We start from the raw sequence: 133,927 nt of genomic DNA on the forward strand, positions 1-133,927 counted from the left end.
GCTACCTCGAGACCAGGGACGACAGAGGGGTTAAGGACACCGTACTGCCAGGAGCAGGACTAGAGACTAGGGGCAATCCTTTCTGAGCCCAAGACTGGGTCAGTTAGGTCTGAGTTGAGGGACAAAGAGGGCCAAGTCTCAACTGGAAGTCTAACCCAGGGAAGCTTGGGTAAATGAAGTACAAAGGAAACAGGGTGAATGAACCTTGACGTTCTGCTTTCTTTCCCCTCCAGCCCCAGAATGTTGACCATTGCTCTTCTTGCCCTTGTCTGCGCATCAGCCTCGGCCAATGCCAGTAAGTGAGAGGCCAGGAGGCCAGTACTAGCATCATGGGAAGACAGCTTCTTGCACTGCCGGTAGCCAAGGCTCGCAGGGGCTGGCTTGGGGTGGTGGGCATCGAGTTGTGGGAGGTGTAGGAGTGGTGAGGAGGGACTAGAGCTCTTGAGATCTCTCCTTCTGACGCCTACTGTCCCCTCCAGTTCAGGCTAGGTCCTCCTCCTTCAATGGAGAGTATGGAGGTGGTGGAGGCCGTCGATTCTCCCATTCTGGTTACCAGCTGGAGGGCCCCATCACCGCCATCCGCGTCCGGGTCAACAGATACTACATCGTAGGGTAAGATTCTTTGTGTGTCTGTGGTTTGGGGATCCTCTCCGATCTTACCACACTGGAAAGTTCTCAGTCACTTTGGGTCACATCTGTTTCAGTCAACAAGTCCCAGGGATAACTTGGGATGTGAAAGGTATCAGGAGGCTGGGGTCTGAGGCCGGTGCTGCTATAGCCCTACAGCCCCCAGTGTGCATGTCCTCAGGCGAATCTGTAGCACAGCCACTGAGGCGCTGGGAAGCTGGCTACCTTGGCCCCACCTGAGGTGTAAGTCCCCTCGGGCATCCTCCATCTTGGCTGACGCCTCTCCCCAAAACATGTATCCTTCTGATCCTGGGGCAGCAGAGTCTCTTCCCTCATGAAAGCCATCCAGAAAGGCCCGTCTGCTTCTTTCACGTAGGGGTTGGGGGCACAGCGGGAACCTAGATTTCAAACTGAAGCTCTACCACTGGCCGGGGGGCTCCAGCCAAGCTACTTTTCCTCTCTGAGCCTGTCGGCAAAAGGAGTTGAATTTCCCAGTAGGACCTCAAGGCCTCCCTCATCCCTCACACACCTTGGGACTGGCAGGGGACCTGTCATCTCTGCCACCAGTTTGCAGGTCTCTCGGCTTGTAGGCCAAGAGGTCCTCAATTCCAATCACCCTGCTCAGTCTTCCCTCCCTCACCACCCCCCCCCCACAGCCTCCAGGTGCGCTATGGCAAGGTGTGGAGCGACTATGTGGGTGGCACCCAGGGAGACCTGGAGGAGATTTTCCTGCACCCCGGGGAGTCAGTGATCCAGGTGTCTGGCAAGTACAAGTACTACCTGAGGAAGCTCGTCTTCGTGACTGACAAGGGCCGGTACCTGCCTTTTGGGAAAGACACAGGCACGAGTTTCAATGCTGCCCCCTTGTACCCCAACACCGTGCTACGCTTCATCAGCGGCCGATCTAGTGCCCTCATCAATGCCATCGGCCTGCACTGGGACGTCTATCCCAGCGATTGTGGCAGTTGCTGAACCGCAGCCTTGCCCTGGGCCGGGCACTGCAGTGGGGCTGTGAGAACTACCTTACCACCAACTCCACCTACAGGGTTCAATAAAAATAATAATAAAAGGACATAGCTGACGCTGGAGTGTATGTGGGTGTGTGCAGCTGGGACCCGCCTCCTGACTCTGGCTGTGGATGTGTGAATCTCCTTTCTGGCTATCTGTTGGATGTCTCTCTGGTGAAGAGTGGGAGGGAGAGAGAGAGAGAGAGAGAGGTGTAATGTCTTGGGCTTTTCTTCATAGTTTATCAAGAAGAGGAAAGATTCTGTCTTGCTCCAACTCTTTTTTTTCAAGGATGGCTCCTGATACTAGTTTATCCAAACTGGGGCTCCAAGCCTGAGAGTGCGGCCTAGCTTACTGCCCAAACCCCAGATGTCCAACTCTCTAGACCATGTCTCCCTTGAGATAGTGTCTCCCCACCAAAAGGCTGTCACCTGGCTCTCCTGGCATTAACCCACTTGCTGTCTCTGAGTGGCCTGGGCCATTTTCTTTCGTGCTTTCTCAGAATCCACCTGACTCCCGAAGCTTGGCCCACGTTTGTGTCAAGAAATCTGTCTCTTACTCCAGCCTGGTTCCTCCCCACCTTTGCCCATAAGCACTGATGCTCCCTGCTTAGCTCAGCTCGCTCAGAATTGGGCTTCTTTCCCTAGGAAGCCGCTACCTCCTCAACAGCTTCTACTCTGCCAATACCATCCTCAAAAATGGGCATTCCAAGAGGGATAGATGTCCATGGTGGGTTTCCATGAACGTCGGGGGTTGGTTACCATTCAGGGGAAGCAACAGAGTGGCTGGAGAGATTCAGCAAGGATATAAAGTTGCTTTGGAAATAATTCTTGGGACTCTAGTGCCCAGTCCTAAAATTACCACAGTGTTTTGTTTTTGCCTTTTGGTGGTGGTGGTTGGGGGTGAGGGAAGTCACTCATTGCTCCCCAAAGATTTATTCACATCATGGGGAATGCCAGAGTCACATCTCTTCCCAATGAGACAAAGATAACAATTGTTTACATGTAATTTGAGGAAGAAATATTAACATTACAGAAACAAGCTCATGCCTAGAGAGTTTTTAGAACAATTCCTTTATTTCTCTCAAAGAATTCCATGGGATGGAGTATCATGTCAGAGTAATTTGTTTTGAGATATAAAGTACATAAAATTCACCCATTTATTTATTTATTTATTTATTTAAGTTTATTTGAGAGAGAGCATGAGCGGCGGAGGGGCAGAGAGAAGAGAGTCAGAGACAGAGAGAATCCCAAGCAGCCTCCACACTCAGTGCGGAGCCCAAAGCGGGGCTCGATCTCACAAACCGTGAGATCATGACCTGAGCTGAAATCCAGAGTCAGCCACTTAACTGACTGAGCCATCTTGGTGCCCCAATATTCGACCTTTTAAAGTGTGCCATTTCTGACGTTTTTAGTACATTCACAGATTGTGCAACCATCACCACTAATGCCAGAATTTCGTCATCAGCTCAGAAAGAAATCCCATCCCCATTAAGCAGTTGCTCCCCATTCCTCTCCCCCAGCCCCTCGTAACCACCCATCTACTTTCTGTCTCTATGGATTTCCCTCTTCCGGGCATTTCATGTAGATGGAATCGTACAGTAGTGTGGTCTTTTGTGTCTGGCTTCTCCCATTTAGCGTATTTTCAAGGTTCATCCACGTGGTAGCACGTGTCAGGACTTCGTTCCCTTGTGTGGCTGAATCTGACACATCAGATACCTGGTCAACTTCAGGATCAGCTTTGCACCAGCGGGTCTCACCCTGGGCCAGTGAAGTCGCTGGCACCTGACAGGCAGTTGCCTCAGAAGAGGACGAAGTCATGGGATTCCCGGCTTTTGCGTAGTTGGCATATTAGGCTTTTGTAAAAAGATTTTATGTAAAGAAAATTTTCCTTTCCTTATAAAGTTCTAAAATTGCTAAATTGAGCTAATCATACGTTTATCAAATGCTCACTGCTAGATGCTTGGGAGTACAAAGACCACTGAAGAATTGTTTCTTTTCCTCTAGTCAAAGGGAAGACTTGGTGAAGGAAGGAGTGTGTGTGTGTGTGTGTGTGTGTGTGTGTGTGAGCGTACCCATGTGTGTGTGTGATAGGGGCACAGTACTGGGCTCAGGCCACAGCGTATGCAGAAATATGAACACATTAAGATGACAATTGCACAGTTAAAATGCAAAGTTCTACTGGGTAAAGATGAAGCCTCACGGAAAGGCAGGGACCATGCATGTCATGCTAAACTGTTGAAACTTTATTTTATGGGCTACAAGAAGCCACTGAACCAAGATTTCGCCCTGGGGATTGGTAAGATTTATACGAAAATCATCTTTCCTTGTGTAAGTGGGGAAAATGGATTGAAGGTGAAGCAGGATGAGATAACAGTTAAGAGACCAGGTCTAGATCAGAAATGATGGATGTCTGAACAAAGGCAGTGATGTGAGGAAAAAAGAGAGGGAGGAATTTGAAAGATTCGAGGGGGAGGGGAGACTTAGAAGAACTTGATAAAAGAACCCAAGAAGGTGAGTCAAAGAGGAGAGTCTAGAAGAACTATCATGTCTAGTATGGGCAACTGGGAAGAGAGAGATCCTCTCTAAGATGAGGACTACAGGAGGAGAAATTAGCTTTTGGACCTGTTGCATTTTTAAATAATATTTATTTTGAGAGGGAGGAAGAGAGAGAAAGAGAGCAAGAGAGCGCAGTAGCAGGGAAGCGAGAGAGAGAGAATCCCAAGCAGGGTCCGTGCCACTAGTGCAGAGCTTTATGCAAGGCTCGATCTCACAAACCTGAGATCATGACCCGAGCCGAAATCAAGAGTCAGACGCTTAACTGACTGAGCCAGACAGTTGCTCCAAGGACCTGTTGCATTTTGACGTATCTGTGGCACATCCTGATGGAGACCCAACATTACACAGAGGACTATTTAGTAATAAAGGCTTGGATACAGCTTTCAAGTAAGCCTTAGATTCAGGAGTCACAAGCACAGAGATAATGGACTTCCAGTGATGGGTATGTGGAAGAAGTCACGTGGGAAAATTGTGGGCATATAAAATGAGAAGAAGGCTGGCGTCAGAGGATTGGAGAATACCAAAGAGGAATTGGTTAGAGAAAAGAGACGGGAGGGGCCGGGGAGGGAATGCACTCAGGGGCAAGAGAGAAATTTCATGGAGCTGTTACTGCCGTCTAAGCAAGAAAAAGACGGACTTGAGATTCTTTGGCTTTGGCAATCAGAAGGTCACGAATAATCCCGAAAGAGCTTTGGGGGACTGGGGGAAGCTGAAACCAGGCTGCAGTTGGCTAAGGAATGAATGGGAAATGAGGAAATACAGGCAGCAAGACTTGAATATTCCAAGATGTCTGGCTCCAGAAAGCCAGAAAATAGGCTAGTCACAGTTATGGGGGATGTAAGGAATGAGAGATTGGGTTTTTTTCCTAGACAGGGGAGACATGAGCATGTTTATATGACGAAGAAGGAGTCAGAGGGAGGAAGAGGCTGAGGATTCAGGAAAGACGAGGGAACTGATGGAACAAGCTCTCGCAGGAGATTGGGGGGATGTTTTACGTAGCTGTTGGGGCAGGAAACCTTAAGAAAGAAGAGAATGAAGATGAGTGAAGGTACAGGTTAGTTTGTAGAGGGAGTGGGTATGGAGCAAACCTTGAGGGAATTAATCCCCAACCTTGACTTGTTCTGTTGCCTAAGTAAACCTGCCTGTTGTATGAGTCACATTCTTCCAGAGGAAAACCAGCAGGAGACATACGTACATATATACATAAAGAGTTTTTTTCTTTTAAGATTTCATTTCATTTTATTTATTTAAATGCTTTATTTTTGTGAGAGAGGGATAAAGAGCACAAGAGGAGGAAGGGCAGAGAGAGAGAGAGAGAGAGAGAGAGAGAGAATCCGAAGCAGGCTCCAGCTGTCAGCACAGAGCCCACTCAGGGCTTGAACTCGTGAACCGCAACATCATGACCTGAGCTGAATTTGGATGCTTAACCGAAGGAGCCACCCAGGCGCCGCTTTAAGGTTATTTACTTATTTATTTAAATTTTTTATGTTTATTTTGAGCGAGCGAGAGAGAGAGAGCGCACGCAATAGCAAGCGTAAGTTGGGGAGGGGCAGAGAGAGAGACAGAATCCGAAGTGGGCTTCAGGCTCTGAGCTGTCAGCACAAAACCAGACATGGGGCTTGAACTCATGAACTTGAGAGCATGACCTGAGCTGAAGTCAGACGCTTAATCGACTGACCACCCAGGCGTCCCTTCTTATGCCTGTTGTTGGAAGTATTTTTTTTAATGCTTTTTTTCCTCCTTTGTTGACTTATGAGGTATAACTCTTTCAGTGTGTGTGTGTAGTTGCTTTAGGGTTTATAGCATTCAACTTTAACCTATCTCAGTCTGCTCCTGAGAAGCATTACACCACATCATACATAGTATAAAAACCTTGCAACTATAGACTTCCATTTCACCTCTCCTGGCCTCTATGCTATCATTGTCATGTATTTAACTTTTATATATATTGTAACCTCCACAGTATACTATTCTTTTTTTTGAAAAAATCAATTGTCTTTGAAAGTTACTTAAATAATAAGAAAATAAGTCATATGTATATATACACATATATATGTATATATATACACATATATATGCATATGTCTACTATTTTTTTAAACATTTTTAATTTTTATATAATCTCCATATCCAACGTGGGGCTTGATCTCACAACCCAGAGATCAAGAGTCGCGTGGTCTATCAACTGAGCCACTCAGGCACCCCTACAATTTCTACTATTTCTGATGTTCCTCATTCCTTTTGTGAATCCAGATTTCTTCTAGGATTATTTTTCTGCTGTTCAAAGGATGTCATTTTACAATTTCATTGGTTGTGGGTCTTCTGGTTCAGTTTTTGTAAATCTGAAGATGTCTTTTTTTGCCTTCACTTTTTTTAAATTGAGATGTAACTGACATAGAACATTATATTAGTTGAAGTGTATAATGTGATGACTCGATATCTGTGTATATTGCACAATGATTACCACAAGAAGTCTAGTTAACATTCATCTCCATACATAGTCACAGTTTTCTTTTCTTGTGATGAGAACTTTTAAGATCTACTCTCTTAGCAACTTTCCAGTATAGATTACAGTATTGTTAACTATAGGCACTACACAGTACATTATATACTCAGGTCTTATTTATTTCGTGACTGTAAGTTTGTACCTTTGGACCCCCTTCACCCACTTTACCCACTTTGCCTACCCCCTGCACCCCACCTCTGGCAAAACCAATCTGTTCTCTGGATCTATGAAATTGGGATTTGCCTTCCTTTTGGTTTTTCTATTTTTTTAATTTACTTATTCATTTATTTTAAGTAAGCTTCATGCCCACCACAGAGCCCAACATAAAGCTTGAACTCACGACCCCAAGATCAAGATCTGAGCTAAGAACAGGAGTTGGACGCTTAACCACCGAGCCACCCAGGAGCCCCTTTAAAGATTGACTTTTGTTTATTTTAAAGGTTACTTATTTTTGACAGAGAGAACATAGGGAAAGGGCAGAGACAGAAGGAGAGAGAGAGAATCCCAAGCAGGCTCCTTACCATCAGCATGGAGCTGGACTTGGGGCTTGAACTCACGAACTGTGAGATCATGACCTGAGCCAAAGTCAGAACTTAACCAACTGAGCCACCACCAAGGCACCCCTAAAGATTTTAGTTTTTAAATAATCTCCACACTCAATGTGGGGCTAGCAGCTCAAACTCACAACCCCAAGCCCAAGAGGTGCGTGATTTACCGATGACGCCAGCCAGGTGCCCCTTCGGGCAATTTGATTATGGTGTGCCTCGGTGGAGATTCTTGTGGGTGAGATTTGTTGAGCTTCTTATATCTGTTGGTTTATAATTTTCAATAAGCTTGGAAATTATTCAGCCATTACTTCTTAAAATATTTTTCCATCTCTCTGTCTCTCCTCTCCTTCAACTCCAATCATTCACACACTAGGCCACTTGAGGTCATCCCACAGCACACTAATGCACTTTTCATTAACAAAACTTCCTTTCTGACACATACTGGGGAGAAGCCAAGATGGCAGAACAGCATGGAAGTTTTTTGTGTGTCTCGCGTCCATGAAATACAGCCAGACCAACACTAAACCATCCTGCACACATAGAATACTGAACTGAGGCTTAACACAACAGTGTGCACAACCTGAACCACAGAATTCAGCAGGTGAATTCACACCGTGCAGATGTGAACTGGGAGACAGAGAAGCCAAGGAGGGTAGGGACCCGCTTTTGCATGTGGAAAGAGGATGGAGACGTGCAAGAAGAGAGAGGATGGGGACATGAGGGGAAAGCACCCCCTCAAAAGCAGCTAGAGAGAAAGTGGAAAGTGGAAACAGCCATAGGATAAAAAGGAGAAGGAGAAAAGAGAGGGTTTAAATTCCATTAAGACTCTATAAACAGGAGGAGTACAGAGGCTGAAACTCCACAGCTGATACCTGGCAGTGCTCTGGTGGGAAGGGCGAATCTCCAGGAGCAGAGTGGAGTCTGGGGTTCTTCAGGCCACACGGGAGAGGCGGTTCCCCTGCTGGGAGGACACCTGTGTAGTTCCCCAAAGGCAAGGCCCCAGTGGACCCGGGAGAACAACCACATTCGCTGGTACTGGAACAGGGTCATTGGGGGTGAACCTGGTGCCAGACGCATGTTGTGATTTTCCATAGTCCCTGAAATGCTGCTGCTACACTATCATGTGAACTTATTCTGGGGCGGGCTGGCACCCAGCCACAGTCTCTGGGCATCAGCAGCACCATGGTCTCTTAAACGTTCCTGGGTGTGGCTGGCACCAGGCCATTGCTCGGTGAGACCCTCCACAGAGGGCAGAACGGGTCAAAGCCCCAGTCCCTCAGAAGTAAGGGGCCAGGAAAAACAGCCGCATCAGAGACAAAACTCAGGAGGGAGGTGCTGTCTGGGGCTTGGTCACAAACTGCATAAAAGCGGGGAGTGGATGGAAGCCGAATACAAAGGACGGGTGTGCGATTGCTGATCGGGGAGAACAAAGTTCTGATACTAGAGAATGGGTGGCTGGGTGACGCCATTTTCACCACTCCCGTGCATGCGCAAATGCACCTACAACAAGCGCCACAACCGTCCACCCCAGCAAGCTAAGCAGTGCCATCTACTGGAGAACGGAGCCATTACACTAAGTTCCGCCCAACTGGGCCAACCTCGCTCTTCAGGAACAGAAGACTCTCCGCCTGCTTAGTTTATGGACTATAAAGTGCTTCATAGTTTGACTACTAGGAGAAAACGAAATAATTTCAGTCGTATTTCAGTCTGCTCACCATGCCATCTATTCAATTTTCTTTCTTTTTGTTCCTTTCTTCTTTATTCTCTTGTTCGTTTCTTTTTCTTGAATACAGAAAAAAATAAAAATCATGTATTTTCAATTTTTATTAAGATATTTTTCTTTATTTTTTCTACTATAGTTCTTAATTTTCTGTATTTTTTTCTAATTCTATTTTACTTCCATCATTTCATTTTAGTCTACTTCAGTGTATTCATTTTTTCAAATTTTCAAATGATTTCTTTTTTTCTCCTTTCCCCTTTTTTCTCTAATCTATCAAGCCCCTTTCAACGCCCTGACCAAAACACACCTAGGATCTTGGATCATTTATTCGATTTTGTGTGTGTGTGTGTCTTCGTTTTTAATTTTTTAAGTTTAATATTTTTTAATTTTAGTATTTTTAAAATTTTATTTTTTTACCTCATTCATTCTTTTTCTCCCTTCAAAATGATGAAACGAAGGAATTCAACCCAAAAGAAAGAGCAGGAAGAAACGACAGCCAGGGACTTATCCAACACAGAAACAAGCAAGATGTCTGAACCAGAATTTAGAATCATGATAATAAGAATACTAGCTGGAGTTGAAAATAGATTAGAATCCCTTTCTGGGAAGATAAAAGAAGTAAAGTCTAGTCAGGATGAAATAAAAAATGCTATAACTGAGCTGCAATCTCGAATGGAGGCCACAGCAGCAAGGATGGATGAGACAGAACAGAGAATCCGTGATATAGAGGACAAACTTATGGAGAATAATGAAGCAGAAAAAAAGAGGGAGATTAAGGGAAAAGGGCACGATTTAAGAATTAGAGAAATCAGTGACTCATTAAAAAGGAACAACATCAGAATCATAGGGGTCCCAGAAGAGGAAGGGAGGGAAATAGGGGTAGAAGGGTTATGTGAGCAAATCATAGCGGGAAACTTTCCTAACCTGGGGAAAGACACAGACATAAAAATCCAGGAAGCACAGAGGCTCCCATTAGATTCAACAAAACCGACCATCAACAAGGCATATCAGAGTCAAATTCACAAAATACTCAGACAAGGAGAGAATCATGAAAGCAGCAAGGGAAAAAGAGTCCCTAACCTACAAGGGAAGACAGATCAGGTTTGCAGCAGACTTATCCACAGAAACTTGGCAGGCCAGAAAGGAGTGGCAGGATATAGTCAATGTGCTGAATTGGAAAAATATGCACCCAAGAATTCTTTATCCAGCAAGGCTGTCATTCAAAATAGAAAGAGACATAAAAAGTTTCCCAGACAAACAAAAATTAAAGGAGTTTGTGACCACTAAACCAGCCCTGCAAGAAATTTTAAGGGGGACTCTCTGAGGGGAGAAAAGATGAAACAAAAAACACAAATAAATAAATAAAGACCAAAAGCAACAAAGACTAGAAAGGACCAGAGAACACCACCAGACACTCCAACTCCACAAACAACATAATGGCAATAAATTCATATCTCTCAGTACTCACTCTAAATGTCAATGGACTAAATGCTCCAATCAAAAGACACAGGGTAACAGAATGCATTAAGAAAACAAGATCCATCTATATGCTGCTTACAAGAGACCCACTTTAGACCTAAAGACACCTTCAGATTGAAAGTAAGGGGATGGAGAACCATGTATCATGCTAACGGTCAACAAAAGAAAGCCGGAGTAGCCATACTTATATCAGACAATCTAGACTTTAAAATAAAGACTGTATCAAGAGATGAAGAAGGGCATTATATCATACATAAGGGGTCTATCCACCAAGAAGACCTAACAATTGTAAACATTTATGTGCCAAATGTGTGAGCACCCAAATATATAAATCAATTAATCACAAACATAAAGAACCTCATTGATAGTAATACCATAATAGTAGGAGACTTTAACACCCCACTCACAGCAATGGACAGATCACCTAATCAAAAAATCAACCAGGAAACAATAGCTTTGAATGACACACTGGACCAGATGGATATAACAGATATATTCAGAACACTTCATCCTAAAGCAGTGCAATATACATTCTTCTCCAGTGCACATGGAACGTTCTCCAGAATAGACCACATGCTGGGACACAAATCAGCCCTCAACAAGTGCAAAAAGATCACACTGTGCATATTTTCAGGCCACAACGCTATGAAACTCGAAATCAACCACAAGAAAACATTTGGAAGGGTAACAAATACTTGGAGACTAAACAATATCCTAGTAAAGAATGAATGGGCTAAGCAAGAAGTTAAAGAAGAAATTAAAAAGTTCATGGACGCCAATGAAAATGATAACACCACAACCCAAAACCTCTGGGATGCAGGAAAGGTGGTCATAAGAGGAAAGTATATCCAGGCTTTCCTAAAGAAGGAAGAAAGATCTCAGATACACAACCTAACCTTGCACCTTAAGGAGCTGGAAAAAGAACAGCAAATAAAAACCACAACCAGCAAAAGACAGGAAATAATAAAGATTAGAGCAGAAATAAATGCTATCGAAACCAAAACAAAAAACAAACCAAAACAAAAACCCAGTAGAACCAATCAATGAAACCAGAAGCTGGTTCTTTGAAAGAATTTAAAAAATTGATAAACCACTAGCAGTTGGATCAAAAAGAAAAAGGAAAGGACCCAAATAAATAAAATCAAGAATGAGAGAGGAGAGACCACAACCAACACAGCAGAAATAAAAACAATAATAAGAGAATATTATGAACAATTATATACCAATAAAATGGGCAACCTGGAAGAAATGGACAAATTCCTAGAAACATATACACTACCAAAACTGAAACAGGAAGAAATAGAAAATTTGAACAGACTCATGACCAGAAAAAAAAAATGGAATTAGTAATCAAAAATGTCCCAAAAAACAAGAGTCCAGGGCCAGATGGCTTTCCAGCGGAATTCTACCAAACATTTAAAGAAGAGTTAACACCTATTCTCTTGAAACTGTTCCCAAAAGATAGAGATGGAAGGACAACTTCCAAACTCTTTCTATGAAGCCAGCACTACCTTGCTTCCAAAACCAAAGACCCTACTAAAAAGGAGAACTACAGATCAATTTCCCTGATGAACATGGATGAAAAAATCCTCAACAAGATACTAGCCAACCAGATCCAACAATACATTAAGAGAATTATACACCACAACCAAGTGGGATTTGTACCTGGGATGCAGGGCTGGTTCAGTATCCACAAAACAATTAATGTGATGCATCACATCAATAAAATAAAGGACAAGAACCACATGATCCTCTCAATAGATGCAGAGAAAGCATTTGACAAAATACAGCATCTTTTCTTGATAAAATCCTCAAGAAAGTAGGGATAGAAGGATTATACCTCAAGATCATAAAAGCCATACATGAAAGACCCACCACTAATATCATCCTCAATGGGGAAAAACTGAGAGCTTTCCCCCCCTAAGGTCAGGAACATGACAGGGATGTCCACTCTCACCACTGGTATTTAACATAGTATTGGAAGTCCTAGCTTCAGCAATCAGGCAACACAAAGGAATAAAAGGCATCCAAATCAGCAAGGAGGTAGTCAAACTTTCACTCTTCACACATGATATGATACTCTATATGGAAAACCCAAAGATTCCACCTAAAAACTGCTGGAACTGATTCAGGAATTCAGCAAAGTTGCAGGATAGAAAGTCAATGCACAGAAATCAGTTGCATTCCTATACACCAACAATGAAGCAACAGAAAAATAAATCAAGGAAACAATCCCATTTATAACTGCACCAAAAGCCATAAAATACCTAGGAATAAGTCTAACCAAAGAGGTGAAAAATCTATACACTGAAAACTATAGAAAACTTATGAAAGAAATTGAAGAAGACACAAAAAATGGAAAAAGATTCCAAGCTCCTGGATAGGAAGAACAAATATTGTTAAAATGTTGATACTACCCAAAGCAATCTACATATTCAATGCAATCCGTATCAAAATAACACCAGCATTCTTCACAGAGCTAGAACAAACAATCCTAAACTTGTATGGAACCAGAAAAGACCCCGAATAGCCAAAGCAATCTTGAAAAAGAAAACCAAAGCAGGAGGTATTACAGTCCCAGACTTCAAGCTATACTACAAAGCTGTAATCATAAAGACAGTACGGTACTGGCACAAGAACAGACACTCAGATCAATGGAACAGAATAGAGAACCCAGAAATGGACCCACAAACGTATGGCCAACTAATCTTTGACAAAGCAGGAAAGAATATCCAATGGAATAAAGACAGTCTCTTTAGCAAGTGGTGCTGGGAAAACTGGACAGCAACACGCAGAAAAAAGAACCTGGACCACTTTCTTACACCATACACAAAAACAAACTCAAAATGGATGAAAGACCTAAATGTAAGACAGAAGCTATCAAAATCCGCGAGGAGAAAGCAGGCAAAAACTTCTTTGATCTTGGCCGCAGCAACTTCTTATTCAACACGTCTCCAGAGGCAAAGGAAACAAAAGCAAAAATGAACTATTGGGACCTCATCAAAATAAAAAGCTTCTGCACAGTGAAGGAAACAATCAGCAAAACTAAAAGGCAACCGACAAATGGGAGAAGATGTTTGCAAACGACAAAGCCGATAAAGGGTTAGTATCCAAAATCTATAAAGAACTTATCAAACTCAACACCCAAAAAACAAGTAATCCAGTGAAGAAATGGGCAAAAGACATGAATAGACACTTCTCCAAAGAAGACATCCAGACGGCTAACAGACACATGAAAAAATGCTCAACATCACTCATCATCAGGGAAATACAAATCAAAAACACAATGAGATACCACCTTACACCTGTCAGAATGGCTAACATTAACAATTCTGGCAACAACAGATGATGGCGAGGATGCAGAGAAAGAGGAACTCTTTTGCATTGCTGGTGGGAATGCAAGCTGGTGCAGACACACTGGAAAACAGTATGGAGGTTCCTCAAAAAACTAAAAATAGAACTACCCTACAACCCAGCAATTGCACTACTAGGTATTTATCCAAGGGATACAGGGATGCTGTTTTGAAGGGACACATGCACCCCAATGTTTATAGCAGCACTATCGACAATAACCAAAGCATGGAAAGGCACCAAATGTCCATGGATGGATGAATGTGGTATATATATATATATACAATGGATTACTCCTCAGCAATCAAAAAGAATGAAATCTTTCCATGTGCAACTACATAGATGGAACTAGAGGGTTATTATGCTAAGCAAAATTAGTCAGAGAGAGTCAAATATCATATGACTTCACTCATATGAGGACTTTAGACCCAGAACAGATGGACATAAGGGAAGGGAAGCAAAAATAACATAAGAACAGGTAGGGGAACAAAACATGAGATTCTTAAATATGGAGAACAGAGGGTTACTGGAAGGGTGGTGGGAGGGGACATGGGTTAAATAGGTAAGGGTCATTAAGGTATCTACTCCTGAAATCTTTGGATGTAAATTAAAAACAACAAAACAAAACAAAAACTTCCTTTTTCTGTGTGTTTCATTTGGATAATTTCTGTGGCTATGCCTTTAGCTTCACTAATCTTTTCTTCTGCAATGTCGAATCTACTGTTGATTCCATTCAGTGTAGTTTTCATCTCTGACACTGTAATTTTCTGTATTTTTTTAAGATTTTAATTTTTTAAGTAATCTCGACACCCAACGTGGGGCTCAAACTCACAACCCCGAGAGCAAGAGTTGCGTGCTCTACCGACTGAGCCAGCCAAGCGTCCCTGACATTGGAATTTTCATTTCTTTCTTATATGTCCATGTCTCTATTTAATTTTTTTTTTTTCAACATTTTTTGTTTATTTTTGGGACAGAGAGAGACAGAGCATGAACGGGGGAGGGGCAGAGAGAGAGGGAGACACAGAATCGGAAACAGGCTCCAGGCTCCGAGCCATCAGCCCAGAGCCTGACGCGGGGCTCGAACTCACGGACCGCGAGATCGTGACCTGGCTGAAGTCGGACGCTTAACCGACTGCGCCACCCAGGCGCCCCTATTTAACTTTTTAAAAACATATGGAATACCATTATAATAGCTGTTTAATGTCCTTTTCTGCTCCCTCTAGCGTTTGTATCAGTGCCGGGTTGGTTTCAATTGATTGATGATTCTCCTCATTCTGTGTCATGCATAATCTGTGGTTGCTTGGCCAGCGTTGTGAATTTTACCTTGCCGAGTGCCAGATACTTTGGTAATCTGTGTGATTTGCTAGGCAGGTGCATAGTAGTGTTCAGCTTAGGGCTGATTATTCCCCACTACTAAGTGAAACCCTTCCTGAACACTCTGCCCTCCACTTTGTCACATTGCTAGTTGGGCTGGTGCGAAAAGGCCCTGAGCACAGCCGCCTGCAGAGATGGCTCTCGCCCTGGTGTCCTCAAAAGACAAATCTCGCTTGTTTTCCTTTCTCTCTGGGATTGCAAGCCATGTTACTGCCTTTCATTGCTTGGTGTCCACTGTTTTGAAAACCATTGTATCGTGTGTTTTGTCTGGTTTTGTTGCAGTGGTGGTGGTAGTGGTTTCTGGCGGGAAGGTAAAGCTGGTCCCTGTGACTCCACCTTGAGGAGAAGGAGGGATCTTGGTGTGTGTGTTTCTAAGAGCTCTCAGGTGATCCAGGGTGCAGCCAGGTGAGAGCCACTTTACAGACCTGTTTTCTCTGCTTGAAATGTTTTTTTTCTCAGTCAAATAGAATCTTTGATTATCTCCTCTCCTCCATTTTCTTGGTGCTCTCTGGAACTTCTGTTAGATTAATATGGAATAGATTGGCCCTCCATCTCTTAACTTTTCTTTCATATTTTCCATTTCGTTGTCATTTTGTTCTACATCCTGAGAGATTTTTCAACTTTTCGTCTCATACCTTCCTTTGATTAACGTTTTCTTTTTTCTTTTTTAACATAAGTAGCCTTCATGCCAAGGATAGAGCCCAACGCGGGGCTTGACCTCACACAGGTGACGCTTGGCGATGTCTGGAGACATCTTTGGTTGTAACATCTATGGGGTTACTACTGGTACCTAGTGAATAGAGACCAGAGAGGCTGCGAAATATCCTACAGCATACAGGAAAGTCTCCCCCACCAAGCATTACGTGGGTCAGATGTCAATACCGTGAAGGTGAGGAAACCCTAGTTTAAGACCATCTGGGAGCAGGCTGCCACAACTCACACCACCAAAGGCCAAGGCAAGGAGGGATCCTCCATACCCACTTCAGGAGACTTCCTGGGCACGTATTCAAGTTTGTTTAAAAGAGCTCGGGGCACCTGGGTGGCTCAGTTGATTAAGCGTCCGACTTCGGCTCAAATCATGATATCGTTCATGGGTTTGAGCCCCATGTTGGGCTCTGTGCTGACAGCTTGGAGCATGGAGACTGCTTCAGATTCTGTGTCTCCCTCTCTCTCTACCCCTCCCCTGCTTGTGCTCTGTCTCTCTCTGTCTCTCAGAAGTAAATAAACATTACAAAATTCTCCAAAAAAATTAACAAACAAATAAAATAAAATCTTAAAAAAAAAAAAAAGAAGAGTGCTTGGGTGGCTCAGTCAGTTGAGTTTCTGACTCTTGATTCGGCTCAGGTTATGATCTCCTGTTTTGGGGGTTCAAGCCCCAAGTCCTGCTCCCCACTGAGGGTGGAGCTTACTTGGGATTCTCTGCCTCCCTCCCTCTCTCCCCTCCCCCAATTGCTTGCTTGCCCGTGCACACACTCTCTCTCTCAAAATATATATATAAAGTTTTAAAAAAGGTTAATATAATAAATTTTGTTACATGTATTTACAACAATAAAAAATGTTATATGTAAATAAATTAATAAATAAGTAAAATCTGAATATTATGTATGTTCTGTTTTAATTAGTCATTCCTCAAAAAAAAAAAACATTAAGGGCATCTGGCTGGCTCAGTCGGTAGAGCCTGTGACTCTTAATCTCAGGGTTGTGAGTTCAAGCCTCATGCTGGGTGTGGAACCTACTAAAATAAAATTTTAATTTAAAATTTAAACAAAATAATAGAAGGGTAAACATTATTAAAACCAGGAAGATCCGACATGATCTAGAATCAAAATGGGATGTTTTGATTCTTAAGTATCTCTTATCACTTAAAAAAATAGCTTAACAAATTTGGAGGGTGCCTGGGTGGCTCAGTTGGTTAGGCATCCAACTCTTGATTTTGGCTCAGGTCATGATCTCATGGTTCATGAGCCCCGTATTGGGCTTTGTGCCAACAAGTGGAGCCTGCTTGGGATGCCTTCCTTCACTTCTGCTTAGATAGTCCCTGTCCAATCTAGCCACTTGTATACCTTAACAGTTCTCTGCAGCCAAAGCTCACAGGCCCCATCAGAAGATGAAGGGACCTGGGGTACCTGGGTGGCTTAGTCGCTTGAGCGTCTGACTTTGGCTCAGGTCGTGATCTCACACTTCGTGAGTTTGAGCCCCGCATCGGGCTCCTCACTGACAGTGTGGAGACTGCTAGGAATACTCTCTCTCTGCCCCTCCCCACTTGTTTTCCCTCTCTCTCTCTCTCTCAAAATAAATAAATAAACTTAAAAAACGAATAAGAAAAAAAAAGAAGGTAAGGGGACCAGAACGATCTCAAGGAAGCTAAGTATGTGTAGGGGCGACTTCCCACATGGCCACTTGTGAATGGCACATGGGTCCCTTTTCTCTGCCATGATGCCACTTGGAAAGTCACTGAGGTCCATTCTATACTGAGGCTTTCTGTAGCCAGCATCTGACCCCACACCCTGTGATACATGGCCGCCCACCAGATGTTCCCAGGAGAAAGGAGGGCCCAAGGGGCTGCCACAATTTTCCCAATTCCTACACGAAGTGGGCCTGCCCGTACGAAGGTTCTTAGTCTGATTCTGGTGGAGATGGGTGGTCTCAAGAAATGTTAAGCTTTATCTCCTCCACAACATACCTGGCCAGGATGGAGCCTCTCCTTAGACGATGAGAAACAGAAGAACTTCCTCGGAGCTCGCCTTGCATCAGGCAGTGTTCTGGAACTTTACTTCCGTTAAGTACATCACAACCACAGCAACCTGAGGAGGTAGGCAAAATTATTGCCTTTTTGTTTGTGTATGTGTGTGTTTTCAGATGAGAACAGGAGCAGAGAGAAGTGAAATAACTTTCCCCAGGGACCCAGCTTCTGAGTCCTGCCCCGTCTGTGCGCCTCTCAAACACTCCGCCCCGCGTCTGTCTTCCTGCGTTTGTAGAACGTGCCAAGTGCAAGAGCAGGTGACTGTTGGAGCCTCAGTCATATATGAAGGAAACGGAATCAGCTCATACTTTCAGCTGAATTGTTCCTGACACAAAGCAAGAATGACCGTGTCCTGGTGGAATGACCTCACCTCATTCCCATTTGATATTGTTATATCAATATTTGATGTTATATTGTTTTATGTTCTGGAGAATGCTCTTTGTGAGGAGGAAAACAAATAGGGGAAACAAAGGAAAAAATAAGCAAAGCAACTTTTGCAGTTGCATTACAATTGATCAAGCCTTTCGGTAAGAGATGTGGAGGCTGAAGGCAAAAAAGATAGAGGTTAGGGGCACCTGGCTGGCTCAGTCTGTACAGCATGTGACTCTGATCTCCGGGTTGTGAGGTTGAGCCCCATGTAGGATGTAGAGATTACTTAACAATCAGATCTCAAAAAAACCAACAACCACACACAAAGGCTAAAAAAATGCTACCATGTAATCATAGCTCAATAAACGGAAATTAAAAGCAGGTTCCCAGGGCACCCAGGTGGCTCAGCTGGTTAAGCGGCTGACGTCGGCTCAGGTCATGATCTCACAGTTCATGGGTTCCGGCTCCACCCTGGGCTCTGTGCTCACAGCTCAGAGCCTGGAGCATGCTTTGGATTCTGTGGAACCCTCTCTCTCTGCCCCTCCTCCACTCGTTCTCTCTCTCTCTCTCTCTCTGTCTCAAAAATAAAGAAATAAACATTAAAAAAAATACTTGTGTCAAGTTGTATGATGCATTTACAAGCTCTCCAGGATCTGAACTAAGCTAAACCATAAAAATAAAGCTAACTGCATGGGGCGCCTGGGTGGCTCAGTCGGTTAAGTGTCCGACTTCAGCTCAGGTCACGACCTGGTGGTCAGCGAGTTAGAGCCCCACATCGGGCTCTGTGCTGATTGCTCAGAGCCTGGAGCCTGCTTTGGATTCTCTCTCTCTCTGCCCCTCCCCGTCCCCGCTCACCCTCTGTCTCTCTCTCTCAAAAATGAATAAACATTAAAAAAAAAATTAAAGACATGTCTCTTACTAAGGCACCATTCTATGCATGAATTCTTGGCAGGTTGCTATAGGTTTCTGACTTTAAGAAATGATTAACGTATTTTGCAATATATACATATGTCGAATCAGCATGTTGTAATCCCTGAAACTAATATAATGTTACGTGTCAATTCCATGTCAAAAAATAAAATAAAATAAAAAGATTATCAACATATTCTTCCATACCTGAGTCTGGGTCTCAGGAGCTGCTCTAATTATTACCCTAAAGGTGTCCCAACCCACTCTGGCCTGGCAGTTTTGAACTGTGTTGACATATAAAAAATCGTACCCTTTGATAGAGGTAGAGTTTATTTTTCTCAAGGATTTTTTTTTTTAAGAGCAGTTCACAATAGAAAAGAACATTTTATATTGTGAGCCAGTTACGCGTAGGATAGAGTATTTGACTGAAACGCTATCTCAGGAAATAGTATTTAGCCTTGTTACATGCGATGCTCTTACTTTCTCTATTTCGTTCTAAAATATGTTGGTTTTGGGGCACCTGGGTGGCTCAGTTGGGAAAGCATGAGACTCTTGTTGTAGGGCTTGTGGGTTTGAACCCCACGTTGGGTAGAGTGCTTACTAAAGAAAATAAACTTAAAAAAATATGTTGTTTTTGAGCTGTTAAAATGATTTCATGGTCCACTAGTGAGTTAAGACCCACAGTCTGAAGAACTCTGTCCTTGAGGATTTTGGTTGATCTCGAGACCATTTGCTTCTCATGTTCCAAATGCAGAAATACAGGCTCTAAGAAATAGTGGCTTTTTATTTTTTAGCGCTTATTTATGTATTTATGAGAGTTTGGGAGAGAGAGCCCACACAAGTGAGGGAGGGGCAGAGAAAGAGAGAGGGAGACACAGAATCCGAAGCAGGCTCCAGGCTCCGAGCTGTCGGCACAGAGCCCGACATGGGGCTCGAACTGTGAGATTATGACCTGAATCGAAAACACATGCTTAACCAACCAAGCCACCCAGGCACCCTAGTGACTTTTTAAAATTCACATGGCTAATGCGTGTTGGAATGGAGGACCTCAACCCACAATTCCGTCTTTATGTACAGTATGCTACCGAACAGGGTTTCACCAGAAGGTTCAGAAATAAGAAACAAGAAAACCCAAATTCAAGCCTGCCAGAAGAGAGACACTGGCCTGAAAAGACAAAGGAGGAGTATTTAATGGAATTCGCACCGCAGACAAGGCATGTGACAGTCATTTATGGGGCACCTGTAATGTGCCAGATGGGAAGCAGGAGCCTGGAATTCAGAGTTGGACAAGACAGGCCTTCCGCCTTAGAGTGGGCTTGGGGTTTGGTGGAGAAGGCTTCTGTGTACACAGATAAATTACAGTGCAGGGTAATCAGAGCTGAGCTGGGGAGGTAGCAAACACAGTTGGAGGCCAGAGAAAGGAATTCTGTCTGAAGTGGAGGGGCTGGAGGGAGACCCCTATGATAGAAGCCCTAGGGAGGAGTGCAGGGGGTGGTGCGTGCAAGGGGTGGTGGTGGTGGGGTAGGGGCTGAATGTCTTAAGGGTAGAAGATGGGCAGGTGAGCAGGACAGAACATTTAGGCAGCCAGAGTGGCAGGAGCAAACAGCTGGCTAGTGTAGGGACTGGCATGTGGGTTACGAGGGACAGGAGGCAAGGTGTGGTGTCCCGATCAGATGGGGGCCCCCAAATGTGCAGTGACCACCTGGTGGAGGCTGGTGGCTTGGGCCGTGAAAGAATTCGCCTGAGGCAGAACAAAGGAGATAGAAGCTTATGGAATACACCGCAAGGTTGCAGAGGAGAGGCTGTCTGAGAAGAGGCAGTGCGGGGGATGGGGGACTATTTTGGAAGGGGGAAGGTGAGGACTTATGGGGATGTATGGAATTCTCCCCTTTGGTGGTGACTGTGCCTGGTTGTAAGCAGCCCATTGGTCAGTTAGAGCCTATAACTGATTCATGGAGGTGCCCCCACCCATGGGCCTGTCTGTATTCAGCCAGGGGGTCGCCGTGGCTCTTTTCTTTTTTTTTTTTTAAGATTTTTTTACTTTATCATTTTTTTAATTTTATGTTCTTAAATTTACATCCAAATTATTTAGCCTATGGTGCAACAATGATTTCAGGAGTAGACTCCTTAGTGCCCCTTACCCATGTAGCCCATCCCCCCTCCCACACTGCCACCAGTAACCCTCTGTTTGTTCTCCATATTAAAGTCTCTTCTGTTTTGTCTGCCTCCCTGTTTTTATATTATTTTTGTTTCCCTTCCCTTATGTTCATCTGTTTTGTATCTTAATATCCTCGTATGAGTGAAGTCATATCATTTTTGTCTTTCTCTAATTTCGCTTAGCATAATATCCTCCAGTTCCATCCACGTAGCTGCAAATGGCAAGATTTCATTCTTTTTTGATTGCTGAGTGATACTCCGTTGTATATATATATACACCACATCTTTATCCATTCATCCATCGATGGACATTTGGGCTCTTTCCATACTTTGGCTATTGTCGATGGTGCTGCTATAAACATTGGGTTGCAAGTGTCCCTTCGAAACAGCACACTGTATCCGTTGGATAAACACCTAGTAGTGCAGTTGCTGGGTCGTAGTGTAGTTCTATTTTTAATTTTTTGAGGAGCCTCCATACTTTTTCCGGAGTGGCTGCACCAGCTTGCATCCCATCGCTGTGGCCCTTTTCTACCTCCTGTCACCCAAGCCTGTTTGCCTACAAGTGGCCTCTACAGCAGGGAGTGGAGGGACCCTCTCTGCAGCTTAGTGAGGTCACTTCTCTCTCAAGACTTTACTTTCTTCACGGGAACCATGAAGGGTGAACAGAAAAGCACTGTTCACATTTGCTTTTGTGGTAAAACCCTTTGTTCAAATGAAACCACCATTTACCCAAGGCATAAATGAGGAGACAGAGAATTTTTTTTTTCTTAACAGGAAACAGATCTGCTATCATTTGGAAATACATTTTGAAAAATCAGTGATGGGAGTCAAGGGGCAGATTCTCCCCCCTGGGGTGTGAATTTGCACCAGGATTTAAGAGGCTTTGTCTGAGAGAGGAAATAGTGCTCTGAGCAGGGGCCCCTTGAGACAAGGGTTGGGGGGTATGAGAGCTCACACTGTTCCTCCCTCCTGAGGTGGGCTCCCCCTCCCCCTTCCCCTCCACACACCCTCATTCCCCACCCCGTCCATTCTCCACTTTTAAAAGTGGAACGAAACCACTCGGTGGCTCCCCTCACCTTCAGGAGGAATCCAAACTCCTGACCACAGCCTCCCAGGCCCTACCACCAGCTGCTACCCACACCTCCCCTCCCGCTGGCAGCCACACTTCCCAGCAGCCACCCTGCCCTCCCCGCACACTGTTCCGCACACTTCCTGTTCAGGGTTTGCCTACTCGTTCCCTCACCAGGTCCAGTCTTCACCCAAACGTCTGTAGTCTCTCCATCACTTCGGTGAGGTCTTCGCAAATGTTACCCGAGGAGAGGGGGGGCCTCCCAGGCAGAGGGACAGCTTTCCCAGCCCTTCTCCTGGTTCACTCTGCCTCTTTTCCTCCTGGCCTAGCCCATGGGAACGAGTTGTTCAATTGTCCGACCCCCCACCCTGCAGCGAAAGCTCCAGCAGTACGATTTGACTTCCTCTGTGGCTGTCTTTCCAGCATCTAGAATGGTGCCTCCAACATACAGATGCTCCATAAATGTGCGGACTCAGGAGTCCGTCTAGAGACTCCGGTGGAACAGAAGGGCCTCGGAAGAGAAGAAATCTATGACACGAATCTAAGGCCTATGGGAAGGAGCTGTTGCCCCGTGTGGGCTTTATCCCCCAGAAGATTCAGTCACGGCTCCCAGGAGCCCCGAGGGCCTTGAGCCCAGAACTTCCCCCAAGGGAGGAACCGTGTACCGTTACTTCCTCAGTGTCCCACATGCCTCTTGGTCTGACTGTCTGTCTCCCAGGCGGGAGATTGACAGGTGTTCGTTGTCCACCTGCAACAACACGTTACCCTTCTCAGAAAAGTTTTGTAAACAGTCTGGCAGATTGGGGATGGATAGATGGGGCGGGGGGGTGGGGGGGAAGGCAAGTACAGCAAAGTATTAACCATGGTAGAATCTATGTGGTGTGTATATGAGTGTTCACTGTATAATTTTTTAAATATTTCCTATGTTTGAATTTTTTTTCATATAAAATAACCGGGATGAGAAGGAAAAAAATTGTCTGGAAAATAGTAGACGCTCCTAAGTACAGGGTGTTGGGTGTATCATCCCTTCACAAGAGAATCTAGATTTCAAATGCAGGACAGTGAGGACAAGGTTTCTCCTGAAAGATGACAGACTGCAGGTAGGAGCACCTACAGAACACCCAAATAGGGGGGGTGACAACCTTAGACTACATCCAGAAGCACTTAGCTACTTTGCCCACCAAAAGCTGCTGGCCCTTGGGTTTGTGACCTTTTCTCAAGTTTATTCTGCCCATCCTGAGATCTGGGCCTTGGCCCAGAGTGGACCCACCCTGCCACATGAAACTCTTGTGGGGAGAGGCAGGATATGGTATTCCAGACCCTGCCAGACAACTGACCCTAGAGGCTGACCATGTTTGCTCAGGTGGTGAGGTTCACACAATAAAGAGCAGGCAGAGGGCTTGGACCTGCTATAAAAGACCTGGAAGTTTCCAGGTGGTTACTTTGCACCTGGAACTGCCAGGTGAGGGGTGACAGAGGCCTGGGCTAAGGGGTGAAAGGGATGACTGGATTTGAGTTGGGGGGAATTCAAGCGGCGCTGGACAGCAGCCTGCCTGGAGTGAGCGGCAGGGGAGACCTGTGTGGCAGCTACCTGGGGCATCTGAGGGAGGTGCAAAGATATTTGGGTCTCAGAGGAAGGACTGGAGACGCCTGGGATGCTCGGGGTATCGATACAGCCAGATTTGTGTTAGTGGAGAATGAATTATGACTAATAGACCAGGCATTTGGAATCTGGTATCTTGAGCTGTGGTCCAAACTCGTTGTGCAGTTTCTCAACTGTTCCGATTCTGGTATTGGCACAGTCTCGTCTATAATCACCCTCACTGCCTGGGTGACACAAAGATGCACCCCTAAAATGCTCCTTTCCTTCTGATTTGAGACCCAGCTAAAGCTAGGAATTTAAACTCTCCCCCGGAGGTCCCCCAAGGCAGGCCCATGTATCACAGGCAGGTTGCAGTTAGGTTTTGCTCAGAATCCTGGTTTGGTAAACTCAACCATCTCTATGGTTTGGAGATGGCTTCCACTTCTTTGAAACTCTTTTCCTGCTTTGTGCCAGGAGGGACCAGGACTTACACGGGTTGGTCCAGACAGAGGCTTAGGACTGATCTTCTGACTCAGGATGGAACAAGGGGGTTGGCTACCTCGAGACCAGGGACGACAGAGGGGTTAAGGACACCGTACCTGCCAGGAGCAGGACTAGAGACTAGGGGCAATCCTTTCTGAGCCCAAGACTGGGTCAGTTAGGTCTGAGTTGAGGGACAAAGAGGGCCAAGTCTCAACTGGAAGTCTAACCCAGGGAAGCTTGGGTAAATGAAGTACAAAGGAAACAGGGTGAATGAACCTTGACGTTCTCCTTTCTTTCCCCTCCAGCCCCAGAATGTTGACCATTGCTCTTCTTGCCCTTGTCTGCGCATCAGCCTCGGCCAATGCCAGTAAGTGAGAGGCCAGGAGGCCAGTATTAGCGTCATGGGAAGGCAGCTTCCTGCTCTGCCAGTGGCCAAGGCTCGCAGGGGCTGGCTTGGGGTGGTGGACGTCGAGTTGTGGGAGGTGTAGGAGTGGTGAGGAGGGACTAGAGCTCTTGAGATCTCTCCTTCTGACGCCTACTGTCCCCTCCAGTTCAGGCTAGGTCCTCCTCCTATAATGGAGAGTATGGAGGCGCTGGAGGCGAGCGATTCTCCCATTCTGGCTACCAGCTGGAGGGCCCCATCACTGCCATCCGGGTCCGCATCGACAACAACTACATCATAGGGTAAGATTCTTTGTGTGTCTGTGGTTTGGGGGGGTCTTCTCCTATCCTACCACACTGGAAAGTTCTCAGTCACTTTGAGTCACATCTGTTTCAGTCAACAAGTCCCAGGGATAACTTGGGATGTGAAAGGTATCAGGAGGCTGGGGTCTGAGGCTGGTGCTGCTACAGCCCTACAGCCCCCAGCATGCACGTCTTGGGCAAATCTGTACCACAGCCGCTGAGGCGCTGGGAAGCTGGCTACCTTGGCCCCACCTGAGGTGTAGATCCCCTTGGGCATCCTCCATCTTGGCTGACGCCTCTCCCCAAAACCTGTATCCTTCTGATCCTGGGGCAGCAGAGTCTCTTCCCTCATGAAAGCCATCCAGAAAGGCCCATCTGCTTCTTTCACGTAGGGGTTGGGGGCACAGCGGGAACCTAGATTTCAAACTGAAGCTCTACCACTGTCTGGGAGGCTCCGGCCAAGTTACTTTTCCTCTCTGAGCCTATCTGTCAGCAAAAGGAGTTGAAGTTCCCAGTAGGACCTCAAGGCCTCCCTCATCCCTCACACACCTTGGGACTGGCAGGGGGCCTGTCCTCCCTGGCCACAGTTTGCAGGTCTCTTGGCTTGTAGACCAAGAGGTCCTGAATTCCAATCACCCTGCTCAGTCTTCCCTCCGCCCCCCCCGCCCCCACCCCTAGCCTCCAGGTGCGCTATGGCAAGGCGTGGAGCGACTATGTGGGTGGCACCCAGGGAGACCTGGAGGAGATTTTCCTGTACCCCGGGGAGTCAGTGATCCAGGTGTCTGGCAAGTACGACTACTACCTGAGGAAGCTGGTCTTTGTGACTAACAAGGGCCGGTACCTGCCTTTTGGGACAGACATAGGCAGGAGTTTCAGTGCTGTCCCCTTGTACCACAACACCGTACTACGATTCATTAGCGGTCGCGCTAGCATCCTCATCAATGCCATCGGCCTGCACTGGGGCTTCTACCGCGGGTATTGAACCAGTTGCTGAACCGCTGCAGCCGGCTGTGAGAACCGCCTTACCACTAACCTCACCTACAGGGTTCAATAAAAATAATAATAAAAGGACATAGCTGGCACTGGAGTGTATGTGGGTGTGTGCAGCTGGGACCCGCCTCCTGACTCTGGCTGTGGATGTGTGAATGTCCTTTCTGGCTATCTATAGACATCTTTCTGGTGAAGAGTGGGAGGGAGAGAGAGAGGTGTAAAAGCCTTGGGCTTTTCTTCCTGGTTTATGGAGAAGAGGTAAGATTCTGGATTGCTCCAACTCTTTTTTTCAAGGATAGCTCCTGAGACTGTTTACCCAAACTGGAGTTAAGCCTGAGGGTGCAGCCTAGCTTCCCCCCCAAACCCCAGATGTCCCAGTCTCTAGCCCTTGTCTCCCCTTGAGATAGTGTTCCCCCACCAAAAGGCTGTCACCTGGCTCTCTTGTCATTAACCCACTTGCTGTCTCTGGGTGGCCTGGGCCTCTCTCCTTCGTGCTTTCCCAGAATCCACCTGTCTCCCGAAGCTTGGCCTAAGTTTGTGTCGAGAACTCTTGTCTCTTACTCCAGCCTAGTCCCTCCCCACCTTTGCCCATAAGCACTGATGCTCCCTGCTTAGCTTAGCTCGCTCAGAATTGGGCTTCTTTCCCTAGGAAGCTGCCACCTCCTCAACAGCTTCTATTCTGCCAATTCCATCCTCAAAAAAAGGGCATTCCAAGAGGGATAGATGTCCATGGTGGGTTTCCATGAATGTCGGGGGTTGGTTACCATTCAGGGAAAGCAACAGAGTGGCTGGAGAGATTCAGCAAGGATACAGAGTCACTTTGGAAATATTTCTTGGGATTCTAGTGCCCAGTCCTAAAATTACCACAGTGTTTTGTTTTTGCCTTTTGGTGGTGGTGGTTGGGGGTGAGGGAAGTCACTCATTGCTCCCCAAAGATTTATTCACATCATGGGGAATGCCAGAGTCACATCTCTTCCCAATGAGACAAAGATAACAATTGTTTACATGTAATTTGAGGAAGAAATATTAACATTACAGAAACAAGCTCATGCCTAGAGAGTTTTTAGAACAATTCCTTTATTTCTCTCAAAGAATTCCATGGGATGGAGTATCATGTCAGAGTAATTTGTTTTGAGATATAAAGTACATAAAATTCTCCCATTTATTTATTTATTTAAGTTTATTTGAGACAGAGCATGAGCGGCTGAGGGATAGAGAGGGGGGGGGAGAGAGAGGGAGAGAGAGAGAGAGAGAGAGAGAGAGAGAGAGAGAGAGAGAGAATCCCAAGCAGCCTCCACACTCAGTGCGGAGCCCAGGCGGGGCTCGATCTCACAAATCGTGAGATCATAACCTGAGCTGAAATCCAGAGTCAGCCACTTAACTGACTGAGCCATCCGGGTGCCCCAATATTCGACCTTTTAAAGTGTGCCATTTCTGACGTTTTTAGTACATTCACAGATTGTGCAACCATCACCACTAATGCCAGAATTTCGTCATCAGCTCAGAAAGAAATCCCATCCCCATTAAGCAGTTGCTCCCCATTCCTCTCCCCCAGCCCCTCGTAACCACCCATCTACTTTCTGTCTCTATGGATTTCCCTCTTCCAGGCATTTCATGTAGATGGAATCGTCCAGTAGTGTGGTCTTTTGTGTCTGGCTTCTCCCATTTAGCGTATTTTCAAGGTTCATCCACGTGGTAGCACGTGTCAGGACTTCGTTCCCTTGTGTGGCTGAATCTGACACATCAGATACCCGGTCAACTTCAGGATCAGCTTTGCACCAGCGGGTCTCACCCTGGGCCAGTGAAGTCGCTGGCACCTGACAGGCAGCTGCCGCAGAAGAGGACGAAGTCATGGGATTCCCGGCTTTTGCGTAGTTGGCATTTTAGGCTTTTGTAAAAGATTTTATTTAAAGAAAATTTTCCTTTCCTTATAAAGTTCTAAAATTGCTAAATTGAGCTAATCATACGTTTATCAAATGCTCTCTGCTAGGTGCATGGGAATACAGAGACCACTGAAGATTTCTTTTCCTCTAGTCAAAGGGAAGACTTGGTGAAGGAAGGGGTGTGTGTGTGTGTGTGTGTGTTTGTGAGTGAGCGTACCCATGTGCGTGTGTGATAGGGGCACAGTACTGGGCTCAGGCCACAGCCTATGCAGAAATATGAACACATTAAAATGACAATTGCACAGTTAAAATGCAAAGTTCTACTGGGTAAAGATGAAGCCTCATGGAAAGGCAGGGACGATACATGTCATGCTAAACTGTTGAAACTTTATTTTATGGGCTACAAGAAGCCACTGAACCAAGATTTCGCCCTGGGGATTGGTAAGATTTATACGAAAATCATCTTTCCTTGTGTAAGTGGGGAAAATGGATTGATGGTGAAGCAGGATGAGATAACAGTTAAGAGACCAGGTCTAGATCAGAAATGATGGATGTCTGAACAAAGGCAGTGATGTGAGGAAAAAAGAGAGGGAGGAATTTGAAAGATTCGAGGGGGAGGGGAGACTTAGAAGAACTTGATAAAAGAACCCATGAAGGTGAGTCAAAGAGGAGAGTCTAGAAGAACTATCATGTCTAGTATGGGCAACTGGGAAGAGAGAGATTCTCTCTAAGATGGGGACTACAGGAGGAGAAATTAGCTTTTGGACCTGTTGCATTTTTAAATAATATTTATTTTGAGAGGGAGGAAGAGAGAGAAAGAGAGCAAGAGAGCGCAGTAGCAGGGAAGCGAGAGAGAGAGAATCCCAAGCAGGGTCCGTGCCACTAGTGCAGAGCTTTATGCAAGGCTCGATCTCACAAACCTGAGATCATGACCCGAACCGAAATCAAGAGTCAGACGCTTAACTGACTGAGCCAGACAGTTGCCCCAAGGACCTGTTGCATTTTGACGTATCTGTGGCACATCCTGATGGAGACCCAACATTACACAGAGGACTATTTAGCAATAAAGCCTTGGATACAGCTTTCAGGTAAGCCTTAGATTCAGGAGTCACAAGCACAGAGATAATGGACTTCCAGTGATGGGTATGTGGAAGAAGTCACGTGGGAAAATTGTGGGCATATAAAATGAGAAGAAGGCTGGCGTCAGAGGATTGGAGAATACCAAAGAGGAATTGGTTAGAGAAAAGAGACGGGAGGGGCCGGGGAGGGAATGCACTCAGGGGCAAGAGAGAAATTTCATGGAGCTGTTACTGCCATCTAAGCAAGAAAAAGACGGACTTGAGTTTCTTTGGCTTTGGCAATCAGAAGGTCATGAATAATCCCGAAAGAGCTTCGGCGGGGATGGGGGGAAGCTGAAACCAGGCTGCAGTTGGCTAAGGAATGAATGGGAAATGAGGAAATACAGGCAGCAAGACTTGAATATTCCAAGATGTCTGGCTCCAGAAAGCCAGAAAATAGGCTAGTCACAGTTATGGGGGATGTAAGGAAAGAGAGATTGGGTTTTTTTCCTAGACAGGGGAGACATGAGCATGTTTATATGACGAAGAAGGAGTCAGAGGGAGGAAGAGGCTGAGGATTCAGGAAAGACGAGGGAACTGATGGAACAAGCTCTCGCAGGAGATTGGGGGGATGTTTTACGTAGCTGTTGGGGCAGGAAACCTTAAGAAAGAAGAAAATGAAGATGAGTGAAGGTACAGGTTAGTTTGTAGAGGGAGTGGGTATGGAGCAAACCTTGAGGGAATTAATCCCCAACCTTGACTTGTTCTGTTGCCTAAGTAAACCTGCCTGTTGTATGAGTCACATTCTTCCAGAGGAAAACCAGCAGGAGACATACGTACATATATACATAAAGAGGTTTTTTTTATGATTTTATTTATTTAAATGCTTTATTTTTGTGAGAGAGGGAGAAAGACAGAGCACAAGAGGAGGAGGGGCAGAAAGAGAGAGAGAGGGAGAGAGAGAGAGAGAGAGAGAGGGAGAGAGAGAGAGAGAGAGAGAGAGAGAGAGAGAGAGAAAGACAGAATCCGAAGTAGTCTCCAGCTGTCAGCACAGAGCCCACTCAGGGCTTGAACTCGTGAACATCGTGACCGCAACATCATGACCTGAGCTGAAGTCAGACGCTTAACCAACTGAGCCACCCAGGTACCCCTTTAAGATTTTATTTTTATTTATTTATTTACATTTTTAACACTTATTTATTTTGAAAGGGGTGGGGCAGAAAGAGGGAGACAGAATCCATATCAGGCTGCAGGCTCTGAGCTGTCAGCACAGAGCGGGACTTGGGGCTTGAACTCATGAACCGCGAGGTCATGACCTGGGCAGAAGTCGTACACTTAACGACTGAGCCATCCAGGTGCCCTTAAGATTTTATTTTTAAGCCATCTCTACCCCCAGTGTGGAGCTTGAACTCACCACCCCAAGATCAAGAGTTGCCTGCTCTAGTGACTGAACCAGCCAGGTGCCCCTATACATGAAGAGATTTACTGCAAGGGATCGGCTCCTCAACCGTGGAGGTGGGTGAGGCCAGTGTGACGTCTGTAAGGCAGGCCGACAGTCTGGAAACTCCTGGGCAGGAGTGGGTGCTGCAGTCCAGAGGCGGAATTTACTCTTCCTAAGGGAAACCCCAGTTTTGCCTTTTCTTCCTTGTAAATTAATTTATCATCAAAATTTACACTCTAGTAACTTAATTTTCTTTAGAAATTCTTTTTCCAGCTTTATTGAAGTATAAATGACAAATAAAATTGTAATGTTTAAGGTGTACAACGTGATGATTTGATACCTTGTGAAAGAACTCCCACAATCAAGTTCATTAACACATCCATCACCTCAGAGTTAGCTTAAAAAAATTTTTTTATGGAAGAATAATTGACATACAATATTGTATTAGTTTCAGGTATACAACACAGTGATTCAATATTTATATACATTATGAAATGATCACCATCTGTCACCATATAAAGTTGTTACAATATTATTAACGATATTCCCTATACTGTATATTATATCCCTATATCTTATTTACTTTATCAATTGTTACTCTTTTATTTTACTTATTCTAATTTTTTTAGAGAGAGAGAGAAAGCACACGTGAGCTAGGGAGAGGGGCAGAAGAGAGAGTGAAGCTTAAGCAGACTCCATGCTCGGCGCAGACCCTGAATGCAGGGCTCGATCCCATGACCCTGGGATCATGACCTGAGCCGAAATCAAGAGTCAGATGCTCAACTGACTGAGCCACCCAGGCGTCCAAATAGTAACCCTTACTTAAAAAAAATTTGGGGGTGGGGGAAGCCTGGGTGGCTCAGTCAGTTAAGCATCTGATTCTTGATCTCAGATCAGGTCTTGATCTCAAGGTTGTGACTTCAAGCCTCACATTTGGGCTCCATGCTGGATGTGAAGCATACTTAAAATAATAACAAAAAATTAAAAAATAAAAAAACGGGGGGGGGGCACGTGGGTGGCTCAGTTGGTGGGGTATCTACTCTTGATCTTGGCTCAGGTCAAGATCTCACAGTTCATGGGATCAAGCCCCACATCGGGCTCTACACTGACAGTGCGGAGCCTGCTTATGATTCTCTCTCTCTCCATCTCTCTCTTTGCCCCTCTCCTGCTTGCATGCTCTCTCTCTCTCTCTCAAAATAAATAAACATTTTTTAAAAATTAAAAATTTTGTGAGAATGCTTAAGATCTACTCTCTTAGCAAACTGCAATCATACAGTACAGTATTATCGACTGTAGTTACCATGCTACACAGTGGAATGTCTGTACCCTTTTACCAACTTTCCCCATTTCCTATACTTCCCAATTCCTGGTGACCACCATTCTACTCGGTTTCTACGTGTTCAACTTTTTTTTTTAAGAAATACATTTTTTTTTTAAGTAATCTTTATCCTGAAGGTTGGGCTCAGATGCACGACCGTGAGATCAACAGTCACATGCTCTACAGACTGAGTCAGCCAGGAGCCCCTGTGTTCAACTTTTTGATTTTAGATTCCACACATAAGTGACACCATGTAGTATCAGTTTTGCTTTTAAGCCTTTGAACTGCCTAGATGATGCCCACCCAGCTTACCCAGGATCATCACTTAAAGTCAAATGATTGTAGATGGTAACCACACCTACTAAGCCTCTTCACAGCAACACCTAGACTGCTTTTGACTTAACACTCTACTACAGCCTAGCCCAACTGACACAAACTACTTGTTGCACCTGAGAAAACCTAGGAGGGCTGGGGTGGGGAATCAGGACAATGGCAGGGAATGAAGGAGTTTGCTGACCAAAGTCAGATAAAAAGATTACTGAGGAATGCTGGGAACTTAGCTAATAGCTATTAGAGGTCACAGTGGGGTTGCAGAGTATTGCACAGGGACTTGGGAAACCTAAGTCCTACCCTCCACTCGGCTACATGGCCTCAGTCAAATCTATTAACCTCTCTGGGTTTCAATTACCCATTTGTAAAAGGAGCTTCTCTGGGTCACACGCTCTGTATGACCTATCCAGCTCACACATGGTAGAAATCTAACAATTTACTGTTACATGAAAATAACTGGCCTCACTGTGTGGTGGTTGAATGTTAAATAGGGATAACTGAGATATGTGTAGGAAGGAGGTCCCAGGCACATAGCCTGAGGTGGCCTGGAATGGGGGCATGTCTGAGGCCTTTCCAAGTAGGGAATACTCTGGAACATGCCTGGAATGAAGGGCCCAAAGGCCCACAAACTACAAAGAGAGCCCACAGCTTCTCTGATGGCAACTGGAGATGAAAGGCAATCTCTCAAAAAGAAGAGCCCACCCCCGGCTAGGGGCACCTGGCTGGCTGTTGGTAGAGCACTGGATTCCTGTACTTGGGGTTGTAAACTTCAGCTCCATGTTAGGTATAAAGGTCAGGAAGAAGAGAGAAAAAAAAAAAGACCCTTCCCACCCTACCCTGACCCTCCCTACAGGAGGTCACCAAATTAACTGGGTGATATGACTACTTCCCGGTTTGGACCATCATGGACCCCCCAGTGGCTGGTACTGAGTCCTCAAGCTCTCACTGCAGAGTGGAGCAATGAAAGAGCCATTTTAAGGAAACGCAGGGCCAGGCCTCTTGAGCAGTCCCAGAATAGAGAAGCCCCAATACGCACAAGCTGATGCAGTCACCCAGGAGACAGCTAAGGTCAAATCCCTAAACAACCACCACCCACAAAACAACCCAACTATCCAAGAAAGAGAAGACTCGCCTTGGACTACAGTTCGTGGGTTTCAAGAAAGTTTTGAGCCCAATAAATTCAAGTCCAGCCAATGACACGATGTGATCCTTGGCGCTGTCACGTGTAACGTGATGGGGAAGGAGAGCAAATATAGATCGATTACTAACACAGCACATATGAGAGAACGTTTAAGGATCACTTCTGGTAGGAAGTCTATATTAGCAGTCATACATGTTTTGGGGCGTGGTTATTTCAAGCAAAATAGTACAGAGAGACGAAAAACGGAAGAGGGACTTACATTTATTTTGCATCCATTGTGACTTCAGGCACTCCGCAAAAAGTACTTCATTTATTTATGACAACAATCCTATCGGAAGGTAGTAAGCATGGTCTCATTTTTCAGATGAAGTCACCAAGACAGAAATCAGTTACGTCTGTAGGTGGCTTAAGAGTTACAACAGCAGATGTCCAAGGCCTGTTGTGTCTACTCCCCCTCCAGCCTTAACCCCCTGCTTATTCCCCAGTAGGTGATAACCAAGCAAACCCAAACAGAAGCATGTTTGGTTTTTTCTCGCTTCGGTTTGCCATTAAAGGAAACTCACCCAGAAACCCTCCAAATCTTGGTGGAGCAAATGAAAGTGAGATTTCTTGGAGTTAGTACAAAGTAGAGCTCTGGAAAATTACATGGCGTCATTCAGTCATATTACAAATATTCATTAGGTGCCTATGTGTCAAGCACTCTGCTAAATGCTGTTACTTGTCCAAAGTCACGAACATAGCATAGAGCAGAGTTAGGACCGAACCCAGGTCTTTCTGACATTGAAATGTGGGCATTTTCCACATGTCTGATTTTCAAACGTCTTAGAAACAAAGTCTGGGACAAGATTTTCCAGTCTGAAGATCCTACAGTTAGAAAACCACGCCATGATGGGGCGTCTTGGTGGTTCAGTTGGTTGAGCTTCCGACTTCGGCTCAGGTCATGATCTCACGGATCGTGAGTTCAGGCCCCGAGTTGGGCTCTACGCTGACAGCTCAGAGCCTGGAGCCTGCTTCAGATTCTGTTTCTCCCTCTCTCTCTGCTCCTCCCCATCTCGTGCTCTGTCTCTGTCTCTCTCAAAAATAAATTAACATAAAAAAAAGAAAGAAAACCATGCCATGCTTCTGCACATGAGTCCTGACAAATATATATGCCTGTGGAACCCAAACTCCTCCATCAAGATACCATCATCAAGATGTTACCATCACCGCCCAAAATATTCCTTCTGGGCCTTTCCCAGTCACTTCTTGCCGTCAACTCCCAAAAGGCAACCACTCTTCTGACTTTTTCACCATAGCCTAGTTTAGCCTGTTCTGCATTCAAACTGTTGTTATATATTAGACAGCATGGAGCACTTGGAAAACTTCACTGTACGCCCCTGAGAGAATGAGTGAAAAGGCAAATAACATCTTTGGTATCATGAAAATTGCTTTAACTCTGTAGAGGCCAGGGGTCCCCAGACTACATTTTGAGAATCCTTGCTCTAGGGATTACAAGATCTTATTTATTTATTTATTTATTTATTTATTTATTTATTTAGCACGCGTGTGCTCTAGGGAGAGGGGCAGAGGGACAGAGAGAACCTTAAGCAGGCTCCATGCTCAGCACCTAGCCTGAAGCAGGGCTCGCTCCCACGAACCTGGGATCATGAGCTGGGCTGAACTCAAGAGTCTGAGCAGCCAGGCGCCCCATGCTGTAAATGTGAATGTGCCACTCCGTTTTGTCTTCTCGAGGCGTCCTCTGCAGTGAGCAGGTCACACTTGCCCATGCACAGCAGCCCTTCAGAGCCCACCTCCGTGCCTTCAGTAAAGGACCTGCGGTTCCTTTTAGGAACCTCCCCCCAACCCCCCAACCCCCATAGCTCTTATACAGAGTCTATGACGTGAAGGAAAAGGATGTCCACCTGGCAGACTGGCAAGGCTTCCTGGCCACCCGTGTGCTCTGTTATCTCTCCCAGGAGTCCTTCCCCACCTGGCCCCCCAGATCTGGTCTTTTCCAGCGCCAATTCCCTTCTTCATCACTGCTGCTGTGTCTCTCACCCCAGATGATCCTCATTTATATCTTCCCAGGCTTAAAGGACAGAACCTTCTTCCTCACTAACTAGTCTCCTTCCTGTTGTTATGGCGTAAACTCATGACTTTCCTCTGTTCTGCTTTGCTTCCCAAGGGTCTCATCCGGAGATTAAAAAAAAAAAAAAAAAAAAATCCACTGCTTCTTTCTCTTCACCTGTCAGGTATTTCAGAACCTAATTTCCACCAGGCAAATGCACATCCTTAAAACCCTAGGAGGCAGATTCAACCATTAATCCCTTTAACCACCTCAGGAAATGGAGGCACAGAGAGGCTAAACGCCTACCCTGGGTGGTCTGATACAAAGCCCTGTCCCTAAGTTATTTATTCAACCTAGGAAGTCCTGACTCCCTGACCTATGCTCTTTCCACTACTTCCGGCAGGTATCTTACCAAATTTCTGGGGACCGGCAACAAATGTGAAAACCTGAAGAGCCTTTTCTGAAGTGTGGGGGGAGACCAAACTGCCAATGGTGTAAGTCCATAGTTTCCCAAGGGTAGTCTAGGAGATTCTGAAAGTGTCTCGGCCAGGGTGGGGGTGGAGGGGGGGAGGGAGTGTCCACAAGGCCAAAACCATTTTCATAATAAAACTAAGATGCCATTTGACTTTTCTCCTTGCATCCTTACAGTTCTCGAGAAGCTATATGATGTACTGATATCACAACATACGGAATGCAGAAGCAGGTATGAGAATACAGCTATTTTCTCTTAAGCCAGACATATTTGTAAACAACAACAACAACAACAAAAACAAAAACATAAAACAATGCCACTCTTCTCACTATTGTTTTGCTTTGGAAAAAATTTCCAAATTTATTTTTGGGGCGCACTTGGGTGGCTCAGTTGGTTAAGCATCCGACTCTCGGTTTCGGCCCAGGTCATGATCTCATAGTTCATGAGTTCAAGCCCTGTGAGCAGAGCCTGCTTAGGACTCTCTCTCTGCTCCTCCCCACTCACTCACTCTCAAAATAAATAAACTTTAAATGGTAAATCTTATGGACATTTAAAAACTAGTTATCTTTAAAAGTAAAGTGTTATTTATATTCTGTGTAATAGGTTTGTTATTGTAATTTTGGGGGAAGATTTTTAAATGGAGGTACAATTCACTTATCATTTTTAAGTATATACTTCAGTGTTTTTAGTATATTCACCATGCTGTACAACTATCACACTAATTCTAGAACATTTCTATCACCCAGAAAGAAACTCTATACCTAACTAATAGCAATAATCCTAATTCACCAACACTTCACCAACTTCTGATCTACTCTGTCTCTATGGATTTGTTACTGCAATTTTTAAGTGCATTAATAAACATTTAAAATTTGTTTTCTTTTTTGTAAAGTTTATTTATTTTGAGAGAGAGAGCAAGAGGGGTAAGGGCAGAGAGAGAGAGAGGTGGGAGGGGAGTAAGAGAATCCCAAGCAGGCTCCACACTGTTAGCACCCATTCCGGGCTCAAACTCACTAACCCTGAGATCGTGACCTGAGCTGAAACCAAGAGTTGGGAGTTTAACCACCAGAGCGGAGCCACCCAGGCACCCGTTTTAATTTCTAATACAATAAGTATGAAGACACAACCCATATAAACAAAAGATCTCTTGGGCCTCAATTTTTTAAAACATTTTAAAATTATTTTTAAATTATTTTTATGTTTATTCATGTTTGAAAGACAGAGAGAGACAGAGCACAAGCAGGGGTGGGGCGGAGAGAGAGGGGAACACAAAATCTGAAGCAGGCTCCAGGCTCTGAGCTGTCACTACAGAGCCCGATATGGGGCTGGAATTCAGGAACCGTGAGATCCTGACCTGAGCGGAAGTCAGACGCTCAACCGACTAAGCCACCCAGGCGCCCCTTAAACTAACTTTTAAGTAATCGCTACACCCACCCTGGGGCTGTTATTTACAACTCCAAGATCAAGAGTCGCAGGCTCTACCTACCTACAGAGCCAGCCAGCTGTCCCTGAGGCCTCATTTTTTTTTAACAATGTAAAGGATTCCAATGCCAAAAAATTTGAGAACCGCTAGTCTAACACTTGTTTTGTTTAATAGTCTAGACATGTCTAACCCAGGGCTCTATCAGGAGCTCAGAGATGGGACATTCATCCCTGGTTAAGCTTCCAGAAGGGACAGGGACTTCACAGATGGCTGAACCCTTGGACACTGGGACCGTGGATGAAGCTAAGTAACAGACTGAACATGCCTTTAAGGCTCACTCCGATATATTGAGTTACAAAGCAAGGAACATCCGAGACCAGACCCCCTCCGCTCAGATTTGACGTAAGAGGAGACATGTCACCTGGTATCTGCATGGTGATGTGGGCTTAGCAAGAGGGGGAGTGTAACGCGACTGTCTACAAACCAGACAGCGCAGGTCAGACCTACAGAAGTGACCAGACGGTAAAGTACCGTGGACTGGCACTGAGTTCCAGTCCGAGAACCCACAAACCCACGAACCCACGGAGCGCGAAACAAGCTGAAGCAAGAAACTGCTGAAAGTGAAACTCGCTTTGAATAACCCGTTTCCACGCACGTCTCCCTTTTTCATGTAATCACCTCTTCTGCCACTAAAACAGCTAAAATTGTGTTCAATTCAGGGAAATCTGGGAGTAAATCGATTAAGTGCCTTCGATCACTGCATGATTAGTACCAAAATTCGTGGTTGAGGGGGAAACACGAGGCGAAAAGTCTGGACTTACGCAAATCTACGACTCGAAATCCGAAAGCCAGAAGGTACAGAGAGTCCAGTGCCCAGCGGCGCTCAGCAGCTCCTCCGACCGCCACCGCCGCCCAAGCCTCGGGCGCCAGAGTTCAAGCCACGACGCGCGCCGGAGCGTCCACGGCTGGGTGGCCATCCTGCGCGCATGCGTCCTCCGCCAACGGGAAACTTTTTCTTGCAGGACCCTGAGGCGAGCCCTAGAGGGCGGGATGGTTGCGAACCGCCGGCAGGGGCTTCCGGTAGCGAGTAGCCGTGATTGGTGGAGGCCAGGACGGGGGGCGGGGCACCGGGAAATTCGAATGGGAGAGGCGGGCCAACGGAGGGAGCGGAATGGACGCGGGGGGTACCGCGCAGCTGAGGCGACGCGAGATGGCGGCGGCGATCTCAGGTACGCGAGCCCGGCCTGGGCAGGACGCCGAAGTCTGGAACCTGGTGGAGTAATGTGCCGGAGCCTGGTCCGGGTTCTGCGGGTTGTCGGGGAGAGGCCGAAATGGCGCGGGGGCGGGGAGGGGAGGGGAAGGTGGGAGTCTCGAGCTGGTCAGCGCACCTCGCTCTTCCCTTCTCATTTGTTTCTAGCCCTCCGTGCGGGTCAATTGACCGTGTTAAAACACCCAGTTCCGATATAGAGCTTTGTTTGAGCCTAGTGCACTTTTCCTCTGTGAGCTTCCAGTTTCTTTGTAGAATGGGGACAGTTACCCCATCTCGGGAGATTATGTGAGTAAGCGAGCGAAGAGTAGCTGACACTGACCATAGGGACCAGACGAAAGGAGCTGGATGCGCATTTTGCGAGGGGAGGGTTCTGTGTATGACGTGCTGTTTGGGTGAGCGGAGATCCCTGGGAGACGCTGGAGGGCAGGCCGAGGCACAGCAGCTGGGTGTGAGTTGACAGTATAAGATGTGCCCAGATCACAAATAGGGGAAATAAGGGACTGTTTCCTTTCGCTCTAGCCGTGGAAGTCAGTGCTATTTTAAGGTTGGAAAGGCTGTTGGGACATTACGAATCTTGTATGTTGTGAGTGTTTGTTTACAGATGTCTCTGCTCTCTTCCTGTCCACTGAATTCTGGTCGTTGATTTACGGTAGATGCCATAGTAATTGATTTGAGTCCCCTGCTGTTGGTCAGGCCCCGTGGAGAAACAAAGCTGTCTAGCGGAATGTCAAACACATGTTGAGCCCTTGCTAGGTGCCAGGCACAGTTGTAAGCACTTTGCGGTGATGAATCGTTTAATTGCTACACAATGCGATGAGGTGGTTGGTTGTTATTGTCCCTGTTTTACAGATGAGGAAACTGAGGCATAGATGGGTTAAATAGCTTGCTCGAAGTTAACACAACTAGTGAATATTGGGGTCTGAATTCTCACTCAGGCAGTCCTACTCTAGGGCCTCTGCTCTTAACCATTATGCCCAAGCACATGATACTCCTGCTTTCGGAGCACAGCCTCCCTCCCCTCACTTTTCCGACACCCACTGTGCCTGGTACATAGTAGATATGGTTAAAATGCTTGAATGAATATTGACCCTTCTCCCAGACAAGTTTATAATCTGTTTCAGTGGATAATCGTATAAATATATGCTATCATGAAAAGCAATGAGAGATATGTATAAACTGTGATAGAGAGTGTAAAATCTGAAGTAAGTAAACCCTTGGATATTCTGGGAGGACCTAATTAAGGGAAGTGATATTTGAAGTGGGTTTCAAGGTCGGATAGGAGTTTATCAGGCCTCAGCTGGACGAAAAGACCACCGAGTGATTTATTTATGATGTATAAAGAGGCCAATGATGCTGTCTTTGGCTCAATTTCCTCATCAATAAAAGAGGAGTTAAACCAAATGAAGTTGGGGAATTGTGAGAGGGAGGAAATTAGAAGAAGTAAGTGCTAGCCTTGCCCAACCCTTAAAGTTGCTTTTATGACAAAAGGGATAGACTCTTGTACTATAAGCACTTGTATACGCGTGCCTCTCCTTTCCTTCTCCCTTGGGCTGTGAGCTTTGGGACAGGAATGGCAGGGAGCCATTTTTCTGAAGAAAACAGGAAACAAGACAATGCTTTATGTTCACTCACCAAAAATTTGTTCAGCAAATATTCCTTGAGAACTACTCTGTGCCAGGCACTGGGGATATAAAGGTGACCAGAGTAAGACTTGTTGTCACCGAGTTCGCGGTCAGATGGAGCACAGAGACACATCTACAGTTACAGTGGGATGTCATGAGTGCTTGGATGGAGGAGCCAGAGAGCCATGGACACAACTTCATGGGAGAGTAATTTTACAAAAGAGGGTTTTTTAGAGGAAGTAAGGTGTATTTACCTCAGTCACATGGCGAGTGGTGGTGAGAAGGAAGATACTTCAGGGAGAGAGGATAGCATGTGCAAGGGCCCAGAGGTGTGAGAGAACTGGGCATGTTGTAGGAACTGTAGGGAGGTCATTGTGGCTGAGAGCTTATAGTGCAAGGGAGGAAGTGGGAAGAGAGCGACTGGAGGGGAGTGAAACTAGAGGAAGGAAGACCAGTGTGGGAGACTGTTGAGATGATGGTTGCCTTTGCGAAGATTGTGCAGTGGGGTAGAGAGAAGTGGACTCCTCTAAAAAGGCAGAATTGACAGATACTGAATAACTGATGTAGAAGGCGAGAAAGAAGCTGGAGTTAAGGAAGACTCCCGTCTTTGGGGTTGGTTCCATTCATTTACACTAGAGAGCATAGGAGGAGGACCAGGTGGCAAGAGAGATGGGGAAGGGTTCAGTTTGGGATAGGTGGGGTTTGAAGTACCTTACGACTTCGAGAGGAGGTGTAAGAGGAGGTGGGGGGGGGGGTGCAGAATGTTATTGGCATGTGTGTTTAGCATAGATGTGCTAAACACCCTATAGTGCACAGGACAGCCTCACTACAAAGAATTATGTAGCCCAAAATATTAGGGCCAAAGTTGAGTGACCTCAGGCTAGAGAAAGGATAGAAGGAGCCTGGAAAAATATTTAAGATTGGCAGAAACTTAGAAGGAGTAAGCAGAGAGCCGTTCACCTTGGCCCTCTGGCATGGAAACTAGGGGAAAGTGTATTTTTCAAAGGAAGGCAGATCGAGGGTGTCCAATCTTACTGGGAAGTCAAATAGGTTGGGGACCAGGCATGTCCACTGGATTTAGCATTAGGGAGGTTGTTAGTGACCCTGCCGAATGGTGAGGGCTGAAGTGAATTGCTACCTGGAGGAGTGGGTAACAAGAGTAAATAAGTAAAAGAGTGTAATAATAACAACAACTACTATTTACTGAGCCCCTGATGCCACCCACTGTGCCAAACATTGTATGTACATTCTTTTCTTGACTTCTCACAATCTTATGATACTGTTATTTTATAAAGAGAAACTGAGGCTTGCAACAGTGAAGAAGGCTTCCTAAGCTCACACAGCTACTGGGTGGGTGGAACTTGTCTCTGACTCCAAGGCCCATGGGGATACAAAGATGAGCTGAGAAGGTCTGGGGACTCATACAATGAACTTCAGAGTTAGACCTTCATTTGAAGCTCTGTCACTAGGTAGCTGTTGACCACAGGCAAGTTAGCCAACCTCTCTATACTGAGGTTTCCACATTTGGAAAATGAAAGGTGAATAGAAAATAAAACACCAAGGCTTTTACCAATGTACCAAATGCCATTCTGAGCACTTTGACATGAATTACCTCATTTATTCCCTTAGCAACCCAGCGAGTACATATTTATTCCCATTTTACAATTGTGGAAACTGAGGCACAGGAATAGACCATTATGTACCCGTTTCCTTGTAAGTGGCAGTGCTGGGCTTTGAACCCAGGCTATCTTACCTTGAATAACGAACCTACTTATTGTGTGCTGGTTACTGTGTTGGTATTTTACATGTTACTTCTTTTAATTCTCATTAAGCCTCTCCGAGGCCCACCCCACCCCATTGTATAAACAAAGAAAACCAGAGCACCTGGATGTTAAGTCACTTGCCCAAGGTCACAAGCTAACAAGTGTTAGAGCTGGAATTGAAATTCAGCTCTGTCTGACCCAAGTACATCACCACAGACTTCCCCTTCCCCTTAAACTTCCTTAAATGTGTCTGTATCTGCCAACTTTCTCTGTTCTCCCCCAAACCCTGGGAAAGATAGGCAAGGAGAAGCCCCTGCACACATTTCTGACAAGTCAGTGAACCTCTCTGCACCTTAGTGTTCTCACCTGCATGGGTGCATCTGCAGGTTTCTCTTGACTTGTTACGGACTTTCAGGACTCCTGAGGATCGAGCGAAAACTAGATGCCCAAGTGCCTTGTAAACCATGGAATGAGAAGGGGTATTACTGGCTTCGTTTGTCAGATTAGGGAGCAGAAGCCCAGGTTTTGTAGGCCATCCGCTTATGGGCATGCCTTATGTGTAAGATTCTCAGCAAGGGTAGTCTGCCCACCTTTTCATCTTGCTGTTCCTGCATTGGTCACACATACCAGCCTCTTGCCTTCTCTGAGGCCTATGGCCCTGACAACCAGCTGTAACCACTAGAAAAAGGGAGAGAGTCAGAGATGCCAAGAACTTTCCCAATAGGCAATATGGCATCCTCACTGAAAGCAGATTTTTGGAGGCAAAGAGATCCAGGTTGGAATTCTGCTGTTAGCTGTGAGGTACTGTGTGGTATCCTCCACCATAAAATAGAGAAATGCCCTCCTCATGAGATATTTTTTAGCTCATTCAGTCCTCATGAAAATAAGGAGGCTATTTGTTGTTGTTAAATTTTTATTTTTTTTTAGTAGTCTCTATACCCACTGTGGGGTGCGAACTCACCACCCCAGGATCAAGAGTCTCATGCTCTACTGACTGAGCTAGCCAGGCACCCCAAACAGGCTTTTTTTTTTTTTTTTAAGTAAGCTTCCCGCCTAGTGCAAAGCCCAACATGGGGCTTGAGCTTATGACCCTAAGATCAGGGCCTGAGCTGAGATCAAGAGTCAGATGACGACGAGCCACCCAGGCGCCCCCCTCAAAACAGGCTTTTTTAAAAAAGTTTTATCTTGTGTTTTCTGATAAAAATATTTATAATCTCTCTTTTTTTTAATGACTTAAATTTAATTATTGGAAGCAAACTAAACAGAAAGCTTACAACAGAGGAGGATTGCATGTTAATGCCTTTTGCAGACTGAGCTGAGGCAGAAAGGGACTGGGCTGCCTTTCAACCTCATCCCTTCCAAACAAAGGTGTCCATCCACAGTGTTACTTATTTTTTTAATGCAAACATTAGAGCATCACAGAACTGGGTAACAAAAGAAACCCACATAAGCTCCATCAAGAGAAAACCATCAGTTTTGTGTACGTAACACACATGTACAGGTAAGTGTGTGTTGTAAACCTCAGGTGAGAAATAGCACAGAAGAGTCAGGCAGTTCATTGACTGGTTTTGGGAGGGGCAAATGTCAACTCTTTTAATCCTTACAAGATGCTGGTCTACAACACCTTGGCAATCCAAAGCATGTCCTACCAGCAGCATCCACACCATCTGGCAGTTTGTTACAAATGCAGAATCTCAGGCATCATTCCAGGGACGGAAGTGAAATCTGCATTTTAACAAGAGCTTCCAGGTTACTTGTGTAAACATGACAATCTACTCCCCACTGGACTTATTTGTAGAGCAAGGAAAGAACTGGGCCAAGTTGGGGACACCCACAGTACAGCCAGGGTGGAAAGAGCTTCCCCGAAACGAGCTGTGGCCCCTGGCCCTCCCATGGTGTCCCCACGACCTTAGCCTCCAGTCCATCTTCCCTGCCCCTCTGTCAAGGTTATGTGGGTCTCTAGTCTACTTAAGATGCTGGGGTTTTGTTTTGTTTTCAGGCTGTGCTTACTCTTTCGAGGAGCAAAAAGACAAAATGTAGGCTATGAAACAAGGTGCGACAGCCACAAGGCCCCAGGTGTAAAATGCCGACGTGCTCAGGAGAGCTGCTGCACCTCCATAAGCCTCTTTGTTGGTAAAATGGCACTAAGAGGGGACACCATGGGACACCGTGAAGATTAAAGTGTACCTGACATGTAGCCAGTGCTTACTGTTAATGTTTGCTAAGTACATGATATGGTTTGCAACCCCTGACCTGTATGTAGGTAATCTCTGTCCTCCAACCCCCACCGTACTCCTCCTGAGACCATGTATCTGATTCATCTTTGTCTTCCATCCTGCCCTTCTCTGCTCATCCTCACTAACAGAACACAGAGTCCCACCTCACCAGTTCTCCAGGGGGCCATGCTTTCACACCATCATGCTTTTGCATATGCCATTCCTTCTGCCTGGAATGCTGGGCAAGCTGCTATTCATCCGTCAGAGCTCAGCTCTATCAAGTAGCTCTTCCTGTAAGACTCCTACCGTTGCCTCTCTGCAAAGCCGGCTCCTGCAACTTCTGTGCTACCACCGTATTTCATGCCTAAAAACTTCCCTTCTCTCCTCTAGGAGCTGGTCGCTGTCGGCTAAGCAAGGTGGGGGCTGGCCGGCGCCCACCTCCAGCTCGGGTAAGGGTGGCCGTGAGGCTGCGACCATTTGTGGATGGGACAGCTGCAGCAGGTGAGCCCCCTTGTGTGCGGGGCCTGGACAGCTGTTCACTAGAGATTGCCAACTGGAGGAACCACCAGGAGACTCTCAAATACCAGTAAGGTTCAGGCCACTCTTCCCTCCTGTCCCTCTCCTCTCTCCTAGCTCACGTTATCACTTGCCCAGACAGTTTCTCAGACGTGCCTTTTTAGAATCTCCACCTTTCATAGCACAACTTTGTTCCCCACACCTTCGTTTGGGCTTTCAGAAATGTTCATAGGTGCCCACTTGTGACCAGTGTTCTGTAGGATACTTGGGGAAAGACTGGCAGCTGAACCAGATTTATATTACTATTCACAGTCTCATGGGGGAAATAGGCACAAAGTGGGGAAGGAGTAGCAAGGGTGACCAGGGGAGCCCCAGCTAGGATCGGGGAGGTGTGGGAAGGGTGGGAGGAACATAGACCAGCCAGCCAGCCAGCCCAGGCTGCAGCTGGATGTGACAGAAGCCATCCGGATTTGGGGACAGAACTCACAAGGGCAGCTACCTTAAAACCCCACTGGAGGTAGAAAGTTGAGACTTTTCGGCCTGTCGTTCTAGGCTAGGGGGTGGCAAACTACGGCCTGCAGGTCAAATCTGACCAGGAGTCTTTTTTTGTAATAAAAGCTTTATTGGAACAGAACCACACGTGTTCATTTGCATATGGTCCCCGGCTGCTTTCTGACTATAATGACAGAGGTGAATAGCTGCAAAAGGAATCCTATGGCTCACCAAGCCTAAAATATTTATTAGCCGGCTCTTTACAGAAAAAGTTTGACAACCTCATTCTAGGCCCTTGGCAATTGGACTTGTTTCTTACCAGCCTCATTCCCCCCAACACAGGCTATACTCCACTTAAAATACTAATCTCTGCTGTGGCCTCAGCCACGGCTTCTCTACCGGAGTATAGAGAGTAGACTGCAGGTGAGTGGAGTCTCTCCGAGTCAGGAGCAGCATCCTCTGCGCCATCGTGGTGTACCAATACTGCTTCCTATATACACTGTGTTGGGGGAAAGATCAGGAAGCCCTGCTCTTTCACACCATGCCTTCTCTGTGCTATTTTTTTTTAAGTTTTGTTAATGTTTATTTATTTTGACAGAGAAAACGCGAGCGGGGAAGGGGCAAAGAGAGGAGAGAGAATCCCAAGCAGGCTCCCTCGCTGTCTGTGAGATCTCACGAACAGTGAAGATCATGACCTAAACCAAAATCAAGAGTTGGACACTTGACTGACTGAGCCACCCAGGCACCCCTGTGTGCTCTTTTTGATACGTGGAATATCTTTCTCCTCTGTCTCTGGCAAAATCCTCTTTGCTCAAGCAGACTCACTTATTCTTTCTAGTGTGTCCTCCTCTTCATTTCCTGAATCACAACAAAGGATGGGTATCTTTCTATCCCACCAGACTACAGAACTCCCAAGATCAGGGCATCAGATTCATCTCTTTATTTCTAACACCAGTACAGAGACAGGAACAGGACAGGTGTTTAGTGGGTGCTTTCTAAGGTCTTTATGCAAGAAAAGGGATAGAGACTCTTTTAAATCCGTGGCTAGTATTACCCTGTAAGTCTGGGTGAGAATGGAACCCTCCACTAATTCCCTCCATTTTTCCTGCCTGCAGGTTTGATGCCTTCTATGGAGAGAGGAGCTCTCAGCAGGACATCTATGCGGGATCAGTGCAGCCCATCCTGAGGCACTTGCTGGAAGGGCAGAATGCCAGTGTGCTTGCCTATGGACCCACAGGGGCAGGTGAGGGAGCCAGATAGGGAATAGCCATGGGTCAGAAAGGGCTTCAGAGTGGGGAGGAAGATCTCACAGCGATCTGCACTCTTTCCCCAGGGAAGACGCACACAATGCTGGGCAGCCCAGAGCAACCTGGAGTGATTCCCCGGGCTCTCATGGACCTCCTACAGCTCACAAGGGAGGAGGGCGGCGAGGGCCGGCCATGGGCTCTCTCTGTCACTATGTCCTACTTAGAGATCTACCAGGAAAAGGTGAGCACCCCGCCCCCCACCCCCACTCTGGTTGGGGAGGGAAGAGACAAAAGTCAGAATAAGATCCAGTTCTTAAGCATGAAGCTCTGCTCTAGCAAGGAGGCAAGACCCGGAAAAACAGGTTGAGGTAGCAGATGGTACAACTCTGACAGCCCAGCAGAGAAAAGGAGACTGGTGCCCAGGAAGTAAGTGGCCTGTGTCTGCAGAACCCGCCCTACCTCTCACTGCTCCAATAGGTATTAGACCTCTTGGACCCTGCATCAGGAGACCTGGTGATCCGAGAAGATTGTCGAGGAAACATCCTGATTCCGGGCCTCACACAGAAGCCCATCACTAGCTTTGCTGATTTTGAGCGGCACTTCCTGCCAGCCAGTAGAAACCGGACTGTAGGAGCCACCCGGCTCAACCAGCGCTCCTCCCGCAGTCATGCTGTGCTCCTGGTTAAGGTGAGGCCTGCCGACAGGGTGAGGACCCGGGAAGCCCCTAGAACCTGAACTAAGTTGGGGGTCCTTGCTCTTAACTCCAGGTGGATCAGCGGGAACGTCTGGCCCCATTCCGCCAGCGGGAGGGTAAACTCTACCTGATTGACTTGGCTGGTTCAGAGGACAACCGGCGTACGGGTAACAAGGGTCTGCGGTTGAAGGAAAGTGGAGCTATCAACTCGTCCCTGTTTGTACTGGGCAAGGTGGTGGATGCGCTGAACCAGGGCCTCCCTCGTGTACCTTACCGGGACAGCAAGCTCACTCGCCTGTTGCAGGTCAGGCCACCCACCTCAGGGTGAAAAGGGGCTGGAGAAGGAGGTTCTTAGGTGTGCTGGGAGGGTGGGGAACAGCAGTCAAGAAATGAAAACGTTGGGGGATGCCTGGGTGGCTCAGTTGGTTGAGCCTCCAGCTCTTGATCTCACACTTCCTGGGATTGAGCCCTGCTGACAACAGCAGAACCTGCTTGGGATTCTCTCTCTCCCTCTCTCTCTGCCCCTGCCCTGCTTGCACTCTCTCTCTCTCAAAATAAATAAACATAAAAAAAAAAAAAAAAAAAACCAGAAATGTGGGGTTTCTGATCTGCCTATCCTGCCCATCCCCATCCCTCAGGATTCTCTGGGTGGCTCAGCCCACAGCATCCTCATTGCCAACATTGCCCCCGAGAGACGTTTCTACCTAGATACAGTCTCTGCGCTCAACTTTGCTGCCAGGTCCAAGGAGGTGATCAATCGTCCTTTTACCAACGAGAGTCTGCAGCTTCGTGGTGAGGACTGGGGTTGGCAAGAGTGGAAAAGCCAGATCTGGACAGCTGGGGAGTTTGCTGACTCTGCCAAGCATCAGCATAGAGGCTAACCGCTGCCCCCCCCCCCCCGCCCCACATCTTTCCTAGTCTTGGCACCCATTAAACTGTCTCAGAAAGAACTGGTAGGCCCATCAGAGGCAAAGAGAGCCCGAGGCCCTGAGGAAGAGGAGATTGGGAGTCCTGAGCCCACAGCAGCTCCAGCCTCTGCCTCTCAGAAACTCAGGTGAGCAGAGTGGGAGGGGCCTTGGGTATATTCCCTGTTCTGTTGTGTCTGGGTTGGGTGCAGGGCAGTAGTGGGTTTAGCCTGTGAACTTGTTCCTCATTGAATTCACCCCAAATCCTACTCTACCGAATTCACTGAAGTGCTAAGGTCAATCTCTGTCCTTGGTGCTGCTGCCCGGGGCCTGAAGGAAGCCTCCTCCTTGAGTTCCTAGCCCCTCCCTTTCCATTTTCCAATCCCTTTAGGCAGTCAGCAAAACCTCACATTTGGGGGCAGCTCTTTCTGGTTCAAGAAGTAATCTAGATCAGGTCTTTCAGGTCTAGAGGATAAGTGCAAAGCAGAGAGACAAGGAGGAGATGAAGAGCCATGTGTCCCTGAGACCTCTCAGTCTGTGCGTTAGAGTCCAGCATCTCCAGGACCCTACAAGGAGCCCGTTGCTATCTAACTTTGCTTCTAACCTCAGTCCAGAGTCACTGAGTCCCTCCCTTCTGTGTGTATGGCGAGTCTCCCTAGTTCTGATGGCCCCAGCTCATGGCCCAGTATGCTTGAATCCTTAGGTCACTGCTGTTTAGTGGTCTTGCCTAGCTTTCTGTGTCTGGCCACCTGGCCCCCCCCTAATAATTCTAGGGAGCCAGCTGCAGTTTTTACTTTGCCCAGTTTCTACCCAAGCCCAAGTACAGTCTCTCTAAACTGTAAGTCTAAAGACTAGTGAATAGGGGTGACCAGAGGTCAAGGATTAGTACATCCTCTGCCCTGGGGAGGCTGCTGTAGTTGAGGATGGATGGCATATAGCAACAGGTGCTTGCTTGCTTAGAACTCCATGTCAGTTTTGTCTCTCTCAAGCTATTTGTCAGCAGAAATGTACACCCCTGCACATGTGAATAGGCAAAGCTCAGAGATGGGGCACATCACGCCTATTCAGACCTTGACCTCGGGCTCTAAAGGAAAGAAGACTAGAACATCAGTATATGATGGAGGGTAGGTAGTACAGGGTGCAGTAAGGAAAGAGGAGCTGCTTCTGTGAGAGCCAGGAAGGAAGAAATGACTTCTGGTATTCACCCATATTTTCTGATCCTGCTCTTCCTAGGCACTTGCACACAAAGAACAGGGCAGTCCCTGTCCTTGAGGAGCTAGTTCACAGCATAGGAAAGAAGATATACAATCAAGCTGGGTTTTACGGGAAAGGTGATATCAGATTGACTTTTGAATGATAATTGTGAGGGGAAAACTTCCAGGCAGAAGGAACAAATGTTAGGCATTATGCTCAGATTAAGTCAGGACTCAGCTCAAATATGCCTTTCCTACTGCCCATGGGAAGAAGGCTTGGCATTTGAGGTCTGCAGCGGCTTTCAAAGCCCTGCTGAGGATGACTTCCTTTGTGAATCTTTCCCCACATGCTCCTCCAGTAAAGGCACACAGCCCTTGCTGTCACCTTATCACAGTCTCTTCTTCCCCATTAGACTGTGAGTGCCTATAGGGCAGGGAGTGTCTTAGAGCCTGAACACCTACAACTCAAGTGTTCATTAAATACTTGTTCTCATCGGATCTCCTAGCATCCCTGAGAGGTTACCTGGGCAAGTAGTGATTGATCCTCACTCACTTAATGAAGACACTGCACCCAGAGAGTCTGAATGACTTGCTCAGGGTTGCCCAGCAACTTAATAGCAGAATCTGGAATCACAGAATACACCAATTTAAGGCATAATGAAGGGAATCCTGCTGTGGAGAGGGCGATAAGAGGAGAGGTGGGTGCGGAGTAACCTTTGTCTGCTCAGCCCCCTACAGAAGCTGAGCAGCATGGACCCAGCTGTGCTGGAGCGCCTCCTCAGCTTGGACCGTCTCTTGGGCTCCCAGGGGAGCCAAGGAACCCATGGGCTGAACACCCCGAGGCGAGAGCGGATGGTGCTCATGAAGACCATGGAAGAGAAGGATTTGGAGATTGAGGTAAGTGTTGGGCAGGTGGGGGCTGGGATTCCTACTGGCCTTGAGAAGCAATCTGAGGATCTTCAAATAGGGAAGGACACTGAAAGGCTGGACCAGCATCCGATTTCTACCTAACCGGGAATCCCTGTTCTTCAGCTTCGGCTTGAATGTCCTTAATGTGACTGGACTTTGAAAATAATTGATCAGCTGTGAGGAGGTGAGGGGGGTGGAAATCCAGGTAAAAGGAACAATAGAAGAGACTGTCATTTTGTAACACCAGCTCAAATTAAGTTAGGACTTTCGAACGGTCTTTCCCTTCAGTGTTTCACAAAGGGGCCCATTCCACCTCTGAGCATCCCTGATCATTAGAAAGCCCTTAATTACAGTGGGCTCCAGTTGTCTCCTGGTAGCTTCTCTCCTTGGTCCTTGCCCTGCCTGCTAGGGCGTCAGAGCCCTGTACTCACTTTCCTAATCCACTGCTATTCAAGCTGCCTGAAAGTTGTTGGTTCTAGGTGACATGTCTCCTTGATCCTTTCCAATAGAGGCTGAAGATGAAGCAAAAAGAACTGGAAGCCAAGGTTTTGGCTCAGGAGGCTGTAGACCCAAAGGATAAAGAAAACTCCTCTCCTGCAGTGCTCCGACCGCTTGCACGCCGCACAGTCACAGTAGCTAAGCCCCTCAAAAAGGCTGTGGTGATGCCCCTGCAACTGAGTAAGTGTGGCGGTGGGGACCAGGAGGGCCAGATAACAGATCTTGGAAAGGGAAGAGGTGTTTGGAGCAGCTTTCATCATGTCATTTGTGTGCTCCCACTATGTTGCAACCCCAGGGAGGGGTGAGGACTGTCTGAAACAGAGCTTGAGTGTTCTGTTCTCAGGCATTTAGTATGTTAACTAACATACAGACTAACAACAGACTACTTTCCAATACAAGAAAGGTCACATGGAAACAACAAAAGAAGAGGTTAATTTGGGATGGAGGGGACCGACCCAAGGAATCAGAAATGGGAGAACCAAGTGGCCACCAGGGAGGGTGAGAAGAAGTAGCCTCTGCCACGATTCTGGTTCACAATTCTTGCCTTCAGTTCAGGAGCAGGCGGCATCCCCAAATGCTGAGATCCATATCCTGAAGAAGAAAGGCCGGAAGAGAAAGGTGAGAGCAGCTGGAGGCTTCGGCTACACTTAGAGCGGAAAAGGGTGGGTGGTAAGCTCTAGTGAGAAGAGCACTGGCCATGGAGTCAAAACACGTACCAGCAATTTACAAGTTATTTATCCTCTGAATATGGAGATACCTCATAGGGCACTTAGGACGAAATACAGTATGTACCTAGCGGAGAGCGTGTCCAACACCTGTTACTTCCGTTTCTTCTTGATGGCTCTCACCCTCAGTCAGTAGCTACTTGATAGGTACATTGGGTAGCCTGAGTCCCACTCTCTACCAACTTAAGAGCCCACTTAGGGAAACATGACCTAAGCATTCAAGAAATGAAACAACACTGAAAAAATTATCTAAAAACTGAGGTGATATGTTGGGGGCATGGGTATCATTTATCGCGTGCCTTCTGTGTTCCTCCCTAGGAGTGAAAGATGATTTTTGGAGATGATGCAGATTTACGAGCTTACTATGTGCTTTGTCCTCAGCAACAGTCCCCACTCTTTCACAAATCAGATAAAATGAGAATCAGCCCAAAGAGTGACCGGGGAGGAGGGTTTTTGGACAAACACTTGAAGGAAAGAGAGGCTAGGAAGGGCGGGGAGGTAGCTGCTGTTAGGTTCCTATCCTTGGCAGAGGAGTCTAAAGCAGTTTGCTGCCACAGGCTGAATAGCAAACTCTGTTTCTGTCACTCACCTCCCCCTGCCTCATAGCTGGAGTCCCTGGATGCCTCAGAGCCAGAGGAGAAGGCTGAGGACTGCTGGGAGCTACAGATCAGCCCAGAGCTACTGGCCCATGGGCGCCAAAAAATACTAGATTTGCTGAATGAAGGCTCAGCCCGGGATCTGCGCAGCCTGCAACGCATTGGCCAGAAGAAGGCCCAGCTCATCGTGGGCTGGAGGGAGCTCCACGGCCCCTTCAGCCAGGTAACGAACGGCCCCGCGAGGGTGGCCTGGAATGGGGGGCGGCAGAGAAGCGCGGCAACCCCCCTCCTCCCCTGCCCCTTCCTATCGCTGCTGTCCTGCCAGGTGGAGGACCTGGAACGCGTGGAGGGCATATCCGGGAAACAGATGGAGTCATTCCTGAAGGTGAGCCCACGGCCTGGCCCCCTCCTCTCCCTGGCCTGTGCCCCGCCCCCAGCTCTAACGCTGCTCTCCTCTTCCCTCCTGTTGCAGGCGAACATCTTGGGTCTCGCCGCGTGTCATCGTTGCGACACCTCCTGACTGCAGGCTCCTTTCCTCACTTGGCCATTTTTTTTTAAATTCTCGTATAACCGCGTGTCGTGTAAATACAGTTTTTACTCTGGTGCTTCAGCCTGATTCTTGGGACTACGGGGGTGGGGCCAAGGGTAGAATTGCCCTTGGGATGGGCCACAAGCTCCGCCGCGTAACCTCTTTCGGCGCCATCTTTGGGAAGAGCAAGCAGGAAAGAAGCGGGGCAGGATTGTAAATAAACCGCTGGAATGGGGGAGAGGGGAAGGACGGTGGCCGACAGGAATCAAAACACTAACGCAAAAGCCCCAGGACGACGACCGTTAGGCGGGCGCGCGCTTCGTGTTTAGCCCCGCCCCATCCGTACCCCCGGCGCGCGCTCCCCTGTTCTCCCGCTCAGCAACGACAGCGGTTTTATGCGCGTGCGCGCGAAATAACGGCCGCTGGCGGAGGGAGGAGGGGGGTGGAATCTTTGAAGGGGGGGGAAGAGAGAAGCCGCCCTGTCTCCCGCGCGCCCACCACCTGCGCCATCGTCAGCCAATCAGCGGCCGTCTCAGGGGTCTCGCGCTTGGGGCGACTCGGGCTGCTGGGTGGCTCCCCCGTCCCTCCTCCCGCCAAGAGTCCCTCTCGTACCTCCCCCCTCCCGCTGGCCTCGCGCGCGCTCGCGCTCGCGCCCGCTCCAGCCTCTTGTGTGTCCTCGCGCCCCCCGCCCGCCCTCCCCGCGCGCAGTGTGCTCCGCTCCCCCCACCCTCCTCCTCCTTCCCCCCTCCCGCCCGCCCCGCGCGCCTCCTCCCTGGGTTCCCCCTCCCCCACCGCCGCCTCCTCCTCCTCCCGCCCCAGGGTGAGCTCGAGCCACCTCCCTCCCTCCCTCCGCCATGGATCCCGGCAACTGGAGCAGCTTCATCTTCCAGGTAACAACCCCCTCCCCCCCCCCCCCCCCCACCCCCCCTTCCCACACCCCCTCCCGCCCGCCCTCCCTCCCGTCCCACCCCCCCTCCGCGCGCCCGGTGCGCGCGCAGCTGTCCCCCTCCCTCCCTCGCGCCCTCCCCCGCCCTCCCCGAGGCGCCGGCTGGGCGCGCGCGCGGCGGGGGCCGAGGCTGCTCCCTCGCTCCCCCCACCCCGCCCCGCCAGGCTCCAACCGCCGCCGCCGCCGCCGCCGCCGCCGCCGCCCGGGCCCCCGCCCCCTGCCCCCGGCCCCCGGCCCCGCGGGGCCTCCCGCCCCCACCCAGGGGGCGTCGCCGCCGCCGTCGCCGCCGCGCTCCGCGGCCCGCCAGGCGCCCTCCTTCCCTCCCTCCCGCCGGCCGGGGTGCGCGGGCGGCGGGGCGGCCCGCGGGCCATGCGTTCGGCGCGGCCCAGCCCGGCCGGCCGGGGGCGGCGCCCCGAGCCCGGGCCCCGCGCGGCCCGCGCCCCCGGCCCCCGCTGAGCCCCGGGGGCCCCGCCGTGGCCGAGGCCATGTTCCCCGTGTTCCCTTGCACGCTGCTGGCCCCCCCCTTCCCCGTGCTGGGCCTGGACTCCCGGGGGGTGGGCGGCCTCATGAACTCCTTCCCGCCACCTCAGGGTCACGCCCAGAACCCCCTGCAGGTCGGGGCTGAGCTCCAGTCCCGCTTCTTTGCCTCCCAGGGCTGCGCCCAGAGTCCATTCCAGGTGAGTAGGGGCCGGCCGTGGCGGGCCGGGCCGGGAGGGCGCCGACCCGCGGCCGCGGCCCACACGGCGCCTTGTCTTCGCAGGCCGCGCCGGCGCCCCCACCCACGCCCCAGCCCCCGGCGGCCGAGCCCCTCCAGGTGGACTTGCTCCCGGTTCTCGCCGCCGCCCAGGAGTCGGCCGCCGCCGCGGCCGCCGCCGCAGCTGCCGCCGCCGCCGCCGCCGTCGCTGCTGCGCCCCCGGCCCCGGCCGCCGCCTCCACAGTGGACACAGCGGCTCTGAAGCAGCCGCCGGCGCCCCCGCCGCCGCCCCCGCCGGTGTCGGCGCCCGCTGCCGAGGCCGCGCCCCCTGTCTCTGCCGCCACCATCGCCGCAGCCGCGGCCACCGCCGTCGTAGCCCCAACCTCGACGGTCGCCGTGGCCCCGGTCGCATCTGCCTTGGAGAAGAAAACAAAGAGCAAGGGGCCCTACATCTGCGCCCTGTGCGCCAAGGAGTTCAAGAACGGCTACAACCTCCGGAGGCACGAGGCCATCCACACGGGAGCCAAGGCCGGCCGGGTCCCCTCGGGTGCTATGAAGATGCCCACCATGGTGCCCCTGAGCCTCCTGAGCGTGCCCCAGCTGAGCGGAGCCGGCGGGGGAGGGGGAGAAGCGGGTGCGGGCGGCGGAGCGGCCGCCGTGGCCGCGGGTGGCGTGGTGACCACGACCGCCTCGGGAAAGCGCATCCGGAAGAACCACGCCTGTGAGATGTGCGGCAAGGCCTTCCGCGACGTCTACCACCTGAACCGACACAAGCTGTCGCACTCGGACGAGAAGCCCTACCAGTGCCCGGTGTGCCAGCAGCGCTTCAAGCGCAAGGACCGCATGAGCTACCACGTGCGCTCACATGACGGCGCTGTGCACAAGCCCTACAACTGCTCCCACTGTGGCAAGAGCTTCTCCCGGTGTGCACGGGGCCTCGGCCGCCCACTGGGCGGGTGGGGAGGGAGGGACGGCTACGGAGGTGGCCTGGCCTTGGCTGGCGGGGAGGGAGGAGGTTTCTGAGGACGGAGACCGGGAGCCACTCCCCGGGAGGAGGGAGGAAAGCCTCTCCTGGTTACCAGGGAGCAGGGGGTGGTACTTAGCCAAGGAGGTGGGTCCTCCGGTTGTAAGAAAGCTTCGCGTGGGAGGAGGACCAGCCCGCCCTGCGTCAGGGGGAGGGATTTCCTGCCGCGCCAGCGCTCCGAAGCCTTGGGCTTGGGCGAAAAGGCAGGGATCTTTGGAAAGGCCGGTCGTGCTAAGTTGGGTAGAATTGGGAGCGCGTCCGCTCCCCAGGCCCCTAACCCCAACCCCAACGTGTTCCCAGGCCGGATCACCTCAACAGTCACGTCAGACAAGTGCACTCAACAGAACGGCCCTTCAAATGTGAGGTAGGAAGCCCGCCGCCTCCTGTCCCGGTTTTCATGATTTTGATCCTCATTGTAGCTGTCTGAGCTCAGCCTCTCAGACCCCCTTTTTCTCTCTCTTCTTTTTGCTTTTTCACTCCATTTTCTCATCTCTTCTTCAAGACCCTGTCATCTCACTCCCATTTCCTACAGATCAAAGATCCCCAAGGCTCTGATTCCTTTAACCTCTTGCCCCCCTCTCCCCACTCCCCAAAGCTTTAACTCTCCTGACACCCCCCACGCCCCTCCCCCCTTCCCCAGAAATGTGAGGCAGCTTTTGCTACGAAGGATCGACTGCGGGCGCACACAGTACGACACGAGGAGAAGGTGCCATGTCATGTGTGTGGCAAGATGCTGAGCTCGGCTTATATTTCGGACCACATGAAGGTGCACAGCCAGGGCCCTCACCATGTCTGTGAGCTCTGCAACAAAGGTACATGCTGAAGGATGCTGGGAGGGCCAGGGACAATGGGTAGGGGACAAAGCCAGAGGCCCTTCCACAGACGTGGGTTAAAGGTGTTGTAGTCCAGAGCTCATGGCATCTAGAGCCCTTTAGGAAGCAAATGGAACAACATCAGGAGGACTGAACCTCATTAAGTTTTGAGAGGTGTTGACTGGAGGAGATGACCTACCCGGAAGAGTCAGTCTCTGGGGGTGGGTAGGGGGAGGGTGGGAGCAGGACTCACTGCCGTGGGGAAAGAGTGGTCAAGAGCCAGTTCCCAAGGGTTGGAAGCCAGGGTTTCAGCTGTGTGGCCACATGTTCTGCTCTTCGGCTCCTGGGGCAAGCAGAGCGCGTTGGCAGGGGTTTAACAAGCTCGCGCCCTGCCCCAGGAGCAGAAAAAGCTGCTTTTAAACAGATTCACATATTCACGGAGTAATTGGGCTGAGACTGTATGGGGCCCTGGAGGGAGGGGACACAGCCGTCTCTGCTGAGGGTCAACTCTTCAAGTGGCTAGGAATCAGTGCGCTGTCATCCCGGAAGAGGTCCCCCAGCCACGGAGAATAGGCTCTGTGGGCACCAAGGCTAGGAAGCTGACACCACTCAACCAGGCCCCAAACTTAGGGAGGGAATGTGCCCCACCAGCCCCAACAGAGTAGCTGGCCCCAGGCTACCGAGGATATGGTGGGAGGAGGACAGGGCCATCTGAGCAGGGCGTCCCCAGCCTAGGAGAACAGCCCCGTCTCTGGGGTCTCCACCTGGCTGACCCCCCATCCCCCATCCCAATCCACCCCCCCCCCAATAGGCTTCACCACAGCAGCATACCTGCGCATCCACGCGGTGAAGGACCACGGGCTCCAGGCCCCGCGGGCTGACCGCATCCTGTGCAAGCTGTGCAGCGTGCACTGCAAGACCCCTGCCCAGCTGGCCGGCCACATGCAGACCCATCTGGGGGGGGCCGCCCCCCCTGTCCCGGGAGACGCCCCCCAGCCACAGCCCACCTGCTGAGGGGGACCCCCGCACCCACCAGGCAAGGCGTGGGGCATGGCTGGGGGGGGTGGGATGGGTTGTGTGGGACGAGGGGGCTCAAAGGGCCCAATAGGGGATCTCAGGAAGGCCAGGGATGCCCATCCATCACTGAAGTTAGGGAGACTTCTGGGGACAGGGAAGGCCCTTCAGGACAACTGGGTAAGGATGCAGGCGGAGGCCTCTGGGGACCAAACAGGAAGTGAGCAACGGCTGTGTCCCAGGGGAGGGAGTCTGGGAATGAGTCTGGGGCAGGGGGCGAGGCTCTTGCCTTTCAGATTGTACTGTGATCTCCTGGTGTTTCTCGCTGTGCAGGTACCGGTGAGGTCTGTCCTATGGCGGCGGCGGCAGCGGCAGCGGCGGCGGCGGCGGCGGCGGCAGCGGTGGCAGCTCCCCCGACAGCTGTGGGCTCCCTCTCGGGGGCCGAGGGGGTGCCCGTGAGCTCTCAGCCACTTCCCTCTCAGCCCTGGTGAGCTCCAGGTTGGTGGCGGGGAGAGCGGAAAGTGGAGGAAAGTCCCTTGGTACCGTCTCCTCTTCCCCTCTCTTCCCACCAACTCCTCACTACTTCCCCACCAACCAAGGAGCCTCCAGAAGGAAAGGAGGAAGAGATGTTTCTTAGGGGAATTCGCTAGGTTTTAACGATTTGTTTCTCCTGCTCCTCTCTTCTCCCTGTCAGACCTGACCCCACACAAACACCTGTCCCCTCGGTTGTGTTGAAGCCCCCTGGACAGTGGGCAGGGGTGGCAGAGGACAGGAGTGGCCACTGCCCTCACCCCCTCTCCTCTCTGTAACCCCCTGCCCTGCCCTTCCAGGGATCTGTGAGCCTTCTCCTTGATGGTCCTTGCTCTCCTCCTTCCATCTCCCCCCACCCCCCACTACTGTCTGCTGCCCCTCCCTGGGGAGTTGGTGCTTTTTTTTTTTTTTTTTTTTTTTTTTTTTTTTTTTTTCAGGGGGAGGGAGGAGAGGAAGGAGGGGAATCAAAGATTCTGTCCCGGAGGGGAAAAGGTGAGATTGGAGAAGGGGCAGAAGCAGGGAAGGCAACGGTAGTACCTTCATAAGGTGGGGTTGTTTAGGATCAGGCCCTAAACATTGTCCTACTTAGAATCTGTCAGGGGAAAACACGTCAAGGGGAGCAAAAGAAGGAGCCACTAGGGCCAGAGGCAGGATAAGAGATGGAATTTTAGGGTGCCAGGGTAAACGGGGGGATCCAGGGACTAGAGGTGCTTCCTGGGGGTGGGGGGAATGCAGTCACAGTGTCTCCCCCGTCCCTCTTCCACCCCAGCTCCAGCCCTGGCCTTTTCTTTTCATCCCTCTCCCCCAAGACAGAAGCTGTGGCCCTGGCCATGTCATCGTGTTCCTGTGTCCCCTGCATGTTCCCCACCCTTCATCCCCTCCTTTTGCGCGGACCCCATTACAATAAATTTTAAATAAAAACCTGTCTCTGACTCTGGATTGGATGAATTGCTCTCACCAAGCCCTCTGTCCCCACCCCCAAGGAGTTTCTTCCCCGCCGGGTGTCAGTCCCAGCCTTGCTCTCGACCCAACGTGGCTCTGGGGCGCTGGCTCCTCCCTCACCGGAGGCAGCACCAGTGGCTGCAGTCCAGATCCAGGGTGGGGCCGAGGCTCCAGTGACTGGAGAGCAGGTTCCAGGACTCCCAGGTCTCCGGGGAATACCCAATCTGGGCAGGCCCAGAATAGCCACTGGAGGTTTGAAGACGCCTGGGTTAGAAACCCAAACAGTTACCAGACAGAAATGCTGCTCTCCCCCATCCACACCCCGTGCCTGCTGCTGAGACCCCCGCCGAATACCTGCACACCCTCAAGGCCCTAAGAGGTGACGGCGGGTGGTGGAGTTGCAGAAAGGACGGGGGAAGTCAGCCCCGGGACTGGGAGCAGTGAGGGCAAGAAAAAAAACCGCACTGCTCCCCACCTGTCCCTTTCACCCTAGGCGTGGCCCATTCTGCGTTTGCGGGCTCCGCGGCCCCAGCCCCCTTCCGGTTCCAGACTGCCCCTGCAGCCTCTGCCCTGGAATTCCCTTCTGAGTCCTGCTCCAGGGGCCCTGGAGCCTTCCAGCGCCCATTTCTGCTGCTGCTTCCTCGAGGGTAGAGGGACTTCCTGTACTGCAGGCTCCCCTCTCTTAAAACCCCACCCTGTTCCTCCTGAGCAGCCTCCCTAAGTTTTGCCTCATCTCCCTTCCCCTCTTTCTGCTTGTTGGGGTGCCACCACCGGGTCCCGCCTGTCTCACAGGTCCCGTCTCCTCGCAGACCCCTCTTGGTTTCCCCCGGCCCCCTGCCTCTGGCAGGACCCCCGGTGACCGTTGGCGGGAGGGGCCCGGGGCTTGGGAAGGGGGCACCCCCAGGAGGCGCGCGTGGGAAGGGGTAGGGAGGGGGCGCGAGTGGTTACCCGGCCGGTTGCCCGGGTAACGCGGGGCCTGGCACGCGTGGCTCCCTGGGGCTGGCCGGGAGGGGCGGGAGGCGAGCTAGGGGCGGGGGCGGTGCGCGGCGGCAGCGGAGCGTAGGGGAGGGGACCTGAGAGGAGCGAGAGGAGGGGATGAGCAGAGGGGAGGGGAGACCCGCCGCCTCCCTCCCTCTCTCGCTGACTCGCTCCCTCCCGGGCTGCGGCTGCTGCAACGGGGCGGCGGTGGCGGCAGCAGCGGGAGCAGTCTAGAAGCCGGCGTCGAGGTGAGACGGGGATGGACAGAGGCTGCGGGTAGGAGTGCGCGGACAGACGGCGGACGCCGGGAGGGCTGCACCGGAATGCGGGCGCCTGGCGGACTGGCTGGTGGTGCTGGGCGCGCCACGCCGATGGGAGGAGGAGGCGCCGGTTCCCCGCGGGTTGAGGGAATCCCTGAGAGAGGGGCTGAGAAGGGGCGCAGAGGAAATGCCCAGGTCCCCCAGGGAGGGGCGGGGGCGTCTGCGCCCCAGACGCGCAGTGAGAAAACTGCACCGGCGGGGCACCCAGGGAGGAGGGGAGGATGCAGAGGGAGTGGAATGTGAGTATCGGTCCTCTGCCCAGTGTGCCTGTCTGCCTGTCGGAGTGTTACGAGCGTCTGCACAGCTTGTTGATTTCGGGGTGCTGGGGCATCTGCTAGGATCTGAGAGTCTGGCTCTTAACGGGTGGACCCAGGAAGAGACCATGGGGAGGGTCCTGTTTTCAAAAGGGTTAATCTCCCCGGGGCTCTCCCAGCAGAAGACTTTGAGCAGAGCAGTCCTCCCCAGGGATGTCCCACCCTAAGGCAAAGGAAACCCCAACTTTTCTTCTTCTCCCCAGAGGCAGCCCAGGGCTGGCCCTAAGACAGGAGCATAGCCCTCTTGGGCTGCAGTGCCGAGAGCCACCGCTTTCCTCACACCAAACCTGTCTCCTCCTCTTCCAGGACTGCTGCTGTCTCTGCTGCTCCATCCACTCCATTGAGGTCCTCTCCTCTCTCCCCTCTCAAGATGGCAGCCAGCAGCTCTGAGGTCTCGGAGATGAAGGTGATAGAAGAGGGTCCCCAAACCCAAGGAGAAGGGCCTGGCCATTCTGAAGCCGAAACTGGCCCTCTCCAGGTCCCAGCTGGGGTCCCAGATGAGCCAGAGGCCCTGCAGCCCGGCCCAGACGACACTGGGGCCCCTGTGGACTCAGAAACCAAAGCTGGACTGGCTCCAGAAACCACAGAGACCCTAACTGGGGCCCCAGGAACAGCCCAGGCCAGAGACCTCAGCTCAAGTCCAGGAGGGGAATCAAATGCCAACCCCAGCCCCAAAGAAGCACGCCAAGAGCCGGCACCCAAACCAGAAGCAAATAAAGAGGCCACTGCAGACCAGGGGTCTGATCTGGGGTCTACAGCCCCACTTGAGCCAGCCTCAGAGTCTGCTCCTCAGCTGGACACCCAGTCAGACCCTCAGCCAGACTGCCAGCCAGATTCCCAGCCCACCCCCAAGTCAGCTCTTCAGCCAGAGCCCCCTACCCAGGAGGACCCCGCCCCTGAGGTCCTGACTGAGAGTGTGGGGGAAAAGCAAGAAAATGGGGCAGTGGTTCCCCTGCAGGCTGGCGATGGGGAAGAGGGCCCAGCCCCTCAGCCTCACTCGCCACCCTCAACAAAAACCCACCCAGCCAATGGGGCTCCTCCCCGCGTGCTGCAGCAGCTGGTTGAGGAGGATCGACTAGGAAGGGCTCACAGTGGGCATCCAGGATCTCCCAGAGGTAGCCTGAGCCGCCACCCCAGCTCCCAGCTGGCAGGGTCTGGGGTGGAGGGGGGTGAAGGCACCCAGAAACCTCGGGACTACATCATCCTCGCCATCCTGTCCTGCTTCTGCCCCATGTGGCCTGTCAACATCGTGGCCTTCGCTTATGCTGTCATGGTGAGCCCCATGGGACCCTGGCCCAGGCCTGCTGTGGCTCCCAGCTTCCTGCCAGCACCTGGACAGAACCCCGGGAGTAGCCTTGTCTTCCCCTCTCCTCTCTGCATGGATCTCACTTCCCAATTATGGGGATTTTCCCGGCCTCTCCCTAGGACTTTACCGTCTGAGCCACCACTGCCCTACCCCGTCAGGTGGGAGGGATGCCAAGACGTGTTTCACACCACCTTGCTGACCTGTGCCCTCCTCCCCCTGCCTCCCCAACCCTCTTTCCTCCTTTAACCACTGTCCACGGGGCCCGCCTGTCTCCTCTGGACAACTCTTTCACCTGATCCCTGCTGGGCTGCCTTCTGACCTGGGCCATGGTGCCCCACCCCTCACCCTAACCCCAGTCCCGGAACAGCCTGCAGCAGGGGGACGTGGATGGGGCCCAGCGTCTGGGCCGCGTGGCAAAGCTCTTAAGCATCGTGGCGCTGGTAGGGGGGGTCCTCATCATCATCGCCTCCTGCGTCATCAACTTAGGCGGTGAGTGGGGGTCTGGGACAGGCTGGGAGGAATGGAAGGGTTGGCAAGGGCAGCTTTACTAACCCCTACCCCTGCTCTCTCCTGTCTGTCCTCCCTACTTCTCCTTTGTCTCTCCTTGTCTCCCCCCCCCCCCCCCCCCACTGTCTCTGTCTGTCCCTCCCTCTCCTCTCCCACAGTGTATAAGTGAGGGGCTCTGCCCCGCATTCCAAGATTTTTCTTCCTGTTGGGAGCTGCCTTGGGCCCATCCTCCCCTGGGGGAAGCCCAATCGATGGCCCAGGCCCGCACCCATAGGGACCAAGGGAGCCTGAGCGGCCTTGTTTACAGCCAGCTTCTTTCCTGCTCCTGCATCCTGCCAGGCTCCTGTGCCAACCGTAGGCCTCTCTTCTTCCTGCACTGTTTCCAACCTCCCTGCACTTCTGCCTGCATCCCCTCCAGCCTCTTGGCCTCCCTATCCCTGCACTTCTGGAAATCTCCCTGAAGGTCTCACAAACTCTCTCTGCTCTCACCCTCCCTGCACTCCTCCCAACTTCCCGAATTCCCTGCACCTCAGCCCCAGTGTCCCTCTTTCAACTTTCACTGTCGTGGCATATTTCCCCATTCCTTTCTTCCTTCTCCCCGGTATCATCTCTCCTTCCCCTTTCACACCTTCTGCCCCCTTCCTGCCTCATCTCCCCTCAGCATTTCTTCCTCCCCTCAGGATCCTTTCCTCTTCCCTCTTGCCACCGTTTTCTCTGCAAAAACTCCAGCACGTAGGTCAGGCTGGGGGAGGGGAGCGGTATCAGGGGAGGGCTCCCCAGCCTGGGTTCCGACTATTTTCTGCTGGGCCCACCCAGGTCCTGACGCCCCGGGGCGCCTCTGGGTCGCAGAGCTGGCAAGCCAGGCCTTGTCTGGGGACTTGTGCAGGGTGTCGTGCACTGTTGCTAGCTCTGTTCTGAACACGCACCTGCGAGGAGGAAGGGGCGTGGCTGTTGACCCTCTCCGTTCAGCCCGAGTTGACCTGCCCCACCTGGGCTTTTTAACCCGGTCAGCGAGTTTCTTAAAGGCGTCGGGACTGGGGTCATTCACGTGCTTTGTAGCGAAAGAACCCCGAAATAGATCCAAAGCTCCCAGATGCAGGGAGCGAATGAGGGGCGGGAAGCTCTATAATTATTTTCCAAGAGGACGAGAGAGGTTTGTTGCACGCGACAGTCCGCTAGGGAGGCGGGGACCGAGCTATGACGCTGTTTGGAGTTGGCGGGTTTTGTTTTCTTAAAAAAAAAAAAAAAAAAAAAAAAAAAGGCATGGGGGAACACTAAAAGTCTTTAAAAAAAAAAAAAAGATACATCAAACAGATTCTCCCTCTTTGTATGCCGGATGCTGCATGAGTCTGAAACACCAATAAACGGAGACTGCATGAGACTCGCCTCTAAGCCTCAGTTGGTCCTTACGTCTGTCCGCCGCCGCCGGGGCCCGTGGCACTGCCCTCTTTCGGGCAGAACCTACTGGGTGGTGTGCGCATGCGACGACCCGGTGGCCATCTTTACTGTGGGCCGAAGCCAATTGTGCCCGAGCCTACCTGCGCATGTGCAATCCTCCCCTTGCTTTCCTTTTCCAAGTAGCTTTGGCTAGAGCGGAGCCTTCCGCGCCATCTCTGTGCGCCTGCGTACTGTGACCCTGCGCAGCCCGGGAGGCGGGTCTTAGCTCCAGGTGCGTACGGCGGCTGAAGTGGCGGAACTGCGAGGTGTGGGGAGAGGGCGTCGGATCCAGGTGTGGAGAGGGGCGGTGTGAAGGCGTAAAGAGCGGCTCCGCCCCTCTCTGGCCCGGAAAGTGGTTCCGGTGATCCCTGGGAATCTTGGAGTACCGGATCTGGATCCGTGGGGCGGGGTCCTCGGAGGGGACTCAGCGCCCCCTCCTGGGAACCGGCGGTCTCGTCGCAGGGACCGTTGTTGGAGCCTGATTGGTTGCAGAGACAATCCCTAAACTCCTGGGCAGCCCAATCCCTTGGGGGAGGGGGACGGGAGGCCCCCCCCAGCCCCCCTCCCCCCTCCCGGCTTACTACTCCTGCATCCCCTATCATCGCAAGGCCCCTCCCCTAGTAGCCTATGTCCCTTGTTCGGGGTCATGGCGACATTTCGGCCACCACGGCGGCGCCTCTGTCTGAAGAAGGGGAAGTGACCTCTGGCCTCCAAGCTCTGGCCGTGGAGGATACCGGAGGCCCCTCTGCTTCGGCCAATAAAGCCGAAGAAGAGGGGGAAGGAGGCCGGGAGGAGACGGAGCATGAGGGGTCCGGGGCTGAGGAGGTGCAGGGAGAAGCCCCCAGTGCTGACGGGGAAGAGCAGACCAAGGGAGAATCCGAAGACTGGTACGTGCCCTGCAGTGATGAGGAGGTGGAGCTGCCCGCGGATGGGCAGGCCTGGATGCCTCCCCCCTCCGAAATCCAGCGGCTCTATGAACTTCTGGCTGCCCACGGTACCCTGGAGCTTCGGGCTGAGATCCTGCCCCGCCGGCCACCGACGCCTGAGGCCCAGAGCGAAGAGGAGAGATCCGATGAGGAGCCTGAGCCCAAAGAGGAGGAAGAGGAAAAGTGAGGGCACACCCTTACACCTTGTTCCTGGGGCTTGCTTCCTTTGATGCCCGGAGGAAATTGGGAGGGGAGGTGGGACCCTGGAGCATGGAAAGTGTTGGCACAGAAGGGGGGGGGGGGGTGGGAAGACCGTCAGGGTGGGGTATTTGGGGAGACCACCCTCACCCTTCACCCTCTGTCCACCTCTCCCAGACCACACATGCCTACAGAATTTGACTTTGATGATGAGCCAATGACACCAAAGGACTCCCTGATTGACCGGAGACGCACCCCAGGTACAGACAAGGGGGGCGGGGGGGGGGGGTGAAGAGCCTCTACTCCCACTGACCTAAAAAGTGACTGCCTAAAAGAGGCTTATGCTTGGTGCCTTGGTTGCTACACAACTTGTAGCTGCAGGAACGAGCATTTCACCCAGTGGTGACCTCCTTCCGGCTTGGATAGATACCTTATCTTCCTTTACGAAACTTTCACGAATAATTCTATAATGGTCCCCATTCCTTTTATCTGTCTCCCTAAAAGTTCAGGTCTTTCTGGTAATTCATTATTATCTAGATCCTCATCCCTCTACTACCTCGTACATCTCCTAATCTGACCCAATTTAACACCCCATATGCCTTCCTAGAATTTACCCTTAGAACCATTCTTGATTTTCTTTCTCTTACCCCAACATTCAAGCCAGCAGCAAGTTCTGTTAGCTCTCTACCTCCATGTTTCCAAGTTCATCTGCTACTCTCCGCCTCCAATACCACACCCACATCCAAGCCATTATTTCTCTTGCCTGGATATTTGCAGTGGCTCCTAACTGGTCTCCCTGCTTCCATTCTTAGCAACTAGAACAATCCTATTAAAATATAAATCACGTCACTACTCTGTTTAAAATTCTCCAAAGGATTCCATCACTGGAGGAAAGAGCATGTCAAGAGAGAATCCATACACTGCAACTCCCCTCCCCTGTCCCCCTCCCCCCAACTCTGCCACTCCCTGGGTCACCAAGGCTTCCAAGGACATTTCCATTTAAACGGAGAGATCCAAGCCACTCCTCATGACTTTGGCCTGTGAGTCGATTCTTTGAGCACATCTTTCAGTCTCCTCCCCCAGCTTTCTATCCTCTTCTTTGAACAGGCCTCCCTGCTCCTGCCTGGGGCCTTTGTACTTGTCCTTCCCCTGCCTGGATACCCTTCCCTGGTCCGCACATTACTGGCCCCTTCTCATGGTTCAGACCTTCACTGCTTACCCCATCTGAGGCCGAGCCCTAAACCTCAGAACCTCCATGACAGAGGCCTGGAATTCTCTATGTTTAATGAGCTCCGCAAGTAATTAATTAGCATCCGGACAGGTCTGGTGCACACTGTTTCCCATCCACATTTCTTACCTTACTTTTCTCTAGGGAGCTCAGCCCGGAGCCAGAAACGGGAGGCTCGCCTGGACAAGGTCCTCTCAGACATGAAGCGGCACAAGAAGCTGGAGGAACAGATCCTTCGCACTGGCAGGGACCTCTTCAGCCTGGACTCCGAGGACCCCAGCCCCGCCAGCCCCCCACTCCGGTCCTCAGGGAGTACTCTCTTCCCGCGGCAGCGGAAATACTGACTGCCGCTCCTTCCGCCACCTTTAGGATGCAGGGTGCACACGTCCTGGGACCTGGGCCCTCCTTCCCTAACCCAGGGCACTGGGGAAGAGGACAGAGACTCCCAAGCTCCCAACACCGCACCTTGCCAGAAGGAGGACATGTGTGTATTTACGTTTTCTGGTGAACATCTCTTTGGAGAACCTGGGTTGACTTTTCTGAATCTAAAATAAAAAACACAAAGTTATCTTCTCTTAGGGGCTGGGCTGCGGCAGGAGCCCAAACAGTTGTGGGGTGGCAGAAACATATTCAGCCAGATTGGGAAATGAAAGTCACGTGGGGCAGAGGTGAACTCGGCACCTGCCCCTCTGACCCTTCCGGTCTCATTCCAGCACTGCCAGCTGGCTCTGAGGTGGGACCTCAGCGAGAGAGCCAAGAGGCTGCAGTGCCTTCAGCTGCAGTAGAAGCCGCCCAGAGGAGGAAGAGAGAACCAGCTGCGAGGGCCCTTTAAATGGCCAGGCCCCACCCCTGAGTGCCTGCCCTGCCGGGAAGTGATCCCTAGGGCTGGGCCTGGGAGTTTCCCCCTCTGAGGGGTCTGGGGCAGGCAGCACTCCTTCTGGGTGTACTTCGTACAGGTCCCAAAGCCCCCAAACAGTTGGTGGGACCTTGTGTCCCTTAAGGCTCGCCTAGCCCCGTCCTGCCTTCTAAGGCCTTGCTTCTGCCGGGGCAGGTAAGACATCTCTGAACCGGAGGAGGAAGAAGGTGGGTAGAGGCTTGGCCGTGGGAGGTTTTGCTTTCCTTGCTGGATTTTTTTTTTTTTTTTTTTTTGTCTTTTGAAGTAAACGTAGATCAACTTGTTATCTTGCGAACACTCCCCCACCCCCCAAATCGAAGGCCTCTTGACTTCAGGCTCCCACATCAGAAGTTAGGGCAGAGGCAAGTTGGGTCCATTCGCACTCTCTCCTGGGTCCCTGCTGTAGGCCTCTGCCTCCTCCTCCTAAGGACTTCGGCTCTGGCCTGTCCTCTCTAAGCTTTTAGAATGTGATTCCCGCCCCCCACACACTGAGATCCTTCATCTATGCCAAATGTTGAGGATTTCCCACAGCCTCACTTAAGGCTATGCTGACCGTGATCCTAGCAGGCCATTTGGGAGGTGGTTAGCAAAGTGATCTCAAGGTAGGCTTGACTTCTAGAAGGCTTGGGGGTTGCTGAGCAAGGCTCTCTCATTTTCTCTTTTGGGGGTGGGGGGGTGGGGGGGTGGGGGCTGAAATCAAGAAACAGGAAACTCATTTGGACCCGCCAGTCTGTGATTATGGGGATCTTAGAGCTGGCTCTCAGGAGTGAAGTATGGGGGTGGGAGATGGTAACTGAGGCAGATGTCCCCTGTGTTGTCTGTTTCCCGCCTGGGTGGTCCCCTGGGTTGTGAGGGGGGAAAGCTGGCTGTTACATGGGGTGCCAGTCAGTGGGCTCCCTGGAAACTTCTGCCTGTTTCTGCCCTTGGCAAACAGGGCACCCAGCCTGACCCCGGGTGAAGCTTTCTGGGTGGGGCAGCTCTCTGGAGTAGCCAGCCGATAGAGCAGCCACCCTGAGCGGATGGCCCAGGGACAGCCTGAGGGCTCCAAAGTGACTCTGGCCTCTCCAAAGTGACTCTGGCCTCCTTGTTGGATGGAGGAGTTCCCTCCCCCCCAGCCCCCCTCCCCTTGCAGAAAATGCTCGGCTGTGAAGTGCCATTGACCCTGTCTCCCAGAGAATAATCTGCCCCACCCGGGTCCTAAGTTCTTGTTCTGTGCTTCCTGGTTTGGGAGCTCTGCAGCAGCGATCCCAGGCTGAGTTCTGGCTCTGTCCTTTGATCATTGCGTGACCCTGAGTGATGTTGCTAACTAATCTAGGTTCTTGTGAGGATTAAATGAATGAATTAAAGGTCCTTAACACAATGCCTGGCACAGTTTAAGTTCCTAATAAGTGGGAGCTGTTATTTGGGGGACTCTTGCCAAAGACACACATTCTAGAGTCTCCTGGAAACTTTGGTGTGGTGGGGCGGGATGAGGCCTGGGAATCAGCATGAACAGGAGCAACACTCTCAGCTGGTTCCTGTGTTGGAGCAAGTTTAGAAAACATTGATCTAGATCAGGGGTTCTGAAGCCTGGTTCCTGGGTCACTTCTCAACTGGACAACCTTCATCTTCAATGAGTGGCATTAATTGGCAGCATCCAGGAAGTAGGGTGAAGATAGGGCGAGGAGCGTCCTGAGCTGGCAGAACTGTTCTGTCCCCAGTGAGGCCACCAAGCTGCTCCTCCTCCCACAAGGTAGTTGAGCTGGAGCTCAGAGAACACTTTCCTAGGAAGAAAAGTTCCCAAAAAGCTGCTCTTAAACCTGTTTGGTGGGAGACAAATTCTTGAATTTCCACTCTAGTCCCCCTATAGTAGGAAATAATCTCCCTAAACTGGGAAGCTGGTAAATAACAGCCTCTGAGCAGTCCCTGAGTAATGTGACTCTTGCATTCTCCAAAGACTAGAATGTTTACACAGGGAAACGGCAACGATGAGCCCCTGTGTATGTTGAGCGTCCTGTACATTTCCCTAAACCTGAGCTTGATAGGGAGGATGGTGGCAGGCTGAGTCACTGACTTCCCCTCCAGCTTCAGGTCTGCTTGGGGGCTCCTTGGACCTGCCATGGACCAGGCTGAACGAAATGCCCTGCCCTTGAGCAGTCTGTAATCTGAGCTCATTTTATTCTCCCTCCTCCCAGCCACCCTCTGAGCTCCTGTGCCCTAGAGCCATCCTGTAGTCACTAATCTCTTTAGGCCCAGGAAATAGTCCTTCCTTTCCATTTCTCGGTCTAGGAGACTAAGGCTCAGAGCTAGCAAGTGGCCCCAGATTGACAGAGCTCAATCTTTGCTGTGTATCAGGGTCAGTGGGAGAGATTTTAAATCTAGCCATGTCTGCACCCCACCTCAGGCCACTGAGGTCAGAATCCCCAGAGATCAGTGCTTTTCGAAGACTTCCAGGTGACTCTCAAGTACAGCCAGGACTGAGAGTGGCTGCTTGAGGCCGGAGTTGCTGGTACTTTAATATGTGCCCAAATCACGAGGGATCTGGTTAAAATGCCGGCTGATTCAGCAGCTCTTGAGTGGGGCCTGAGAAGCCCCCTTACTAACAAGCTTCAGGTGATGCCGATGTCGCTCACTACAGACCAGTACACCATAAAGCTGGTCACTCAGACATCTGTTTGAGTCACTGTGCCAGGCACTCACAGTTGACCCTGAAGATCTCTGACAGGTAGTGACCAGAGAGGCTCATTGAGTTTTGCTGTAGTGTAAGTTTCCTTTTTGTAAGTTTCCTTTGGAGCCAAGACACTGGTCTATAGCTGCGTCTTAACTAGCGGATGAAGCAGCTTCTGCCTACAGGTTTTGTTCTCTGCCCTTCCACCCACTACCCGCCCCCCTTCTTCGTGGGTGTGGTGCAGTGTCTGAGACTTTGGGCAACAGCTGACGGATTCCTGCAGGAAGCTCATGACATCTGGGGGAAGTGTGATCAGACCAAGCTGGGCATGTATGCAGAGAGCAGACTAGGGGGCAGATCCTGGAAGCAGGCCCCGAAGGGGAGGGGATGAGTGGATTTGGAGTGCCGGGGCCAGCCCCAAGGTCTAGGCAGGACCTTCCAAAGGCCAACATCATCCTTAACCATTGTTTTTTGAGGGGCCTGCCTTACTGGAAAGACAATGTTCTGACTATCCATGTCATCTGGTACACCCCAAAAGTGTAAATCTGGGACTTGTCACAAACAAGCTGCCTGAGTCAAGTGGTTTCCCTGGCTCCCTGGAGAGGTCATACGTGGAGGCTTCTTTTTACAGATAGCAAGAGGATAAGAGCAAAGTCTGTTCTGGGGTGAACAGCAGGTGGTCTAGGTGGAAGGCACAGCTTTAGGGTATGGTAGTGGGCAGTCAGGGGGAATAAGATAGGGTCCCAGTACTGAAACAAGGGCTTGGCTTTGGAACAAGGCAGAAGCCCAGCCAGATCAGCTATAAGGATGATTCTCAGCTGAGTCACTGAGCTGGGTGAGGCTCTCAGCCCCCCTGACTGGGCCCAGCTGGGATGACAGATGGTGGAGAGGCCTCAGCCATAGGGAGTGGGGGATTGTCCAAAAAGGAGTCATTGGAGGCTGTTCCTGGGGCCTGCTTCCCAGCCCTTGCATGGCCTTCTAGAGTTCAGATCTTCCCTAGGGGGTGCCTCACGGAGCCCTGTCCACACCTCCGCTTATAGCCCTAGCCCTTCCTCTCCCCCATCTGGCTTCCTGGCCAGGCTTCTACCCTGCAGAGAACCTGGCAAAGGCTTCACTTAGCCTTCAGCTGCCCCTTCTTTGCTGCCATTCTAGCCCCACAGCTGGGGCGACACAAGACTTGCCAGCTTTCTGACCACTCAGCAAGGGGGGTTAAGGCCGGGTGGGTTAGGGGGTCTCTGGTGCTAGGCCACATCCCCTAACTGATTAAGGGAGCTGGGCCTCAGGCTATTCCTGCCTCAGCAATAAGTAGCATAGTGCTTCTGAAGAGTCGGGCTCTGTTCCAAGTACTTTATGATTACCTCAGTCCTCATAACTCGGGTAGATGCCCTATCCGTTCACAGTTTACAGGCCGGGAAACGGGTATAGGGAGGGCAATGGACTCGTCTGAAGTTACCCCATCCAGTAAGGGATGCAGGTACTTCCGGCTCCTGGGGGCTCTTTGGGGGCTTCCTCAGGAAGCCACTTTGAAAGCACAGCAGAGAGAGACTGGGCAATAGGGAGGAAGGAAAGAGAAGGTCAAGATAAGAGTGGGGAGGAGAACAGATCAAGGAAAGCAGAAAGGCAGCCCCTGTATTTTCAAACACTGCCTGAAAACAACAGAAGAGGGAGCCCTGACGTCAGAAAAGCCACTCCTACAAGTCCCGGGGAATTAACTTCACATAAACCAGAGCAACAAAAAAGTATCCAGGTCAAATCCCATACAAAGTTGCAAGATAGAGAGCAGAACATTCTTTTGATGTGGAAAGTGTACCAGGAAGACAGGTGAAAACTGTAACCTTTCAAAATGAGGTAAGATGTTAAGGAAACAGTACAAGGCAGGGAATCAGAACCGTAAGACCGGGCAGTCTGGCTGAATCTGTGCCCCTAACCACTGTCCCATGGCTGCCACCAGAGAAGGACAGGACCAAGCATTCCATGGGGATTCTCATCCCACTGATTTGCTGCGTGGCCTCTAATGATCCATAGTCCCTACCTGGGACTCAGCTACTTGGAGGTACACTGTAATGTGGGACTGACCAACCTTATTTGGCCACCTTGATGGAAATTTAATATTTAGTTCCTCAGTTCCCCTGGTCACATTGCAAGTATTCAGTAGCTGCCTGTGACCAGTCCAAAGAATCCAGATTTAGAATATGTCCATCATTACAGAAGGTTCTACTAGATGATGCTGAGTTAGAGACTTAAGCAGGAGCCAGGCAGGTGTCGTTGAGTGCAGCAGCCTAGGTAGAGGACAACAGGAACAGCACGTGGGGATTGTGGTAAGTGCACGATTGGCGGGGAGGGGGCAGGCGGGCCTGGGCGGTGGGGGGTGTCACATCTATAGGCAGCAGCTGTGACTTGACTCTAGCCAGTTTTGCTAGGTGGAAATGCAGGGTGTAGCTCCTAATTCTTCAAGAGAAGCAGGAATCAGGAGGTTGTGGAAACTCACAATTGCTAAGCAAAAAAATAAATAAAAATTTTACAGAGTGTGTAGGTTAAGTAGAATTCTTGTGCCTTTCCCTGGCTTCTGCAATTTTGGGGCTTCAGCCTCTTTCTCCTGCGCTAAGCCACTCCGTCCTCGCTCCCGCTTCTCAGGTTAGAAGTTAGTTGAATGGTGGGGCAGATGAAGTGTCCCTCCTTTTCTGCTGGTGGCTTCAAAATGGCCTGACCAAAGTCTCAGAGGGCAGGGCTTTGAGTTGTCTAATAAACTTGGTTCCCTCTGTGTGACCCCAAGGGATGTATCGTCCAAAGTCCAAGGCCTGCTGGAGGCAGGGACGGGGGTTCAGGCAGGAGGCATGACCTTCCTGAACCACCCAGGATTCAGAAGCAGGTAGGATGGGGGTGGGTGAGAGACGCACTTGTTCATTCCCTCTCCCTTCCCACCCACCCCTACCTGCAAACACAGGAAACCAAGAGTGACCACAGACCAGAGAGAACTGGGGAGAAAAGGACTAATTTGGTTGGGGTTTGCAACCCAGCTGACTCTATGGGAGCACCAGTTCCGCCAGGGATCCCTCCCTTGAGAGGTGGCCCGTGTCTGAACAGTTCATCCCAGATTGCTGAAAATGTGTGTGGGGGGCATGGGTGCAAAGATAGTGTAAATATTCTTAGGCTGTGGGCTACCATTGCAATACAGCTGGGTCCCGGGATCCCCTGAAATAAACAAGCCTGTGTCTGGAGGAGCCGGGGAGCCACCCAGTCACTGCTCCTGCTCTGCTGGTGAAGGCCACCTCCGGCACCTCCAGAGTTTTCATCTAAAGCCCCTTCCGGTGCTGCAGGCAGCTTGGGGAGGGAAAGGAATAGGCAGAGAACAACCTGGGCTTCCGTGGTTAATTGTGTCAAGCAGGTCTCGGCAGGGATGAGGTCTGGATGGGCTGCGTGCCCTGGGTGGGGAGAACAGAGGAAGCGGCTGGCGTGGGGCTCAAAAGGGTGAAATAATCCGAGCTGGAGGAGGACAGGCCCACTCCCCCATCTCCAGCCAGTCCTCCGGCTCGTGCTGGCCCCGTGCCGGCCCCCTGTGCTCATCTTGTTGGATCTTCTCCCCACCTGTCTATCCCCCTGCTGCCCTGGGCTCAGGAGTCACCATGGCAACCGAAGAGTCCATCATCCGCATCCCCCCATACCACTACATCCATGTGCTGGACCAGAACAGCAACGTGTCCCGCGTGGAGGTCGGGCCAAAGACTTACATCCGGCAGGACAATGAGAGGTTGGTGTTGGGACCGTGCCGTGGGGTGCCTGTTAGTCTGGCTGGCGTGACCGTCCATCTCCTTCCTGTTCCCAGGCAGGATTGGCCCTGGGTTGGGTGACACTTTCTCTCCCATTCACTGTCTCCTTCAGAAATGAGAACAGGGTCCCCCAGGTCCTCACACTGCTTCTCACCCTCCTACAGGGTCCTGTTTGCCCCCATGCGCATGGTGACTGTCCCCCCACGCCACTACTGCACAGTGGCCAACCCGGTGTCCCGGGATCCCCAGGGCTTGGTGCTGTTCGACGTCACAGGGCAAGTACGGCTCCGCCACGCTGACCTAGAGATCCGGCTGGCCCAGGACCCCTTCCCCCTGTACCCAGGGGAGGTGCTGGAAAAGGTACCTGGCTTGCTTCCTCTATAATCATTCTGCCTGTTCTGCCGCCTTGTCCTAGGGCTCTGCGCTGCCTTCTGGAGGGAAAACAAACTGGGGCTGTGGGAGGGGGTGGGGGCAACATTTGCAGGTTCTCCCCAAGGACAGAATTACTGCTTCCTTCCTTCCTCCTAGCATGCCCACAGCAGACCCGCCCCTCCTTTGAGAGATGTCAGCCCATCTCCCCTCCTGACCTTCCAGGCTCTGGAGCCTGCTAGAAGCTCCCGACCACTCTGGTGCTAAACAATTATGCCAAGTGTGAGCATTTCATCCACTCAAACGGTGCCAGACTGTTGGGCAGTCTGGTGGGCAGTGACCGCAATGGTGGACGAGATGAGTTTGGGCTCGGGGACTGGTGACCGTTCCTCAGGAAGGCATCACAGGCCTGCGCTTGTGGCCTGGCCCTTGTTTATGTGGCCCTCAGGCCCTGGCCTGAAAATCCCCCATACCCAGGTCCTACCTCGGATCAGCTCAGTCCCTCTCTGGGTGGGGAGTGGTTGGGGGGGGCGGGGGGGGGCAGTGTTGAAAGCTCCCTAGGTTCCCCAGCCCACAGCAGCTCATTCTCTCAAACCCCACATCCTCCAGGCCAGGAGGACAGGGCCTCTCCCTCTTTGGAGCCCAATGTCATGGAGCTGTTCCTTTTCCTCCCTCTCTGCCCACACCTCTTCCCTTCTGGTCTCCACTGAGAAGGTGCCTGCCTCAGGCCTCCCTCTCCCTCCCCTTCTGACTCCTGGGAGCCTCACTAATGTCCTTGTGATGACCTTGTCAATGACTTGGCCTTCTTGACCTCAATTCTTCTGTTCTGCTGCAGCCCCTCCTGGTGCCAGTCCACTCGGGACCTGGTTATTCTCCCACCTCCCCCACCTTGGAAATTCAATCCCCGCCTCCTCAGTTGTCATGACCCCTCAGGGCTTTTCATTCCGTCTTCTGTCCCTCAGATTCTCTTCCTGGTCTCTTTCCTACACCAACTGGAGGTTGTCATCTTAACAGTCTCTTATGTGCAGGACCTGTGGCCAAAGCCGGTCCTGGATTGCTGTGACCCCAACCTGTCCTTCCTGTCCTCATACCCAGGAGGGGCTTCCTGGCCATGAGGACAGATCCACAAAGATGACAGTATTACAAGTAGCTGATGGGTCAAGTGGCTCATTTCCAGGCCAGCTCTGTTCAGTGGTTCTCTTCCTTCCTAACCAGCTTTCTCTCCACTTTTTTTCTGCATGCCTCTAAATATTTATCATTTTCCACTCCCTTCCTATTTTCTATCCTATTTTTTAGTAGCATTTTATTTTATTTTATTTATTTATTTTTTTAATGTTTATTTATTTCTGAGAGAGGGAAAGACAGAGTGCAAGCTCGGCAGGGGCAGAGAGAGAGACACAGAATCTGAAGCAGGCTTCAGGCTCCAAGCTGTCTGCACAGAGCCCGACGCGGGGCTCAAACTCACAAACTGTGAGATCATGACCTGAGCCGAAGTCGGACGCTCAACCGACTGAGCCACCAACATTTTATTTTAATTTTTTTAATGTTGAGAGCGCCTGCGTGTGCATGAGTTGGGGAGGAGCGGAGACAGAAAGGGAAAGAGGACCCGAAGCCAGCTCTGTGCTGACAGCCCAATGTGGGGCTTGAACTCACGAACGGCAAGATCCTGACCTGAGCCAAAGTTAGACACTCAACCAATTGCGCCACCGAGGTGCCCCTTTAAGAAGCCCTTTAAAGTTTATTTATTTTGAGAGAGAGCACATACGAGTGGGGGAGGAGCGGAGAGCGAGGGAGAGAGGGAATCCCAAGTAGGCTCCACGATGTCAGCCCTGAGCCCGACTCAGGGCTCGGCTCAAACCCACGAACCATGAGATCATGACCTGAGCCGAAATCAAGAGTAAGATGCTTGACTGACTGAGCCACCTGGGTGCCCCACTCATTCTTAAACAACTTCGCCACATACTTAGAAGTCCAGGCCATCTGGCAGGATCTGGGTCTGCATTCCCTTCCCTTATTTTATATCTGTGCTCATCTCCTTTCTACCTGTTGGGGCCTCCATCAGGTGGCCCCGGGAACCTGGCTTATCCTTCTGTGTCTCTTTTTAATTTTATTTTATTTTAATCCCAGTGTAATTAACCTACAGTATTAAGCTTGGGTGTGCCATACAATGCCATATGCTTACTCAGTGCTCATCAGGATAAGTGTACTCTTTACCCCCTTCACCTAGTTCACCCATCCCCCTCCACCTCCCCTCTGGTAACAGAGTTTGTTTGTTCTCTGTAGTTAAGAGTCTGTTTCTTGGTTTGTCTATTTTTCCCTTTATTCACTTGTTTCTTAAATTCCACATATGAGTGAAATCATACGGTATGTCTTTCTCTAACTTACTTTGCTTCTTCCCATTATGCTCTCCAGCTCCATCCATGCTGTTGCAAATGGCGAGATTTCATTATTGTTATGGCTGCGTAATATTCCATTGTGTGTATATACCACATCTTCTTTATCCTTTCTTCTGTTGATGGACACTTGGGCTTCCACCATTTGGCTATAAATAACGCTGAAATAAACAAAGGGGTGCATATATCCTTTCGAATTAGTGTTTTCACATTCTTTGGGTAAATACCCCTTAGGGTGATGACTGGATCATACAGTAGATCTATTTTGAATTTTTTGCAAAACCTCCATCCTGTTTTCCACAGTGGCTGCACCAGTTTGCATTCCCACCAACAGTACACAAGGATTCCTTTTTTTCTCCACACCCTCGCCAACACTTATTGTTTCATGTGTTTTTTATTTGAGCCATTCTGACAGGTATGAGGGGATATCTTCTTGTGGTTTTGATTTGCATTTCCCTGATAATGAGTCCTGTTGAGCATCTTTTCATGTATCTTTTGGCCATCTGGATGTCTTTGGGGAAGTGTCTATTCATGTCTTCTGTCTGTTTTAATTTAGATTATTTTTTGATGTTGAGTTGTGTAAGTTCTTTATATATTTTGGATACTCTAACCCTTTATGGATATGTCTTCTCCCATTCTGTAGGTTGTCTTAGTTTTGTCGGTTATTTCCTTGGCTGTGCAGAAGCTTTTTATTTTGATGTAGTCCCAATAGGTTGTTCTTGCTTTATCTCTCTTGCTCAGGAGACCATACCTAGAAATATGTTGCTATGGTCAATGTCAGAGACATTACTGTCTGTGCTCTTTTCTAGGATTTTTATGGTTTCAGGTCTCACATTCAGGTCCTTAATCCATTTTCAGTTAATTTTTGGGTATGGTGTAAGAAAGCGGTACCCTTGCATTTTTTTTTTTTTTTTTGCATGTAACTGTCCAGTTTTCCCAGCACCGTTTGTTGAAAAGACTTTTCCCCATTGCATTCTCTTGCCTCCTTTACCAAAGATTAATTGACCCTGTAACTGTAGCTTTCTATTCTGTTCCATTGATCTATGTTTATTTTTGCCCCAGGACCATATTGTCATGATCACTACAGCTTTGTAATAGAACTTGAAATCTGGAATAGTGCTACCTCCAGCTTTGTTTTTCTTTTTCAAGATGGCTTTGGTTATTCTTTTTTTTTTTTTTTTTAATTTTTTTTTCAACGTTTTTTAATTTATTTTTGGGACAGAGAGAGACAGAGCATGAATGGGGGAGGGGCAGAGAGAGAGGGAGACACAGAATCGGAAACAGGCTCCAGGCTCCGAGCCGTCAGCCCAGAGCCTGACGCGGGGCTCGAACTCACGGACCGCGAGATCGTGACCTGGCTGAAGTCGGACGCTTAACCGACTGCGCCACCCAGGCGCCCCTGGCTTTGGTTATTCTGGGTCTTTTGTGGTTCCATACAGATTTTGGGATTGTTCTAGTTCTCTGAAAAATGCTGTTGGTATTTTGATAGGGATTTCGTGAAATCTGTAGATTGCTTTGGGCAGTATGGACGTTTTAACAATATTCTTCTAATCCATGAGAGTAAAATGTCTTTCCATTTGTGTCTCCTTTAATTTCTTTCATCAATGTCTTGTAGTTTCAGGGTACAGGTCTTTCACCTCCTTGGGTAAGTTTATATACTTCTATCTTTTTTAAGTTTATTTATTTATTTTGAGAGAGGGAGAGAGAGAATCCCAAGCAGGTGCCGCGTCATCAGCGTGGAACCCGATGGGGGGCTCGAAGTCCTGAACATGAATGAGGTCATGACCTGAGCTGAAGTCCAACACTTAACCTGTAACCCCACCTGGAGCTTCTCTTTCCTCTGTCTTTAATTTCCCCACTACTGCTGCCTTTCTCTTGGCCAATAAATATGCTCTGTCTCTTCCATCCTTCTCTGCCCTTAAAGGCTTACTTGCAGAAGCTTTCATTCTAAAGAATACATCCAGAAGGCTGTAAGGTCCTTCGTGACTTCTGCCCCCAATCTCTACTCACCATTCGCCAGAGCCCTCTACTGTCATCCATTCAGGGTCTGTGCTTCCAGATATGTTTATGCATTAACATAAGTATGTGTAAAAAAAAAAAATCATATCAACTATAACCTATTTGCATAAAGCTATCACATTGTCACTTGCCAGTGTATTTTGAATGAGCTTCTGCATATTGTTATGTAAGTCTCATTTGTTCTATGTAATTCCAGATGATGCTAAAAGCTCAGCCATTTTCCTGTTGAGTATCATTCATGGTGTTTCTGATTTATAAGGAAAAACAGTGTTGCGACGAGTATCCTTGTCTGTGTGTCCTTGTTCATGTTCCTGTTTGCTGTTTGTGTGTGTGTGTGTGTGTGTGTGTGTGTGTGTTTAAAAACATTTTTTCAAGATTTTTTTTAATTAAAATTTTTTTTAATGTTTATTCATTCTTGAGAGACAGAGTGTGAGTGGGGGAGGAGCAGAGAAAGAGAGGGGGAGACACAGAATCCAAAGCAGGCCCTGGGCTCTGAGCTGTCAGCACAGAGCCCGATGTGGGGCTCGAACCCAGGAGCCGTGAGATCATGACCTGAGCCAAAGTCGGACGCTTAACCGGCCATCAGGGCCTCTCAAGATTTTATTTTTAGGGGCGCCTGAGTGGCTCAGTCAGTTAAGCGTCCAACTTCGGCTCAGGTCATGATCTCACAGTTTCTGAGTTCGAGCCCCGTGTTGGGCTCTGTGCTGACAGCTCAGAGTCCGGAGCCTGCTTTGAATTCTGTCTCCTTCTCTCTCTGCCCCTCCCCACTTGTGCTCTTTCTCTCAAAAATAAATAAATAAATGTAAAAAAAAAAAAAAAAAGAAAGAAAGATTTTAAGTAATCTCTGCACCCAACCTGGGGCTTGAACTTACAACCCTGATATTGAGTTCCATGTTCTACCAACTTAAGCCAACCAGGCACGTATAGTGTTTGCTGTTCTTTAAGAGTAGAAACTATTAAGAATTGCTGGGTCCCAGGATACGCACGTGAAATTTTTTTACATTTATTTATTTTTGAGAGACAGAGCACAAGTGGGGGAGGGGCAGAGAGGGAAGGAGACACAGAATCCGAAGCAGGCTCCAGGCTCCGAGCTGTCAGCGCAGAGCCCGACGCGGGGCTCGAACGCACAAACCGCGGGATCGTGACCTGAGCTGAAGTCGGACGCTCAACCGACTCAGCCACCCAGGCGCCCCTGAAATTTAAATTTAAAAGTAGGAACTTTTATGAGGGCCCTATATATAAATCCAGTTTCTAGCTATTTACTGCTGCTGCTTTCCTTTCATACTTACCCTTTGATAACTGCTTGATGTCCTCTGCCCCATTTCCTCACAAGCCCCTACATCTGGCCCCTGCCCCCGCCCCCCACCTCCACTGAACTTGCTTTCACAAGGCTCCAAGGCCTCCCAACTCCTAATTCCTAACCTGGGTGGACATTCTGTGTCTCACGGGTCTTCTTAGCCACAACCATTGTTGACCTGCCCTGTTATTAAAACTTGTCTTTTTGGAGTGGCTCCCTTGGTTGAGTGTCTGATTTTTTATTTTGGCTCAGCTCACGATCTCATGGTTCATTAGTTCAAGCCCCGCACTGGGCTCTGCGCTAAGGGCGTGGATTCTGCTTGAGATTCTCTGTCTCCATCTCTCTCTGCCCCTCCCCTGCTCTCTCTCTCTCTCTCTCTCTCTCTCAAAATAAACACTTAAAAAAAAAAAAAACTTGTCTTTTTTTTCCCCTCCACCCGACCCCCCGCTAAAACTTATCTTCCTGTTTTACTCTGTGGATATCTCTTTCCATCTTCTTCGATGTCTCCCTCTCCTCTCCTGCCCTCTGCCTTCAGATTCTGTCCTGAACCTCCTGTGAGCCCTCTCATGCTCCCGTGGCCTTGACCACTTCGTCTATGTTAGACATCCACCCCTGTACCATCGCTGGGAGCTGCTGACCTGTGAGCCCCTAGCTGCCTGTGGGAGGCTCTCTCCTGGATGTCCCGCTGCCAGTTCCTACTGGACATCCAAACCCGACACTTTCCCTTCCCCCCAAATCTGCTCTTCTCCCGCATTCCCAATCTTATGTGGCGATACTACTGGGTACCTAGTCACCTGAGCTGGAAGCCTGCAGTGGCGTGGGGGACAGACAGGAAGGAGACCAGGGTGGCCGCCAGGAGACAGATTAGGAAGATCTTTCCATTATCCAGGCAAGAGATGGTGACTTAGGTGAGGGGAATGGCAGCGATAAAGGTAGATGTAGCTTTCAGCGGAACAGGGAGAAAATGATGATAGAGTAGATGTGGGAGGTGAAAAACCCCCACGATCCTTCCAGAAATCTCACTTTCTCCTCTTCCTGCACCTTTATATCAAAAGCCAGCTCTTCCTTTGAGCCCCTGCTCAAAAGCCACTCCCAGAGGGCTTTTCCTGATGTGCCCTAGGTTTTTGCAACCTCTGTCCCTTGACACTGTCCATGGTGTACTTGGAGACAGGGGTCTGTATCTGTCTTATCACCTGCTGGACACTTCCAATCCAGGAAGATGGGTGTGTGTGTGTGTGTGTGTAGCCTGCCCCTACCACAATCAGCCAGGTGCTGTGCCCATTGAAGATGCACAAGGAAGGGCTCACCTGCCTCCAACCCAGTGTGTGGTCAGTGGGGAGAGAGTAGAGCTGCTCGACCTTTCCGCGCTGGGTCACTCTGGTCAGAGAAAGGAGCGGCAGGCAGCTAAGCTTCACTAAAGACTGAGGTTCAAGTCCGGATCCCGTTCATCACTAGTTGTGTGACCTTGGGCATATCTCTTCCAGCCTCTCTGAGCCTCTTTCTCTCCTTTCCTGCCTCCCTCAGATCAAAGACCAAGTGAAGTTCTACTCTTAGAAACCTTTCTACAAACTTCTAAAAGGTTTGGATGCTTGTTGCCAGGTCCCCCTTCCTGATGAAAAGAGACGTGATGGCTGGAGCACGGTGGCCATCTTGTGACCATGAAGCGACCCTGATGACAAAGCCACGTGCCAAAGCATACCTGTTACAGCCGTCCAGGCTTCCCACTTCCTCACTTTCTGCACTTCCCCGGGGCATACTAGGCCTTGAGGTGTGTCCCAGTTTCCCAGCCTAGGTTTCTAATTCAGAACCGCTTCTAAGCACTTCCTACAGAGGATCGTGTGTTCTTGGCTCATTGGTAGTGGCTTCCTCTTGCTCGGTCAGCTGTTTTAGTTCTTCAGGTCAGATGGCTTTGGGACTACCCCTACCTTGTGCATTCCACTTGGCAGCTTTTGGGGGGACCTATAAAGATGGATGCTGCGGACTCTGACCTCCAAGGTATTGGGCATGACTCCTGGAGTCACAGTACTGGATGTCTCATGACCTCCCTTCTTCCCTTGTCAGGACATCACTCCACTGCAGGTGGTTATGCCCAACACTGCCCTCCATCTTAAGGCGTTGCTGGATTTTGAGGATAAGAATGGAGAGAAGGTGGTGGCAGGAGATGAGTGGCTATTTGAAGGACCTGGTAAGTTCCTTCCGTTGGCCGGAGTCCGGGTCAGAGGCTCCTGGCCTTTCCACTATAGCTCTGATACCTGCTCACCTCCAGCCTCTTCTCCCCTCCCCAGGCACATATATCCCCCAGAAGGAGGTGGAGGTCCTGGAGATTATCCAGGCCACAGTCATCAGGCAGAACCAGGCCCTGCGGCTGAGGGCCCGCAAGGAGTGCTGGGACCGGGACGGCAAGGAGAGGGTGACAGGTGGGGTCGATAAGGGGTGCTGATGGGGGCGGACAGGCCGTGCTCTGCCCACAGGGTTGGGGATGGCCACTAGCAGCCTGGGAGGAAGTACTTCCCTGGGATCTCATAAGCTTTTGGGGGCTGCCCACTGCTGCTTTCCCTAACCCCCCCCGTGCGGGCTCTCCCCTGACCCTGCTGTCGTGTTGACATGGCTTCTCCCTCCCCCCAACCCCCACCCTTCACCCGACCCAGGGGAAGAATGGCTGGTGCGTTCCGTGGGGGCATATCTCCCGGGAGTGTTTGAGGAGGTTCTGGATTTGGTGGACGCCGTGATCCTCACAGAAAAGGTCTGTGCTCTGGGGGGTTAAGGGACCCTGGGGTAGGGATCACTCTGAGTGGCAGAGAATAGTGGCAGAGGACATGAACGTGAAAGAGAAGCAATATTTCTAAGGCCACTAAAAGAAAACTGCAGAGGTCAGTTACCTGAGGGGTATCCTGAGTCCTCTGAGAGGGTTAAAATGCCCTCCTGGGTTGTGGAGACTGGCGGTCAGGCCTGGGAGCACTTAGTGGCCAGTGGGGCTCCCAGGTCCCCTGAGGAACTTGGAGATCGGTTTCCCCAAACGCCCCGACCTCTTGTCCTACAGACGGCCCTGCACCTCCGGGCTCGGCAGAACTTCCGAGACTTGAGAGGAGTGACCCGTCGCACGGGGGAGGAGTGGCTGGTGACCGTGCAGGACACGGAGGCCCATGTGCCAGATGTCTACGAGGAGGTGCTAGGGGTCGTGCCCATCACCACCTTGGGCCCCCGCAACTACTGTGTGATTCTCGACCCAGTGGGCCCGGATGGCAAGAACCAGCTGGGGCAGAAGCGTGTGGTCAAGGTGAGTGCCTCCATTTCACCTGGAGCTCTGCTCTGGGAGGGTGAATGCCCTTGAGTGGAGGCCCTCGGACCTCTTCCTTCCCTCCTCCCACCCCAGGTACATGTTCTAGAAGCACCAAGCTCGTTCTGGCTCCCTCTGTGTCCTTGCACGTCTAGTTCTATCTTTTGAGACAGAGTCCCCCTGATCTCCCTGGTGGCCCCCAACCTCAGTTTCCACACAGTTTCTTCTGGGAGCACCTCCCGGGTCCCATCCGTGCCTGCTGTTCTGGAAACCTTGTCATCTTGCATAAAACAAACCTCTTGGTTTATGCTTCTCCCCACCCCACTTCACCCCTCTCTTAACTATACATGGGACTACCAGGGATCGACACACTTTTCTGTAAAGGGCCAGATCGTAGATACTTTGGGCTTTGGGAGCACATTCCACTGTTGGAGCAAAAGCATAGACAGCTTGTAAATGAACGAGTGCCTCTGTGTTCCTGTAACATTTTACTTCCCGAAATAGCCCAAATGTCTAGCAGTGGATGAACAGATCACAAATTGAGGCGTATCCACACAATGGAATATCCTTCAGCTATAAAAGGAAATAAGCACGTACGGATGCTCGTGTGCTAATGATCAGCATTCAGGGCGCCTGGGTGGCTCAGTCGGCTGAGCGTCCGACTTCAGCTCAGGTCGTGATCTCACAGCTCGTGAGTTTGAGCCCCACATCGGGCTCTGTGCTGACAGCTCAGAGCCTGGAGCCTGCTTCGGATTGTGTCTCCCTCTCTCTGCCCCTCCCTCACTCACATTCATTCTCTCTCTCTCTCTCTCTCTCTCTCTCTCTCTCTCTCTCTCTCTCAAAAACAAATAAACATTAAAAAAAACTACATTAGTATTTCAGCTAGTACTTGGAATTGTTTAATTCCATTTATTTTACTTTTTAAAATGTAGTTTTTGGGGGGGGAGGGGCAGAGAGAGAGGAGAGAGAGAGGATCCCAAGCAGCCTCCACGCTTAGTGCGGAGCCCGATGTGGGGCTTGATCCCATGACCTTGAGATCACGACCTGAGCTGAAATCAAGAGCTGGATACTCAACTGACTGCGGCAGCCACGCACCCCTGTGTGGTTCCGTTTATACAAACTGTCCCAAATGGGTAAATCCGTAGTGATAGAAAATAGATTAGTGGTTAGAGGGGGTAGGGATGGACAGAGAGGAACCGCTAATGAGTTTTTCAGGGTGATGAAAACCCTGGGATTAGATCCTAGAGATGATCGGACAACTCTGTGGATATGCCAAAACAACTGAATTGTAGACTTTAACCGGAAAAATTGTATGGTATATAGATTATATCTCAAATAGATTGTTAAAAAATAATAACAGTGGCCAGATTTGGCCCAGAAACTGAGTTTGCCAATGTCCGGACGACACCATCCCAAGAAAACAACGCATGGGAGAAATGAGCAACAAGAGGGTCATTCTTTTTTTTTTAAGCTTTTTTTTTTTAATGTTTAGTTTTGAAAAAGAGAGAGAGAGAGTGCATGGGAGGGACGGGGGTGGTGAGGAGGGAGGGAGGGAGGGAGGGAGGGAGAGAGAGAGAATCCCAAGCAGGCTCCACACTGTCAGCACAGAGCCAGATGCGGGGCTCAAAACTCCCAAACCATGAGATCATGACCTGCCCTGAAATCAAGGGTTGGACACTTACCTGGGTGGCTCAGTCAGTTGGGCGTCTGATTTTAGCTCAGGTCACGATCTCGCAGTTAGTGAGTTTGAGCCCCGTGTCGGGCTCTGTGCTGACAGCTCGGAGCCTGGAGCCTGCTTCGGATTCTGTGTCTCCCTCTCTCTCTGCCCCTCCCCCACTCATGCTCTGTCTCTCCCAAAAATGCATTAAAAAAAAAAAGGGGGGGGGGCGTTGGACGCTTTAGCGACTGAGCCACCCAGGCCCTCCAAGAGGTTTATTCTTAACGGTTGAGCTTGTGAGTGTCCAGGTCCTGACGGTTTACAGGATTTATCAAGGGCGGTTTGACCGGACGAGATCTGTGGGCATTTGTCGAGAGCCTCGTGGTCCCGATAATGCTTCGCTGTATTACGGTGGGAACGTCAGGAGGGTCTTTTGGGGCTCCTGTCCTCATCACAAGCCTGTGGCCACAGGAACCAAAAGAGGCGCTATCAGAGGCAGTCACGACTCTGGGTGGCAACCGCTTCTAACCCCATGTCTTTCCACTAGGGCGAGAAGTCTTTTTTCCTCCAGCCTGGAGAGAGGCTGGAGCGAGGCATCCAGGATATATATGTGCTGTCAGAGCAGCAGGGGCTGCTGCTGAGGGCCCTGCAACCCCTGGAGGAGGGAGAAGAGGAGGAGAAGGTCTCCCACCAGGCTGGGGACAACTGGCTCATCCGCGGGCCCCTGGAGTACGTGCCCTCTGCCAAGGTAGAGGTGGTAGAAGAACGTCAGGCCATCCCTCTGGACGAGAATGAGGGCATCTACGTGCAGGATATCAAGACTGGAAGGGTAACAGCTGAGGGATGGGCACCCTTACTGTTGTGCGGCCACGGTGGTGGCCTGCTCAGGGCTGACGGGGACAGGTGCGTGGTGGAGATGGGGGAGGAGACTTCGACAGCCTTGGTGGTGGCATCCGAGCAGGCCGGCATTCCGTGGAGTATCTGCCTTCCCTTTGTCGTAAATAGCGAAGTGCAAACTTGAGAAGCTCCCCAGGGAGAAGATGAGCCAGGTTTAAGGACGGGGACTCTGTCTCCACTGCAGAACTGGCCCCAGCATAAAGATCTAACTGGGGAGTGGCCTGGGAACAGCAAGAACCAAATTCCTCCCCCATCCCCTTATCCAGGTGGAATTTTTCCTCTTTGCCAACCCCCCCCCCCAATCTGAAGCCTTGACCTTGGTCTGACCTAGGACCACATCTCCAACCTCTTTCTCTAAGACGCCAACCTGAAGGTAGAGCTCAGAATCCTAGGAGGTGTTAGCGAATGTTACCTAGGTATTGGATTGATGGCATCTGTCCCTCCGATGCCCTCCAAGCTGCCCCCAGAAGGAAAGTTCCAGAAGAAATCCTCTGAAGCCCTTACCACATGCCAAGTTCTCAGCACTAGACTAATCTGAGATGTCATTCATTCCTCAACCCTGTGCGGATGAGGAACCAAAGCAGGGGTGCGCCCAAGACGACCGAGCTAGCAGCCGGTGCATCTGAATACAGCCTCATTCCAGAGACCATGTTTGGCCACAGCGCCAAGCTACCCTCCCCCACCACCGGGCTGCCAGCTGGGTCCTTCCCCCTTCCCTTCCCGGTGACGTCCCTCCCCGTTCTCTCTCAAGGTACGAGCTGTGATTGGAAGCACCTACATGCTGACCCAGGACGAAGTCCTGTGGGAGAAAGAGCTACCTCCTGGGGTGGAGGATCTGCTGAACAAGGGGCAGGACCCGCTGGCAGACAGGGGTGTGAAGGAGGTGCCCAAGACCCCCCAGCCCTCCCCTCTCCGGAACAAGACCCGCGTGGTCAGCTACCGGGTCCCTCACAACGCTGCTGTGCAGGTGTATGACTACAGAGAGAAGAGAGCTCGGTGAGGGGCCATTCGGGGGGGGGGGGCAGTTGGGGAGGCTACTGGGGGGGAGGGGGGAGGCGGGAAGGGCCACCGGGGGCGAGGGGGACGAGGCGGGAGGGGTTCTCCGTGTGTCTGACTCCCGGCTCCCTCTGCAGTGTGGTCTTTGGGCCCGAGCTGGTGTCGCTAGGTCCCGAGGAGCAGTTCACCGTGTTGTCCCTTTCGGCTGGGAGGCCCAAGCGTCCCCACGCCCGCCGCGCTCTCTGCCTGCTGCTCGGGCCTGACTTCTTCACAGACGTCATCACCATCGAAACAGCAGACCATGCCAGGCTGCAGCTGCAGCTCGCCTACAACTGGTGAGGGGTGGGGAGGGCCCGGGGGGTGGGGGAGCCAGGAGGAAGAGCCCTGGGTCCCGCAGCGCTGGGCTCACGTTCAGCCAACCACATAACTGCAAGGTCGTGAAAATGTCGGTTGGACACACCCAGTGCGAGTGGGCAGATGTCCCCAAGCACAGGCTCTGGGGCTCGCTGCCTGGGTCCCGGCCCTGCCGTTTGCTAGCTGTGGACCTAGGCCAGTGACTCGGTGCTTTCCTCCATCTCCCAATCTGTAAAATGAGAGTGACAACCGTCAGCCTCACGGGGCGGTCGAAGGGATGCGGTGAGAATTGGAACAGTGCCCTGTACGTAGTTAGAGCTCAAATGGCAGTGACCGGAGAGGGGGGAGGGGAGTCCCATACGGCGGCTGTGCCCCACCACACCCACCTCTGGGCGGAGTGGCCAGGACTGTGACAGGGGCAGATGGGGGCGCTGACCTCTCTGGGGCGGGGGGGCACTGCAGCATGGTCGCTAAGAGCATAGACCCTGGAGCCACGCTGCCTGAGTTCACCTTTCTGGCTTGCCACATATGATGTGACTTTGGGCCTGTCACTTAACCTCTCTGGGCCTCTCTTTCCTCATCTGTAAAAGGGGATAGTGCTCATCCCCACCTCCTAGGGTGGCTGGGAGAATAAGATGGTCTCTCACCTGGGCCCATGGTGGGTAGCAATTCTCGTTCTCTGTCGTGGGAGACCCTGGCCAGTGACGGGGGGTGGGGGCCGGAGTCCTTTTCAAAGACGAGAGTTGCCGTTTCCTGGAGGAAGATGGCTTCCCTGTTCTGGCCTCTCTGTTCACAGGCACTTTGAGCTGAGGGACCGGAAGGACCCACAGGAGACAGCCAAGCTCTTCTCAGTGCCTGACTTCGTGGGTGACGCCTGCAAGGCCATCGCGTCCCGGGTGCGGGGGGCCGTGGCCTCCGTCACCTTCGATGACTTCCATAAGAATTCTGCCCGCATTATTCGCACTGCTGTCTTTGGCTTTGAGACCCCAGAAACCAAGGGGCTCGACGGCAGGGCTCTGCCCCAGCCCCGGGACCGGGCCGTCTTCCCCCAAAACGGGTTGGTGGTCAGCAGCGTGGACGTGCAGTCGGTGGAGCCCGTGGACCAGAGGACCCGGGACGCCTTACAGCGCAGCGTCCAACTGGCCATTGAGATCACCACCAACTCCCAGGAGGCAGCTGCCAAGTGAGTGAGGCCTGGGGGCAGGGCTTCCCCACTGCCCACAGTGCCCACTGCGGGCCAGACCTCTCCAGAGTCCTTACCTCGGCCCACTGCCACGACCTGGGTAACAAGGTGCCCTCCCCCCGCCCTCGCCTACGGACGGCCTGCGATCACCCTTAGCAGATGGCATGGCCCACTTAAGAATACGCCTAGGACAGGGCGCCCAGGTGGCTCAGCTGGTTAAGCGTCCGACTTCGGCTCAGGTCATGATCTCACGGTCTGTGAGTTCGAGCCCCGCATCAGGCTCTGTGCTGACAGCTCGGAGCCTGGAGCCTGCTTTGGATTCCGTGTCTCCTCTCTCTGCCCCTTCCTGACTTCTCTCTCTCTCTCTCTCTCTCTCTCTCCAAAAAAAAAAAAAGTACCACTAGGTGCCATCCCCCTCCTGTGGCTTCTCACCTTGCTTGTGCTAGAACGCAAACTTGTTCCGTGGTCCTTCCGGGCACCGGGGATCCAGGCCTACCTCCCCCACCTCCCCTTCCAGCGTCTCCCAGGCTCACGTGCTCCAATCCCACCAGCTCCTTTCTGCCCCTCAGATGCACAGCCGGGCTCCCCGCTGCGGGCCCTCTGCGCTGGCTGTTCCCTCCGGCCAGAATGCTCTTCGCCTAGAGCGCTTCAGCCGGCCTCCTCCTCGGGCCTCAGCCCGAAGCTCGCCTCCTCGCAGAGCCCAGTTCTTTCTGCCCCAACTGAAGCAGCACCCTCTCTGCTTGGTGTCCCGTCACCCACTTTCAGGGAACTTGTCATTGTCCGAAATCAACCACGTCCCTTTGTTTCTCCCCACTGGAGGGCGGGCTGTGTGGAAGCGGGGGCCTCGGGTCACAAGTCCGTCCCTTCCCCTGCGCCTGCGATCGTGCCAGGCTGTTAGCGCGCACGCCGTGCTTCCGTTGGCACGTTGAGTGCTTCCCGCGGGCACCCCCAGCAGACTGGCGGTCCCTGCCCTTGGAGAGCTGGCTCGCATCTTGGAAGATGGCCAGCATCTTCCCAGTCCCCTCTCCCGTCCAGGCACGAGGCTCAGAGACTTGAGCAAGAAGCCCGCGGCCGGCTTGAGAGGCAGAAGATCTTGGACCAATCCGAAGCTGAAAAGGCTCGCCGCGAACTCTTGGAGCTGGAGGCTCTGAGGTGGGTTGAGAACCAGAGGAAAAGAGGGCCCGGTCTTGGAAAGCAGCTGGTGGAGGGACTGAGACGAGTGTGACTTCTGCTGCCCAGAAGTGAGGGTGGAGGAGGGCAGGGCTGGGCTTCCTCCTGGCGTCCCCTGACCCCCGCCGCCCCTCCAGCACTGCCGTGGAGAGCACGGGGACCGCCAAGGCGGAGGCCGAGTCCCGCGCTGAGGCCCTGCGCATCGAGGGAGAAGGCTCCGTGCTACAGGCCAAGTTGAAAGCCGAGGCCTTGGCCATTGAGACGGTGAGTGGGGGCGATGCCTGTGGAAGGGGGTCTGGAAGAGGCCCCATCACTGCAGCCCTGGAGAGGAGTGGGAGACCAGGTGTCCCGATGTAAAGCCCTATTTAAATACTCCGTGGTTTATAAAGTCCTTTGCCCTGTGTCTATTCGCTTAACCACCTTTCCCCTCCGGGCATGATGACCTCTGTCTTCTGTGTAATGTGCACTCACACGTTGGCCAGCTTTGTGCAAAGTGCTGCACGTGTCTTACACGCACGGTCTTATTTAATGCCTGAAGTCCCATTCAGGCGGCAGGTACTGTCTCCATTTTACAGATGGCAGAACCAAGGCTTGGATTGAGGACTCCCACCAGTCGCCAGCTACAAGGCAGCCTGGCCAGGAGTCACCTGGCAAATTGACTGTCCATTTACAGTTCCATCCCTTTGGCCTCTGTTCTCTCTGGCTTGCTGGGACAGTTCCCAGGGGCCACACAATGCTGCGTTCTCTCCCCCCACCCCCTTCCAGGAGGCTGAGCTCCAGCGGGTACGGAAAGTGCGAGAACTAGAACTGGTCTATGCCCGGGCCCAGCTGGAGCTGGAGGTGAGCAAGGCCCAGCAGCTGGCGGAGGTGGAGGTGAAGAAGTTCAAGCAGATGACGGAGGCCTTGGGCCCCAGCACCATCAGGGACCTTGCTGTGGCTGGGCCAGAGATGCAGGTCAGAGTGGGGAGGGGGCTGGTGTGTGTGTGCGTGTGTGTGTGTATGTGTGTGTTGGGACCATATTTGAAACCAAGAAGGCGGAGCTGGGGCAGACATATCTGGAAAGATGATGCTGGGGGCGGAGGGGAGAGGAGGTGAAACTGTCCCCGTGTCCCGGCCTGTAGAACTTGTGCACGGTGGCCTCTGCCAGGCACTGTGCTAGCTTCGGCAGGGAGCTGCAGCCCCTGGGGCGGATGGTCATCAAGTGGAACCCCAGTCCGTGGCAAGTGCTTTGAAGGAAGTCGAGCCAGGGATGCTGGCTGGTTTAGGGAGAGTCCCTCGGAAGAGGGGATACTTGAGGCCGATGTAGAGTTGACGGGAGCTTCCTGGGAGAGGCTCCATGTGCAAAGACACAAGGACGACAGAACTCAGTGCGTTTAAGGAACAGAAAGGACTGAACGGCCACGACCGAGGGTGGAATGGTGAGCTTCTGGAAGCAGCTACAGTGGGGCCGGGTCTTTCAGGCCTTCTAAGCCCCCGTGAAACCTTCAGTCTCTCCTGATACACCTCGCTTATTGTCCGCGACTAATCCTAGGAGGATGGCTCGGGTGACAGCTGCAGAGTGCGATAAGTGTGGGTGGTGGCCAAGGAGACAAGAAAAGGAACCAGGGGACTGACTCTTCCCTCTTGCTCCTCAAGGTGAAACTGCTCCAGAGCCTGGGCCTGAAATCAACGCTCATCACCGATGGTTCCACCCCCATCAACCTCTTCAACACAGCCTTGGGTCTCCTGGGGCTGGGGTCGGAGGCCCAGCCCCCAACCAAAAAGGCAGCCGGCATGCCCAGCCCCCAGGAGGGCTTGCTTCTCCGGTCCCCTCCTGCCCCTCAGTCTCTTGGAGACAACCACGTTGTTCCTTAGCGCCGTGCTGCAACCGGCAAATTAAACATTTCTGGGCATTCTAACCTTGGGCCTCAAGTCTCTGTCACAAGGGAGCACTGTGGATACCCCTGAAATCTCAAGGTAGCTACTAGAGACTATCCTCACCTGTGAGGTGGAGAGGAAACTGAGGCAGGGAACAGTCACGCTGATGGGAATGTGACCCCAAAGTCTTACTAGTCACACTTTTTTTTTTTTTTTTTTGATGTTTGTCTTTGAGAGTGAGAGAGACAGAGCACCAGCAGGGGAGGGGCAGAGAGAGAGGGAGACACAGAAACCAAGCGGGCTCCAGGCTTTGAGCTGTCAGCACGGAGCCCGACGTGGGGCTCGAACCCGTGATGTGATATGATCTGATATGATCTGAGCTGAAGTCGGAGGCTTCACCGACCGAGCCACCCAGGCGCCATGGCTAGTCAACTAGTCGGACTGTCTTTGGTGGTCAGCTCCCTTAGACCCCAGGTGGGGGAGCTGATACCACAGGGGAGAGAATGGGGCCCCGCCTAGGCAGCCTCCCTGGGATGGCTCCTGCACTAGCTAGGTCTTTCCTCACTGGTAATTCCTCCAGGAAACTGCAGGCTGGGCGGGTTTTGGAATCTAGCCCTCAGGCCGCAGGTGCACCCACCCCTGCATCCCCTCCCCCGCCTCCCAGCACTTGGGAGACTCTCTCTCTCTGGCACCACCTGCTGGTCCCACCGCATAGCCGGCAGGCCTGTGCACTTGTCCCTCTCAGATGGGATGTCAGGATCCTGCCCAGGGGCCACAGGAACTGGAGTGCCTTTCTGGGCTTCTGATATGGGCTCTTCCCAAGCATCGAGGGAGGAGTTCCCTCTTTCCACCCTCCCCCGCAACCAGTGCAGAGCTCTTTCTGGGGGAAGGATCCAGGCATGATCAAATTTGCAACCAGTGCAGAGCCCTTTCTGAAGGAAAGATCAGGCGTGATCGAATTTGGCTGCACACAGGAGGCTGCACCAGCCCTTTGCCCAGGTAGAGCCGTAGGTACTAGGTTGATAACTAAGTAAAAAGATCCTGGGGAGAGAGAAGCTTGGGTTTACTTTCGGTATAACTGAGGAAGGCAACTTCTCTGATCTCCTCTGTCTGTGAAAGAGGCCAGGAATTCTCCTCCGGAACGGGGCTGATGCTTGGTTAGGGCCTTCTTCCTCTTCGTGCACTGAGGCCTGACCCTACGAGCCTGGTCTCTTTCCGAGTTGAGGTGCATTTGTGTGGCCAGTGGCTCGACTCAAGTCTGAGCTTGAGGCCAGGGGCTGACTGTTGAGCCCACAGCACTTGGTGGAGCTGGCTCAGAGTTGACGGGACAGGCAAGTGAATTGGCCCTTCCAGCCCAGCTTCCTTCTAACTGTCCTATATTGTCCCTTGAGAGAGGTAATGAACTTAACATGTGCCTGGTACCAGCCGAAAAGCTTTACATGCTATGTTAGCACAGCTTATGGCCAAGGGCCTCTGGGGATGGGTGACAGCAGGCGAGGTGGGTACGTTCCTACCCCTCAGCAACCGGCTCCTATGGCCGTCCCTCTGCTTGTCTTTACTAATGACCATCCCACTTCTGCCACCAACAACTGCTGCCTCACTCTCACCTTCCAAAAACCATTCCTTCAGTGACCTTGACCACCCCCTCAACATTGACACTCACCCTTTGCATGTCTGGGTAATTCACTCACTAGAAACCTCCCTCCTTAACTCCACCCTCCCCATCCCCTGGGCTACTTAGCCCTGTCCCTCCTTAAACCATCCACCGCCCTCCCTGCCCGCCCCTGCCCAGCTGCATGTTGCTGGGGGAGGTACAGCCCACATGCTGACTGATCTCATTTTAAATTCCTGGCAACACATCTCAAGGGAGACCTAGGGCCTCTGACTCCGCTTCTCCTGCTTGTGCAAGATCTCCTTCAGAACTACCACTCACACCTCTCCCCTCAGCTTCCCACATCCCCACCCACTTTCTCTCACCTCTGAGAGAAAATAGAAGCACTTTGGGCAGGAAGCCCCCCCCCACCCCCGCTTCCCAGCAGCAAATCTAGCAAACTACCAGCACCTGGACTCCAACCGCCCCCCCCCCATTCCCACTGGGGATGTGTCCCCCTGAGCCCCACTCCTCCCCTTAAGCTCTACAACCCACCAATCTCAAGTCCCTGAGTCCACTCCTCCACAGATCACCTTTCTGTCCCGCACTGTCAATCTCTCCCTCTCCCGGCTCCCTGTCACCAGCAGGTGTGCTCTACTTTTTGCCACACAGACTCAATGAGTGAGCTCCCCCTGGGCCCTCCCCTCCCTCCCGCTGCACCCCCTCCTCTATTTTCCCTTCGCAGCCACATTTCTTAGTTTCCATCCTCACCTCTCATTATCTCCTCATGTCACTCCCATCAGCTGCTGTCTCCACCCCTTCCTTCATGGAAACTGCTCTTATTGGCATCACCAGTGACATCCCTGTTGCTAGACCCCTCAGATTCTCTATGTTCAGCCTCTCCTGTCATTTGGGACAAGGGCCATCCCTCTTCCACACTGGGCTCCCATGACATGGCCTCCACCTCAGGGGCCACTCCTGTTTCCCTGGCCAGCTCCACTCCCTCTGCTCCATCTCAGTCACAGGTTGCCCTGAACCCCATTCTTAGTGACAACCTTGGCCAGTCCCATGGCTTTAGAGCATCTCTATCCCCCGGACTTCAAATGTAGTCCTCTATCCCTGACCTCACCCCTGAACTCTGGACTCCTTTCCAACTGAGTTGATGTCTCCACATGGCTCTCTGATGGCCATTGGGCTTGGCTGTATGACTTGTTCTGGCCAGTGAAATGCAAGGGGAAGTGGCATCACTGTCCTCTCCTTTCCCTTTTCCGTGGTGACAGGCAATATTCCAAACAGAGGCTGTTCTGTCAGTGTGGGTTCCCGAGAGAGAAATGGCATGAGGCAGAGTCACAGCTGACCCACAGTAGACCTGCCACAGGGACAGGAAATGTTTGCTGTGTTAGGGAACCGAAGTTGCGGGGTCGGGGGTGGGGGGTGCTACCATAACGTAACCTAGCCTATCCTGACCACTTCTGTGTACCTCACAAGGTTGTAAAGTCTGGTAAGGTAATGGGGGAAGCTGTTCTTTAAATTGTACACATGGGGCGCCCGGGTGGCTCAGTCGGTTAAGTGTCCGACTTCAGCTCAGGTCGTGATCTCGCGGCCCTTGAGTTCGAGCCCCGTGTCGGGCTCTGTGCTGACAGCTCAGAGCCTGGAGCCTGCTTTGGATTCTGTGTCTCCCTCTCTCTCTCTGCCCCTCCCCGGCTCATGTTCTCTCTCTCAAAAATAAATTTAAAAATAAATAAATAAATAAATGTACGCAGGAAGACAGGCCCAGTACTGATTGTAGGGTGAGGGAGACCGGATATACCCCAATGACAGGAAAAGGGGCTTCACTGGAGATAATGTGGAGTTCACATTATCTGGCGTGAGCCGGATGTGAGCCGGATTCTAAGCCAGTCCCTTTGGTACTAAATTTACCCTTGAGAGTCCCTTAAATTGCCCATAAAATACAGAACACTGTGACCTCTGATGAAGTTCAACACAACCTGTTTTCCTCCAGCAGTCGAGCAATTGGCTTTTCTTTGCTTGAATACCGACAAAGTAATTGACTTAAGGACCCTTTGAGTAAGAAAGATCTGTGTCTGGGCGCCTGGGTGGCTCAGCTGGTTGTCTGTCTCGATGTCAGTTCTGGTCATGATCCCAGAGTCATGGGATTGAGCCCAGCACTGGGCTTTGCACTGAGCATGGAGCCTGCTTTAGATTTTCTCGCTCCCTCTGCCCCTCTCCCCCTCTCTCTCTAAGTTTATTTTATTTATTTATTTATTTATTTTTTAAGGACATGGTTTTTTTTTTTTTTTCAATATATGAAATTTATTGTCAAATTGGTTTCCTCTAAAAGTTTAAAAAGAAAAATGGAGCACCTGGGGTGGCTCATTTGGTTAAGCTCCCTCCCAACTTCAGTTCAGGTCATGATGTCGTGGTCTGTGGGTTCAAGCCCACAAGCTTCAGAGCCTGGAGCCTGCTTTGGATTCTGTGTCTCCCCCTCTGCCCCTTCCCCTGCTCGCCCTCAGTCTTTCTCTGTCTCTCAAAAATAAATGCTAAAAAAAAAATTTTTTTTAATTTAAAAAGAAAGAAAAATCTGCATCTTTAAACAGTGAAATCACACTCAGCGTGGTAAGATGTTTACCCAGTCTATTTTCTCTTCCTCCTAAGCCCACAACTAATCTCTATTTCCCAACCTCCCTTGCATAGAGATGTGGCTGCATGACTGAGTTGTAGCCAATGGAAAGTGAAGGGAAATAGACGTGCCAATTCCCTGGCTTCCCGTAAAAGCCATCCTCAGACAATCCTCCAGGCCCACCTCCCCCGCCTAGCTAACGCGAGGGTGGAATGTTCTTGGAAGTCCTGTGTTGAAAATGGCGGCTTCCCTGAGTCTCAGCTTCAGGAGAGCTGCTTCCCAGTCGGGAGCTCCTGATGAGGACTTAACAGGAGTCAGAAATCAACTTCTGTTGTGATTGAGCCACTGTGCGTCTTGAGGTTGTTACAGCGGTGAGGCTTACCGGAGGGAAGAACAGATTCACGGTGCCCGGGCCGTGCCCTCCCGGAGGCTTGAGCCCGTTGAGTGGAATGGGCAAATGGAATGTCTTGCATGGTGGTTATTCGTTTATTCTGAAAGCATATACTTGAAATCCAGAAAGTTCTTACTGCACATATGATGTCTTAGTCCATTCGGGCTGCAAGATACCACAGACTGGGGGCTTATAAACCACAGTCATGCATTTCTCACAGTTCTGGAGGCTGGAAGTCCAAGATCGAGGCACCACCGGCACGGTCAAGTTCTGGTGAGAATTCTCTTCCTGCTTCTTCCTGCCGGCACCTTTCACTTTGTCCTCACTTGGTGGAAGGGGCAAGAGAGCTCTCTGGGGCCTCTTTTGTGAGATCCCTAATCCCATTCATGAAGGCTCAAGACCTTATCACCTCCTAAGGGCCCCATCTCCAAACGCCATCACGTCAAGCATTAGGTTTCAACATGAATTTTAGGAGCATACAAACAGCCATGGTAACATATGGCTCCACCACGTTCCTTAAAATTTTTTTTTCTTAATGTTTTTATTTATTTTTGAGACAGAGAGAGACAGAGCATGAGCAGGGGAGGGGCAGAGAGAGAGGGAGACACAGCATCTGAAGCAGGCTCCAGGCTCCGAGCTGTCAGCACAGAGCCCGATGCGGGGCTCGAACTCACAGACTGCAAGATCATGACCTGAGCCGAATTTGGATGCTCAACCGACTGAGCCACCCAAGTGCTCCTCCACCACGTTCCTTAGATCAAATTCAGCCTAGACTTTCCCCGCTGGCCTCCTCCAGGCCACTCTGCTGGGCTCAGTCCAGCCACTGGACATGGGACCAAAGGCACAGGCTGACCTCCAGGCCCTACCAGGGGAGGGGACTCACGAGTCTTTGATGCTGGGGCCTCAGGGGTGTATTCTTCTGAGTGGAGACACTCACACTCCCCTGCCCACCTCTCCCTCTTTTTTAGGCCATGGTTTGCTGGGTTTATGTAAGTTAGAGACTCCTGGTGTCGCTGTAAATGGTTAGGGTCGAAGAGCCAAGGAGGCAGGGCCGGCGGTGGAGGGAGCCATCTTGAGTGCTGAAAGGATGCATCCCTCTGGAGGGGACAGCTGGTTCACGAGGGATGAAGGACAGTGGGCAGACAGATGGGAATCTGGGAGCAGGCCAGGCAGGGGGACCCCTGAAGCATTGGAATGGCAGCTGAGTAACGTATACTAGCTTCAAGTATAAATCTGTCCCTGCCTAGACAAGTGCCCTCCAAAAGAGGGCACAGGCGATTTGCCACAGCCTCATTTGTTTTGGTGGCAGGACCTGGTGAAACAAATAATGGAATTCTGTGCCACCATTAAGCAGACTGCCGACGTGGACGGCTGCGGGCGGTAAACGTTAAGGGTGCAGGCTCTGGAGCCAGGCCAAGCAAGATGGACGCCTCTGAGGGCCTCGACCTACTCCCTGGAAAATGGGCACAATAAAAGGCTTGTCGTGCTGTCTAGTACACAGGACAGCGTAGGCGTGGGGCGAAGTGAGGGAACAGACGCACACAAAAAGCACCTGGCACAAGGGTGGCTTGGGACAGTGGAACAGCACACCCGCAGGATGAGGTTTACGATACGGGGATGTGTGCGTGCAGACGTGGAGAATTTACCGAGACAGACATCTGAGCTCTGAGTAGCCCTGGTCACCTCTGGGGAGGAGAGGGGGCTTAAGGAGGCAGACTTGGTCACGATTTAGTATCTTTGCCGCGCGAATATTTTACCTATTATTTGGAAAGATTTCCTCGGTGGCTCCATGTGGCCCTCAGGACAAAACCCAAACGCCCTACGGGACTCCTTGGGCTGCCCCGCTGGCTTGAGGGCATCTCTTACCCGCCCCCCAGCCCCCAGCCCCCAGCGCTGAGTGTTCCAGGCACATCGATCTGTTTCCATTTCCCTTTCTGCAACTGCTCAGTGTGCTCTCTGGCCTCTCCAGGCTCCCAAAGTCTCAGCTGCGAGTCCACCCTCTCTGATACATTAACCCTTCCCACCCCAATCCCTGGCAGCGGTCTAGACACCCACCCGCTTCAGCCACACCTAAGCGCACCTAAGCGCTCCGGGACTTCTGGACTTCCTTCTCCTGTCCCCTCCTCCAAGGACCACCAGACCGACCCCCCCCCCCCCCCCCCCCCCCGCCACCGCTCACATGCTTGCCTGTGACCTCCAAGAGGGCTGACCTAATCCCCTGGGCCAAGCACAGGCGTTGAGGCTCAATACCCATCTGCTAAATTTCAGCTCTCCGGGACACGAAGGCCTCCTGGCCAAGCTATTATAAGGATGAAATGAGTGGCATCCGCAACCCCCCAGCACAGGATCTGGCATATGGTAGGCTCAATATAGCCTTAAAAAGCAAGCTGGTGCCAGACAGCAGAGAAAGCTCAAATGGCAGGGGTAGGTAGCTATTAGGGACAGATGCCCAGAACAATGTCTACTACAGCAGGTGCCCAGAACTGTTTACGAAGGAACAGTGATTCTCAACATTATGGGGAAGAATCGGTCACCTGCAGTGTATTAAACTTGCGGACCTCTGGGCCCATCCCTAGAGATTCCAACTCCAAAGGTCTGGCACAAGGTCCGAGCAGCTGAATTTTAAAGAAATAATCCACAGGTGATCCAAAGACTGCACTCTCGAGAAACCAACTGATCTGTTCGTGAATATTTATTAAGTGGCTATGATATGCCAGGTTCAGGTTAACCTTCATTGTGGGGACAGAAGAAGAACAAGAAAAGTCTGTGCCCTCAGGGAGTTTACATTCTGGTGGGGATAGAAAATATGAGGTATACAAATAAATGGAGACAGCCAGTGACGAGGTCATCAAGAAACTAGGCAGAGACAGGGTACGAGCTTGGGTGGCAGGGAGGGCCTCTGTCTGAGGTCACTGTGGAACGACAGGACAGAGCCAGACAGTAAGCAACTAGGGGAAAGCATCCAGATGAATCTTCTTTTTCCCCAAGCTCCCCTCAACCCAGGCCTTGGTCCAACTGTATCTCAAAGGAAACCAAATCCTGGAGGGTGACGTCCCCCTCCCCCTTTATTACAGAGGTTTTCAGAGCTGGGATAGACCAGACACAGGAGGCTGGGATGGGAAAGGATCTACTCGGCTCCTTCTCTCTTGGCCGTGGGACCGCAGGCTTCCTCTGGCCAGGGGCACAGGCCTGACCCCCTGCCTGTCGAGAAACCTGGCCCCTACCCCATCTCCCTCATTCAGGTGTCTCTGAAGCCTCAGGCCAAGCCAGACCCCAGAGCTGAGCCAGCAGGTGCGACAATGCCCGGTCCTCAGACAGGTCTCTTGGTGCCCTAGGAGCACTGCCCGTATGGGCGGGGCCTCCTGAGCATCCTTCCTGATTTGAAGTCCAGGTCCTGGGGAATCCTACTGGTGGGACTGGTCCTCAGGATTTCAGAGAACACGGCATCACCAAAGAGGCCGACGCCCTTCCCAGCAGGCCGGACAACACATTAGGAAGACGTGAGCCTGGGACCTCACGGGAGTGAGAGGGGGAGCCGCGTGGCACAGCGAGACTCCCAGGGCAGGTGGGCAGCCAGGGGCTGGAGGTTCCGGGGTCACTTCTTCCTGGCACGGTCCGCGGCGTCCAGGGCAGCCATGTTGCGGGCGGCTGTGATCAGGTGGACGACACTGATGAGAGACTTGAGCACCGCGATAGGGGCGGTGACCCAGAGGCCCACTCGGAAAAGACCCACAGAGCCAACTGCAGAAGGGAGCACGGGGGGGATACAAAGAAAATGGGAGGCAGGTGAGGGAGAGGCCTGGGAGCTGGTGGCCTTCAGGCCTTCGTCACCCCGGGGCAGGCCAGGCCCCCCTCCCACGCTCCTGCCCAGCCCCTCGCCTCCTACCTAAAGGTCCCTCGGAGAAATTGAACAGGTAGAGGAGACAGTAGAAGAGCTCGTTTCCAGCACACAGGGTAAACAGAGCGGGCTGCACAAACAGCAGATCGGCTGCTTCAGCAAGGGTAGTGCCGCCCCTCCCCCTGCGAAGGGAGGGGGGACCAGAACCCTCTGCGGATGGGTAGCCGGGAAGAACCAGACCCGGGAAATGGGTGTGCAGGGTGGGGCAAGGGTGAGAGGAAAGAGCAATCTCAGCTCTCTCTTTATTGCTTCTCTCTTGAAACATCCTTTCAGACACGACCTCCGCTTCCAGAATAAAGCCCACACTTGACGGCCTAAGACTCCTTGCGCACTGGCTCCACAGGCCAATCTGGCTTCGCTCTCTCCTTCCCTCCCGAGGAAGGTTCCCCCTCTCTGGATGCACCTGCCCCTCTCTGGGTGCACCGGGCCTCCAGCCCACCTGCTGCCTGCACAAGTCCTCCTCACCAATCCTGCCCTCCCCTTCGTGCCTCAGCTTACAGGCCTCCCCTGCCCCCTCCGGAGAAAACTCTGGGTTGGTTCCTCCCTCCGACCCCTAAGGTAGGACTAGGGCTGGGCCCCCGCAGGAGCTGAGGGAGCTGGGGGAATAAGGGAGGGGCAGGAAATGCTCACCCTGGAGGTGTAGTAGATGCGAAGCACGGGATTTCCAGACAGGTCGATCATCTTGTGACTCTCACTGCCTCGGACCACAGAACTTGGGGAGAAAGCAAGGGGAATCCATGAGCACTCCTGACCACTAACGCCCATCTAATCCTCCTATCCACCCTCACGACGTAGGTGCTGGGATCGTCCCTGCCCTACAGAGGAAGTGGGGCACAGCTGAGGACCACGGTCTTGCCTGAAGCCACACAATTACCTCGTTGGCAATTACCTAGCAGAGTCAGGATTCGAAGGCTGTTTCAAAAGCCCCCAGCTGTTATCTATTTGGAATTCTGGGACCATCCGGTCTGAAGAGTTTTAGGGATTGCTTAATTCAACTGTGAACAGGACCAAGACCTGACCGACAGAGGATTTGCCCAGGGTCCTTCAACAAAGGAGAGCTGAAAGGGAGACCTCCCAGGAAGCCGGAAGCCGTCCCAAACACCCTCCCAGACAGCCTCCCCCCCTCCCCACTCTAGTTTCTTCTTCAGCTGGCCGGCACCCCCAGAATCACAGACCTGTGGAGGTGCAGCCAGTGGCTGGCCACATCCAAGCTCATGCTGAGCTGGAAGAGAAGGGTGGCCCGTGGGTACAGCAGGGCCAGGTTGACCAGCAGACACATGGTGGAGCAGCGGTCCGTCAGCATGTCCAGCATGGCCCCAAACCGGGTCCCTGAAAAACGGGGGCTGTTAGGTGGGAAGGGGCCATCAGGGGCAGGGACCAGGTTTGCTGTGTCTTTCTGATGCAGAGTCTAAAAGAAGCCTGAAAATGTCACCACCTACTTGCCTGGGGAGGAAAACAGGCTGCTGCTATCTGTGCGGTGTGAGGTCAGTGGACAAGGGTCACCATGCAGGAAATGCAGAGACACAGGAGCGAGTAGCAGGGCCTGAGAAGGCTAGGTCTACAGCTCATCAATCCCAGAATCAATGGTCCGGGACTCAAGACAAGCAGACTTAAAGTCTTAGGGAAAGTCTTGCTGGTGGGTTTGGAGAATAGAATAAAAAAAATCAACCCTCCAGAAACCATCCGTCTTCCTTCTCCATTCTCCCTCTAAACATGCCTTCTGGAATCCCTATTCCTTGTGCCTGGCACACAGGAGACCCCCCAGCAAACACCTGTCGAGTGGATTTTTATTCAGAGAGACCTTCAGCACTGCCACTGCCACCTCGTCTTGCTTACCCCACACCCTATCAGTGAGTTCTTCTTCAGAGCCCGCTAAAATCCCTTCGGTTACAAAACCAGGCCATTCTGTTCTGCCTTCTAGAGATGGGAATGACGGAGCCCTCTGGTTCCGAGTACCCGCCCGCCCTAAGGTCTCAGGAAGCAGGAAAAGGGGACCGAGGGTTGTCGGGCCCCAAGGCTGGTTGGGAGGAAGGTGTCAGTCACCTTGATTAAGGGCCCGAGCAGCGTGTCCATCGAAAGCGTCCAGAAGTCCGCTGAGCAAGTAGAAGGAGGAGGCCGTGAGGGGGCAACAGGGCATGAAGTAGAAAGAAACGATGGCAAAGACAATCCGGGCATAACCTTGGGATGGACGGGGGCAGAGAGGGTGGAATCAGAGACCCCGCCCGAGGCCCCTCACCCTCCCGTTCGGCCCGGAGCCGCGGGCAGCACTCACCGATGAGGTTAGGCACAAACAGGAAGATATTTTCGCCTGGCATCGCGGCGACCCCCTTGCAGCCCCGGGCCCGATCTGGAGGTGGCAACTGAGTCCCAGCCCCGCCGCGCGGCCTCCCCCTCCGGCCCGGCGCACCGGCAGCGCCAAGAGCGCGCAGCTCCCCGCTGTCCCCGCCCGGCCCCAGGTGTTAGAGCTCGCAGCCCGCCGGAGCACCGGCCGGCCCAGATGTGCGTCGGGCGCCGGGGCGCGCACACGCCGCCCTCCCCGGGGGGGGCAGGCCCTCGCGCCTCCAGCGGCCGCCCTCGCCACCCCAGCTGAGCCCCACCGGGCAAAATTGGAAGAAAAAAGAAAAAAGAAATAAAAAGCTTAAAAATGGCTGCGGCCCCTTTAAGACCTGCCCGCTTCCTCTTCCCTTTCCTCCCTCCGCCCCTTTCCATCGGCGCGTACCAAAACGCAGAGGGAGGAGGGGGCAAGGAACCCATGACGCCGAGGAGGGAACCGAGAAGGAGAGGTCAAAAGAAAAGGAGGCCCAGAGGAACTGCTTCCACTCTTCCCTCTCCGGAGGGTATAGCTTCCTGGAGACGAAGACACGGAGAAAATATTCCGCCCTCCTAGACCTACGCGTCCCTGAGATACAAGGTTATTTAGTACAGCCCACATGGTTTCTTCCCCGCCCCTGTCTCGCCCTTGCTCTCGCAGGCTCCAGGGAGCGAGAGAATGGCTAGAGAGGTTGGAAGGCGGCCGAGGGCGGGGTTGTTTCTTGCGTGCCCCTAGTGGTAGGAGGACTGGGTCCCAGGCACTACCTGTGATCTTCCAAAGTTTTTCAGACTTCTGGTGCTGGGCCCAGCATCCCCAAGGAGGGACCCAGAAGGAGGTGGAGTGGAGACCAGAGGAGCGAACGCGACATGCTGGGAAAATGCTCCCCGTCCCCGGCCCCCGCCTTTGGTTCTAGAATCCCTAATATCCTGGCAACCGGGCTGCAGAACGTCCGCAGACACCAAGGGTTTTATAGCGACGGTAGCCGCACCACCCCGGTCCCCCCCTCTTTCCAACCTTCCTCCCCAGCGCCTACTCCCCGTCCCCTGAGACCTAAATAGGAGCTCCTTAGCCCTCTCCGTTTACCTCTTCCCGAGACTTCAACTCCTGCCAGGTCGGGGCCGGCAAGCCAGCTGCCTTGATTTGGGAAGGGCCTTAGGTGGGAGGAAGGAGAGTGTCCCTGGGAGAAGTGGGGGTGGGGAGAGGATTGTTGTGAGCGTCCCTATTCCACTCCCTCCCCCCAGGAAGATTTAAGGCAAGGATTTCCCCCACCCAGGGAGAGAACTGAGACAGCAGGATGGTTCACCTAAAGGCCTTATTTAAATCTGGCCCCGAGGAATGGTGGTGGGATGGGTCTGGGGGAAGTGGGCTGGTTTCTCAGCCTAACACAGGCTCCACCTGTTCCCAGGAGGATGGCGTCCACACCTACCAGGAATGAGGAGGAAAAGGGCAGCAGGATGTCCCAAGCTGCAACCTCCTTGGGTGGAGGTCCAGTGAGCATGGGAGTGAGATGGAGTGGAGAGCTCCTAGGCCAGGGGTTAGAGTCTCCAGCCTTGAGAGGCTAGCTTCAACCCTGAGCCCATAGCCCCCAGCACTAGGCCTTCAGGTCCTCAAAGAAACAACCCCCCCCCCAAAAAAAAAAAAAAAAAAAACAACGCCCCCCTACTTCCAGGGCCGCCTTTGTCAAATCTCAAGACTCAGCCCTCCAGTACCAGACTCCTTAGACCCAGAGCCCCAGCCTGGGAGCCCCCAGACCCAGGACTCCCATGTGGGGACTCCTAGGCTGAGTCTCTCTGATTTCCCCTTTTGCAGGTTTCATTATCCCGTTCTGAGGAATTCCTGACCCAGATCAGCACAGAACTTACTGATGAGGCCTTGTTTACCGCTGGCTACGGCACGAACCCTGTGCCCACCAAGGAAAAACAGACCCAAGACCGAGGGACTCAGATATCCAAACACGGTGACCCCACCTCCAGGACCACTGTGTCCAGAGACCCCACCATACCCCTAGTTCCAATCCCTGACCCCTCCCAACCACAGCTGAGCTCTCCAGCAATCTCACGTCTCACAGCCCTCCCTGGGACTGCTTAGTGCTTCCCCCGCACAACTCACCCAGTACCCACTCCCCACTGCTGGCCAGGAATCACCTCAGCCCCTTCCTCTCTAGCCACATCTCTTTCTGGCTAGAGGGGTAGGAAATTCTCTGACTGGGGCTTCTACTTCTAGTGTTCTTCAAGACCCGAGGCACCGACACCCGGTGAGTAAATCTTCAATGGAGATGCCCTTTGTCCTGGGAAAAGGATAAGGAGCCTGGAGGGGAGAGAGGGAGGGTTTGACAACATCCTAGTGGGGCAGGGGGATTTTTAAACCGGGAAGTCCGATTCTCTTCTGGTCTGATCCTCAAATTCAGACTTCTCAGCCCTCCCCTTTCCGTCCGCCATCTCTAGTTCTGACAGAAACCGTACCCGCACCAAGACCCACCTCCTGCCATCCCCTCGTGACAAGGTTTGTACCGAGTCCATGAATGACAACGCCATTCAGTATTAACCGAACGAACGTGTGGAGTTCACAGGCTATGCGAGTCCCCGTTTCAGGAGTTTGGGACCCAGAAACAAACGATACGGTCTCTGCCCCTGAAGAGTTCACGGTGTCGTGTGGGACCGGTCAAGTAGATGGTCAGTTACAGCATAATATGTATAAGAGCCCTGTAATAGATGTGTAATAGAAGTGGAAACAGTGAGAAGAGCCCTTATCCCAGCTGCAGTTGGAACAGCAAGGAAAGGAATCATGGGACTTCCTGGAGGGGGTGACACCGAAAGAAAGAATCTTCTAGGGGAAAAAAAAAAATGGATTGGTCAGTGTATTCCAAGTGGTAGGGCTTGCTTGGGCGAAGACACAAAGGCGAGTCTCACTAGATGCTTAGGGCAGGGGAGAGGGTGGGACCAGAGGCAGTTTAACCGCGGGAGGACTCAGGCAGGGTAGCCAGGGACTACTCAGAGACCTTATGTGTGCTTATTAAGATCAGAAGTCACTGAAGAGATTTGAGCAAGAGAAGCTGCAATTTTAGATCAGTCACTCTGGTGGTCAGTGGGGAGAACGACCTGGAAAGGGAAGACCTGAGGTGGAGGCCAGTTAGGAATTGTGCCGAGAGACTGAGTCGGTGATGATTAGGTCTCGAATTGTCACAGTGATAGTGTCGATGAGAAGAGGAGCAGATATGAGAAATAAAGACCAGGAAGACTGAGTTTGGTAATTGATTAGAAATGATAGGGGAACAAATAAAAGAGGGAATCAGATGACCCCTCCCTCCCCCCAGGTTTCTGACTTAGGTAACAAGTCTGATGACCTCATGCTTCTGCTCCAAACTCCACACTAGTTCCCCGTTTCGGAGTAAAAGCCATAGCCCATCATAGCTTATAAGGCCCTACATGATCTCTCTCCTTCCCCTTGTTTGCCCCTGTTCCAGTCATGCCAGCCTTCTCACTCTTCTTGGAGTATGGCAGCCATGCTCCCGCCTTTGGACAGATCCCACTCCGTGTGGAAACGTAGTGTAGATAGTGGGAAATACGGCTTCAAAACTCACTGGAGACATCTGGGCTGGCGACAGAAGTTGGATTTCGGAGGGAGTTGGCAGTTGAAGGATGTGTGGTTGCCCCCAGAGGTGGGGGTTATGCAGAGTAAGAAAAAAGAGGACCCTGAGGGCAGAGTCCTGAAGAGTGTCTCCATGTAAGGAGTTGGTGGAGGAGGAGACGGGGGTCATGAAAAGGAACTGACAGCAAATATTTATTGAGTGTCTTGTTCGTGCCCGGTCCACCAGGTCTGAGGGATAGTCATTTCTCCAGGGCTGCTGCTTCAAATGTTCATGACCAAGACCAGAAGCACAAGAGAGCTGAGAACAATCCACTGTTCTTATCCTCAGGGAGCTGGCTTCCTAGTGCCTTTGGGACACTTGAGGTCTCCCAATTGGGCTTTGGTGTTAGAAGCAGCTTGAAGTAGCAGAAAAACCCTGGGTTAATCTGGTGTCAACCTAATAGTTAGCTTAGATAGGAAGCAAGTTGCTTTCTTCCTCCCCATGTGTCAAATGGGAGCCTTGGACAAGATGCTCTGTAAGGGCCCTACCTGCCCGTACAGTGGTTTCCTGCTTCTTCCCAAATGGCACTTGATTGAGAATTTCATCCTGAGCCAATACCCTCTCATCCCCCTGGGCAGCACCCCATGGTCCCAACGGATTTTTTCCTTCCTCAAGAAAGAACGTGGAAGCCTACAGACCTTTGAATTGCCCCTTGAAATATAGGTCATTGTAGGTGATCGAAATGTTGAGTGGGGGGATGGGTGAGTGGATGGAGAGGGTAGGCAAATGGATGAATGGATAAATGGTTAGGTAAATTCACTGAATGTTCATTGGACACTTTCTATGTGCCAGCAGTGCCATAGAGGCTGGAGGCTAGAAGTGAGCAAGATAGAGTCCCTGCTTTTGAGAAGTTTAAATGGGGGTGGAGTGATTAGGTGGAAGAGAGGTGAGTGAGTAGATGGATGAATGAGGGATAGGTGGATGGGCAGACAGATGAGCAGAAAGATTGATGAAGAATGATGGGTTGATATGTGGATAAATACGTGGATGGATGGATGGATGGATGGATGGTGGGTGGGTGGATGGATGGATGGTGGATGGATGGATGCATGGATGGTGGGTGGGTGGATGGATGGATGGTGGATGGATGGATGGATGGTGGATGGATGGATGGATGGATGGTGGGTGGATGGATGGATGGTGGATGGATGGATGGATGGATGGTGGATGGATGGATGGATGGTGGGTGGGTGGGTGGGTGGATGGATGGTGGATGGATGGATGGATGGATGGTGGGTGGGTGGATGGATGGATGAGTGGGTAAATAGGGAATAGTGGATGCATAAATAGGTGAGTGGGGTACATGGGTTAGATGGATAGGTGAAGGATAGAAGGATAAGAAGACATGAGCCTTGGGTCCAAAGAATCAGAAGGATTCTTAACATCTGAAGGATGACCCCAACCCTCTTCGGTGCTGCTCTTGGCCTCTCAAGTCCTCCCCTGTTCTGTCCTTCTAGAACGTGCATCAGAGCTCCTCTTTCACGAGTCATTAACACTTCACTTTGCTGGGACTTCTGGTCATGAGCAACATACCCCTGGAAGCTTCCTAGGTGTTCAGGAACCATCACACACCTCTCCCCCTCAACTGGCAAGAACATCACCAGAAATCAAAGGCTTTAATAAAAAGACAGAGGTCCTTCCCTCCTCCCAACCCAGGTCATGCTCTGGAGTGACTTCTCTGGGGTGGGGATATGAGAGGGTGGCCCTATCTCCCTTCCTTCCTTCCTTCCTTCCTTCCTTCCTTCCTTCCTTCCTTCCTTCCTTCCTTTGTCTCCTCCCCCCTCCTCCTGCTCCTTTTTTTGTTTTGCCAGATGTGTGGGCATATTGGTGGACAGGAATATTCCGTATTATTGGAATGGCTTTAATATAGGCAGTTAACAAACTGTTCAATCAGTCAACCTGTTGGCAGAGATGAGTTCATGGATCCAAACCCAGCCTCCTAGCCAAACTCTCCAACAGCTTAAGGTCTAGGCCTCTGGCATCTGAGAAGATACACCCTTGCTTCTGGCATCTGAGGAGCTTCTCTGCCACTAATGGCAGTGCTGAGGCCTCCCCTCCAAGCTCTGGGGCCTCATGCCTGGGGGAACAGGTCACACCCATTATAGCCAGCTTTGTAGAGTTTGCATTTAAATCTGGGAGGGGGGGGTTGGGGTGCGCCTGGGTGGCTCAGTTGGTTCCGCATCTGACTCTTGGTTTCAGCTCAGGTCATGGTCTCACGGTTTCATGAGATCGAGCCCTATGTCAGGCTCTGCACTGCCAGCGTGGAGTCTGCTTGCGATTCTCTCTCTCTCTCTCTCTCTCTCTCTCTCTCTCTCTGCCCCTCTCCCACTCGTGCTGTCTCTGTATCTCTAAATAAAATAAAATTAAATAAATAAATAAATAAATAAATAGAAACTTAAACAAAATAAATCTGGTCCGGCCACTTATTGGAGCCTCATGAGGAAGTCCATTCATATCTCTGAGCCTCAGTTTTCTTGTGAGAAAAATGGGAATAGTTGTCCCTGTCTCACAGGGTCCTCGTAGGGGTTAAAAACATAATGCATAGAAAGTGCTTAGCATAATGCCTGGCACAGAATAAACGCCCAGAAATGCAGGCTGTTATTACTAGTAAGATCAGCTTGCATCATGTTCTCCTAAATTCAACCTCCTTTTGAGTATTTCAGTGTCCTTTCGAGTGTCCTAAGAGTGTTTATATTTAAATATAAAAATCTGAATTAAGTGAAATTCAATTAATTCGGAGATTCTTTAGACAAATGGGCTACAAATTCCTTATAATGTTCAAAAGTGGATATGCCGGAAAAGGAAGCCCACAGGGTAAAAAACAAGCTCATTCTTTGTGAAATGCTACAAATTTGACCCTTCCTTAGTAGATGTGTAAGAGCAGATGAGGGGACAAAAGAATGGTATACTTGGATGGATACAAAAGTTCTCAAAAGGAGCTTGCATTTTAGGTACACTGGTTATGAAACAAATGGAAAGCTGTTTGCCTCCTGCCTACTGTCCGCCATCTCCTGACTAGGTGCTTCTATACGAGCCTAGAAGCACCAAGCCCTGGAGGAGAGACAGCTGAGGCCCAGAGGGGGCTCAGCTTCCACAGAGGGTGAGACGAAAGCCACGCTTTTTGACCCCTAGCCAGCCCCCCTTGACATTGCCCTGTGCCCAGTCTTGGAATGCCATCTTTTTTCCAAATTGTTCCCCTTTCCCCAGGCCTCTCTCCAGATGGGCCACCGTCACTGTGTCCAGCACTCTGTGACCCACCTTCCCACGCCCCACCAGCCCAGTTACAAATGGTGGTTTTCTGTTTATTGCTCAAAAACAAAAATCCATAAGCAAAGGCGGGGAGATTGTGGGCTGGGAGACGGCATGAAGTGGGTAGGGGCCTTGTCCCTGTTTTCCTCCTACATCTCTCTTCCTGTGACTCTCCAGAGCCCAGGGGTTAGGCCTGGGGCCAGAGCGTCTGGGAAGAGGCTTCATGGCCAAGGGAATGCAGAGCTCTCAGGCAGTCCTTTGGCAGGGGGCGGTGGGGGGGGGGGTTGCCCTGGGCTGGAGGGGTCCCAGGAGTTGCGGGGGGCCGAGTTCCCCTCCCAGGGTCCAAAAGCCAGTAGGGCCAGAGGGGAGGGGCAGGCCCCTTGTTTGGCAACTGAGAAGAGGAGGCTTGGGCGGCAGGATGCTGGTTTATTTACTGTAGGGTCCCCAAGGGCCATCAAAGCCCCCTCGTGGGACCAGGAGACTATTTACACATCAGGGAGAAAGGGAGCCAGAGGCAAGGTCCTGTACTCCTCCCTGCCCAGGAGGGAGAGGGGAAGGGCGTCCTGGGTCCTGCGGCCTTAGTCTTGGGGTTCAGATGGAAACTTCATACTCCCGTGTATCCTGGAGACAGAGAGGTGGGATCAGTTGCTGGAGTGGGAGGGGGATGGAGGAGGGAACAAAGTGAGAGGAGGCACCCACAAGGAAGGGGAGAGACCGTGGGCTTTTTAAAAATAACATGGATCGCGAGGTTTGGGACCCAGGGGGTGGGAACAGCCAGGGGATGTTCGGTTTATCTTATAGTATCTTAAAATCACATACAAAATCAGAGTTTCTGGATTGTCTCGACCAACTGGAAGATCTGGCAACTGCGCCCGAGTCTCCACTACGGACCCGATGGGGTGCAAGGTCTCCATTTAGCCACAGTCCTCACCACCCTCTATTGTTCACACCTGACTTGCTTTGTTCATTGGCGTGGCCTTGGTAGGCAGATGAGGTTGAAATTCCCCAGACAGGTATTACAGAGACTTTGAGAGAAGGTTATGGAGTCCTGGGGGAGCTGAGAGGTGTGGCGCTCCGGGGGGCAGGGGAAGGGCTCACCCCAGCTTCGTACAGTGGATTGCTGAAGTCTGACTCCACAGTGATGGGGCTGTAGGAATGGGAGCCCGAGAAGCCGAAGAGGGATTTTCCCTGTAGCCTGGGAAAGGGAGGAGATAGAGGGGCTTATCGAGAGGTGAGCCCCCAACCCCCCCTCACCCAGGCGTCTGTGCCAGGCAGGCAGGACGTCTGCCCTGGCTCGAAGCTTCCCGAGTAGGGTACTTACTTGGTGTAGTATATGTAGACGCCGCTGCCGAGGACAATGACCAAACCCAGGGGCAGCAGGATAGCCAAAGCCAGGTTCCCGCCCTCCAGCTGACGCGACGGATCTGTGGTCTGGGTCACTGGGGAGAGGAGAGGCCAGTGAGCTGGGGCTGGGCCCAGCCCTGGGCTCTCCCAGCCTCCTGCCCTGGGCCTCGAACCCTGGGCCTCACCCCTCCGGGGCCTGGCCTCCTGCCCCCGGCCTCTGCCTTGCCCCCCCGACTCGGCCAGGCCTGGTTCTCCACCTGTGCCCTCACTGACCTTCCAGTTTTCGGTTGTCCAGGAGCTCCTCATAGGCCACTGCGGGGAGAGGAGGGGGAGGGGACGGGGTCTGAGCCAGGGAGGGGAGGAGGCTGGGTAGAGGCCGGGAGCCCAGGGGGGCTGGGCTGGACAGCCTGGGTCTCTCTGCCCTCTGCTCACCCTAAACTTTATCCTTCCCTTGGCGGGGGCGTGGCAGGAGTAGTCAGGGCAGGGCCTTCTTCCTCCTTCTCCAGACCCCTAAAAGTTCAGCCTTCTGGGGCAGTCTAAATGAATCGGGTCTGTGGAATTTGTCAAAAGTAGGGAAGTGGAGACTGCTCCAGAGGGCACGGGACTTCCAAGCCAAAGCCCCCTCTGCTCCATCATCCTTCAGGACAATTCTGTAATACCCGTGAGGATCAGAGCCCTCCGTAGGTGAAGGGGGAGCTCGGCAGGGTTAACCGCTGGTCTCAAATTCGCTTCCTGACTTTCCCAGCCCTGTCACTCCCCAGACACTGCTGCGCCCCCTCCGGCCCTGTCTGCCCAGGCACCTTTGCAGAGTGGGGGCTGGCTGGTCCACTGGGAGGGGTGGCCGGGCACACAGGTGATGGTGACCTCGCCGATGAGCTCAAAGCCCTCGTAGCAGAAGAAGCGCAGAGACTCGCCCGCCTGGTAGTGATGTTTATACAACGTCTGATAGCCATTCTCTGGCACCCCTGGGTTCAGGCACGGCTCATACTTCACTGCAGGGCACATGTCAGTCACAGGCCAGCTCGCTGCTGAGCAGGCCACCCAGCCACCCTTCCCAGGGTGTCCCCAGACTCACAGGCACACTTGGGGACCCGGTCGCTCCACTTGGGTGTGCCTGTGTCCCGGCTGTAGCAGGTGAGTACGGCCGCCCCCTCCAGGCTGTACCCGGGCAGACAGCGGTACTGGACGTGGGAGCCGACAGGGAAGCCAGCGTCCGAGGTGGTACGGTGCCCATTGGTGATCTCACCAGGGTCGGCACAGGTCATGACTGTTGGCAGGAGGGCAAGGTCAGGGGGAACTCGGCCCTTAAAGGATCTCCCAGAAAGCTTAGGGCTGAGCCGTGGGCCGTCTTCCCTCTAGGCAAGCCCCCCTCTCCCCCTATTTCCTCTGAATGAAGAGATCAGAAGTTGGAAAACCCTAAACCCCCATGCATTTTAGGTTTCAGGCTTCTTCCAGAAAAGAGTGGTGGAGGCAACCCAGGCCCTCACCCTAGGGTGAAATTTGAAATATGGTGGCCCCTGTACCAGAGCAGTCCAGCTACATCCCAGCACTGCCAGCCCTGCATGGTGGATCTTGGGCGGGACAGCAGCTGCTCTCTTTAATTTTATTTTTGAGAGAGAGAGGGAGGGAGAGAGACAGGGGGGGCAGGGAAAGGGGGGAGAGAGGGGGAGCATGAGCCGGGGAGGAGCAGGCAGAGAGAGAGACGAACAGAGGGTCCAAAGCAGGCTCTGTGCTGACAGCAGAGAACCCAGTGTGGGGCTCAAACTCACAAACTGTGAGATCATGACCTGAGCCAAAGTCGGACGCTTAACCGACTGAGCCACCCAGGTGGCCCAGTAGCTGTCCTCTTTAGAGCCCTCCTGCTCAGCTCATCACTGTCTTTCCCAGCCCCTAGTGTGCTCCTACAGCCCGCCCTGCAGGTGCTTACTTACTTGCAAGAAGTAACAATCATAGCCATTTCTTGTACTTAGACCTGCACAAGGCACCCTGTTAAATGTTTTACATCCACGGTATCCTACACCCTGATGGTCCCGAAAGGCCAACGTGTCTCCTAGGGCTCAAGGCGGTCAAATAACTGGTCCACGGCCACTCAGCCAGGTCACAGCCCCATAACACTGGGCTGAGATTCGGAGACTTGAGTCTCAGCTCAGCTTCAGGCTCAATGTGCTGCCAGGCCCTTGGCCAGGCCCTATCCCCTGTCCCCTATCCCCTCTGGGTCCTGCCTCCGTCCCTTCCTGTCTCTGTCCCTGTCCTGTCCTGTCTGGGTTTCAGACTGGACATCCTGTGAATCCTTCCAGAGATGGGGAGCTGCGTCCTCCAGAACGTTTTCCTTGTGCGCAGCCCAAATCTGCCTTCCTGAGCTTAACCTCATCGGGCCCACCGTTGCCCCCAAGGACCAGGTAGAAGACCTCCCATCCCACGTCCTCGCGGCCGGCTTCCCCAAATTTGAAGAAAATGACAGCAACCACCCCTTTCTGCTATTCTAAGAGATAAACACTCCCAGCTCCTTTCAATGTCACCTCCTCTGCGAAATCTCCTGTCCCATCCCTGGAACAACGACCCCCCTTCCCTTCCCTTCTTCATATTTATAGCAGCTACTACTTACTGCTGCTGACACGCGCGCTGTGTGAACTTGATTTGCTCTTCACAGCCCCTTTTCCTATCTCACCGATGAGGCAGCCAAGGCTCAGAGATGTTAAGCACTTTGCCCCAAATCATCCCGCAGTTACCACTGTGCAATATTCTGAGATGTTTAAGCGTCTGTCCCCCTTCTGGACTGTGAGCTCCGCCAGGGTCGGGAGGGACCCCAGACCCTCTGCATAACCCTAACCCCGCATGGGGCTTCAAAGCCTGCATTGAAATAAACCGAATTCTCTGACCAGCCTCGGCCCTAGTACAGTGACTCCCCGTAAGGTCAAAGGTTAGGGACTGAGAGACTGGAGCAGGGTCTAGAACGAAAAGAGCGAGCGGGAGCTGAGAGCTGACCCGGAAGGCCGGGAGGGGTGGAACTCGGCCTCAGCAGAGGCGGGGCCAGTAGGCTGTGGGGCGGGGCCGCGAAAAGGTGAAGCTGGACCCAGGGCACGCGGGGTCAGAGCCCAGAACAGTGCACTTGAGGGATGCCGCCCGGAGATGAGAGTGGGTCCAGAGGGGACAGTTTTGGGACACCGAGGATCGGAGGAATGGACCCCAAAGGGAAAGGGGGACGGGGCCTGAGCAAGATCTGGGCAGAATCCAGAACGAAGGGATGAAACGTGGCCGGGATAGGGGAGGGGACACAAAGGGACCGAAGCGGGACGCAGAGGGGTCTGGCGGCGCCCAAGCTGAGCCGCGAAACCCAGATGGGGAGGGGCGGGGCCATGAGAGATGTGGGCGGGGCCCGAGCTCACTCTTTTGGCAGGCGGGCGGCGCTGCGCTCCAGGACAGGTCCCACTGGCAGGTGAGAATGTCGGAGCCGAGGAGCTCGTAGCCAGGCTCGCACTGGTAAGTAAGCACGGTGCCCCGGATCAGGTCCCCGTGGGAGGCCGTCCTCCAGCCCCACTCCGGGGGTGGCAGCTCGGGGCACGTGTCGTTCCTCGGGACCTCTGCAGGGGAAAGACAGAGAGTTTGGATGCTACCCTGCGAATGACTCGGGGAGCCCTTCCAGCCTCGGGGACCTCGCGCTCCTCCCGCGATCTCTGGCCTACCGGACCCCTGCCCATTTCAGGACCTTAGACCTCGGTACCTTTGAAGTGCAACACGAAACCCTGCCCCAGGCCCGGGTTTGGGGGCCCTGGCGGTGCCTGGAACTGCAGCGTGAGGTCGGGCCCAGAGGAGAGGAGGCGGCGGCGCGGTTGGGGTCCCCGCAGCTGGGCCAGGACTCGGGCGCTGGGACCGTCCCCGTCGAACAGTGTCAGCATGTCCCCTTCGCGCACATTCAGGCTGCGGGGAGTGGGACCAGATAAGGGGGCTGGGTTATGATCGGCCCCTCCTATCCGGTTCTGCCCAATCCCTAACTCAGTTCATTAGTAACCCTACCTACTCTCCAGCCCTGCCCACATTCTTCCATCCAAGGCCCGGCCCCGCCTTTTGACCAATTTTGGGCTTCTCTGTGCTAACCACTCCAGGTTCCACCTGTTCTGTGGCTCTTCCCAGTTCCTGCTTCCCCATTCCCAGTCCAACTCCTTGCGACCTCGCACTCACTGGTCCCTCTTCCATCACGCGGTGAGCCACAGTCTCGCACAAGCCCCGCCCTGACCAATCACAGGCCATGTTCATTTACCACCAGCCCAACTCCAGGCCCCACCTGAGTATCTGCAGGCCCGCTTCTGGTTCGTCACGTGACCACCTCACACCAAATCAGCTCACTGGATTCTCCCCACACCCACACCCCCCTTGGGTGCTGGTGGTGATACAATAGCTTGGGCCTGGGCCCCTGGAAGTTACTCCAGGGGCGGCCTCAGAAACAGCCAAAGAGTGGGAGACTCCAGGCCAGAGCCCCCTGTTCACTATACCTCCCCCCCCCCCCGGCCGCAGAAGACTGCATTAGCCCATTTCCTTGTCCAAAATCGCCTGGCTAATAATTTGTACCTAGGTCTACCCGACAACGCACTCCCCCATCCTGAACCCTTAGTTGCCTCTTTCATTAGGTCGTATATTCACCAAATCTCGTGTAGACGTGCAAGCCGGCCAGGCTCAGAATGCAGGCTAGGCTGTTGTCATACCACACTTCACCGACCCACGCCCGCCGCACCCCTGCAGCACCCAAACGTACATCTCCACTTGGAGCAAGATGCGCTTCTCCTCTTGGACATGTAGGCCCCACACGCAGTCCTGGCCGGGGCTATAGCTCTGGGGCCAGTCAGGAGAGAGGACCACACCAGCTGCCTCTGACAGCTCCCCTCCACACATGGCTAGGGTGGAAGGGGGGGGAGTCAGATTCAGAACCCAGGTGGGAGGGCGGTCTCCAGTTCACCACAGACCTCACCTCGCCCAACTGCATGCACTAGACCACCTCACAGGTTTCCTGTTACCTATTAAGACACCTGTTTCTCGATGTACCCAGTCCTGTTGTACCCAATCCCCAGCCCTGCTCTCAATTAGCCCTGCCCATGCTCCAGCCTATGCATTACCCGCCCCCCCCCAACCCATAACTTAGTTCTATTTCTAGCTCTTCAAGACATTTGGGTTGTGACCCCTAAGTTTTGTAACAAACCCACCAGTTATTTAGTTAAGAAAACTATTTCTGAAAGGGACAGGGATTTGCCCAAGGCCTGGGTTTATTAGGTTTGGAGAGGCAAGTCTCCTCCCTGAATGGCCTTCCTAAGATTCCCAGCCCAGGGGGAGTCTGTAGACTGAAGGACCTCCTGGCGATGTCGAGGGCTCACCCTTGCAGGCTGGCTCTGTGTCGTTCCAGTGGGGCTCTGTGGGATCCACACATTCGATGGCATTGGGGGGGCCCGGGGGCTCTAGGGCATATCCTGGGAGGCACGAGAAGGTGGCCAGTGCCCCTGGGCGGTACTCAGGGTCCGTGGTGGTGACATTGCCATGTGCCAAGAAGGGGGCAAAACAGCGATCTTCTTCAAAGGCTAGAGAGGAGTCAGTCACAGAAATTAAGCATTAAGATAGGTCTCAGGGGTCTCAGACTGGGGGGACTTAGGCTGAATTCAAGTGTCGTTTGGCCATTCCGTGGTCTGTTTACAATGGAATGCTTAGGGCTTAACTTTCACTCTCCAGACTCCTCCAAACCCTAACACTTCTCATTTACACATTTCTGTTACCTTCCTGGCCTCTGGAGGAAAACTGCTAGGCTAGTCAAATCCCAGCTCCCATTCTACAGATGAGGAAACTGAGGTCCAAGGACAAAAAGTCACTTGCCCAGTGTCATACACAGGGCAGTGGCAGAATCAGGTCTCAGACTCACATGGCTTGATTCCCAGCTAGAGACACTTGGTTTTAGAAACTGCAGAGGAGGGAGAGGAAAGGGTGCCTTTGGAGAACTGGCTCATGTAAGTGTGTTCTCCCCTCAAAAATAACAGATTCTGATTACCCCTGATCATCCATGCTGTGGCTAGAATCCAAAAGTGCAGTGAATGCAGAAGCTACTCAATTTTGATTTTGGACTAAGTCAGCAAAAATAAACATTTGGAGAGCATTTTAGTTTTGGCCCACGTGATCATATCTTAGCTGCAAAACTATACGTGAAGAGGAATCTGAAGCTCATGGAACAGCAATGACCCACAACTAGGGAGGCAGGCCTTAAACCTGGAACTCTTTTCACATTTTCAAAGACAAAATGCAAATTATTTTTTAGATCCACTGTTGTAGTTTACTGTTATTTAACCCGATGAGGTTAAGTGTCATGTCCAAATCCTATGCACCCATCAGGGCCCAGTGCCAATTCCATTTCTCCCTTGATTCATACCAGAGACCAGCCCCTCCCATCTCTGAGCATTTCATTTTCTTTATCTCTCTCCTGCTACTGTTTGCACAAATCCTCTGCTCCAGTCACACTGAAATTTCCTGTTTCCCAAACATACCAGGCCTTTCTATGACTCTTTACTATTGCTCACACTGTTCCTTTCACCTGAGATGCTCATCCCTAATCTCCCTCTCTTATTTATTTATTTTTTTAAGTTTATTTATTTATTTTGAGAGAGAATGAGTGGGGGAGAGGCAGAGTAAGGGAGAGAGAGAATCCCAAGCAGGTTCCACACTGTCAGCACAGAACCCCACTCAATGCTCCAACTCACGAACCATGAGATCATGACCAGAGTGGAAACCAAGTCAGACCCTTAACCGACTGAGCCACCCAGGTGCCCCTAATCTCCCACTTTTAAAATCCTCTCTATCCCAGAGCCTGGCCAGTAGGTAGAGTATGAGACTCTCAAAATTCTCTCTATCCTGTAAAGGTGTTCAAACACCTCTTCTCCCATTGTCAGCTGACCTCCTTGTTTCTACCTGTCCAGCATCCGGTCCCCCTTCTTCTGTTTACAGCACTCCTTTTTTCATTTTGGGATACATGCCCCCCCGGTCAATGAGGTCCGGTTGGGGCCAACTCTGGATGGTTATGTGATGTGGATCTGCCAATCCTAACACCACCTGACCCTAGCTTTAATGAGGCTCGGGTGTAGGCACATGACCTAAGCCAGGGAAATGAGAGCCCTTCTTGGCATTTCTGCTGGGAAAGTGCTATACTTTCTCTTTCTGGTTGACTTACTAAGTTGGTGGTTTATCAGTCAGAACTGCTAGGTCCACCACATATGAGAGCCTGACAATGAAGCCAACACAGAGCAAAGAACTGAGAGATTAAGGTAATTGGACTCTTGGCTGTGTATCTAGAGCCAGCCATATATGAAACTTAAAGAGAAAAAGCCACTTCAGGAATTAGAAGGGGTCCATCAGAGGGGATTTTTAGAGTTTTGGGGTGGTAAAGCAAGTTAGGTTCCAGGGATCCAAACACAGAGATGAACAGGGACAGTGTTTGTGCTTGTGACTGTACCTGGCCATCAGGAAGAGGGGAGAGTGCAGGAGTTGGGGCCCCGAGAAGAGGGCGGTTACCTTCAAATCGGAGGCTTAGCAGCAGGGGATTGGCAGGTGTCTCTGAGAGCAGCTCCACATACAGGGACTGGGCATCACTGATGAGACCCCGCTCTGGGACATCATCCATGTCTGAGTCATAGATGACTGGGGAGAGGGGACTGCCCCCTGAGCGCACCATTAGCCTGAGATGGACAGAAGGGTCGTCAGGAGCTCAGTTTCCCCTCAGAAGCTGCCCCACCTCTTGCCAGGCTCTCCTCACTCATTTTCAAGCTATTGTTTTCAAAGGTCGACTACATGCCAAGTATTCTAAGCCTTTACACATTTCGTCTCATTTTCTTTTTTTTTTTTAAATTTTTTTTTTAACGTTTATTTATTTTTGAGACAGAGAGAGACAGAGCCTTAACGGGGGAGGGGCAGAGAGAGAGGGAGACACAGAATCGGAAGCAGGCTCCAGGCTCTGAGCCATCAGCCCAGAGCCCGACGTGGGGCTCGAACTCACAGACCGTGAGATCGTGACCTGAGCTGAAGTCGGAGGCTCAACCGACTGAGCCACCCAGGCGCCCCTCTCATTTAATTTTCACAAGAGCCCTTGAGTGGGTACTCTTTATTACTCCTTATTTTAGAGATGAGGACACGGAGGCCCAGAAAGAGTAAATAACCTGCCCAACATCACACAGCAACTCGTGGCAGAGCTGCGATAGCAGTTAGATAGAGGGGGCACCAATGATGATGAGGATGCCAAGCACATTTACAGTGCTCTCTGTGGGCCAGGCACCCTTCTAAGTATTTCATGTGTCTTAACATGTATCCTCGCAGAAACCTTCAAAAGGAGGTCCTATTATTGCCACTCTACAGGAGAGGAAACTGAGGCACAGAGAAGTTCAGTGATTCATCTAAGTTGACACAGCTATACTGCCTAAGAAGGGGAAGGACCGATCTGTATTTGACACAAATTTTAACTGGGATCCACCCCAGACCTGTCTGACCACCCCCTGCAGCCTCCCTGTTTCCCAGAGGTGGGGACCTCTGACTCAAGGCGCAGATCCTCACCGGTCATTGTCCTCATCCAGTGAGACCCTCTCGAAGTGCAGGTGAAGCCGGCGTCCCTCAGCTGCTTCAATGACCCAACGGCAGGTGAGGTTGGGCCCTGCCACTCCCCCAGGCTCAGGGGACACGATGCGGCCCAGTGTAGCATTGTGGATGGTGCCACCACAGGATGCTGTGGGGGGGGGGGGGGATATGTTAAGGTGACTTGTCCTCCTGTCTTCAGAGCTGTTACATCCACACCTTTGGTTGGGACCTGGCCTCAGGGTGCCCTACAGGCTCACGGCAGAGGACAGGACATTTCCAGGCCACCACTCAGGTAGGGAACCAGCCCTAAAATAGGAAACCCCAGAATGGACACCTCCTAGGATGGAAATCCTGCTAATATGAACACTCTCCAGATGTGGATACCCTGGCATCTGGAGTTATGGGGGATCCCCCAAATTGAAACCCTCAAATGGAAAATCTTCCAGACGGGATCACCAGGATGAAGACTCTCCAGGATAGAGACCCTCTAGATATGGACCTCAAGAATGGTTTCCTTGAGGATGAGGAGTCCCTAAGAGAAGAGGCAGCCAGAATGGTGACTCCCCAAACGGAAAGCCTCTAGGCAGGACATCCCCAGATAGAGACCCCCAAGAATGGAGATTCTCAGAGGATAGGGACATTCAGTGTAAGGAGCTCCAGATGGAGACACCAGGATAGGGACTCTTCTAGGCAGAAACCACTTCAAGATGGATGTTCCCCAAAGATGGAGATGCCCAAGATAGTACCCTCCCAGTGGGGCTCCCAGGACAGGCCCCACTTAGCATGCAGGAGACTCACCCATACAGCTGGGGGGTTCACCACTCCAGGCTGGCCGGGTGCCATTGAGGCAGATAAGGGTCTCCTCACCCTGCAGCTGGTAGCCCGAATCACAGTGGAAGGTGGCAGTACCCCCAGGGTGCAGGTCTGTCACGCTCACATCCCCATGGGTCGGCCGGGGAGGGAAGCCACAGCTCAGGAGATAGGCTGGATAAGGCAGAGCAGGGAGAAGGACTCTTTTCTCCAGGCCACTCTCACCAATCACCCAGCACTTCCTTCCCCCTTTCCACATCCCCCTGGAGGCACAGACTGGCTCCTTACTGGAGTTTTCACATGGCTACTTGGTCTAATGAAGAGATAACTTCAATATCTCTTATCTCCCCTAATCTTTGTAATCTACCCACTTTGGCTTCCATTTTACAGATGAAGTATCTGAGATTCAAAGACATTCTGACTGTGGTACATATTTGGTGTGTGACCTCAGGCAAATCAGTTGACCACTCTGAACCCATCCAGCTCTAATAATAACAAATAGTATTTCCAGAGCCTGTTCAGCTGCTAAGGTGAGTTTATGCAGCACTTTTGAGGTAGCCAGAGTAAGACTGCGATACGTTTTCCAGATGTAGAAATTGGCTACTAAGTGCCTCATCATGTTTTCTCCCTCCTTTAAAAGCATTTTTTTTAATGTTTTATTTATTTTTGAGACAGAGAGAGCATGAGTGGGGGAGGGGCAGAGAGAGAAGGGGACACAGAATCTGAAGCAGGCGTCAGGCTCTGTGCTGACACGGGGCTCAAACCCACGAACCGTGAGATCATGACCTGAGCCAAAGTCAGAGGCTTAACCAAGTGAGCCACCCAGGCGCCCCTATGCTTTCTCCCTTCTACACATACAGACTCTCTTCCACGGAGGTGCGTGGTAGTAGGATTCCCTCAGCTTTCATCCAGAGGAGCCACATGAAACTCCTTTAGGAACTTTGACCATCTTGTCATTAAAGACCTTCATACTCAGTGCCCCCTAAATGAATCCTCCAGTGAAACTGAAGTGCTAGGGAAAGCTTTGCTTTCCTTTGTTTCTCTTCTCCTCTCTTGCAGTGAGAACTATCCAATCTCTCTTTTTGTGCTGGCTGCTAAGACGCTCGGAACCAGATCGAGGCTTGTCCCTAGCAACAAGGGCCTGTCCATCCACGTCTATTTTTTCATCTTTAATACGCACTTCCTGGCACCAATTTTCTTCTTATTTTATTTAATTTTGCTGTGTTCTTTTTTGAAAGCCTCCTGAAAACCTTGTGGAATCCTATGAGAGAAATAAATAGAAAGTGACTTTGGGGATGCCTGGCTGGCTTAGTCAGACGAGCATGCGACTCTTGATCTCAGGGTCATTAGTTTGAGCCCCATGTTGGGTGTAGAGATTAATTAAATAAGAGAAAGAAAGAACGAAAGAAAGAAAGAAAATAGGAAGGAAAAGAAGGAAGGAGGAAAGAAGGAAGGAAGGAACAAAGAAAAAGAAAGGAAGAGACTTGGTAGTAAACAATGGACTCTAAATTTGGTCCTGACACAGTTCTGTGTGTCTGTTTCAGACCAGTCACAGTCCATCAAGAAGGGCTGCCAGGTGGAGGTGCACCAAAGCTGGGTCTCTGTAGCAGGGGTAGGCTCTGGGTAACCGTGCTTGGAAGGTACCAGTTTGCCTGGGCCTTTGTTTTTGCTAACTCTCCAGCCCTAAGTGATTCTGTCAGAGACCTGGTCTCTCCCTACTTCAAAATTCAATAAGCATTTCCTTGGCTGGGCGCTGGGCACAGAGAGGCAAAAAGGGCCCCCAGGCTTTGCCCTTCGGGAGTTCACAGTCTATGAAGATAAACACAAAAACCTTCCAGAATACAGTGGTTTAAGTACATATTAGCCTCTTGATGACTCTCCACAGTTAGCAGAATCAAGTCCAAATGCTTTGGGTTGACATTCAAGTGCCTTCCATAGCTGTGTCCAGCGCAACACTCCCAGCGTCAGGTCTTAGCACCCGCAATCCGTATATCCTACCCAATGTAATTTTGTGACTTCCATATCTTTTCACACCATTTCCCCCACCTGCAAGGCCCTCTTCTCGCCCTTTTTCATTTCTCAAGGAGTAACTTAAGAACCACCTCTTCCAGGAAGTCTTCCTCACCCCTCCCCTTTCCAATTGAGTTCGTTTCTTTCTTGCCTCTCCACATGCACCTGCATAATCTTATCATCACATTGACTGCTGTCTATTGCCATGATGAGACAGAACCACGCCTTATTTATTTTGTCTCCCAAAAGCCTAGCCTAACTGGTCCACTGATGCGGCGGCGAAGAGGATTTTTGGAACAATACACAAGAGCACTGGATTTGGAACCGGGCAGACCTGAGTTCTGGGTCCAGCTCCAAGACTTATTAGCTGTATGACCTTGAACAGGTGATGTCACCTCTAGGGCCTGTCACCTGTAAATGGCAGTAATAACCGCTATCATTGACAACTGGCCTTCAGGTTAAAGGAAAGAAACACGCAAAGCACCTGACACATAGAAAGTACTCAGAAAAGCTTAATCACTTGCCACTCCATCTCAATTAATGAATGCCTCAGAGTCAGGGCTGGGGACTGACTGCTGACTCTGCAATGAACTTACAGGTGGTTTAGCATCCATCTGACCTTTCATCCTCTCAGAGCTGGGGGTCACTCTCGGGGGTGCTGGGAGATGCAAAGGAAACCACAGTTGGCACAGGGGTTTTGTAAATGGGAACGCTCGCTGGGCTTGGGGCGAGCAGTGATGGAGCCTTTGGCCTTTCAGAGAAGCTAATGAGGCCACTTTGGACCAGAGGCCCTGGCTAGTGCAGACTGGGGAGCGCTTAAACAGGGCCTCGGTCCCAAAGGTGCCCTGAGAAGCTGCAAAGCAGGGAAGACCGAGGCAGGTAATGAAGGCCAATTTATGCAATAGCCCTGCTTCCCCAAATGTTCTACTTAGTCTAAAGAGTCCTATTTTCAATGCCCTAGGGAAGTGGCTGCTTAAGAGAGCCAGCAGGGAGCCATTTTGTAAAATCGGAAGTCCTGCCCTGGGCCCGGGCCCTGGGCCATGCCCTTGCTTCCTGCTGATCCGACCACCAGTTACATGGCCCCCACCTCACTGGGTTCTCCGCGAATAGGTCTCTCCACCTTGCACACATGAGCCCCTGGGGCTGGGCAGAGGCCTCAGGAGAAACTCAAAAGGGTGTGAGGAAGGGGTACGGGTGGTGTGTGAGCTGGATAAAGCCCACAAGGGAAACGGGGGGCAGCAGAGCACACAAGAGGCAGGCAAGGCCATGAGGTGATGTAAATGGGGACATTGGGCCCAAACATAGTTCCCTCTCTGTTTTCCAAGGAACACAGGGACTTTGGAGATGGCAGCAGGGTCCGGAATGGGACAGTGGGCTGGGACTGTTGCTTCATACACACGTGTATGCTAGAACATACCCTTGCACTGTGGGAAGGTTCCCGTACACACGGGTGAGCACCAATGTCCACCTGTTTGTAGGCTGTCCGTGGGTGGTTGCTCATGAATGCAGTTGTGCCTCTTACGCCCCCCAAACCCAGCAGGATCTTTCTAGGCCACATATCTGAGGCTGTCACTATCTTGCTTAAAACCTCTCAATCCGTGCCCCTTGCAGGATAAAGTTGTCTGTACTCCTTACTGAAGCTGATAAGGCCCCTCATGATCTGAATCCAACCTACCTCCCAGTCTGGTCTCTTAGAGCCTGCTTCCCGCCCACCACTTTCTGGGTTTTTCTGTAGCAACAACTGACATTGCTGAGCTCTCACTGTGTACGAGACACTATTTTAAGCACCTGACATGTATTAGTTAATTTGATCTTCCTAATAATGCCATGAACTAAGTATTATGATCCCCACTTTTCAGGTGAGAAGTGAGGCACAGAAAGGTTAAGTAACTCCCCCCAGGTCACACAGCTAAGACAATTCTGTCTTCCATGCTGAATCACTTCAACTCCTCAAGGAGGCCATGCTTTTTCATCCGTCAGGACACTTGCCTCTTTCTCCCCCTCCCACCTTCCCCTAGCAGCTCATCTTTTAGTTCCCAGCTTAGTTACCTCCTCCAAGAAGGTGTCCCTGTATCCCTTAGGAGAAATTTAGGTCCCTTTGAAATTTGTTCCCTCTGCCTGTGTTTCCTTCATCGTAGGGATATAGGTCCGAATCTCACTGAATTATAATCATCCTGATTACTTGCCCATCTCTTTACCTAGATTCTGAGTTCCTTGATGATTTACATCTAGCTTGTTCATTTCTCCCTCCAGGGATAACACAGGGCCGGTATGAAACGGGTGCTCAATAAACATTTGTCGAGTGAATGGGTGAACTGCCACCTGGATGTGTGCACACCCAGACACAGGTCTGTGAGTGTGTGAAATAAGTGTATGTAGATCTCCTCTATGGGCTCTGCCCCCAGGGTCCTAGCCAAGAGGAAAGGCTCCTGGTGATGTCCCTTGTGCCCAGTGTGGCCCCTCCCCTTTCACCAGCACCCCAGACTCCTCACCCTGATAGTGGATCCTGAAGCCACCGCCCCTTGGGACCCGTGGACTCTGGAAGTGCAGGAGCAGTCGGTTGGTTGGACTCCTAAGGACCTGTCCTTCTCCCAGCATGGAGGAGTTGGCCAGGAGTCGGGGGGCCAGGCCTGGGGACCCCCCACCAGCCAGCACCAGGAGTTCCTCCTCCCGAGACAGGTTCAGCGTCTGCACCTAAAGAAGCCAGACCCAGACCCCCCGGGACAAGTCAGTGAGGGCGGGTGACCCCTAAGTCCCTCACCCCTCGCCTTCCCCTCCCTTGCACGTGGCAGCCAAATATCACTGTGACATCGGTCAAATCATAGAACTCTAGGAGCGTCTTTGAGATCCTCGGAAAACAGGCCCGCTTCAGTTAGGAAACAGGTTCTCTGGTTCCCAGGCCAAACCTGTGCACACCCCTGGGCCTAGAGGAAAGGGCTTGGGGGCTTCAAAGTCCAGTTACCTGGATCTCAATGCCGTAGCCAGGGTAGACATGGATGCTGTATGTGCAGTCCAGGAGCCCCACGGTGCGGCTGGCTGCGCTCCCCAAATCTGGAGACTCCACGTGCCCTTCGCCCTCAGAGATGTTGTTATTACACAGAACTGAAGAGATACAAGTGGCTGGAGTTGGGAGAATCACTGGATTCTTGCCCTCCCAGCCAAGCAACTCCGGGGGTCCTCACCTGTCTTGGCCCCAGCACCCCTCACCACCTTTATCCGGTGCTCCCTCTCCCCCCTCGCCCTCCCCCGTGCCCACAACTCCCTTCCCCAACCATAATGGAGATAAAACACATAGAGAGGTGCTGGTACATAGCAAGGGCATATGAATGCCAGCCTTTATTATTATTGAGCGGAAGCCCAGACCCCTTCTTCCACACGTTCCCAGCAGCCTCTCCCCCTGCACACCCGCTCCTCTCCCACATTCGTACTCCTGCACACTGTCCCCATCCCCTTTCCCTCGCCTCACCTGGGCTGGTCACCGTGGTGGTAACAGTTGTCGTGGTGATGATGGTGGTCGTGGTCTCCTCCTCTCCTCCCTCGGGCCCGAGGGGTGGGCCTGGGGAGGCGGGGCCAGGAAGGGGCGGGGCCGTAGTTCCTGGGGGCGGGGTCAGCAGCTCTGGTGCGGTGGGGCCTGCCCCCCTGCCCCCTTTAGAGGTTACGGCTGTTGTCAGAGGCCCTGTCCCTGGCTCAGTGGCCCGTGGCAGGGAGGGCGCTGCAAGAGTCTGGCCGGCTGGAGGGGTGGCTAGTGTGGGGTCTGGATCAGATCCTGGGACAGTGCAACGGAAGTCAGGGCACAGAAGGAGCAAATCGGGGGGGCCATGGGTAGGGAGCAGGGCTGAGGGAAACTGGGGGCTCCCCCACTGAACCCCAAAGACCTCCCCCACAAGGTGCAGCCCCCCCCCCCCACGTCTCCCTTCCCCACCAGAACTTTGAGCCTCCTCCCAAGGCGTCCACAGCCTGACCCCCCATCCCTCACCACCTCTCTGCCCAGGTCCTTCCATTCTGACAGTCTCCTTGAGCCTCTCCGTGCCTCCCCCTTCAGATCTGGCTCCCCTTCCTGTGTACCCCTTTCTCTCTCCTCTCTCTTTCGCTCTCTCTGGAACTCTTCTCTGTTTAGTATTCCCGTGGCTCTCTGACTTTATGAGTCTAAATTTGCTACTCTCTGCATTTCTCTCTTTCTGTGTCTCCCTCCCCCCTGTTCCTCCGAGTCTGGTTCTCTGAGTTTCCCTCTATGTTTCTCTCTGATGGTCTGTTTTTCTGTCTGGCTCTGGCTCTTGATCATTCTGTCTCGATTTCCCTGGGTCTCTGTCTATGCCCAGTTTTGACACGCTCTAACCATCACTCTCTGAACGTCACTGGCTTGGGTTCCCATCTCCCTGAGTTTATTCCCTCCCTCTCTGTATGCCACTCGTGCCACTCTGGGGGCCTCACCCGGCAGGTAGCCCATCTCTGGACCCCTCCTCAGCAGGGCCCCATGGAGCAGCTCGGCCAAAGCCTCGGAGGCTACTGTGGGGGCCTCACTTCCGGGCTCTGGCAGTACCTCTTCTTCCTTCAGGGGCAGACCTAGGAGATGAAGTTGTGTGAGCCCTTCCACTGCCCCACACTCTTTCCTTCTCCAGAAAGATCTTTTCCAGAGCTCTTCCCCTCTCCCCAGTCAGCAGGGCCTGCAGGAGCTCAGAGGGTCCCAGACTGGGCTGAGAGCCAAGATTGGAGGAGGGGCTCCCAGCTGCCTCACACACTCCTGCACCTTCCCCTCTCCCCCCACCCCCCAGGCTGAGTGGGCCTTCAGTGAACCCTGGACAGCGCCAGCAGCGTGGCCACAGTGCTACCTTCATTTTCCCCTCACTGGTGCTCTTCCCCAACCCTGGAGCTCTGCAGAGGGTCTGGCAGTACCTCCCAGCCCTTGCTTCCGCAGTGCCCAGCTTTCTTTCTGGGTTTCTGTCTCTGCAGTGTGGTGTTCTCTCTCTCTCTCTCTCTCTCTCTCTCTCTCTCTCTCTCTCTCTCTCTCTCTTTCTCTCTCTCTCCCTCTCTGCAGTCTCTGCCAGCTTCCCTGGAGTCTGGCGAGGGGTCAGATTAGAGGACTGAATATTTGGTCTCTGGTCTCTGAGCACTGCCTCTGTTCATCTGTCTTTGTCCATTCGTCCAAGAGCGTTTGTGTGTGCAGTGCCTGGCGTTTCTCCCACCACCTCCGTGTCCCACCCAGGTACCCTGCATGCTTCATGCCGCCTCCGCAGACATCCCCCCAACTTCCCCAGCCCTTCTTCCTGGATTTAACACCCCCCCCCCGGCTCTGGTAAAAGCTCCCCTCATTCATTCCCCCACCTCTTCAGTATTGGGGGTTAGGGCTCCAGGCACCAGCGAGAAAGCCCTGGCTTGCCCCTTCCCCATCAGCTGTACCCCTCCCCTCCCCCAGAAGCTCAGAAAGCCCAGGATGTTCAGAGAAAGGATGGCAGAAGACCCAGCTGAGGACCTTCCCCGGGCCTACCCCCACGCTCCCATGTCCTTACCCTGAATCCAGGGACAGCTCAGCAGAATTAAGAACAGCAGCTGGGGAGGCGGCGGGTGCTGGACCCTGGGAGTCCCCATGGCGACTCACACCGATTTCTCTCCTCTGCGTCTCTCCTAAATAATCTGTCACCTTTCCTCCGTCTCCTTTTATCTTTCCCTTTCCTTATTTATTTTTTTCCCTGCTAGCATGGAGCAAGAAAGACAATTTCTCTGCCCCTTGGGTTGGAGGGGCAGAATTGGGCTGGAGGTCGCCTGGATCCCACCCCTCCTTGCCCAATCTCCTCTGTCTTCTGCTCTCGGGTCTGTGGGAGAGGGGGCGCGGCTCCGGCTGCAGGGGGTGGGACCAAGAAGCCCGAAGGGGCCGGGTCGCTTGGGTTACCCTCTCGCTCGGGCGCCTGGGTCCCCCCAGCTGGCTGGATCCCAAGCTGGGGGAGTGGGGAGAGGCAAGGCAGCTTCAGGGGGTCTGGGGTGGGGTCGAGGATCAGGAGGGTCCCTACTGTGCTCTAGCGGGGCTTGGCGGGGAGGGGAGGGGGTTGCGGAACCTGGAGAGCCGAAGCTCGGGCACAGGAGCTGCGGGAGGGAGAAGCTGAGAAAGGTGCCGAACCCACGTCAGATCCTGGGGACGGGCGAAGGGAGGGGCCAGGATTTATTTGGGGGCGACGGGGAGGGGGGAGGGAGAAGGAGGAAGTGCAGATGGAGGAAGGAGGGACCACATGAGCCAGACCGTAATCCTCACTCCCGCGGCCCCTAGGGGAGGCAAAGGAAACTCTGGTCCTAGCTGTAATTACAACCTCTTCCCCCAGCCTTTCCAGCACATCTGGAATCTGAATCTCCTCTTCCCAGGGTGCCGAGGGGCGGCACAGCTGGGTTCACGCTTGGTCGGCTTCCCAGTATGCCCCCTACCCACATCCAGGACCCCCACCCCCCACAGGACTTCCCTTTCTGTTTTACAATTCATGTGCAATGGGCTCCCCTCTTCCAGGAGAATGGCAAGTTTACACGTTTATGAGAAGTCGCAGGGGCGACAGGCCGGGATCTGGGGAGGGGAAACCCCTTCTCTTACATTCACGACCCCGGCCAGCGGCCAGGCAGCTTCAACTTTGATTTTTTTTCTCCTGGCCTCTGTCACCACGCCTCTGGGGCGCCCTTTTCAGCACCACCAGCCAGCGGACAGCTCTTCTCGGCCCAGCCGGAGCGGGCCCGGCCCCCAGCGCCGCCGGCGATTGGCTGAAGCCACCCTCACTATCAATCAGGCTCCCGCCGGGGGCCGGCTCTAGTGAAGGCGGAGGGGGAGGGGAGTCACAGGCCGACTGGTCAAGGGATCTGCAGACCTATGGACGGGCCGCAGTGTCCCTGTCCTCAGTCCGCGAGCGCCGGCCTTGTCCATCAGTCCGCGCGCCCGCCCCGCCCCTTGCCTTGCCACGCCCCTCCTCAGCCCCCGCCCCTTCTTTTCGCATTGCGGGGCGGCTGGAGGTTGGCACAGTGCCCCCTGCGCCCCACGTGGCGCCCCGTCGGGGCGGGGAGGCAAATCCGGAGACGACCCCCCCCTCCCCCCATCCCGGCTGAGATGCGGCTGCCACTGGGTGGGGGCGGGGGTAGCTAAGCTGAGAGGACTGTGGGGATGGGTGACGTCAGGGTGAGTGGGAGCCAAGGAAGGAACGAGTAGGAGAGAGGGAGGGAGGGGGGAGAGAGAGAGAGAGAGAGAGAGAGAGAGGAAGAAGGAGAGAGAGAGGGAGAGAAGACCCGCGGGTCGGGTCGAGTGAGAAGCGAGGGCAGAGGGGAGAAGGGGGAGGAAGGAGAGAGAGAAGCCGCTGCGGAGGACGACTGGTTGCGGGTTCCCGGGGCTGCGGGTCCAGGTGGGGTAGGAACTGCTGTCCGGGGAAGCTAGAAGGGAGGGAGAGCTTAAAGAGGGGCGGGGAAGGGAGGGAAGAGAGGAGAAAGGAGAGGGGGAGACAGAGAGAGTGGGGAAAGGAGAGGCTGAAGGGGAGAGAGGAAACTGCCGGAAGGAGAAAGGAGAGGGGGTTGGGGAGGAGGAAGAGGAGAGTGTTGAAGGAGAAAAAAGAGGTAGAAGGAGAGAGAGATAGAAGGGAAGAAAGAGAAAGGAGGGTTGGAGGTATTTGAAGGAGGTGAGAAAGAGGAAGCTAGAAGGTGAAGAGAAGACCTCAGAAGGAGACAGAACCAAGAGTGGGAAATGTGGAGGGGAAACAGCCCAGGGGGTAACCCTGGAGCAGCCACAGAGGGAACCGGTGGAGAACTGGGGGGACAGGGGAACTGGGGTCTGGAAGATGCCCCAGGCCTCCTGGCCAGGGCCTCCCTGCCCATCGTGCCTGCGTGGCCATCGCCCCTGGCCTCCTCAGCCCTTACCCTGCTCCTTGGAGCCCTCACTTCCCTTTTCCTCTGGTACTGTTACCGTCTGGGCTCCCAAGACATGCAGGCCCTGGAGGCTGGGGGTCGGGCTGGGGGTGTCAGTGGAGGGCCTAGGGGATGCTCTGAGACTGGCAGGCCAAGCCCTGGGAGCTCTGGGGAGCCTGGGGAAGGACTCAGGACAGAAGGCCTAGTGAGCCGTCGCCTGCGGGCCTATGCCAGGCGCTACTCCTGGGCGGGCATGGGTAGGGTGAGGAGGGCAGCTCAAGGTGGTCCAGGCCCTGGGGGAGGGCCAGGGGTCCTGGGCATTCAGCGCCCAGGCCTGCTTTTCCTGCCAGACCTGCCCTCAGTCCCCTTCGTGCCACGGGATGCCCAGCGGCATGATGTGGAGCTCCTGGAGAGCAGCTTCCCTGCCATTTTGCGGGACTTTGGGGCTGTGAGCTGGGACTTCTCAGGGACAACTCCTCTGCCTCGGGGCTGGTCCCCACCCCTGGCCCCTGGGTGCTACCAGCTCCTGCTGTACCAAGCAGGCCGGTGCCAACCCAGCAACTGCCGCCGGTGCCCGGGGGCCTATCGGGCACTGAGGGGGCTGCGGAGCTTTATGAGTGCCAACACCTTCGGCAATGCTGGCTTTTCTGTCCTCCTGCCTGGGGCCCGGCTTGAGGGTCGCTGTGGGCCCACCAATGCCCGGGTCAGATGCCATCTGGGTAAGTAGATGCTGCCTACAGACAACCTCTTTGCCTTCACGATTCCTCCTCCAGACTCTTCTCTGCCACCAGAGCTTTCTACACTATGGTTCTGATCATGCCTCTCTTCTCAGAAATCTTCCATGACTCCCTGTTGCCCACAGCAGCATTTCCTGAGCTTCAGTTACCTGCGAACCATCTTCATAAGCTTTGCCATGGTCATTTTCCACCTGTACTGTTTTTCTCGATACCGATTCTCCCTACATTTTGTCTCGCTTATTTAAAAGGAATCTTTAGAGAACAATGATAATCAGTATTACTTGCTCCAAATAGAAAGGACTCATAAAAACAAATTTAAACTTAAAGAAAGAAGCAAGCTTTAAAAATCCCAGCTAAATACTCTAGTCTCTCTGAGGCTGAAGCCTCCACTCTCTTCCTTTAGAAGGGAGCAGTGTTGGTGGGGTGTTAAAGTTATGGTAGCACCAAACTGAGATTCTCTTCTTCATGTTTTAAAAGCTGAAAGAAAATGGAAAAGGAAACATTTTTTGTTATTTAATGTGCTGTTACTTAAAACCTTGTTTTGCCTAAAAGCATTTTGTGTGCCACCAGTTTGACGTGTCCTTCACTTCGAAGCACACCAGTCTCAGGATCAAGTCCAGATTCCTTCTCTCCTCATCTCCCACCTGTTCCCTTCCTCCCCTTCCCTCCCACCATGTGTTAAATCATGAGAGCTTTCTGGCTGATCCTGGCAGATGCCACACTCACGCTATCCTCAGTCTAGAATGTCTTTCTCCCTTATCACCTCCTGGAAAAATCCTACTCAGCCTTCAGGACTCCACTTTCAAGTGCCGCACCGCCTCTGGGAGGTCTAACTATTCCCCATCATTGGAGTTGGTGCCCACTTTTCTCACAGCACTCTACTGTGTTGTGGTCCTGGGGCCAAAGTGGATCCATCAGTATTATACTAATGAGGGCCAAGCACACATTAAGTAGCTTCTTGAGTTAAATTGGCAGAAGCCCAAGAAAAGATGCCACTTCCTCCAGGGAGCCTTCCCTTTTCTCTGAAACAAATATTGTGCTTTGCACTGCCTTTCCTGTATCTCCCAGCACTTCAGCTGCTACTATATCGTAATTACATTTGGGTCACCTTCCAGACAGCAAAGAGGGACACTACATGGGGTGCTTAAGACTTGCAATTCTGCATTTTGACTAAATGGGGTGGGCCCATTTGACGGAAGCAGGGGTGTTGGATGCCCGGGTCTCTTTCCACAGGCCTGAAGATTCCTCCTGGCTGTGAGCTGGTGGTCGGGGGCGAGCCCCAGTGCTGGGCTGAAGGACACTGTCTACTGGTGGACGACTCGTTCCTGCACACAGTGGCTCATAATGGTAATGGGCTCCCGTTCTGCTAGGAGGGATGAGAGACTGAGTGAAAGGGAATAGAGACTGCAGAATCAAGCCCAACCGGCTTCCTGTCCTAGCACCATCATTTTCCAGCTGCATGACCTTGAACGAGTCCTATAACTTCCCCAAACACCTGTGAAATGGGGCGATCACCTTCTTTATTGGGTGACTGCAAGGATTAAATAAGTTAATGTAGGTGCATAGCCAAGTGGTTAACAGCACAAGAGTCTGGGCCTGAACCACCTGGGTTCCAGTCCTACCTCTGGCAGTTACTAGCTGTGTGATCTTGGGCAGGTTACTTAATCTCTGTGCCTCAGTTACTTTGTATAAAACAGGAATAATTGTGGTACTGACCCTCAAGTTTGTTCTGATGATGAAGAGTGAACACATACAAGGGGTTAGAACAATGCCTGGCACTCATTTACAAAGTGTTTGCTGTTAGGAGCACCTGGCGAGTGCTCTGGCATATAAATAATTAATGTCAGCTGCTCTCTTGTCTCCATCCCCATGTGCCCTAGGCTCCCCAGAAGATGGGCCTCGAGTGGTCTTCATCGTGGACCTTTGGCACCCCAACGTGGCTGGGGCTGAGCGCCAGGCCCTTGACTTTGTCTTCGCACCAGACCCTTGAAGGAAGGGGCTCCCTTCAGACATCTGGGCTGGAGAGATGCTGCACTCAGGGATGGCTTGAGTGGTAGCCAGGACTGCCTCTCCACTGCAGGGGGTGGGGTGGGGCTGCGGGTGGGAACGGACCAGCCAACACTGAAATACAGATTTTAAATCCTCTCCTAACTCCTGACTACCTTTTTCTAGCTACCAGCCCAGTTCAAGGCTTTGGGCAGGAGCTCCTGGCCTGTCCCATCCAACTAGCCAAGTACCTCCTTAACACAAGCCATCTCCCCGATCCTCTCCCTCAGAGCCAGCACCAGACCCTCAACTCAACTTTATTCCAATAATTTAATAGAAAATTAAAATAAATAATATGAAATAGATTGAGAAGATGGCTGAGCTGGTGCAAGCCCAGGCCAGCCTAGTACAAAGTTAAGGAGGTGGGGGGGGCTGGTGGGGGAAGGACGAGGGAGGGAAACTACCCTGCACGGTGGTGGGGAGGTGGTTCAGAACATGGTGGATGTCAGTAAGGGCTGGCTTGACACTTTGGCGTGTACAATGTGCTGAAAAAGCGGGGGGGGGACGGGGTGGGGAGAGAGAGAGAGAGAAGGGGAGAAAGGGAGCTCTAAATCACTCTAAACCAGCTGGTGAGGGAAGAGCAGGACAAGAATGGGATAAGGGAACAAATGCAGGCCTCCTGAAGGGCTCTGACCTAGGGAGGGGGCTGGAATGTACCGTGCTGTTAGCAGTGAGGTGGGAATGAATGGAAAAGGGCCACAGTGAACTGTACCATGCAATGAAGGGACAGAAGATGGGCCCACGACTTGGCCAGCAAAGCCGGGGCAAAGGTATGGGAAAAGGAGGGAAAGAGAGAGGAACTGGGTTCCAGTGGCAGGAGGAAAACAGGGAGAAAGGTCAAAGGTCAGTCCTTGAAGACAATCTGTTGGCCATGAGGACGCTCGTCGTGGGTGATGTGGCGCCGGACATGGATCCTGCGGACACGGTGCTCTCGGTTCTCCTCATCCTCCCCTCGGCCTGCCCCACCACCTCCAGCTGCACCCCCTGTGGCCTCCAGGAGGGCTGGGTCTGGGCCCCGGGGAGTCTCGTAGATCAGGATGTTCAAGGTCTCCTCAAAGATCCGGGCCTCTGGGAACTCCACCTGCAAAAGGCCAGCAACCCCCAGCTGCAACCCTCTGATCCAGATACACAGACGTGCCCCTCCCCCAGCTGGCCCTGCACTGGCACACCCCTGAGCCTTTGCAATCACAGGTTCTTTGGCCTGGACTATCTTCTTTGCAAATTTTTTACTCAGCAAAGTCTTACTTATCCTTCAAGGTCCAGCTCTAAAGTCAGGCAGAGTTATTTGTTTTCTCTCCTTTGCTGCCAAGTCTTCTTGGTATGTTCTTTCATTTGACAAATTTTTACTGAGTGACTGCACTGTACCAGACATTGTTCTAGACATTGAGAAGATAGCAGTGAACTAAACAAAGTTTCTATCTGCAGGAAGTTTACATTCTAGGGGGAGGACACAGACATACAAGTAATAAAAAGGGGGCGGGATTGTCATGGCCAGGAATGTTACAATTTTAGAGAGGGAGTTCAGAGAAAGTCTGGTGGAAAAGGTGACATTGAACCAAGAGACAAAGGAGGAGGGAAGGAGCCGGGTGGATAAGCAGAGAAAGAGCAGTCTGGGGAACAGGCAACATCAAGTGCAAGAGCTCTGGGGCAGGAGTGCACTTAGTATAGTAAGGAGGGAGGCAGTGGAGAGAGTGGAAAGGAGTGAAGTGAGGAGGTGATGGAGGGTCTCTTTGTGTGGCCTGGAGGGATATAACTGACTCTTAACAAGCTGCATTCTCATCACTGGTTTATCTTGTTTTCCCAATTACAGTGGAAACTTCTTGGAAGGTGGGTTGGTCACTCATTCATTCATGCATGCATTCAATGAATGTTTCCTAGCTTTCGCTGTGTGGCAAGTGCCTGTCTAGTACTAGAGAGACAGGAAGAAAAGGTAGATCCCCTACGCTCAAGAAGCTAACCCCTTGCTGCTGGTGTGACAGCCCCCTATCTCCGCCTCTGCCTGCTGCAGACTAAGAAGGAAGTATGATCAACTCTGGGGTTGTGGGGTTGAAAGTTCACGAGCGAAGGTGTCTCAAAGAAAGCTGTGCTTGACTTGCGTCTTAAAGATTAAGCACAAGTTCATTAGGCAGACGGGGCTGAGGAAACAGTCTAAGAAGAGGGACAGTGTGTGCAAAGGTGGGGAGGTATGAGATAGCACTGGGTGCTCAGAGGGTGTATCTGAGGCTCTTCCCTCATATCAAGGGCAGAAGGAAGTAGATGCCATGACAGAGCGCTGGTACTTAACCAGACATTTCATTCACCTTGATTTGAAGCCTGGTGCAAAGCTTAGTGCAGAGTAGGTGCTCAGGAAGTTATCTGCTGATGACTGTCATGTTAATGACTCAGGGATTATACACTCACTTGTTCTAAGAGACCTGTGTGTTCTAAGGTCCTGAGGTTTTAAAAG

The 133,927-nt window shown here is 51.9% G+C and overlaps 12 protein-coding genes and 3 long non-coding RNA genes across 39 annotated transcripts in view; 9 read left to right on the forward strand and 6 right to left on the reverse strand.

Annotated features, from left to right (window-relative positions):
• Window positions 1-1,830, forward strand: part of LOC122234684 (zymogen granule membrane protein 16) — a 2,534-nt gene extending 704 nt beyond the window's left edge. Inside the window, exons 2-4 of one of the 2 annotated variants that reach the window (XM_042972027.1) lie at window positions 234-295; window positions 480-612; window positions 1,284-1,830. In XM_042972027.1, coding sequence (XP_042827961.1) covers window positions 241-295; window positions 480-612; window positions 1,284-1,599 — 504 coding nt within the window. In that variant the 5' untranslated portion in view covers window positions 234-240 and the 3' untranslated portion in view covers window positions 1,600-1,830. Of the gene's footprint in view, window positions 1-153; window positions 296-479; window positions 613-1,283 lie in introns of those variants that run through there. The other variant, XM_042972026.1, reaches the window with a different exon arrangement.
• Window positions 1,831-8,987: 7,157 nt separating this feature from the next.
• On the reverse strand, window positions 8,988-38,219 carry LOC122234685. Its single transcript, XR_006212594.1, has 3 exons — window positions 38,089-38,219; window positions 17,852-17,972; window positions 8,988-9,026 (listed from the first exon to the last, which is right to left on the reverse strand). It is a non-coding gene; the product is annotated as an uncharacterized LOC122234685 (long non-coding RNA).
• Window positions 23,845-26,240, forward strand: LOC102962393 (zymogen granule membrane protein 16). Its single transcript, XM_042972028.1, has 4 exons — window positions 23,845-23,877; window positions 24,786-24,847; window positions 25,032-25,164; window positions 25,843-26,240. Exons 2-4 carry the CDS (start codon window positions 24,793-24,795, stop codon window positions 26,144-26,146), a joined length of 492 nt encoding a protein of 163 aa, XP_042827962.1. The 5' UTR covers window positions 23,845-23,877; window positions 24,786-24,792; the 3' UTR covers window positions 26,147-26,240.
• Window positions 38,220-38,421: 202 nt separating the features above from the next.
• KIF22 (kinesin family member 22) lies at window positions 38,422-52,517 on the forward strand. The gene is made up of 14 exons (XM_007093490.3): window positions 38,422-38,496; window positions 44,529-44,724; window positions 46,262-46,389; window positions 46,480-46,634; window positions 46,871-47,080; window positions 47,161-47,391; window positions 47,726-47,879; window positions 48,006-48,141; window positions 49,914-50,082; window positions 50,604-50,772; window positions 51,143-51,210; window positions 51,924-52,136; window positions 52,239-52,298; window positions 52,386-52,517. Exons 1-14 carry the CDS (start codon window positions 38,439-38,441, stop codon window positions 52,431-52,433), a joined length of 1,995 nt encoding a protein of 664 aa, XP_007093552.1. The 5' UTR covers window positions 38,422-38,438; the 3' UTR covers window positions 52,434-52,517.
• LOC122234564 lies at window positions 51,006-51,993 on the reverse strand. Its single transcript, XR_006212367.1, has 2 exons — window positions 51,907-51,993; window positions 51,006-51,183 (listed from the first exon to the last, which is right to left on the reverse strand). It is a non-coding gene; the product is annotated as an uncharacterized LOC122234564 (long non-coding RNA).
• A 715-nt stretch (window positions 52,518-53,232) lies between the features above and the next one.
• MAZ (MYC associated zinc finger protein) lies at window positions 53,233-58,388 on the forward strand. Of its 4 annotated transcripts, none has more exons than XM_042971391.1 (6): window positions 53,233-53,332; window positions 53,979-54,065; window positions 54,149-55,005; window positions 55,407-55,470; window positions 55,747-55,918; window positions 57,266-58,388. In XM_042971391.1, the coding sequence occupies exons 1-6, from the start codon at window positions 53,297-53,299 to the stop codon at window positions 57,421-57,423; spliced, it is 1,374 nt and encodes a 457-aa protein (XP_042827325.1). In that variant the 5' UTR covers window positions 53,233-53,296; the 3' UTR covers window positions 57,424-58,388. The 4 variants fall into 4 exon arrangements, with proteins under 4 accessions (XP_042827325.1, XP_042827324.1, XP_042827323.1 ...); XM_042971390.1 differs by lacking the exon at window positions 57,266-58,388 and adding an exon at window positions 56,730-56,932; XM_042971389.1 differs by lacking the exon at window positions 53,233-53,332 and having other exon boundaries at window positions 53,841-54,065.
• On the reverse strand, window positions 55,821-59,326 carry LOC102959521. Of its 3 annotated transcripts, XR_006212366.1 has the most exons (5): window positions 58,760-59,326; window positions 58,526-58,669; window positions 56,750-57,416; window positions 56,172-56,261; window positions 55,821-56,035 (listed from the first exon to the last, which is right to left on the reverse strand). It is a non-coding gene; the product is annotated as an uncharacterized LOC102959521 (long non-coding RNA). The 3 variants fall into 3 exon arrangements; XR_006212364.1 differs by having other exon boundaries at window positions 55,821-56,494; XR_006212365.1 differs by having other exon boundaries at window positions 55,821-56,494; window positions 56,750-57,424.
• A 152-nt stretch (window positions 59,327-59,478) lies between these two features.
• Window positions 59,479-64,252, forward strand: PRRT2 (proline rich transmembrane protein 2). Of its 4 annotated transcripts, XM_042971144.1 has the most exons (5): window positions 59,479-59,631; window positions 60,324-61,290; window positions 61,680-61,812; window positions 63,412-63,499; window positions 64,170-64,252. In XM_042971144.1, exons 2-4 carry the CDS (start codon window positions 60,388-60,390, stop codon window positions 63,462-63,464), a joined length of 1,089 nt encoding a protein of 362 aa, XP_042827078.1. In that variant the 5' UTR covers window positions 59,479-59,631; window positions 60,324-60,387; the 3' UTR covers window positions 63,465-63,499; window positions 64,170-64,252. The 4 variants fall into 4 exon arrangements, with proteins under 4 accessions (XP_042827078.1, XP_042827079.1, XP_042827077.1 ...); XM_042971145.1 differs by lacking the exons at window positions 63,412-63,499; window positions 64,170-64,252 and adding an exon at window positions 61,989-63,102; XM_042971143.1 differs by lacking the exons at window positions 63,412-63,499; window positions 64,170-64,252 and having other exon boundaries at window positions 59,480-59,631; window positions 61,680-61,959.
• On the forward strand, window positions 63,506-66,187 carry PAGR1 (PAXIP1 associated glutamate rich protein 1). Its single transcript, XM_042971146.1, has 3 exons — window positions 63,506-64,376; window positions 64,569-64,651; window positions 65,764-66,187. Exons 1-3 carry the CDS (start codon window positions 63,895-63,897, stop codon window positions 65,961-65,963), a joined length of 765 nt encoding a protein of 254 aa, XP_042827080.1. The 5' UTR covers window positions 63,506-63,894; the 3' UTR covers window positions 65,964-66,187.
• Window positions 66,188-66,286: 99 nt separating this feature from the next.
• LOC102961814 (major vault protein) lies at window positions 66,287-90,426 on the forward strand. 2 transcript variants are annotated; one of them, XM_042971140.1, is made up of 15 exons: window positions 66,287-66,702; window positions 72,777-72,909; window positions 73,093-73,288; window positions 81,068-81,191; window positions 81,292-81,423; window positions 81,655-81,749; window positions 82,047-82,283; window positions 84,488-84,769; window positions 85,589-85,833; window positions 85,971-86,168; window positions 86,984-87,370; window positions 88,406-88,522; window positions 88,678-88,804; window positions 89,306-89,494; window positions 90,176-90,426. In XM_042971140.1, exons 2-15 carry the CDS (start codon window positions 72,785-72,787, stop codon window positions 90,392-90,394), a joined length of 2,673 nt encoding a protein of 890 aa, XP_042827074.1. In that variant the 5' UTR covers window positions 66,287-66,702; window positions 72,777-72,784; the 3' UTR covers window positions 90,395-90,426. The 2 variants fall into 2 exon arrangements, with proteins under 2 accessions (XP_042827074.1, XP_042827075.1); XM_042971141.1 differs by having other exon boundaries at window positions 66,287-66,670.
• A 7,247-nt stretch (window positions 90,427-97,673) lies between these two features.
• CDIPT (CDP-diacylglycerol--inositol 3-phosphatidyltransferase) lies at window positions 97,674-102,053 on the reverse strand. 2 transcript variants are annotated; one of them, XM_042972001.1, is made up of 6 exons: window positions 101,973-102,053; window positions 100,941-101,075; window positions 100,073-100,226; window positions 99,528-99,609; window positions 98,886-98,967; window positions 97,674-98,740 (listed from the first exon to the last, which is right to left on the reverse strand). In XM_042972001.1, the coding sequence occupies exons 2-6, from the start codon at window positions 101,032-101,034 to the stop codon at window positions 98,595-98,597; spliced, it is 558 nt and encodes a 185-aa protein (XP_042827935.1). In that variant the 5' UTR covers window positions 101,035-101,075; window positions 101,973-102,053; the 3' UTR covers window positions 97,674-98,594. The 2 variants fall into 2 exon arrangements, with proteins under 2 accessions (XP_042827935.1, XP_042827934.1); XM_042972000.1 differs by lacking the exon at window positions 101,973-102,053 and adding an exon at window positions 101,170-101,570.
• An 88-nt stretch (window positions 102,054-102,141) lies between these two features.
• Window positions 102,142-106,491, forward strand: LOC122234676 (putative protein T-ENOL). 5 transcript variants are annotated; one of them, XM_042972004.1, is made up of 6 exons: window positions 102,142-102,186; window positions 102,614-102,710; window positions 103,018-103,165; window positions 103,432-103,462; window positions 103,653-103,710; window positions 106,294-106,491. In XM_042972004.1, the coding sequence occupies exons 2-6, from the start codon at window positions 102,618-102,620 to the stop codon at window positions 106,327-106,329; spliced, it is 366 nt and encodes a 121-aa protein (XP_042827938.1). In that variant the 5' UTR covers window positions 102,142-102,186; window positions 102,614-102,617; the 3' UTR covers window positions 106,330-106,491. The 5 variants fall into 5 exon arrangements, 3 of the variants coding, with proteins under 3 accessions (XP_042827938.1, XP_042827937.1, XP_042827936.1); XM_042972003.1 differs by lacking the exon at window positions 102,142-102,186 and adding an exon at window positions 102,193-102,364; XM_042972002.1 differs by lacking the exon at window positions 102,142-102,186 and adding an exon at window positions 102,193-102,319.
• Window positions 106,492-108,466: 1,975 nt separating this feature from the next.
• SEZ6L2 (seizure related 6 homolog like 2) lies at window positions 108,467-126,424 on the reverse strand. Of its 9 annotated transcripts, none has more exons than XM_042971536.1 (18): window positions 126,346-126,424; window positions 125,270-125,401; window positions 124,305-124,394; window positions 123,801-123,940; window positions 123,331-123,532; window positions 118,817-119,002; window positions 117,998-118,166; window positions 116,966-117,129; window positions 114,793-114,993; window positions 114,180-114,318; window positions 113,151-113,347; window positions 112,816-113,010; window positions 110,505-110,696; window positions 110,230-110,421; window positions 109,703-109,741; window positions 109,407-109,524; window positions 109,184-109,280; window positions 108,467-108,706 (listed from the first exon to the last, which is right to left on the reverse strand). In XM_042971536.1, exons 1-18 carry the CDS (start codon window positions 126,422-126,424, stop codon window positions 108,677-108,679), a joined length of 2,562 nt encoding a protein of 853 aa, XP_042827470.1. In that variant the 3' UTR covers window positions 108,467-108,676. The 9 variants fall into 9 exon arrangements, with proteins under 9 accessions (XP_042827470.1, XP_042827467.1, XP_042827469.1 ...); XM_042971533.1 differs by having other exon boundaries at window positions 124,305-124,604; XM_042971535.1 differs by lacking the exon at window positions 125,270-125,401 and having other exon boundaries at window positions 124,305-124,604.
• A 2,014-nt stretch (window positions 126,425-128,438) lies between these two features.
• Window positions 128,439-131,619, forward strand: ASPHD1 (aspartate beta-hydroxylase domain containing 1). Its single transcript, XM_007093482.3, has 3 exons — window positions 128,439-129,417; window positions 130,669-130,782; window positions 131,316-131,619. Exons 1-3 carry the CDS (start codon window positions 128,538-128,540, stop codon window positions 131,423-131,425), a joined length of 1,104 nt encoding a protein of 367 aa, XP_007093544.2. The 5' UTR covers window positions 128,439-128,537; the 3' UTR covers window positions 131,426-131,619.
• Window positions 131,620-131,732: 113 nt separating this feature from the next.
• Window positions 131,733-133,927, reverse strand: part of KCTD13 (potassium channel tetramerization domain containing 13) — a 13,092-nt gene continuing 10,897 nt past the window's right edge. For both annotated transcript variants that reach the window (XM_042971643.1, XM_015542589.2), the window contains one exon: window positions 131,733-132,562. In XM_042971643.1, the coding sequence (XP_042827577.1) occupies window positions 132,326-132,562 (237 nt within the window). In that variant the 3' untranslated portion in view covers window positions 131,733-132,325. The remainder of the gene's footprint in view (window positions 132,563-133,927) is intronic.

Source organism: Panthera tigris, chromosome E3, assembly GCF_018350195.1.
Source record: "Panthera tigris isolate Pti1 chromosome E3, P.tigris_Pti1_mat1.1, whole genome shotgun sequence".
Classification (NCBI taxonomy): domain Eukaryota; kingdom Metazoa; phylum Chordata; class Mammalia; order Carnivora; family Felidae; genus Panthera; species Panthera tigris.

Excerpts from the sequence above, each read along its gene's own strand:
- LOC102962393 (XM_042972028.1), top strand. The coding sequence starts at position 24,793 with ATGTTGACCATTGCTCTTCTTGCCCTTGTCTGCGCATCAGCCTCGGCC. Across the intron at positions 24,848-25,031 it reads ATCAGCCTCGGCCAATGCCA|TTCAGGCTAGGTCCTCCTCC; the intron begins GTAAGTGAGAGG and ends TGTCCCCTCCAG. Across the intron at positions 25,165-25,842 it reads GACAACAACTACATCATAGG|CCTCCAGGTGCGCTATGGCA; the intron begins GTAAGATTCTTT and ends CCCCACCCCTAG.
- KIF22 (XM_007093490.3), top strand. The coding sequence starts at position 38,439 with ATGGACGCGGGGGGTACCGCGCAGCTGAGGCGACGCGAGATGGCGGCG. Across the intron at positions 46,390-46,479 it reads CTATGGACCCACAGGGGCAG|GGAAGACGCACACAATGCTG; the intron begins GTGAGGGAGCCA and ends CTCTTTCCCCAG. Across the intron at positions 50,083-50,603 it reads AGAAGGATTTGGAGATTGAG|AGGCTGAAGATGAAGCAAAA; the intron begins GTAAGTGTTGGG and ends CCTTTCCAATAG.
- MAZ (XM_042971388.1), top strand. The coding sequence starts at position 53,874 with ATGTTCCCCGTGTTCCCTTGCACGCTGCTGGCCCCCCCCTTCCCCGTG. Across the intron at positions 54,066-54,148 it reads GCGCCCAGAGTCCATTCCAG|GCCGCGCCGGCGCCCCCACC; the intron begins GTGAGTAGGGGC and ends TTGTCTTCGCAG. Across the intron at positions 55,919-56,729 it reads CTGTGAGCTCTGCAACAAAG|GCTTCACCACAGCAGCATAC; the intron begins GTACATGCTGAA and ends CCCCCCCAATAG.
- PRRT2 (XM_042971142.1), top strand. The coding sequence starts at position 60,388 with ATGGCAGCCAGCAGCTCTGAGGTCTCGGAGATGAAGGTGATAGAAGAG.
- PAGR1 (XM_042971146.1), top strand. The coding sequence starts at position 63,895 with ATGTCCCTTGTTCGGGGTCATGGCGACATTTCGGCCACCACGGCGGCG. Across the intron at positions 64,377-64,568 it reads AAAGAGGAGGAAGAGGAAAA|ACCACACATGCCTACAGAAT; the intron begins GTGAGGGCACAC and ends CACCTCTCCCAG. Across the intron at positions 64,652-65,763 it reads TGACCGGAGACGCACCCCAG|GGAGCTCAGCCCGGAGCCAG; the intron begins GTACAGACAAGG and ends ACTTTTCTCTAG.
- LOC102961814 (XM_042971140.1), top strand. The coding sequence starts at position 72,785 with ATGGCAACCGAAGAGTCCATCATCCGCATCCCCCCATACCACTACATC. Across the intron at positions 81,750-82,046 it reads CCGTGATCCTCACAGAAAAG|ACGGCCCTGCACCTCCGGGC; the intron begins GTCTGTGCTCTG and ends CTTGTCCTACAG. Across the intron at positions 88,805-89,305 it reads AGGCCTTGGCCATTGAGACG|GAGGCTGAGCTCCAGCGGGT; the intron begins GTGAGTGGGGGC and ends ACCCCCTTCCAG.
- CDIPT (XM_042972000.1), bottom strand. The coding sequence starts at position 101,212 with ATGCCAGGCGAAAATATCTTCCTGTTTGTGCCTAACCTCATCG. Across the intron at positions 100,227-100,940 it reads TGCTCGGGCCCTTAATCAAG|GGACCCGGTTTGGGGCCATG; the intron begins GTGACTGACACC and ends CCCGTTTTTCAG. Across the intron at positions 99,610-100,072 it reads CACTGGCTGCACCTCCACAG|TTCTGTGGTCCGAGGCAGTG; the intron begins GTCTGTGATTCT and ends TTTCTCCCCAAG.
- LOC122234676 (XM_042972004.1), top strand. The coding sequence starts at position 102,618 with ATGGCGTCCACACCTACCAGGAATGAGGAGGAAAAGGGCAGCAGGATG. Across the intron at positions 102,711-103,017 it reads GAGGTCCAGTGAGCATGGGA|GTTTCATTATCCCGTTCTGA; the intron begins GTGAGATGGAGT and ends CCCCTTTTGCAG. Across the intron at positions 103,711-106,293 it reads TGCCATCCCCTCGTGACAAG|AACGTGCATCAGAGCTCCTC; the intron begins GTTTGTACCGAG and ends CTGTCCTTCTAG.
- SEZ6L2 (XM_042971533.1), bottom strand. The coding sequence starts at position 126,424 with ATGGGGACTCCCAGGGTCCAGCACCCGCCGCCTCCCCAGCTGCTGTTC. Across the intron at positions 124,605-125,269 it reads AGAGATGGGCTACCTGCCGG|GATCTGATCCAGACCCCACA; the intron begins GTGAGGCCCCCA and ends GCACTGTCCCAG. Across the intron at positions 109,525-109,702 it reads GGACAACCGAAAACTGGAAG|TGACCCAGACCACAGATCCG; the intron begins GTCAGTGAGGGC and ends TCCTCTCCCCAG.
- ASPHD1 (XM_007093482.3), top strand. The coding sequence starts at position 128,538 with ATGTGGAGGGGAAACAGCCCAGGGGGTAACCCTGGAGCAGCCACAGAG. Across the intron at positions 129,418-130,668 it reads CCGGGTCAGATGCCATCTGG|GCCTGAAGATTCCTCCTGGC; the intron begins GTAAGTAGATGC and ends CTCTTTCCACAG. Across the intron at positions 130,783-131,315 it reads GCACACAGTGGCTCATAATG|GCTCCCCAGAAGATGGGCCT; the intron begins GTAATGGGCTCC and ends CATGTGCCCTAG.